The 131,052-nt window shown below is 39.7% G+C and overlaps 5 protein-coding genes and 2 non-coding genes across 18 annotated transcripts; 1 reads left to right on the top strand and 6 right to left on the bottom strand.

Annotated features, from left to right (window-relative positions):
* Nucleotides 1-12,921: 12,921 nt before the first annotated feature.
* On the bottom strand, nt 12,922-23,054 carry LOC144515276 (histone H4 transcription factor). 6 transcript variants are annotated; one of them, XM_078245977.1, is made up of 10 exons: nt 22,956-23,054; nt 22,233-22,425; nt 19,906-20,132; nt 19,713-19,824; nt 19,469-19,621; nt 19,299-19,373; nt 18,516-18,636; nt 15,172-15,310; nt 14,961-15,085; nt 12,922-14,298 (listed from the first exon to the last, which is right to left on the bottom strand). In XM_078245977.1, exons 2-10 carry the CDS (start codon nt 22,381-22,383, stop codon nt 13,866-13,868), a joined length of 1,536 nt encoding a protein of 511 aa, XP_078102103.1. In that variant the 5' UTR covers nt 22,384-22,425; nt 22,956-23,054; the 3' UTR covers nt 12,922-13,865. The 6 variants fall into 6 exon arrangements, with proteins under 6 accessions (XP_078102103.1, XP_078102104.1, XP_078102106.1 ...); XM_078245978.1 differs by having other exon boundaries at nt 22,950-23,051; XM_078245980.1 differs by having other exon boundaries at nt 22,233-22,394; nt 22,950-23,030.
* A 4,954-nt stretch (nt 23,055-28,008) lies between these two features.
* map6b (microtubule-associated protein 6b) lies at nt 28,009-35,392 on the bottom strand. Its single transcript, XM_078243425.1, has 3 exons — nt 34,375-35,392; nt 32,408-32,621; nt 28,009-29,853 (listed from the first exon to the last, which is right to left on the bottom strand). Exons 1-3 carry the CDS (start codon nt 35,118-35,120, stop codon nt 29,644-29,646), a joined length of 1,170 nt encoding a protein of 389 aa, XP_078099551.1. The 5' UTR covers nt 35,121-35,392; the 3' UTR covers nt 28,009-29,643.
* Nucleotides 35,393-35,776: 384 nt separating this feature from the next.
* Nucleotides 35,777-41,334, bottom strand: thap12b (THAP domain containing 12b). Of its 3 annotated transcripts, none has more exons than XM_078245975.1 (5): nt 41,317-41,334; nt 39,134-39,254; nt 38,920-39,027; nt 38,771-38,807; nt 35,777-38,644 (listed from the first exon to the last, which is right to left on the bottom strand). In XM_078245975.1, the coding sequence occupies exons 2-5, from the start codon at nt 39,146-39,148 to the stop codon at nt 36,729-36,731; spliced, it is 2,076 nt and encodes a 691-aa protein (XP_078102101.1). In that variant the 5' UTR covers nt 39,149-39,254; nt 41,317-41,334; the 3' UTR covers nt 35,777-36,728. The 3 variants fall into 3 exon arrangements, with proteins under 3 accessions (XP_078102101.1, XP_078102100.1, XP_078102099.1); XM_078245974.1 differs by lacking the exon at nt 41,317-41,334 and adding an exon at nt 41,195-41,274; XM_078245973.1 differs by lacking the exon at nt 41,317-41,334 and adding an exon at nt 40,473-40,801.
* Nucleotides 41,335-41,404: 70 nt separating this feature from the next.
* Nucleotides 41,405-41,476, top strand: trnap-agg (transfer RNA proline (anticodon AGG)). Its single transcript has one exon. It is a non-coding gene; the product is annotated as a tRNA-Pro (tRNA).
* A 188-nt stretch (nt 41,477-41,664) lies between these two features.
* On the bottom strand, nt 41,665-41,736 carry trnap-cgg (transfer RNA proline (anticodon CGG)). The gene has a single exon. It is a non-coding gene; the product is annotated as a tRNA-Pro (tRNA).
* Nucleotides 41,737-41,926: 190 nt separating this feature from the next.
* dyrk1ab (dual-specificity tyrosine-(Y)-phosphorylation regulated kinase 1A, b) lies at nt 41,927-53,911 on the bottom strand. 4 transcript variants are annotated; one of them, XM_078245968.1, is made up of 12 exons: nt 53,099-53,911; nt 51,157-51,226; nt 49,301-49,497; nt 48,886-48,978; nt 48,552-48,740; nt 48,136-48,283; nt 47,745-48,031; nt 47,432-47,578; nt 46,919-47,059; nt 46,475-46,778; nt 46,061-46,185; nt 41,927-45,586 (listed from the first exon to the last, which is right to left on the bottom strand). In XM_078245968.1, exons 2-12 carry the CDS (start codon nt 51,167-51,169, stop codon nt 44,999-45,001), a joined length of 2,232 nt encoding a protein of 743 aa, XP_078102094.1. In that variant the 5' UTR covers nt 51,170-51,226; nt 53,099-53,911; the 3' UTR covers nt 41,927-44,998. The 4 variants fall into 4 exon arrangements, with proteins under 4 accessions (XP_078102094.1, XP_078102096.1, XP_078102097.1 ...); XM_078245970.1 differs by lacking the exon at nt 53,099-53,911 and adding an exon at nt 52,229-52,456; XM_078245971.1 differs by lacking the exon at nt 51,157-51,226.
* Nucleotides 53,912-62,172: 8,261 nt separating this feature from the next.
* LOC144515273 (CD166 antigen homolog A-like) lies at nt 62,173-100,660 on the bottom strand. Of its 2 annotated transcripts, none has more exons than XM_078245966.1 (16): nt 100,381-100,660; nt 75,124-75,230; nt 74,662-74,875; nt 74,468-74,532; nt 73,966-74,053; nt 73,546-73,719; nt 71,423-71,547; nt 71,167-71,299; nt 70,708-70,820; nt 70,493-70,619; nt 69,625-69,776; nt 66,445-66,577; nt 65,592-65,621; nt 65,002-65,113; nt 63,890-64,025; nt 62,173-63,800 (listed from the first exon to the last, which is right to left on the bottom strand). In XM_078245966.1, exons 1-15 carry the CDS (start codon nt 100,439-100,441, stop codon nt 63,923-63,925), a joined length of 1,737 nt encoding a protein of 578 aa, XP_078102092.1. In that variant the 5' UTR covers nt 100,442-100,660; the 3' UTR covers nt 62,173-63,800; nt 63,890-63,922. The 2 variants fall into 2 exon arrangements, with proteins under 2 accessions (XP_078102092.1, XP_078102093.1); XM_078245967.1 differs by having other exon boundaries at nt 69,625-69,746.
* Nucleotides 100,661-131,052: the final 30,392 nt, after the last annotated feature.

Raw genomic sequence — 131,052 nt, 5'->3', positions numbered from 1 at the left:
GGTGCCCCAATTCCGTACTACAAACTAATTGTACACATAATGTACCATCTACTGATAATCAGTGGGGGAAGAGGTATTCAGATCATTTCAGGATACATGCAGGAATCCTGAAGTTACATTAATACATTTTAAGACCCTTTCCATACATTTTAAGATCTCATCTCCACTTCCAGTTCTAACCGGTTACATTAGCAACACATATTTACTAAATATTGACTAAACCGTCTTAGTTTGTGATAACTCTTTGGACCACTGTGTGTCACCATCAGTGCAACATCTTTCAGGTAGACGGGGTGGAAACAAAGCACAAGAGAATAAAACTATAATTCAGAATATAGTATATCATAAGAAATGTCTCTTCCTTCCCCCCACCCCCCCAAAAAAAAAGTCATTAAAAAGTCTATGCACACCAATGACTGTCGTGAGGTGCTGATCACTGGAAGTAGACTTGAAAGTAAGAAAAAAGCATAAGTATGAATTATTTAAAAAAAATCATATTATAGCAGCCATAAAAAAGTCTATAGTATGCCACAGAGTAACCTGTGCCACTATAAAATCAACTGCTTCTCTATGTGAATCTGGGAAAGAAGGTACAGTAAGTGGTGACTTAGAACATAACCTTACCTTACCAACCTAGTTTCATTGAACATGTTGCACAAATCATGCCAGTCAAACATGTCCCTATCTGCAAAGGTTCAGCAAACTAGAGTCAGCATATTTAGTAACAGACTGTCTTTTTCCGTGACGGGTTCTTTGTCCTTCAGATGTGCTAGAGTCAACGCACTCTGATCAGTGTGTGAAAGATAAGGATACTTCTCTGTATTAGAATCAACTAGAGTGCTTAGGTGATCCTCTTCCTTTGTCATTCAAGGAGAGAGCACCTCCGCCTGTGCCAAGTAGGAGGAACGTGACTGCTTGGGGTACAGTTCCCCTGGAAGCAACTGCTTTTTGGCACCTCCTGTGCGCTTGTTTCTCCTGTGTGGAATCTCCCGCACCTTGTGGCATAGATCCCTACTGGCTTCCCTTCCACCTTTTAGGGTGGTTCTCGTGGTTAGCAGCACTTGGACCTCTCCATCTATGTAAGAAATAAAGAGACACAAACACAAAATCTTTTCACTTTAAGTATAAATAGCCTCATTTCCAGGATTCTAGGGTTAGCACATAAGTCATTCATGGATTTCTCTATCCATATCAGGGTAGCTCTGTGAGGTGTCAGCAATGTGGATATGTGTGTGTGTGTGTGTGTGTGTGTGTGTGTGTGTGTGTGTGTGTGTGTGTGTGTGTGTTACCACCAAACACAACATCTATTACAGCCGTGAATTGCATTTGTTTGTGAATTGAAAAGTATAGTACATCAATAGCACATTTTTTGTATGCATACTGACTTTTTTCAGTATATCTCATTTGCAGTATATATCGCAAACACTTAACTCCTACCTGCACGTAATAAATGCACATTATAGAATTAAGTTCATGCCTTTCAAATGTAATGACCCAAGCTTTCTGCTAAACATTTTTAGTCTCCAAGCAAAGGAACCATGTTGGAAAAAAGTGGTTCTCGTTTTTACATGTTATCCCTTGGATACCCTCCCCCCTTGTTGTCTTTCTATATCCATAAATAAACCAAACCAAAGCATTACTTAAATTATGTAGGCTAATTTAAGTAATTCTCTCAGGGTCCATTTGAGAAAAAAAAGTCCTCCCAGAATGCAGTGCTCCTGTGCAGTAAATTGACTTCCACATGTACAATCAGTGATGTTCCCCTTTTAACCTCACAGATTCTTCATGTTCTATGCTGAATTATACAGATGTATAAAATTTCCATTTGAAATAAGGATGAAGACATAAAGCGATCATGCTATGGAAGTGATCCATTTTCAATTCGGCACAACAATAAGCAGATACATATGTCAGACTCTGAAAAAAGAATACTCTCCTTAAAACTTTAAAGATACTTACAAGGAGTAATGGTTTTAAAATGGTTGAATCTGTCAGCCAATAATGGTTAAGTTAAACACTGGACGGCCCTGTCTGGGCATCCGCTTCTTCAGAAAGAGAGCAATATTACTTTTCTTACCACTTCACATTTGCATGATCATACTACGGATACAGTATTATTATTATTATACACCATTTTAATAGATGAGTATGCCCAAAATGAGTCTACAATAACTTCTTGTTGAATAAACTGCTTTATTTATAAGTCTTGGCACATAAGTGGATTGTGGGTTTTAGGGGGTAATGGGTCATGGACGGGTGAACACTGTTCCTGCCCATACTAACAGGATTTGAATGGTTAGTGAGAATGGCATTAGCTAATCAAGAACAACATGTCCTCATCCAATCACCGTCTTATGTTCTGCTTAATGGGATCCAATTGAAGGGTAGCCCAATTTGTCTGGGGTGATTCCAGGACAATTATAAGCTTAAGCCAGATCGAGAACTCAAAGAATCTGTTTTAAAGCATTTCATCAGGAAACCCAAACATTTGAGCTATATCGGGAGTTGATATGTTTGAAAGCAGCAAACTGATTCTAGTAGTAGAGAAGTAAAATGTTAGTGGAATAAGTTCCTTGAAATGGTAAACTAAACAAGTCTGATCTTGAATTAAACTAAAGGTAACCCCTAAATGTTGTTGATGCTCAACAACATTAATTTCATCTTTCTGCATGTGTATCATGTATATCCATGTGAAGCAGCAACATACGTTGGTTGTGGAAACAACATTTCCCCCCAAGGGACAACAAAGCGTATCTATCTATCCTAACTTTAAATTGATTATTTCTAAAATGAATTATCAAGTTGGTGAACTGCTGATTTAAGTCATATTGTATTCGTATTTTATCAACCTGTCCTTTATTCTTCAAAAGCAATGTGAAAATGAGGCATTACATGAACTGAATTCAGGGTTCTGTAATGTATAACAAGGCTATGTGCATAGAGAAAGCTATGACAGTCCAAGTCAATTGAAATGTATTGCCATTATACTTGTGTACAACAAAACATCAGCTGTGTCCCAGTTCCGTAATACAAATGAGTTCTGTGCTTTTAATAGACACTATTATGCCTCACAATGCAACACACAAAGGAAATGGAGGAGCTGCTCACTGCTGCAAAAGATTTGAACTCCAGCAAACACTTGGAAAACCAAGTTGTGGCTGTAGTCTGAATAATGTCCATTGGTACATTATTGTATAATTGCTATTATGGAACTAGGACACAGCAATAGTCTTGTCATTCAAAGATAGTGAAATATACAGTATTTGTTGTTGTGTGATATGAATATCTAAACTATGAATGTTGCTTCTGAAAATGTAATAAACATACAGTATAAATAATAATATAAATAAAGCAATTTAAATAATTGCTTCATTAGGTGTCTGGAATATTGCTATATTTTTCAAATTTCGATAATGTAATTTCAGAGCTGCTCAAAATAACCTGATGTGTCCGAAAAAAATGAGTCTGTGTAAAATAAAAAATCTTTTGTGATACGATTTTGATTGGTTCTTACAGGTAAGACTACAGGGGCGTGGTTATAAACTCAATTCACAGAGGAGAGAAGTTAAGCATACAATCTTGTATTACAGTGCAACAATACAAAAACATACTGAACCTCCCACAGTCCCCTCCTCTTCTTACCTCCCCCCCCCCCCAAGATTTGTTAAAGTGCTTCTGAATGTCTTGGAATGAGACTTGCAAAAACATCATCCAGAGTGTGAACACCATTATTATTCCACTGGGCGAATGATATTGGACATCCTCCCGAATGACCAATAGTACCATTGGAAGTTTGGGAGTGCCAGTCCACCTTAACATTTTGTTCTCTGGAGGGTTACAAGTTTAAGTCTATGTTTGTTTATTTTTCCCCCCATATACCTTTGGTGGCTGCAGAATGTATTTCCTGCCAAAAACCACTGGATGGTGCCAGAGAAATTTGTGGCGTATTCAGTTATTAATTTTAAGAACTGAAATAAGGTAAGTGAATGGAATGAGAGGTGATAGGTGCTCCACCTTTGTAGGTCAGCCTTTACCTCTGCAAGCATGTTCTTGTAGTTAATTGACACAGTGCTTGTAAATGGCGGGTGAATGGAAACCCCCAAATATTTAAGGTTCTGAACAGGGGTGATTCTAGGATCAGACCTTTAGGGGGGGCTCAGCCCTTAATTAGAATGTGACACGTTGCCTTGCAAAACTATTACCCCCCCCGCCACTAAATCAGCAATTTCATTAGCCGATAATCTCTGAGCTACCTACTGAACAACATCAGCTAACATTTTTTGACACTATTAACACTATGATGGAACTAAACCTTTATAAGTCACAGTAATAATGACCAATTTGACATTCAGCAATTTTAGTTGCTTAGGTTTCTATTTGGGTTCTAATCTGCGCCATGAAATGACCAACTTCTTCTCTGGGGACTACTAACGTTAAACTTCACAACCGCACTCCCTCTGACAGACCAGATAGAGCCTCAGCCAAAGGCGGGAGTCTGGCACAACCACCTCCGATTGGCCAACGCTACATTTCTGTTGAACCTTTCCTTGACTGGGTTACAGGTGCATAGCATCGGCGACAGACACACAGGATATTAAACCTGTTTCAAGCCCTTTGAACCTGTAATTGTTTGTCCTCTGTCACTAACAGACAACTTCGCAAACTCTAACTTGAAGCACAAAAATTGGTTTAAAAAAAATATTATTATAAATTTTAGGGGGGCTGAGATGAAATTTCAGTTTTTTTTCAATTTAAAAAGGGTCTAAAATCACCAATGGTTCTGAGCCATTGGAATGTTTCATGGGGTAGCTGAATGCCTGGCAGAAGTATTAAGGGGCAATAGTGCAGATTTTCCCCAGTTCATTCTGTATCCAGAGATCTGGCTGAAATTGTTAAAAATATGTAGGAGGTGATGAAGAGACTGAGGGACATGTGGTACATATATGGGACGCATACAGTATGTGGTGTTTAGTATTGCGAACAATAATAGGGTCATGATTAGACGACTGTTTTTTGTGCACCAATCAACAACTTCCACACGAAATCAGGCATAAATACATAACATTCATTCACATATCCATTACTATTGAGAGAGCTTAAACTTCAATACAACCCCCTCCCTTTCATGTTCAAGTTGTTGCCTCACCTCCTACAAAAGATGGCTTCTCAGGATGTAACACCATTTGCCTGAGGATGGTCAAGTAGCGAAACGTTGCCCATGATGACACTTAATATATTTTTTATATATATATTTCACTGAAAATGCGCAAAGTACCATAAATACAAAAGATAAGAATAATACACCTTAAAGTGATAAGGTTTGCAAATAACCTAAAAATATTAAAATACCAAAATGTATAAAGAATTACAAAAGAATACCATAAACTAAAAACAAAATGAACCTTAAAGAGCCGGTGGGAAATTAGTTAGTGCAGGCATGAAGGTTAAATACAGTGTTTAGATACAGAGCATTGCCACAAGCACATTATCTGTTTATTTGTATGTCCGATTTTCTCTCCAGCGTCTCTATTTGAAAGCCCCTCCGTGTCTTTCTCTAAACTGAATCAGAAGAGTTTAGGGGGTTGATAGGATTAGTGTAAGCCATTAGGAGTAGTTAATGGTCTTTCCTGGTGTTGGTAAGTAACACTGACTACTTGACCAAGGGGCAACAGACAGCTGACACTAGCTCACAGGTAGGCAGTGCTGAACTGAAGTCAGTGTTCAGGGTCTGCTGAGGGATTCATTCTCCTATTATTGTGGCTGATATTTAAATATAGTAAAAGGACATATTTTTAAGTCTTTATCTTCTAACTTTGCTGGCTGATAAACAGGCTGAAGGAGCTGGATGTCATTCACCGGAAAATAACCCTCAAACATCAGGAAGTCGAGATTTTACATTCGCTTCACTTCATCACACCGGTAAGAAACATATTTAGAATATATATATATATGCATTTCATTTGGCAACAATTAACAGATAACAACTATGACTAAACAGGTAAAATGGCTTGCTTAAATTAAACTAGATTACTTCCTACCTTCTTTCATATGCTTAGAAGGTTGTTTGGTCTTTGTAAATTTAAGGGGTGCTCTAAAAAATAATATATATTGGCTTTCAAGCAAGGACATCTGATATTAGCGGTGTGCAAAAAAATCGATTCACATTCGTATCGCGATTCAAGCTCTACCGATTCAAAATCGATTCATAGAATTCCAAAAATCGATTTTTTTAATTGTATGTCTACTGCAATCACATGGGAAAAATAACTACATACTGTGAATCGTTTTTTGAATTGAGTATCGTTTGTGAATCGAAAATCAATATTGAATCGAATCTTATATTTTCCCTCTGGTATTATGTTCAACAATTTACAGTATCCATTCATGACTATTTACATTGTTATTGTTACTGTTTTAAGGCCGCAAACAACACATATTTTCATTATCAATGAATCAGTTATCTGCCAAATTATCTATTAAATCGTGAAAATCACAGATTTCCAGAGTCTAAGAAGTCTGTAAATATCTCGGCTTGTCAAACCAACAGCTGCAGCTTTAAATTGAGGTGTAAAACTCATCTGTTGGCATTTTGTTGTGTTAAATAGGAATGAATCTGTTAACTTCTGATACCCGAGAACCATTAAGAAAGGAAAAAGGCATCAATATATCTCAAGGCGTTCTTAAGTATTAGAATTGAATTGGTGTGTGATGAAGAGTGTTTGGTCTTGGAGGCGAGTACTCTCAGATGACACAGCGAGCTGTCTCTGATGCCTCATTCACTCCGTTTGCACTTCTAACAAACAGCTCCTTTACAAACAGCTCCTTTATGAGATTAAGAGATTTCTGTGGCACGCTGACATGGATGAAATTTAGAGAACATAGGATATGTAACCTCCAGCTAATCTTGTGATAAATGAAGGATAAGGCTATTGGATTGCTGAGGCCTTAAGAGGTTAAAAGGGCTCTGACACAAACAGCAGGATGGAGGAGTAACTCACAAATAGGAAAGAGATATACCACCTTTATGGAAGTCCTGTCCTCTGTCTGTGTTTGACATGTATACAGTAACACTTCCCAAGTCAAACATTAGTTAGGGCGATACACAACACAGTAAATGCAGTGTAGCCTCTCCTCTCTCTAGTTTATATTCAACACAGATAAACTTCATATCACAGTGCTCACTAACAGCATTACTAATCATGTGACCTTGGAACGGATGGATCCTAAATTAAGTAAATGGATTGGCACGCTGGGTTCTTCTATTGGATTACAGTCTGTAATGAAATCTAAGAGTCTGTCATTCGTACTGCATGTGTTTTGCAAAGCAAATTGCATGATAAGTGTATTACATGTTACAATTTGTTTTCATACAAATGTTTATGTATTGGCATTCTTAAAATAAATAAAAAATAAATTAATAAATAAAAAAAGCTGCAAGATTTTTGTGTTGATAATTCTGTGAATGTTCACTGATTGGTGCTGTTTGTGTCTTGACTATAAGGGTGATCTCTAAGCAAAAACAGTCTGAACCTGCTGATGTTTGGCTGCTCGGTTAAGTTTCTCCTGAACAATCTTGCCAGTGAACTGAGCCACACATTACTTCAGACAAGGGGCTTGCCTTATTTCAATTTTCTTTAGTGTCCAAGTAGGATTGCAAAGTGGCAAAAATGCATTTTCCGGTAAGTTTAGTTGGGGAATTTTGGAAACATTCCAATTTGGAAACTTTCATGGGAATTAACGGGAATGAACTGGATATTTTTAATATTGCCTTCCATGGAAAGTTTAGCTGGGGGAATTTTGGAAACATTCCAATTTTAATTTACTATGGTTAGTGGGCTATACAATTATTACATATAGGTTAATAATCGCAATGGGTTATGTATTACCCCTCCAACTACAAGTATGTAGTAGCCTATGCTGATTACTGCGTGCATGTCATTGACGAATATAGTGAGGACATTCAACTGAAGTTGTATTAAATCAGGTTGTTTTAACCAAGATTATACTGCAAGATGTTTTTTTTTTCAACTACATTTATGTTATAGACTAACAGTATTATAACAAGCAATATTAAAAATATCCAGTTTATTCCTATTAATTCCCGTTCATTCCCGCTAATTCCCATGGAAAGTTTCCAACTTTGAAAATTCCCGGAATTTTGCAACCCTATGTCCAAGTAAACCAGTGACAGTTGTCTGTACATCCTAGATTACAGTGCAAACAGGAGCAGCTACTAGCTCAGCATACTTTTACAGTTTTTTACGATCGCTATGACACTTTTTTCAATACTTTTAACAACTTTCCTAAACTCTTAACACAGTTAGCACAACATCCGTCTGTGTAGGCTATACAATTAACACATTTCTTGTTGCTTGCAGCTGATCATATTGTAAAGTGAAACACAAATATATCCCCTGCATTTTATATATGCATTTATTGAGAAACAGCTGATTGAAGTTATGCAAATAGATCAATCACAGCTGATTCCCTTCTAGGAAACACACTCAGGTGTTGAGGTTCTTTCAACCGCATGATCATATGGTAGTACAGTAAAAGAAGACCTAATTGAACAATATACTGTAGATGAACACAGAAAATAAGAAAAATGCTTTCACGAGGGAGAAGAAGAGGAGTACCAGGACAATTCTGTCTCTGTCTCCTTTTTTTCATAAACCGTACATTCTATAAAACTACTCTGAGATGGGTCATTCATTTTTTGTATTGAATTTCTGCAGCAAAAGAAACAAAACGGTGGCCGGGTTGGCTCAGTGGGTAGAGCAGGTGCACATATACGCAATTCCGACTTGTGACGATTTCCTGCATGTCTTCCCCCTCTCTCTCCTAGCTGTCCTGTCAAATAAAGGCAGAAAAGCCCAAAAAATAATCTTTAAAAAAAAAAAAAAAAATGCATGCAATATACTATTGTCTATTGTATAAGGGCAGACCTGACACATATCAAATAATGCAGTTTCTGTAATTCCATGGGATGTTAGTGTTTTGTATGACACTGTTCTATGATTGACTAAATGTTCCTGTTGGGAGAGAACATATGTTAGTGTTTTGGAAGAATTATTTGACTTAGACACATGATTGCATTGTTTTGGTAAACACAGTGTATTGTGTTAGTGAATTATTGTATTTTGAAAATCAGTGTTGGAGTTCAGTTTACAATGTGTGATTTAGAGCATGAAATGAACTGTTTTGCCAATCGTGTGTTGTAGGTGTGTTGGTGCGTTTAGTAAAGAGTTTAGTAAAGTTGTTAAAAGTATTGAAAAAATTGTCATAGCGATCGTGAAAAACTGTAATGCTGCCATTTAGGTACCACTTTCTGAATATAGGCTAAGAAAGTGGGGCTCAAGTTGTAGCCCACAGCTAACTGAATACTGAATCCAGTGTCAGACTTTGAAAACGCCTGCTCGGGAGTAAACCATCCTGCCTGCTCAGGAACTGAAAACAAACAACTTTTTGCTATCTCAGCAGTTCGCTTCATATGTGCACAGCCTGGTTCATCAACATCTTCACATGCATCAGCACACTCACCAGCATGCCTTCACACCCATCCTGCACCAATCCATGACCATCCAACCTGCTCCAATGGGAACTCAGGACAGTAGTGTAAGGAGATGTTTCACTAATGTTTACATTGACTTAGCAGTGACCTTTCTGACCTGAATGTTATTTGGGCCATTTTGTCCTAATTGCTACCAAGAATAATTTCAAGTCGTTACCTTTCACCTCTTGCTACAGTTCAACACACACCCTCCCAGAGCAACAACGAGGCCCTCTTTTGCTCCGGTGACTGCCTTTCACAGCGCAACACAGAAGCCCTACAGATCAACGGTGAGTCCAGCATGCATCACTCCAAACTGACATGTCAATACAGCTTAATAAAACTACTGTCTTACTTCTGTTTTCCTTCTTTCTTTTTTTTATTAAACAAAATTTAGTGAATCACCTCTGACAGTTTGTTGCCAAATGTTTTGACATTTTATTTCAGAAACGAGGGAGATGGGGCGCAGTGCATGTCTCCATTGCATGGAAGATTTATTACCACAAACAACTCAAGGTGACGCATCAACATTTTAGTCACATAAACTGAAAGATTCAGAGTATTTCGCCTTCTTATCAAATTGAGGCATTTTGTGTCTGACATTAAGATCAGTTTAACTGGATTTGGGGATTCATTTAGTTATCTAAAAAGAAGCCATAATGTGAAAAATATGTTTAAATCATGATTGTATTTTTCACATTTTTTATTTGTTTTAATTTGTCCTATTAATAACTGCAAATGGTTTAGACATGTCTATATAAAGTCTTTCAGTTGACAGGCAACATTTACAAACTCAATTTTAAGGAGCTTAACACATAGGAAAAATATTATTATACATTTTTTTAGTTCAAAATTTCAGAAAACTCTGGTATCTTTTAGTTAAGACATATTGTCATGGTGACTTGTATACTTTTGTATCTGATTCCAAAACTAATTTTGTGCTTTACAAACTGTATTTAACAGAAAATGCAGCAAAAAACCAACAGTCTCCATCGAGAACGGACACCTGAGTATCTGGCCACCAGTCTACCTGACACAGAACCAGACAAGGAATCAGGCCAGCCCTCCAGCACACACCCAAATATAGGTGAGTGTAAATCAAACAATATATGAAACACCTTTAGCAACAGTAAAATATGCGTCATATTATTAAAGCTGATCTGCTTCTCATTTTTTAAGACTCTCAATGTGGTCAAGAGTGAAACAGAAAAAACAGCAGAAAACATAAGCCACTTTGACAGACGTTATCCCTCTGACCTCTCCACATCTTCACCAGTGTCTTTCCACAGCCGTGCAACCAAAATGGAGAAACTGGAACAGCGCCCGAACCTGCACTGGAAAGAGAAACTTGATAAAAAGAAGAGACACGGCAGCCAACAAGTTGAAACAACAAAGGATTTACCTCTCAAAGACAAATCTCGGGATCGACCGGCGACTCTTGAACTTGACGGCAGACGCAGCAGCTCCCTTGACAGGAAAAGACATCCAGAGAGTGACAGCTCCATTAAAGTGAAGAGGGTGAAGCAGAAAATTGTAGAGGACCAGTTTGATTCTTCGAAGACTTTGCACACTGATCCATCTCCATTCAGTACAACTCACACACTTCCATCTTTACACACCATGCCAGTGCAACACATACACATAAGTGATATATCCGTCTTGTATCCTAACAGCAGTAGATGTAATGTTACCAGAACTCCCCAGGGACTCATCTCTTATCCAGGAGATGAAATGCATCCCTACCAAACCGCTTCATGGAAGCCAATGTGGGACGCTCACAAGAGAATGGATCTCCACTCTAGACAAAACGCCCTAACAGACCATTCTTTGAATACCTGCAAAGCGGTCAGGATACCTCATGTAGCACAGAGGCAAAAAGAGGCTTTTCAAGGTTTCTTTACACCACCTCTTTATTACCCTTATGCTTTGAGACCGCAGAAGGCAATTTACCTTAGAGGGAGGGAGTTTCTACACTCACGCCACGAGAACTATCACCTCCACCATCCTGGCTATCTGGCAACATCCTACATGGCGCCCTGAGTCTCCAGTAGGGATGCAATGATTACAGATTTTGTTGGTACGATTATAGTCTGAAAAATAATCACTGTTTCACGATCATTATGCATTCATTAATTTCACTGCTAATGTATAAAATGACATGAACATTCTCAGGGTGGCCATCTAGCTCACCCAGTAGAGTGTGCGCCCCATGTAGGCTGAGGCCTTGGAAGCGACCCCGGTTCAAATCTGACCTGCGGCCCTTTGCTGCATGTCGTCCCTCCTCTCTCTTCCTGTCTTCAAGCTATCCTGTCAATTAAAGGCCATAAAAAGCCCAAACAATAACCTTTTTACATTAACACTCTAGATTGTAATGTGTTACTTATTGCAGCCTTTCGACAGAAACAGAAATAAGACTAGATATATATATATATAATATAGACTAGAGGTGAATCAGTCATACCACAAACAAAGGCCAAGTTGGCAACAACAGTGCGGCCCTTTTGGCCCTCGAAATGCTAGAAACGGCCCTGCTAGCTGGTGTTTCTAAAAGAGCTGCTAGACAAGATGCACCTGTCACAGGGAGAGTCGCAGCATGTCGCCAAGGAATAAATGCGATGGAGAGATCTCTTTGCAGTCTTATGTCCCATAGGGGATAACGAGGAGTAAGTAAGTAACGTTAAGTGGTAACGTCAGTGACATGTTTGAGCTGTTAAAGAGTTTTGCCTCTTAACGTTTTCATCAGTACACTCACTGTAAATGCAAACGTCGGCTCCTGGTGTTTGCTAACTTTATTTAACGATAACAAATTGCAGCAGTAAGTTATCCTACCACGGGGACGCCGTTGTACATCACTCCGACAGTCAATACTCGCCGTGACCGGACCGGCGTCTGATGCGCCGATAGTGTGTGTGTGTGTGTGTGTGTGTGTGTGTGCGCAAAAGTGAACGTTTATGTTGTCAAGGAGGTTTAATAAGAACTGCACACACTGCTACACATAACCATAGACAGTAAAAGAAAAAGAAAAAAACATGAAACACAAAATATGCAGCCAGTCAACCCTCGGTGTAGCGGAGCGTTTACGATTAAGCGTAACGTTTTAAAGCGCGGTTAATGTTTGACAGATAAGGAGAGCAGCTATTCCCATTGCTTTAATTCAATGGAACTCCACACTGCCCGAGATATGAAAAACCAGCGAAAGTGGGAAGCTTTTGATTATGTCTCCAGTATTAACAAACCATACTCTTTGCACTGGAATGGCTTTAATTAGGCAATTAAGATTCATAATAAAGCATGGTGGTCTTAAAAGTTGACATTGATGTTTTTTTGCAACTGTATAGTCATACTTACACTGTAATAATTCCCTCATTAAATTATTTTTTTTTATTAAATATGTGGTTGCTTTTTTTTTAATTGGTCAGGTGATATCAATGCTCATGTTTGGAGGAAGAAAAAGTAAAAAAAAAAAAAAGAAATGTAGCTGGTTGGTTGTTGATGGGGTCAACCTTACACCATCACCATCTTAGCTTAGCACATTAGCATGCTAAAATTAGCTAATTGGCAGTAAACGCAAAGCGCAGCTGAAGCTGATGGGAATGTCGTTAGTTTAAGTAGTAAGTCTTAGTAAGTATTTGGTCATAAACAAAAGGATTGGACCAATTCAATTTTTTACCTGACGATGGTTCTAGATGAAGAGTCAGGACAGCCTATATCAAATCTGGAAGTGCTGAATCGACCAATCGATCAACATTGCCATCCCTACAGAAAGTGTGACTAAGAAAATAAAATAAAACAATACAAGAAAAGCTTACTTTTGTATCAAAAATGTATTGTAACAATAAAATTCACCGTCATTCCAAGACTACACTAAAAAATAATGTCTTGTAAAAATCTTCTGTCAGGCAACATCATGGAAATATCACGGACAATGGAATGTGTTGTGTAAAGAACAACTTTTCATAGAACGAGCTTTCAACTCATCTCATTCATGTAAGCTTTGTCAGAAACATTAACAGGATTAACAGGCAATCCCATACACGAGCGACGTCACAAAGCCAAGCTGAGGCTATAAGAGTGGCTATAATGAAAATGTTGTCTCCAAAACCAGTGCAGAGATAACCAGCTCAATGTAACACCACTCTAAAAAAAACAAAACACTGGAGAACACGAGAAAGCTTTGGATAGAAAAAAAAAAAAAAACTGTTCCAGTCTTCACTGGCAGCTACACAGCAAAAATACAAGAGGCAAATCAATGTCATTGCAGAACAGTTACAAGAGTGCCTGTGATGGATGCATGGTGCAGTGCAGCGAGGAGGAATCACACCACGTCCATGCCCAGACCCCTCGCCACCTCCGTCAGGGCCTGGACTGCTCCAGATGTCCCACTGCCATCGCAGTCCTCCTGCGATAATCCTCCAGGCTCCTCCTCAATGTGAGGGATGGTGCTCATGACACAGTACACAGGAGAGTCACTGCCTCTGGGGCTGGGCTGGGATGAAACGTCCTCACCTCCAGAGAGCTCTGAGGAGTACGAGGATGAGGAGCTGGAGGAGGGCGAGGAGGATCCTGCGGGAGAGCTTCGGCCGCTCTCTGGCGCGACCGCAGCCCTCTTGTTCCGGCTGCTGGTTCTCTGGCTTTTCCGAAGGCTTTGTGGCTTTTTGGCCATGTTCTTCATGATCTCCTTTGTCACTTCCACGGTCTCAAACCGCACCATGTTTACTTTTAGGAAGCCGTCTACATCCTTCCTGTATCTATGAAGAAAGCACATGAAACGACCACGTATAAAATATTTATTATTTCAGTCTCTATTCATTATTACTTGAATTACATTTGATGCACCCCTGAGGGCCGAGAAGGAGAGTGGGACTGAGAAATTGTTGTTTCATTGACAGTGGTGGAATGTAACTAAGTACATTTACTCAAGTACTGTACTTAAGTACATTTTTTAAGTACTTGTACTTTACTTGTCTTTTCATGCCACTTTCTACTTCTACTCCACTACATTTCAGAGAAATATTGTACTTTTTTACTCCACTACATTAATCAGAAATCTTTAGTTACTAGTTCATTTACAAATTAAGATTTTTGCACACAAAACACATGTAGTTTATAAAATACAATGTTTTATTAAAAATTAAACTACCCAACAATATACAGGCCTACAAGTTCAGCTGAAATGATTAACCACATAACTGTTTTTATAGTTTCTAAAATGTGATTTTTCTGCATTAAAGGCTTTTACTTGTAACACTAAGTATGACACTTGCATACTTTTACTTAAGGAACATTTTCAATGCAGGACTTTTACTTGTAACAGAGTATTTTTACAGTGTGGTATTAGTACTTTACTTAAGTAAAGGCTCTGAATACTTCCTCCACCACTGTTCATTGGTAACTGGCTGTAGTGACGTACCTAAAGCGGGAATGTCCAGAGGGCCATTTCAGCTCATGCTTCTTGCGAAGGTGAAGTGTGAGAGTGTAACACCAGGAGAAGACCTTATCGCAGATATGGCATTTATATTTGGACATCCCCCCGACCTGTTGGCAAATATCATGTGATGGTGTTAACAAGAAAGCGTCATTAACAGTCAACAAGATTACCTCAGGTTGACGAGCTAACGAACCTCGTGTACTCTCTTGTAGTGGTGGCTCATGGTTTGGAACGTGTGACACGAATAATCACAACCCTCCACCGTACAGTGATACACAGTGCCCTCGTTGTGAACCTCTGTGTGCTTTTGTAGATCGCGCTGGTTCTTAAATCTGCAAACATATATGTATTTATATATATGTATTAGGGGTGGTACGGTTCATGAAAAAACATCCGAACCGCTCGGTCCACTTGTCTTGGTTCGGAGCGTGTGTGTGCCGCACGGTTCGACGCATGCGCAATGTAGCCTCGTGCCCGTCAGGTGCCCGTCAGGTGCCCGTCAGGTGCCCGTCAGGTGCCCGTCAGGTGCCCGTATGTGACCTCAGACAGTTTTCCTTTCGCGCGAAAGAAGAGGTGTGGACAAGTTACCAACAAAACGTACAGCTAAAGACCGTGCAAAACATTTCAGACCGTCCTGCCAACCTGTATTCATTTTAACATCAATGTACTGTAACGTTTTTTCACTCTAAATTCGCTGACGCGGCTGCAGTTTAGATCCTGCCGGGTCTCTGCAGTGGGCGGGGCTGCTCAGTTCTCCCCGCGACTGACGCGCGCACACACACACACACACACACAAACACACACGGTGGATGCAGGAAAAAAACGGAGATGTGACGTATACAGGAGGACCTGACAGCTACGCTCGTTATTGTATCGTATTGTATCGTAAGTGCAATGGTAAGTCCAATAAGTACTTTATCAAACCGTATGACTGTGTGTCCCAGCCCAGGCCAGGATAGGAAATGAACTAACAATGTAAACTGTTTTTATGTTTAACGTATTCTGACTTATTCAAAAGACGGAGCTTTAAGAGTTCCTCTCTTTTTCTTTTAAAGGATGCCATTTTTGTAAGAGCTACACTGAAGTTGCCAGTTTGATAAATGCAAGTTATTTCAATTGATATTCTGTAATATTTCAATCTTCATGTGCTAAAAAAGTCACATAAGTTCCTGTAGATGGCAATACACATGCTCCTTTCTTTGCCAAATAAATGAAAAGCAGGTTGAAATCATCAATGTCTTCCCTCTTGCTGTATCAAAATCTCAGCTAGCTTTCCTCAGAGATGGTCCCAATGATGGGCTTAAAGTCAAGTCAAATTCAGTTTGTGCATGATTATATGATATAACTATATACTTATTTAATAATGTGTCCTACATTGTGGATAATCAAGCTGTATATCATATGCTGAAGTATATTTCTGGAGTGTTAAAGAAGAAAAGAAAAAATAACAAGAACCGTACAGAACCGAAAACCGTGACCCTAAAACCGTGATACGAACCGAACCGTGGGTTTTGTGAACCGTACCACCCCTAATATATATATACACACACACACACATGACAACAGAAGTTTACAGTCTTTAAATACAACTTTACACAAAGGTTACATTCTAATTACATTATGATTACTAACAATATTTATATTTTGAAACATATTAACCATGATTTTTCTGCAAATCAAATTAGTTAAACTACATACCAGAGACCCTTACAGTACATACACAGGACAATTACTACAAAATGTTGAATTGATAAGTTACTAAAAGGATTTTCCATTGTTTGGTAATCCAATGAAAGGGTACTATATTTTGGTAGTTTTAAGGTAAAGCTCCTGTTTGTATATGGAGAAGATATTAAAGGGCCAATATGTAATATAGTTACTGTAATAAAACCAAAAATGACCCCAATGCGTCATCAGATATTAAGGAAACATGCTAAGTTGAAATACTACAATGTATAATGTCAGTATTTTCTCCTTTGAAATTTCCGTTCCGTGACGGAATTTCTGTTTGTGTTTTGGCCTGTGTGTTGTTATCAACTGCCCAGTTTGACAGCCAGGCTGGGTTGCCAGATATACCTGTAAACACGTAAACCCAGCGCTCCAGCTTTAACGTTAGTACAGCCATGAAAGCAGCAAACAAACGAACAGGATCAACGGAGATAGATTCTACCTGACCTAAAAAAAAATAATATTTCTAACAGTTGCGTGACCAGAGACGTAACGATCCCCGGGGAAATATCAGAGATGTATTTGAAAGATGGAGACAGCTTAGAGCCCAAAAGGACGCTGAGTTGGTATATTTCCTCCTGAACAGGTAAGCATTAGCTTCAGGCTAATTTATCACGGCTACAAGGGACGGGCATTTCTAGGCACGTCACAATAAATTGGCCCAGAAATTTTTGCGATAAACGGTAATATTGTCGTTCTGAGACCATATTCATCTAATATAATGATAATGGCATAATAATGCAGGTACACCTTTTCAAAGATCAATAAACTTTGATTTCTAAAGAATATTTAACACTGGAACTGGAAGACATTTTTAAATATCCACAATAAATGAACAAAACAACCAAAAACAATAAATAAAATGGACTCTCAGTTTCTGTTAACAAAAAAATGCACTTGAATAAAAACCAAACACAACCAAAAACAATAAATAAAATGGAAATTTTTCCGGCCGCGATAATTTTCATTTAAAAATGACCAAGCTCATTTTTATTTATCATGCGATTAATTGATTTATTGCATATTTCGAAAGGCCTAGTCATTTCAACATTTTTGTACTCACACTGAATTATATAGCTAGAGTACCCGAGTTGGTTACTCACAAAAACAACTGAGACACAGCCAGTAAAGTGATCCCGACTGGTCCTCGCTAACGCCGCCATGCTAACCCTGCTAACGTTACCAGAGGACCAGGCAAGCGGCCACGGCTGTTTACAACGTGTAGCCTGTTCAGCAGCCGTAGCCGACAACGGTGAGTTATTTTAAGCCAAGAGAGGGGGGGCTATAAATCGGGAAGAGAGGACCGTGAGTTTGCAGTGTGTTTAGTGATTGTTGCTGTAATTCTAAGCCAATAAAGTGTGTTCAGTCGGGTGGAGAGGACGGCAAGGTAGTGTTATTTTTAGCGGTTCCTACCGTAATTCTAAGCCGAGGAAGTCTGTCTGTCCGTCGGGTGGAGAGGACGGTGAGATTGTTGTGTTTTTAGCGGTTCCTACCTTAATTCTAAGCCCAAAAAGTGTGTCTGTCAGCTCCGCGTGAGCAAGGCTTTTATGAATATAGCCAGCATCTAACATTAGCTACTCCGCTGTGCTGTGAAGTAATGTATGGCTATGTAAGACAAGCGTCTAGCAACATTGTTGTGGATGCTGCGGTCTCAGCCTGGCAACCTCCGTGAACTTCGAGTCTGGGGAGGAAGGGGCGGGGGAGACGACTCTCTCCACTATTTTGAAATTGTACTGCAGTAACTATTTTAAACACTAGCTGTCAGTATTACATATAGCACCTTTAAAAGGGGCTGTTTTGAAGGTCTACCTTTTGTCGCAGAAGTCACATGGGAAGGGCCGCTCATCACAGTGGCGGAACCTGATGTGGATCTTCAGAGCTGCCAAAGTGGTGCAGGTCATGTCACAGAAGGGACACTTCACCTGATTCACTGCGAGGAAAAGAAAAAGTAATTATTAAATATAACCTGCCGTCCGAACATAACTAACTGGATGGCAATTTGATGAGCATCTAAATGGACTGGACTCCATCACGGCCTAAACTACCTTACTGAAAAACATTTTTCAGTGCACGATTAGTAAGTAAACACTTCCTTCAATCTTTAACAATAATACAATCAACAGCCATAATGACAATCTGATCAGGACTAAAAAAAAATATATATATATATAATGAAAATGTTACTGTTTCCTACGACGGTGTATTAAGCCCTTTGTAGGTTAGAAAATATATAATAATGTGGTTCCTTGACAATAAAAACAAAAGAAAGTTTTTCTTTAATAAATGCACTTTAATCTCAGAAAACATCCAAGTTTATTTCTTGTAAATGTACGACTTCTTATCTTCTAAATTCTGAGTTTTTTTCTCTGAATTATTACAGAGGCACTAATAAGCTTTCCATCTACTTTAACATAATATAACGCGATAGTTACAATGGATGTAACACTACACATTTCAAATAGTGATAAGAAATTAGCTCATCATCACACTGTCAAAAAGACAGTAATGAGTCCTCACTAACATCTGACCAAAGCATTCCTGAAAATGTTAATGTAACAAGAATTTAAGATTAGAATTGTAGAAAATGATTACCATGTTGACGAACGTGATCCCTCAAAAGCCTCTCGCTGGAAAAAGCTTTGCCACAATGTTCACACACCAGAGACTCTGCTCAAATGAGATGAGGTGAATGTACATAAGTCAGAATTTAAGCAATATATTTAGCGCATCGGCATCCTAGAAAAATGAAGTGTCCTTCTCACCTACTGGCTCAGCCTGTCTGTGTAGGTGGTCAAACAACTTGGTGTTGCTGGAGAACATGCTGCCACATGTAGGACACGCTACGAGTCTCTCCTGAGTGTGGCTCCGCATGTGTTCTCTCAAACGGTATCTGATTTTGAAGAAAGCATCGCAGCCTATGACAAAAAACATTAAGTATAGATAAGGTTAGACATGAAGATAGACATACCAGGACCGTCTCTTTGACTTCCTCTTACTCAGTCGTACCTGTCCAGGGGCAGAAGAGAGCCAGCTGATGTTGTTGGAAAGACTGCGGCTCAGCACTTTCAACATGATTGTCCACATGTCGGTAGAACCACTCAGGATTGTTAAATGTACTCTATAGAAGGACAAAAAGATACATTCTATAATAATTGTGCAGCCAGTCATTTGATACAGATGGTTATTTAAAAAGACCTACATCACAATGCTCCCACTGGCAAACGTATCCATCTGATCCTTCAGGAACCAGGTTGTTGCTGTGCAAGCCTTGGTTGCAGCTGGGCAGATCAGGGCGGGACTTGAGCAGCTGTGACCCGACGAACTTGAGCTTACCGTGGTAGTTGTGGAAGTAGGCATGGACCTCCAGCTCCACAGGGCTACCCATGGATACAAATTCACATCCATTCCAGAGACAAGCATACTCCTCTAAAGGGAGGGAAGGAGTAATTATTGCAATGAAGAAAGGACAGTTATTACAGAATGTACAGGGAGTATATTGGGTTTGACTAAAGGCCGTGTTATGCTTCTGCGTCGAATCGACGGCATACCCCCGCAGACCCCTCTGCATCTACGCCGTAGCCTGACGTGCACCTCTGACGCACGTCTCTCGGCCGTGGCTTGGCAGCATTGCATTTCCCCCCCCCCACCCCAACTCATTTCCTGGTTCTCCTTCTCCATAAACAACATGAAATCAAGGAGAGGGTTAACTTTTCCTGCTAAAGATGTCTCACAGTGGTCAGAAAGCACAGGGGAGACACTTTGTTTCTCTCACTATGACTCTAGAGGCAGTACTCGCTCCAAAGCTAATCGCCGTCACTCTCTCACTCTTCTCCCTCTACCAAACACTCCCCACACAGACACAGACACACACGCGCCGGCTCGACGCGCACACCAGCGCACAAGTATAAACACCAGGCCACTTACATAGGCTACGGCGAAAGCACTGCGTGGAGCCTTCGCAGAAGCATAAAACGGCCTTAAGTAGGGCTGGGTAATAAACTGAACATTTAACAACACAAACCTTTAACCAAACTAATGCTCCTGTCTAACTCAAACAGAGAACTTCACTCAAACGTTGGAGAAACCGCTGGAGATGCCATGTCAGTCATATGGGCAGAAAATAGTTGTTGCTTCCAGAGGAAACACAAGGAATTAGTTTGATCCCCCGAGTGCCACGCAGTGCATGGCCAATAGGGGTGTGAATCTCTAGGCACGGCACCATTTGATTCCGAGGAATACGATGTGATAATAATACGATTATCGACGCGTCAAAAAGATTTATTTCTATACATGATTTATTAATTCTCCCAGATCTTGCTACTTTTAAAACATAGCAAATGTGTGATGATCCATAAGTAAAATAAAGAGGTGAATTTACTTCCATTATCTTTTTGTTTAGTTAGACATAACTTACATTATGGCTGTAAATGCAGAAAGTGTTTTCTTTTTCTCCACTTATTTTGAAAAATGTAAATGTTCAACTCATTGGCCCTAATCATTACTGTAAGAGTTAAGGCACTCAACTACTGGTATATTGTAAATAAGGAAAAAAATAACACAAATCTCAGTTATCCTCCATCATAAGACCCTGAGTACTTTGACCATATGCTTATAAGCAAGTGTGGTCAGGGTTAATTTCCGTTTAGTTAAATTTCTGCATTGAGATATAATCAGGGCTTAATTTGAACATGTTCCGGCACCTCCGACGTTGGATCCAGAACCTTTTTTATTGGATCCGGCACCTCCTGTGTCACCGTGAAAAATGAATCGCCTAAATGAAAAAAATAAATGACTGTTTGTGTAGTGTTCAATGTTGTTATCTGTCTTGTTAGTCTTTATTCCCCATTGAAGTTCCACAAAAATCTTGTGTTAGCATTTTCGATGCGTTTTGAGGTGAACCTTCAGGGTAAGACAGAGGGGGGAGAGGGGGGGAGGGAGGGGGGCGGCGCTGCACTTTAAGTGACACAAGCGCTTGTGCTGGTTGAGATTGCTGTTATAGTCTCATTTCACGTCAAAAAGACATTGCTTAACTTTTTCAAATACGCTGGCCAGTCGGATCCCAAACGAGCAAAAACTGTTTCTGCCGATCAAGAATGTGGAGACCACCACGGTGGGTTTTTTGGTTAATTGAATAGTCCGATGGATAATTGCTGCTTGTAAAAACGATTGTTGCAGTGTATTTTTTTTTTTTTTTACATTTCGACCGGAATCAGTGCATGTTCTAAAATAAAAATAAACATTGCCCTGATGTACACACAGCGTTGTTTAGGTTTTTTTAGTCAGAGAAGCTACATAGGCAGTGCAATTTTCTTTTTTTGTTCCGTTACCTCCCCTTATCCCCTAGTACTTATTGTACTTATGTATTCTACTGTGCTATAGTCTCAGATATTGATGTCAATTAGCTAGATGCCATGACTACACAAAGGTTAGAATGACTGAACAACTGTCATTTTGATTTCAGGTCATATCTTCCAGCCCTACAAGTGACCCATAGCCTGCTGTTTGTATTGTATCCTCCTCACTCACCTAGCTCTTCTAAGGCATCGTTGTCTCCCAGGTAGTCATTTAAATGCAGTGACATATGATCGCTCAGCTCCTCCATGGTGCGGCCCTTGAAGTTGCATGAAGCCCACTCACACACCACCTCAAAATTGTCTAGTCTCTTGGTTGTCATCATGATGGCGATCACTGTGTGCTCAGCAACACACAATCCAGACCACTTAAACATAATACAGCGACATTTTAACAGAGATAAAAAAAAAAAAAATAGACGGCGGGCTACAATAACGTTACCTTAGCTAAGTATCGATTTCACTTGTTAGCATATAATGCTAGCTAGAGGTGGCTGGAAATTTAAACACAGGCTAACTCACTTAAACAAATGTTTCAACCGACGTTAGCTCTAGTTAGCTGGAAAGTTATTGGCTGAGGGTTACACACAACTAAAACATTTGCAAGCGTTTTTAATTCCGATTGTTTACTCGTTAACGAAACCAATAACTAGCTAACTGCTCATTATCTCTAGCTTAGTATGTGTTCATAGTAACGTTATAATAGTTTGGCTAACAGTCTAGCTAACGCTGAACCTGTCACGGGTTTGTAATGTAACTCTGTCGGACATTTCCCAATCAGCTAACGTCTGTCATAATGTTTTAACCGTTTAACATCTTAATGGGGAATTTGTAGACCCAGAATTATGTTTTCGACACTTGTGATACACGGAGTTTAGTAAATGCTTCTTACGAGTACCAATGTCACTTGCTGCAGGAGATCTGTTATCTGAGCTACCTCATCTTCCCTCCTCTGAGCTTGTCTGGTTTTGTTTATTTCCGGTCACGGCCAAACTAACGGAAGTTGGTCTTCTTCGGCCTCTTTTATGTGTTTGATAAATTTCTTTTGTATTGTAAATTTGTATTTCTTCTTCTTCTTCTTTTAATTATTATTATTAAAATTATTATTATATTATGATTAACTGTGTATATACCCCTGGTTTGGCCAGTTTTGTGTGTAGTCTATAGCCTACTTTACAGTCCATGGTGCACACACACACACACACACACACACACACACACACACACACACACACACACTTTATTCTGTGATCAAGGCAGGATGTGTGATGCCACACATTTGTGACATCACACATTCTAAACCTTCTATAGAATGTCATTAAAGAATGTGTGATATCACACATTCTAAGGCCACGTCTTCACGTACCAAAACGATCTTTTTTTAACCGTCTTCCCTGGATTCGTTTCAAGAATAGTTTCTTCCAAACGGATCCACTATAGGCGGCGCTGTTTCTGCTACAGAAATTCACACAAAAAAACAGAGAAGAAGAGCATAGTCACTTCCACTTCCCATCATAACATGGCTAGACTATAACGTTCTCTTAATACATCCATGGACTATAATAACTTTCACCACTGCTCAATTTATAAAGGCCGCCGCAAGAAAACGTGTCTTTGTTTACAATGTATAATGTGCTGTTGGATTGCTTTTTATTTTACAATTCTGTCTGCCATCGGACATGATTGCAGCGCGCTAGCAGCGAGCTAACGTTAGCTCTGCAAGCTAACATCAGCAGTCAAACAATGATCCAATGTCTTTTTGATAATCTACACGTTTTTCTTGCGGTAGCCTTTCTACAATAAGCCGTGGTAAACGTTACTATAATCCGTTCAAGGAGTTGATAAGCAGACAGATTAGCCAGATAGTTGATAAGTTGTCTACTTCCACTTTATAAACAGATAACCATAGCAGCTGACGTTACGTCGCTGCTGGAGTGGTCAGCTACTTTAGCGATGTTTAATGTTAGCTACATAACGTTAGCAATATATCTTGTGTAGAATCCAGGACCGGCAGAGGGAAGTGTCATGGAGCAGAGACGAAGTATTTAGATGACGTGAGCTGGTTTGGCCATGGAGATGGAACATGCTCGCTTAGCTTTACCGCAGTCGTGTGTGGCCGTGCACTAGTGCGGGACTGCAGGTAAGAGGTCGAGGGGTGTGGCGAAAGGGAGCCGTTTTCGAATTTTTTCACCCTGAGACCAGGTTTCAAAAAAGTGCGTTTTCAGGCAGTGAATTTACAGAATTCGTTTGGACGGGCGACCCAAACGATGCTAAACATGTGAGTTTGCATCAAAAACCGTCTCCGTGTGGATGGCCCCTCAACCTTCCATGACATAAGGCTTTGAAGTTCAGATCACAGACCCTGCATCTTACTGAGAGACACAACCTGTTCAGTTACTTAAAACCTGCCCTCCATTAAGAGACACATTTTTGTTGGAACAGAGCTCAAAACTTAAACACTTTTGTACTAAACTGCGATACAGCAATAATACTACAAAATACTCCAGTACCGCAAGAAATAGCCTATCTTTAAAATATCTTCAAAAATATTTTTTTGTAGCTATCATGGTGACCATCGTTCCCCAAACTCACAGCTTGAGGACCCGAGAAAAGCCCTTCTGGAGGTTCAAAAACAAAACGAAGAGCTGGTCTCAGTGAATGCTGGGTTAACTAACCCTAACCCTAAACCTAACCCGCCAGACTTTACTCCTCTAAAATCAGGGCTAAAGTCTTGTGTGAACTGGGCATTATCTATTATCTATCTCCCATCCATCCTCTCTCCCTCCTCTTCTGAGGCAACATGGCAGCTCAGTGATTGGGACTGCAGCCTCACAAAAAGGAGAAGCAAGTGTGGCTATACTGGGTGATCCGGTGTCATGCCTCACTTCAAAGACTTGCAGGTTCAACTAAAGAAGTGTAGGATTACTCCGGGTGATCCGGTTTTCCTGACACAACAGAAAAATGATTGATATAAAACAAAACAAAATTGAAAAAAAAAATCCCTTATCTGTCTACGTGGCTTTTAAAAATAGGATGTTTTTAAACTAACACAATCATCTTGAAAACTGGACAGCAAAGGTTTTATATATTTACCTTTTTTTAATTTTCTGTAAACTGAAGCTGGTCTCTCATTTTCAACTTAACACTATATGAAGTGGTTCTGGAGTCTGAAGGCTTTATTGCAGCTGATACTTTTCATACAGCAGGGACATTCTGCCCTCCGTTAAATAAACGTTAGACTTTGGAATAGTTCAGCTTGTCAATGAGAAGATATGTATTTTAAGAATGATGTATTTAACTGAAATCTTTTGTGAAGATAAATCTTTTTTAATTTTAACTTTGATTCCATGATTGAAAGGTAAAACATTTCAATGAATAAAACACCAACACTAAAAAGCACTCAGGGCACATATTAATCAAGGCTGCAAAATACTACGACTGTAATAGCAGAAACTGGTAAAATATATATCAGGTAGCCCTGGTAGCTAAACAGCAGCTTTAAAGATGATTTTAAAATTTCAAACTACCATACATTGGAAAAAAAAATAAAATGGTTTCATTTATTTAAAAAAAAAAACAATGCAAATGCTACTAAAAAAATTAGTTTCTCTCAAAGAGAACACACACATCAGATAAGTCATACATTTTGCTAAATTGGAATTACAAGGATGTATTATGAATATTTGTAGGGAGTCAACCAACCTTTTTTTCAACCTAGAAACAGTTGAAACCTGGGTGAAAGTCATATGTTTGACGCATTCATCCATCACCTGTAGCAACACTAATATGTTGCAGGTCAATTGCATATACCTTCAAGTATATTTCTGCCAGTGACTGCTGAGATCCTGTTCGTCCTTTGTGTGTTTTGTTGTATGGGTGTTGTTAAATCATAAGTCTTTATGCCTAATATTACCTTTTACCACCACGCCAAACTCTGTTTATAGATTTCCTTGAGGTGAAGGCTTAACACTCCCAAGAAAAAGCTCCTCATTGTAGTCACCCCTTTCCATTGTTGAGTGCCAAAGAAATACGACGATGATACATAAACATAAGGATTTACTCTTACAATCTTTGTTAATATTTAATTTTTTTGTGTTTAATGGGATTTTATTGCATTCATATTATATTTCTGTTTCCTATGTATGTATGTACAGTATGTATGTATATATGTATGTATGTATGTACAGTATGTATGTCCCAATATTATTGTATGTCCCAATATTGTGGATGCACGTGTTTGTGATGACCTGATGATCTGTACATCAACATCAGTGCCATCAATGTAGTTTTTTCATGTGTAGTTAATAATCCTGACATAGCGAGCCTCACTGTGGTTACGTTGCTCTCTCACATTTTCCATGTTGTATTAAAAGGTTTCTTTGTGTTGGCAAGCATTCGGATGTCCATAATATCAACAGAGATTAGAGCCACGCAGGCGTGGACACCTATAATAACTGGATTTAAAGGAGGATAAATCAGAGCTACTTTGCTTTGCCTGCAGCCACCTTACTTTTTATCCAGGTCCACGTGATGCTATGAGATTGTGTATTAGATCTTGTCCACTAGAGGTCATAATTTACTGAACACCAGCACCACACTATGCCAATCCAAGAAAAACAGTATGTGAAGTTGATACAACTTAAATTAAGTCACACAATATTGCACACTGATAACAACAATGCAGGTGTTTAAAAAAAATGCAAGTGTTTAAAATAGCTATGTTGTGGTGCGCATTTCATCCACACTTGTATGTCAAACAATGGCTCAGTGCAGACTCATAAACTGGGAACTATCATCCGTGGCCTCTCCTAAACTGCTGTTAATTGGCTGAACATTTAGTTTACATACATTCTATGGCTATAGGACCTTTTTTGTAACTGGCAGTTACTGCTTCAACATGACAAAAAAGGACATCCATAAATGATATAGTATATTTCACACACAGTAAAACATGTGTATGAATTCTCAATTCTACACCTTTGACAAAATATAATAAGGCAATGAAGATGAGACTGTAACCAGCCAGATAAGTCTTTTATAGAAGGGACAGAGCTTAGGCAGCTCCAGTGCCATCGCTTATCTGTTATTCAATATTTCATGCTGCTCTGCAAACATAAGGGCCCATAACAACTGAATTATTCATGCAGTTTTATGTCAGGATGACTGATTCACAGAGAAATGACCGCCAGCATCCAAAAGCTAGCTAGTGAATGAACTGAAAAAATGATCAAATAATGTTTCCAAATTACATTTGGACTTTGAATCTTTGGTTTAAACATTTTACATCTCTTAGTTATTAAAATCCCTGCAGTGTAAGCAACATGGAAAAAATGATGCACCGATAACATCTCATATTAAGAAAAACACCCTTTAAATGGCTCTAAATGGTGGCTGACTTTTGAGGATTAAAACATCTGCTGTGCAGGGCACAACATGCCTACTCTTTGAAAAACCTTACACACCGTGCTTACTTTGGCCTCTAGGAGTGCTGTGGGAATAAAATCCAGGCCTGGTAAATGTTTTCTAAGGCCTGTTTTTTAATGCTGGGTTAGGTTAATTTTGTATTCTCAGCAACATAGCCATCATCTCCTGCAATTTCACTGTGCTAATTAAATGCCTTGATATTATCCTAATATTTAGAAAAATATACAGCAGAATTTACAGAATATGTTTTGATGAGTAAAATTACTCATCAGTATTTAAAGGCTGCTGCATTAAATCCACACTTAATATTAATATACAAATATTAAGTAAAAAAACATAGTTTTAACAATTATTTTTTACATTTCTGCAATTCAAAAGCAATATTTTGGGAGATTATGGGTGTGACGGTAGAATACAGTTATTCAACTTACAAAATACATCAAAGGAACACTAATGGGTTAAATAAGTCACAACACAGGATCCTGTATCATTATTTTAATCAGAGTTCATTCAGAGCAAGCTGAGAGTACAAGCACAATATCACAACATGTTTTGCAGCAGTATGATGTTGTCATTCATCATTTCACTCTGGTCTGACGCCACACGCAGTCCAAACCAGACAGCATATACAATGAGAGATATAGCACCAGGGTGTTGGAGTGCATAGCAGCACATCTAGTGGTTGGGTCAGACTTGATGCTAGCAGGCTGCAGGCTGTAGAGGTCATACACAAAAACATCTCTTACTCACTCACTCTCACACACACACAGAAGCTAAACATGGAAGCAGACTCGTGGTGGGTAGTGCTCGACTGAGCTCTCACACACTGCGGCCATGTTGGCCACGAAGGGTTTTAGTAGAAACACCTCATATCATGCTCACAATGAACAGATGTGATTTGCGCATTTTCAGACAGCAGCATTTTAAAGAGCTGAACGATAAGTCCTGGCCCATTCCTTGTCCTTTAACACCTGGAGAGATCAGCCCATTCAGAGTGACATTTATTGAGTAGATACAATAGGTTCTCCCTTTTTCAGGCCTATATGCATAATTTTTTTTATTCTTATTTAGCACAATTACAGCGTCACAGCTCAGAGGAGCGGATGGAGTACAATGTCACAAAATACTGAGTCATCATAAGAACTGCAGTATTCCTACTAAATCGAAAGAGTGGATCTCCATTTAGATTGCAAGAGAATGTTTGTGGGTGAAACCATACTGCTGGTGTGTTTAGTTTATAGCTTTAACAGCCACTAGACTAGGATTTGACTTAAGTGTATGTACTTTTGTTTTTCGGTGTGACCAGAATCTATTACTACACATGCATTATATTTGAAAAGGTCTTGCTCCTATATGTTTATCTTTAATGGCTCAATTTACAAGCTAAAATGTGACTGTGACATATAGTCTGCTAAAATGTCGCTACTACCAAAAACGGGGTCCTGCATGCAAGCTTTAGCAATTATATTACAGTTCATTTGGTTTCTTAGCAACCAAACTGATAAAACCAGATATCATCCAGAACAATGAAATGAAAACCAGGACCATACAGCGGAGGCACTGTAACTAGGAAACGCAACTGTAAAACAGATTTTGTACTATCACAAAACCTCTTATGTGATACAGTCTTAGAGAAAAAGCATCCCCTTGACATTTTCTACAATCATTTTAATATTGATCGCAATTGTTATCCATTCAGACAAAGGTAAACATGTCCTATGATACACATACTACATGTGTACTGATGGCTTTTTTATAGTTCAATGTCAAACAGAAGTTATATAAACAATGTGCAAATTATGTGCTCAATACTAAAAGCGGTTCTGTGCACCAAAATACAAGGAATCACATACTTTCACACATTTACAGTCGCTCACACTCTCACACACGCGCGCACACACACACACACACACACACACACACACACACACACACACACACACACACACACACACACACACACACACACACACACACACACACACATTTTGCAGTGAAATTATTTGGATTATTCTAAAAGCTCAACATCAGTGCCCATTCAAAGGTGAACAATATATGACAGGACAGCAAAAACAACAGGTAAGGAAATAAACCAAAGGGAAGAAATTTGCCTAATTCATCAAGTCACCTTTTTGATCACGCAGTGTAGAGAGGAACTACTTTTACTGCTTCGCTTCAGCCAGTCTATTGCTAATCTCTTTGCTCTTCTTTGTGATAGCTCCATCTGGTTTGGGTTCTGGGGCGCCCAAAGACGGTTTCTTCTTGGCTGACTGGGAACTAGCAATCTGCTTCTCTTTTGATTTTTTCACCATTTTCCCTGTTGTTGTTGTTGGTGTCTTTTTTGGTTTGGTGCGAGAAACTGGTTTATCCACCTGAAAGAGAATAGAGGTGAAAATATTGCATTAAAGGCAAAATAGTGAATTAAACCTTAACTGATGTTAAAGCAATAGTTTGATATTTTGGGAAATGCACTTCTTTGCTTCCTTGTCAAGAGATACTGTTTTCATATCTGTCCATTAAATATGAAGCTACAGCAAGCAGCCGGTTAGCTTAGCATAAAGACTGAAAACAGAGGGAAACAGCTAGCCTGGCTATGTCAAAGGTAAAACAACAACAACAATAACAACAACATTTTAAGGTGTGTTATGTGCCGGACTATTTCTTGGCCAGGGAGCAGTGACTTACTGTCATGGTTTCCACTCTTTGTGCTAAATGTGAGAATGGTATCAATCCTATCATCTATCTGTTTGCAAGAAAGCAAATAAGTGCATTTCCCAAAATCTCAAATTATTCCTTACAAGTGATTGCTTAAATCATGGAGACTCTAAATCATGTCAAAGTCCTATTTTAGCATGCACTACGTACCCTTTTTCTCCTGTTACTTAAAGTTATGACAGGCAAATGACACCATATGGTATAGGTGATATTTGCATTATATGGTTAGTGCAATGAAGATAAAAGAAGAAGAAAAAACAGCACAAAAGGTGCAATTGTGCCTTTCCTTTTATAGAACAGTGTTTCGTGCATTTTTCTATGACATTTTAAAGAAACCATAACATACAAAGTTAAGGGTTTATATTAGTATATGATGTTAGTCTTACTGTACACTTTAAATAATTAAATATTTTGGTAACATTCAACTATTAACTGTGGTGGCAAAACCTAGACATTTAGGAAGCAGGCGTGTGACTGGAGGATCACTGGTTCAAATTCCCATACCAAATGGTAGCAAGGCATTTAGCTTCTCTCTGCACTTGTGGGGTTGCCACAACAATAAAAGACTCAACCTCCCAGATGTTTAATTTGTATAAATGAGTTGGTGTACAGCAAAAAAGTTGCAAACATGCTCAACTTTTGCTGAATAAATAAACCTTAAAAACTTGTATATTGTAAGAAATGACAATGTTTGTAAAAGGCTTTTTTCTGACAGTAAAAATGAAGGTGAAATTTCTGAGAATAAATGGGTTGTAGTAATTTTGTTGCCACAAACGACACGTTAGTCAAGGTGGAATATGTTAACATTGGGCGTGGTAGAGGAATGTGTCATTCATGGCCAAAAAAAACCTTAAAAGCAGTGTACTGTGCACAATGGTGATTTTCACAATACAGTCCAGATTCACATTTATTAATTTTCAGTACACTTTCTTGATGCTTTGGACCTTGAAGAATAAAATTAGATCTCCACGGCTGCATCATACTGAGCTGCTAACTGTTACTACACAAATCAGACATCAAAAGCCAAAAGGATAACATCATCTGCAAACAAGTGTTACCAATGTTTGATACCACTTGCCATTGGCACACACCCTGTTGTGCCTCTCTTCCCACTTGTATGTAGTAAAATTGATAATGAGCCAATTGTGTGTGCAGGCGTGTGAAAACTGATGAAATACCATTATGCTTTTTTTCCCCATTCTTATCGGTTACTTAGAGGTATCATATAAGCTTCTTTGTTTCTTCCATTTTTCAATGAATCCACACTCTTGCATAAACCCACAGAATTTGCAGGGTCAGTTTTTTTTAATTAAGCTGCATAAAAGGTGGTGCAGGCTATGAGGTGGGCAAACAGTGAAGCTGTAGCTGATAGTTTTTGCAGGGTTGCATATGGCAGTTGGGTGATACGTGTGACTGTGGCTCGTACTGGCCAAGGTGCATACTGTGTGTGTATGTGGACAATATGCACGTTTGCGTCTGATAAATTTGAGGTCAGCCTCCATGCCTTCTAGAAGAAGCAGAGAACACACCTGACTACAGCAGATTTAGAACAGAGCTGCTCTCAGTCTCTGAGACGTCCTACAAGAATGAGAGAGGGAGTGGCCATATGAACACACTACTATAGACACATTATTAACCAATGTTGTTTGAACTATCGATAACATGCACGCAGATACCAATATATGTTAGGAATATCTTCAAATAAAGGCCTACATTAATAGAGATGACGTCACTGGCTGCCAAACTGATGCAATAAATATTTTCTGCATTGGCATGTTGTTTTAGTTAAAATACAGACTGGCTATTTAAACATTTCACTGGCTGATGTATATGCATGGTGGAATATTTTAACAATGGCAAGTGCTTATTTTGTCATTTAAAATGTCTTAAAATTGAGATATGAAGCCATTTTGTTGGTGTTAGTGGTAATTCTGAAAACAATGAAAACTCGCCTGCCATCAGTTCACATTGTATAACACTTACGCAGCAGCACTTCCAGTGAATAAGTACTCAAGTTCAAAACACAGTAAAACTGACAAAGTGTGTTAATCACAAAGTACTACACCTAGGGTACAGCAGGGCTAATAGAGTTTTATACATGGCTATAATTCAGTGTACTTAAAGGAAACTCTTGTAAATAGTAAATGGTGGTACCAGTATTTCACAGACCCAAACTACCATCAGTGGATCTGTGTGTGGGCATGCTCCTACCTTGGCAGGTTCCTTGCTAGGCTCATTGTACAGGCTGCGTATCCTCCTGCGCTCCATAAGCTTGTTGTCAGCGGGGTGAGCCTTCACCTGCTCCCCCTTGTATGTGGCGCTGTAGCTGGTTTCCAGACTGGTCTCCTCCACTGGGGGTTTATACTGAGATGGAGCTTTAATGGCCTTCACTTGTTTCACATCCTTATATGCCTTGAACTCAGTCCTAAGAACAATGGAAAAAAGCAAACAGAGAGGTTTTTACGGCTGCAAGTATCGATTAATCTGACAATTATTTTCTCGATTAATTGAATATCTTTGGATTTGGGCCTATTATTTTCTTGATTAAAGATGAAGAAGAAAAACATTAAACTCTCATATTGTGGAAGCTGGAACCAGAGAATGTTGAGTTAAGGAGTAATCGATTATCAAAGTAGTTGCTGATTAACTTTTGGTCAAACTAACTGATTGATCGATAGATTGATAAATGACAAATACTCACCCCCAGGAGCAGCTATCTAGATTAAGTTTAATACAAAGTGTTGTCCACTTAAAAACATGGCAAAACTAAATTTGATTGGTCTTATATTGACAATGAGAGACTTTTCTATGTGTTTATAATGTCTATTGTTGATGATAACTCCAGGCTGTGAGAGCTCTGCTGCCAGTTTATTGCTAAACACTTGATTTGTATCACAGGATCATAGTTGCCTATTAATTTCTCCATATTGGCTACATGTTTTTTGTTTGTTTTTTTAGCATTGATGTCAGAATTTGATCTTTAGATGTACTTTCTAAGTTCTGTAAGACCTGACATAGCAGCATGTATTGTTTTACCGACTGTAAAAAGCTAAAATCGACTTTTAAACACCTACAGTATATATAATAAGAGGTACACATTTTCTAAGATACTATCAAGAGAAATGCAATGCTCCACTTCAGGAAATTAGCCTATTTATAAAATCAGCAACTATAGATATTGAGAGATTATTCGTATTGCTATATACTGAAACAATAATTAATGCTTTTGTTTTATCACTGGTAACTAACTGGTATTGCAGCGTATAACTGAATTATGTTTTTTTTCCTATTATTTGCTGAAATCAAAGCTATCTATTCAGTGACTAAGAAAGTATTTAATTGAACAGGAAAGCCTGTTTTAATCAATAGCCTACATATGGGTTTTACTTCACCTCTGGTTTCTTTGATTATTCTTCTTGTAGGCCTACCTGTCGCTGTTCTTCTTTTGTACAACTGCCAATTATGAATCTATAATTCATTAATTATGTAATCAGATTCAGTTTTTTACTGTTCACAAAGCACAGCGTAACTGTGCTTTAAGAAGTGGCACATTACGTGTATTGGTCACTTGAGTTCATTTGAAATTATCATTTGGAATACATTTCTTTTATTCACAAAATTGAAGGTACCGGTACGAGAACAACAAATGTTGGAGAGGCTGAAACCAGCAAGTTAACTGGCATGCATCATGCCTCCCTAATTCAATTCAGAGGTAGCCTGCAACTAAACCACATGAAGACACATGATTACATTTAGACCCTTTCACTGGCTCTACTCATTCATGGGCTATACTGCATTGATTTGGTAGTAGGCTACTCTGAGAGAGGAATAAATCAATAATGAAACCTTTATCTCTGGCAATATCAGTTTGCTTTGGAAATCGCTGGAGATTGTAAGAGGAGACCATGTGCAATAGGCTACCAAACATCCCTTGGTGATCTCTAATGTTTCATCACTGGACAGAGCAGTGTGGCCCACAGAGGCTAGTGTGTTAGTTGAAATGCTTTCAGAAATGGGATACTTGTATGCAACACCGTTAATAGCCTTATAATGCCTCAGTTGTTAACCATTCTAAAGCCACAGTTAAGCTAAATGCTTTTATTTCAAAGGGCTTAGAATAAATGAAACACCCTTCATACTAGGCAGCATGATGATGGCTCACGCTCTCGCAGACTTACCTGTAGCTGCTAGAAGTCGTCATAACCTGCTTTATCTGTCTGTTGAGAGCGTCTACTGCTGCTCTGCCTTTCCTCTGCTCGGCGCTCACATCTGCAGGCACTTGTGCCTCTGTCTTCTCACCCGTTTGTCTGTCGGCTGACTTTTCCCTCTTCACGCTTCTCTTCGTCGGCTCCTTTGATTCTTTCTCCTGCGTTTTCTCCTCGAGCTCGCTCTTCTCCACGCCGCTCTCGGCCTCGGTGGCCACATGCTCCTGTGCTCCGCTCCCCGCGCTCCGCTCCGGCCCACCGGAGGTGCTGGTGGCGGCGGTGGGGCTGGGTTTGGGGATCCAGGGGTGGTCGTGCTTCTTCGGTATAGGCCAGGGTTTATAATCCTTCTGGTATTGAGTTTCGGTATTGAACGGGGCTGCCGAGCGTTGGTACTCATTTCTGGGTTTGCAGCTGGGCTCGGGGCGCACTTTCCACGCCTTGAAGTCTTGGCGCATGACGGACGCAGAGCCATCATTGCCCGCTGCGGCACCCGTCGCGGGCGGTGCCTTCCCAGCCTCCTGCTCACCGGGATGGGGCTGGGTTTCTATGGCAATGGCTCCGGCCCTCTTCAGTTTCGGCTGCGGGTGATGGGGAAAATGCTGCACGTCGGCCACATCCGAGTATTTGGTGAAAACCAAAGGCACCGCGATGTCCCCTTTGTCCAGCTCGGTCCAAAAGCGGTTGATGCAGCAAGCACGCGTGATGCACGGCCATGCCATGATGATAAATACTAGGAGGCTGGCGAGAAAAAGATGTACAGAAAAACTCTAGACGAGGGATAATAAAGAAGGTGTAAATAAACGCCCTACTCACGACTCGAAGACTTGCAAGCGTTCGGTCCGGTGCCTCACCCTGTACCCTCTGTTTCTGCCCAGTCAGGGTTATTCCTCCTTAAAGCTTGATGTTAACACTCTGTTGTCACCGATCTTTGCCTGAGACTAAGGGAAGTAGAGCCCCCACGCCTCCCTCTCTGTCCTCCTGCAGGCTATTTGTTCTGACTGAAGTTTAAAGGGACTTTGGGGTTTGCTGTGTAGTGCACGTTGCTGTCTGGTTGCGCATCAAAGCGACCCCACCCACATCCGTGTGATGCTTCGAGATGCCCGGGGTCTGTGAGTTTGCACGGTGAACTATCACCTGAGCTCGTCACCGTCTGGCCAGCAGAGAGGGAGGAGACACTGACAATCGGAATTATATAAAGGTGATGGTTTCTCACGTATCAAAACGACATGAATCAAATATTTACATTTACATGTTTTCAATGTGGTGTTTGCATGTCATTCTTATTTTAAGGTGGTAACTAGATGGATCCAAAAAATTAAGCATACAACTAAAGACAGAGTAAAAATGTTGCCACAAAGCTGACACTCAAAGTGCCTTAATCTGGCTTTCTGTACAAATGATTTTATTAAACCAAACGGAAAACAGATTGGGAAGGTATGTCAAATCTGATCATCTTGCCATGGCCTACATATTGACCACAATAACATACAATTACTTCAATTCAATTGTTTTTTTCTTTTCTTGATTTGATCAAATGCTATGTCCATCTGAATGTACCCTATAAATATATCAACTGTCAACATACTGGCCTTTTTTAACTATCCAAAATATGTCACACTAGCAGTATACACTTTTTGTTTATTAAAAGAAATGTCTTCTCACTGAGCATGAATTTTACGGAACAGCTGATATTGGTGTAACTGCTCCCTCTTGTGCTCCTTCTGCCTCATAGTCAGTGGAGAGGAATCAACGTGCTGTAGATCAACAGGGCCACCTGGCTTCGGCATGTGAATCAGAAGCCCACAATGGAGAAAAGTTAATAGTATACGAGACGTTTATGGCCGTTATTGTTTTTACAAAAAGAAACGCATCTACCAAATGCAACAAATAAAATAAATGAAGAAGAAAAAAAAGGCTACAAAATACTTTCCTTGAGATCACAGCATCATTACAGAGGAGGGTAATCACAATAAAACAGACTGACAAGGACTCAGAACTTCGAATATTTACAGATCGCGCCCCTGTCAGTCTCCAAACATTTTGTGGTGTTGCACTTTTTATTGAGTCTCCATGAGCTATTGTTTTAGCAACATACAATAAGAAAAAAAAGGGTCATTTCTTTTTTCTTGGAAACCTCAGGGACTGAACACAAATGGCATCCATTACCAGTAATCATCTGCATTCAAATCCTCAGTACGTATATCTAGGTGTACGTGCACCAAAACATAAATGAGCGACCAAAAGGAGGATGCATTTATGACTGATAACATACATTTCTTTCCTTTTTTGTCCCAGAACACCTAAGCGAATTCAGTGTCCGTGCCACATCATTTCATCGCGGCATCTTCCTCAGCCACTTCCTCGGGCTCGGCCTCGGCCTCGGCTTCCGGATCATCCTCTGAATAGAGTCTGCAATATTTGTCTACCATGACATCCAAGTCGTGTTTGACACGAGTGTTAATGCTGAGCATCGCGAGACTCTTGTTCCACTGCTCGGCGGGCATGCTGTCAAGATAAGCCTGCAGCCGCTCACTTGGCGTGTCACTTTGGTTGTCCTCCAGTTTCAGAACTGGCAGGGCGGAAAGCACCTTGAGGAAGGAGTTCACGTTGGGAAAGAACTTGACATCTGGCAGCTGAAGGGTTTCGTGGATGGTGGTGGGCAGGCGCACCTCTTTGCCCCTGTGCTTCCACTTGATTCTCCAGCAGTGAAGCTCGGCGGGGAGCGTGTCTGGGTTGGGCAGGTCGTTGCGGTAAACCTCTGCGTAGTTCTCCTCGGTGGTGTTGAACTTCATTTGGCCCATGACAGCTGGGACCAGTGACAGGCACTTAAGAGCTTTGAGGTTGGTCTCGGAGAACATGTCCTCCACCTCCTGCATGACGCCATGGATAACGGGGACGGTCACGTACTCCTTAAAATATGCCTCGGCTTGGATTTCACCCATGTCAGCTGCACGCTGTTTCCGAAGAAACAGCCTCGGCACCTTCACAGGAACCCCCATCACATTGGCCACGCTCACAGCCTCCTCGTACCAGAACTCATGGTAGACATCAATGTTATCATTGACCTCATTCAGTGAATGCAGGACAGCGGTTAGACTGTTGGCGGCGAAAAACACATCGAGCGTTTCCCCTTGGAGATTCCTCCCGAAGGCTCTGGTGAAGGTGAGGACATTCTTTAAGATGACGACGGTGACGATGATCTCAAAGTCGGACAGGGTTTCTGTGACTGCGTACGCATCGGCTGTGACAGCGTCGGCAAACCTGCCGTCGCCATTGTCCCGAATGCTGTCCATGCACAGCAGCAGGGGCGGCAACATATCTAGCAGCACATCAAACGCGCTGTGCTGCTCGGTCCATCCTGAGCCAGAGGCTTCTTTTACCGCAGTTCCTTTCTCTTCATTTTTCTGGTAGTGAGTAGAGATGGCTTTCTCGAGCTCATCCTGAGTAAACGGGGTGGTGAAGAAAGCACCGATCCTTCGCAGAGTCTCCATGACGACCTGGACATTGGGAAAAGGAAGATTGTTGGCCAGGTGGATGTTCAGTGCCGTATGAGAGCAAGGCAGATGCAATGCCAGGGGATACTTCTCCATCAGTAATACTGCCACAGCTTTCATCTTGGTGGTGGACGTCCCAGTGGCCTTGTGGGCCTGACCACGGCAGTCCTCCATGCTGAGCCCCCAACGGTCAGTCAGGTGGGCCTCCAGCCTCTCTACCAGTGCAGACTCATCCCCACCAAACGACATAAAGTCCAAAAACTCCTCTCGAAGGACGTTGTGCTGATTCACAAAGCGTAAAAATAGAGGCAGGTGTTTCTCGTTGGCAAATTCAACAAGGTCACCCGTCACTAGGGAGAAGAAGCGACTCTCCCTCACCTCCATTAGCATCTCCTCTCTCACTGTATTCTCACAGACGTCCAGCAGCTGGCTCTGCTGGGTTGCAGACAGGTATTCTGTGTTCACAGCGGTCGCCTGAAACCGCTTCCTCAAAGCTTCATCTCCGGCATTCATGCGGTAATCTAGAACGGCCTGGAAGTTGTTGGACATGTGTTCAGCTTCAGATGCTTTGCCAGTCACTAATGGGATGCTCTGTTTCCCTAACATGACCACAACCTCAAACAGGGATCGCAGGTATTCGCGGAACTCCTTCTCCTCTGTGGACAGTTGAGGTTCATCCTCATTGGTGCTTGTGCTATCCTCAAGGGCGGCATCTTTTTTGGAAGAAAGCTGTTCAATAGAAGACGCCACTGGAGACAAGAGAGACAGACAGACAACCAAAAAGGAACAGTGATCATTTTCAGTAAATTACTGAATAAAATGAACATGCCATTGTTTCACATTCATGAGCACGAATACATTTCCTATTGACTTACATCTCCTTTCTTTAATCTTCCTTAAATCTTCTTCAGTCTGAAATTAAAAAACGTAATTCAATTCACAAAAATCCGACAACAGTTGGTCAAACTATCACGTTTAAGACTGGGTACATTTAAACAACAAAGCTAATCAATATGTTTCTTACAAGTTCTTTAATCCGCTTGCGATGTCTGGTATGAGGATTTTTTAGATGGCTTGTCAGATCAAATATGGTTGGAATGGCTGTATCCTTCAATACAGTCCTGTAGGGGCTCTGAAAAGCAAAACAACTTCAATAAGCCATTTTCGGGAGACTCTCATTTTTGGGAAATAAGTGGAAACACGCTGCCAGGCACGTTAGAATCGTGTTAGATACGTACCGTTTTGCAAACCATTGCTGGGTCGAAGTGTTTGGCACATAATCTGTAGTGCTTGTTCAACTGGTCTGATGTTTTCGCCTCTAGATCTGCTCTGCGGCAGTTCTCTACCCAGATTCGGCATCTAGAAAAGACACATGCTTTATGTGACATTTGAAAAACCGAAATGTACTCTGAGACAGTAGATGTGTCTGTATAAACTTCTTCATAGTGACAAGTGTCTTAAAAATTACGTGCATACTAAACTTTTTGAGTGTGGTGATGACAGACACTTTTGTTACACTAACGTACAAACAACAGATATCAAAGAGCCAGTCACTAGAGCTGGGCGATATGGAGAAAATCAAATATCACGATATTTTTGACCAAATACCTCGATATCGATACAACCATATTGTAGGGTTGACTATTGATGCTTTCACAAAATATTTACACAATGACATTTTTGATAAATAATCATCAGTAATGTGGATATAATAAGTGGGTAAAGGCAAATAATAGAACGGTTACAACAGTCTGGTAAGTTCAGAAAATGACATCACTTTACTGTAATGCAGCCTTTAAAACCAGGAAAAGACAACACTTACCATATTACAATATCCAAAATCTAAGACGATATCTAGTCTCATATCACGATATTGATATAATATCGATATATTGCCCAGCTCTACCACTCACTGCAGTGGACATTTCTCACTGAGGTGAAAAAAGCTCTGGCCACAGCTCAGAAATTAAGTAATACATATAAATAAATAAAAAATGTTCTTGCTTTATGTTGAATTTTCAAAAATGACATTAGCTTTGACTACATTACATTCAAGTAAGACGTGCCCGTTATTTTTATAGGCTACAGTGAAGACCACTAAACGTGCTTTAGTTTTTGAGACGCCCCTTACCGGAGGTAGAACAAAGCACAGCAATACTTTTCATATTCTCTTAGGTCTCCCACATATGAAATGGATGCTTACTGCAAAAGTGTTTTTTGACAGATATCGTGACACACTCCAAAAATAAAAGAAGTGCAAATTAAAGCCGGGCCGAATGGGAGATGATACACATAAACTCAAGTAATTTCATAATGCAAGCTCTGATTGATCCCAGATGTTTTGATCCCAAAAACAGTGGACAGGGGGTTAAAAGACATATCACGTTTATGAGTTAACTGTTAACTTTATCATTACGTTAATGCTTTGGTTATTACGTAAGCTAACTTTTCAAATGTTTATAATTTTCCAGTCAAAAGTCGGTTCTAGTAGTACAACTCTAAGAAAGCGCAAAAGGTTAAGTAAGGGTTACATCTTCGTCAACGTGGGTGACGTTAACGTTAGAAATGATGCCTTACCTCTCAGGGTCCCGTGGAAACCGAAAAAATGCCAAATCTGACTGTGTGCTCTTCCGTGTACAATTTGGGGCCGCGCAAAAATTCGGCATGCTTCAAGCTAGGTAGTTAGCTTAGCTGATTTAGCTGACTATTATCATCTGCTTATTTTAGCACTTTCGTTTGGAGAGTCTTGTGAACGCAGGTGATTTCTAACGCTAACAAACAACGTATATGACCTCAAATAGTGTCCGATAGGCGTTCCCATGAACAACTATCAAACAGTTTAGACTAGATTCAGGATTACAATCACACAACGGTTGAATTTTGGAGTAGATCGTTTTGCAGGACGGTGTCCCGCCCACAAAGCACTTGATTGGACGTACGTAAAGTCTGAAATATAACTATTGGTCGCTCGTGCTACACCCTTGACCCTTGAATGTCTCTGCTGCCATCCACTGGCTAACGCACTACAAGACAGGAGCTAGCTAGCTAGCTACAATGGTAGGGCGACCAAGGATGTTTCACCGTTCTCTTAATACATCCATGTGTATTGGTATTACCAGCACAGATACACAATATGTATGGGTCGAGCTGTTCCATTGCCAATGTATTTATTTACTAATGGATATATGCATAAAGCTAGGTGATGTACGCTAGCAATCGTCTGAAGGCCTGTCAGAGAAAGAAAACAGATAGCTTGCTATTATAGCGTTAAATCTATTAGCAATCGGTAACGTTATTACCATTACTTCCTCTTACTTGTTCCTTCCGGTCAGTATTAGCTATTAAGCTAGCTATGTCTTCATTCAAGTCAATTCCGTAGCTGGAATGCCGGTTTTTAAGAGGAATAATTACGTATACAAACCTAGTCCATCATAAAAACATAATAATGTTGGTCTTATGTCATCTGGCTAGTAGTACTAAAAAGAAATGGGATGATACCGTTGTCACATGGCTCGTTGGTCTAGGGGTATGATTCTCGCTTAGGGTGCGAGAGGTCCCGGGTTCAAATCCCGGACGAGCCCTCATATTTTGCTGATGGATCTTCGGTTTTGTGCTACTCGACAAGAAACATTAACATCGGTCAATGATCAGCATCTTCAAAAAAATCCATAACACCATAATAAAAGTAAAGGTGCTAAACGGTTTAGAATGGCTAAGTTAGCCGAATTTTCTACAGCGTTTGTTTCTAGGCTCTAGAGTAAAACATAATGGGCTCGTCCGGGATTTGAACCCGGGACCTCTCGCACCCGAAGCGAGAATCATACCCCTAGACCAACGAGCCGGAACGTCATTTTGCAGCTTCCATCATATTATAAGATTCTACAACAAAATATATTCATAGTCTCATTGTTACATAGGTCAACATGAATTTAACTACAGCAAAAGAACTGTGTGATGTATTTTTGTGGATTATGTATTTAGCTAATAGAAATTAGCTAATAGATGGAGAACAATAAAGACACACAGAGCAATTCAATTAACTTCTTTTTATATATCATACATAAGACTGTCTTAATATAATACAAAGGGCATTGTCATAAACACAGCAAAGTCTTGACTAGATCTTACAATCTGTGGATACATGGACTTATCCTTTCCCCCATGCTGTTCAATTCTATAGTGCATGTTGCATGTACAAAAAAAGTGAAAAAATGTGAAATCAAAAATTAAAAGGATAAATCCAAATTAAATAAGAGGATTTCAACTTCTGTTGGGTGTTCAGATATGTCGACAAGTATACGTGTTTTGTATAACCCACAAACTGAACAGGCTTATGAAAGATGGAACCTTTTTTTTCAACCATGTGCTTCTCATATAACCAAAAAGTAAGGTTTGTGATGTACATGCACTTACAATATACCCTGTGAAAATTATTAAGGTTTGAAGATCTAGCTTTCCCTGTTTGATTCAAACCCTACCTCATAGTGTTGTCCTGATGTAGTCAAGTACCTTTGCCAAAAGGCAAGGTTTTGCCACTAAGAAAACAGGAGTTCCTGCCCACTGAATGGTCACCAAATTGACAAACATAATCAACATACCAGCAGGAGCAAGGTAGTGAGTTCTATACTTCCTTTATTAAAAAAATATAAATATATACATAAATTCTATTTCAACTATTAAAAAGGGGCTGCATTTCATGACAACTGCTCTAAATAAGAGGTCAATCAGCATGATCTGAAATAGGCGCACACTTACGAGTCACTGCAGTCAATTTTTTTTCTTTTTCAGTCTTTATTTTTGGAATGTTTAGTACCAGTATGAGTGCCAGTAATAAAACCACTGGCAATTTCTAAATGTCTCAAATTCTGCGGGGTATGAAAAATGATTGCAAATATGCAATTAACCTTGACATCCAGATAAAACCCCAATCTCAATATAGGTAGCTTTACATTTGTTTGTGGAAATACCAAGCACGATCTCTTATGATGGTTTCTCCTTTAAAATGACAACAGCATGACCTGTGGCCTGCCCTTTAATTTGAAAGGTGGCTGTGGGCAGGTTTTTCTGTCTAATTTCAAAGCTGGTAAAATGAGCAACAGAAGAAAGAAAGCACTTCAAAATCCCTGATATAAAAAAAAAAAAAAAAAAAAAAATCTGGTTATTGACTAATGTTTTGAGGACATGCATGTCTGCCTAGGCAAAGCATGCGATTGTGGGTTGACGGACACCCTTTCCCTTTGAATAGGACAATCATGGGGGGATCTGCCCTTCCAAATCAGAAAAATTCCATTCAACACAAACCGATTTGCCACAACGATCCTTACCCTGCCAAGACATTAAGTCTTGCTTCAAGGCAGAAACTAGCCAAGTTGACCAAATGATGTATGAAAGGCAGCAAAACCCTTTGAAATAGTATGATGGGGGGCAAAAGAAAAACGACGACACAGAAATAGAACGCATTAGTCTCCTTTTTTTTTTTTCTTCTTTTTTTTTTTAAACCATCAGCTTCTATCTTGCTACTCCGGAGCCTGCAGAGTAACTACCAAATTCTCTAACATACCAAAGTTTTAAAAGACTCCCAAAATAATCTACCAATTAATATGGAAACAGTTTTGGTAAAACGTTGCAAACAAATCTGGCCCGAATACACAATAGCCAACGGTCTTAACAACGGTCTCCAGTTTTGCTAAAGTAATATATTGCAGCTGTTTGTATTGACGTTAAAATAAGATCTTGATAAACTTTGCGTCAAAGTGGTGAACTGCTACATTATTGGTTACAGACACCTATATGCTATAAAACAACTGCTTTGGTATAAAAACATATCCAAAGGGAAAATAAATTCTTGTAAAATTCACAGCATAATTTGAGGAGAAAAAAGGCAGTCACTTAACTCATTTTTTTCTTCAGTTTCCATGTTTTGGATGGAGAGACTTGTGCAGGTGGTTCTGATGAGGAACTACATGCAAAAGGGAAACATAACAAAACATAAAAGGGTAGACTCTGGAATAGATAGTTCCTTCCACTGCAAAATCCTTAACCAGTGAATAAGATTTTCAAGGAAGTAATGTTTAGGAGGTTGTTGTGTACAATAAGACCCTGTTATGTGGGGCCCTGCTGAAGAAGAAATCTTTGTCGAGAAAGGCCTCAAATTACCATTCTTATTTACCTTTTCTAAGTTGTTTTAATTTCCTTAAAGAATTAAGGGCTGTCTAGAGAGAAAAATAGAGAAAAGCCATCTTAATTCAAATGATAATGTCCAGCTCCATCCCATTCCAAGTCCATGAGTCATAAGGCCAAAGGGTTATCTAGAACCAGCCACTGACTGTCTTCCTTTCACTGGGCCGGATCCTTTCGTCTCCCGTGCCCATCGCTGCTCTCATCTGTGCCGGGCCCGGTTGCAGCTTGCAGGACTACGGGGCCTCTAGGCCTGAGGGGTGGTGCTTCCCTCTCCTTTGACCCGAATGGTGTCAGTATCCACCTGCAGGGTCTCCTCTCCACTCGGCCAGCACATGCTATAGGGACTCCACTGCTATGTGCTCCCCTTTAACAGAGTTACACAATACCGACCAACAACAAAGAAATATCACCGCAAACATTTTCCCTCATTGTCAAGCTACAGGATTTACAAGCAGCTTTTACGAGAAATTTCACTTAAAAAGGGCAAAATAATTAAGAACCGGTGGAACAATAATGTCAGGCAGTCCACGGAATGACCCGAAAGAGGACGCCAGCATTTCATCACCAACAGCTACCTGCAAAACAGCTTCAAACTTTCCTCTGAAATGCTCCTTTGAAGATTTTGCCACATAATACCATATGGTGATTACTTGGTGGTTACATGAAACTGGTGAAATGGTAAGATGGATGTCTCAATCTCACTATGGTTATTCCGCAGTATTATTTTGTGCCTAATGATTGCAAAAGAAAAACTGATGAAAATTACATATATACTTTTTAACAAAGGTTTTTCTCTGTAGTAGCGGTTCAGTGATATCTCCCTTCTGACGTGAGCAGCTTTTGTTCTCAACACACCTTGTAGTAAAAAAACACCACCTTAAAAATGACGCACAGGGGGAACACACAGCCAAATGTCAGTGCAGTCACGAGCTGGCCATAGAACTCTGCTGCACACACACTCCAGTCATTGGAGACTCCTCCCGGTCCATGCCCTGCCTCATGCCCAGGTGGCCCTCCGCTAGGTAGTGGGCAGGCCCTGTGTTCGTGCCCATGGAGAATGCAGGGTGCGCCGCCATGCCAGTCTCCTGCCGTGGGTTCGAGAAGGCACCTAGGCCCATGCTCAGCCCACCATTCTGACCAAAGTCAAGGGCCCCGGCAGGCAAATGGCGGAGCTGGTAGGCCTGGTTGCCATGGTTCCCAGTGGAAGAGGACGATGTAGAGGAAGAGGAGGCAGAGGAAGACAGGGAGGTCATGGACAGATGGCCATGAACCACCTCCATGGAGTCCTGTGTCGAGGAGCTGTGTGTCGGGGAGGTGTAGTGGCGTGGGCGTGGCCGTGTAGCCATCATCTGCCCGTGGTGGTGATGAGCATGTGAGTGGGGATGCAGGGCCTTAGGGTGCTGAGGTGGAACATGGAAGGTGGTCTCCTGGACTGGGTGGGTCTCACCAGTGACTGACTCGGGTCCAACGCCACCTCCCCACACCAGCGGGGGTGGGTAAGGCTGTCTTGCCTGTCAATGTCAAACAAAGAGTCAGTTATGGAATATGGCCGCGCCGCTAGCATCGGTTTAATTTTATGGTCTGCAAGATTAGACAGAGTTGACATAGTTCCCAATTTAGGAAGCATAACAATTTCTTTTAGCAGTGTTACTTTTATTAAATCAGATTCTAAGACCACAGTTAATACTGTCTTGTATTAAGATCAGACCATCAACAAGTCAATCAAGCAACATGGAAAAATACGATATTTCTTTAAAGGATTTGTTTATTAGTCAAATGTATTAAACTTCTTTTAAATTTGTTCTGAAAATATCTTTATTAAACAGCTTAAAATAATGGCCTCTGTGCACATGCTGAATGAGCAAACGCGTATAAGATTTTGAAAATACAGGGGGGAAAAAACTCCAAATTTTCATTTACAACCACCACAAGAACTCCACTCCGTATCAGATGAAAGTCCAGGTGGTTGTGGGTATCTTACTGACCTGTGGGCAGAGGCTGTCACCATCGATGGCAGGCAGGGCCGTGCCGAAGTGTCCTCCACTGTGCAAGTGGTGATGGGTAGGGTCTGATCTTGCTCTGCCACTGGTACTTGTCCCAGATGATCCTCCTAAAAGTTAAACAAAAACAAGTGTCACGAGTGCAGTCTCAACAACCTGACCTAGAATAGGTCAAATGCTACAGTAGGATTACCCAACGTTTAATAAAGCCAGGTTTGTTTTCTGGTTAATAACATGCTACAGTTAAGTGTTGATGCCGACTTCCACAAAACGAATATGATGACATCAATGTGATAACATTTCTCATGCTAACTTAGAACACAACGACCGACAAATCAATGTCTTTCACTACTTTAAATGAAGGACAGTGGACCAGCAGAGTGTTCAGGTGGCAGTTACCTGAACTAGAGGAGGTGCTGGAGGTGGTTCCTGAAGACTGGGACTGCTCTAATGCGGGGCTTGTAGACACGCTGCTGCTTGTATTGGTCCCCTCATCCGCAGTCTTCTTGAAGAAGCTGTGCTGCAGGGCATAGTAGGGCTGGATGCGGCTCTTGGGGTCATAGTCCAACATCCGGAGGATCAGGTCCTTAAACTTCAAGTAGTCAGCAACAGCATGGCCAGACTCCCCCGCCCGCCGGCCACCTGGACCCCCTGTCTCCACACCCAGGATGGAGTGGAGCTTCCGCGAGGCTGGAGGCTTATACTGTTTTAAGGCAGAGTACACAGCGATTAAGTTATTTACTCAGCCGTGGCTTTTGTATATCGTCGCACAATCTACCTTGGTTTTCACAATAATCACAAAACACAAATTTTAGTCAGTCAGTCTAACTGCAGCAAACTCACCCTTTTGCCATCTTTGGTCTTCTTAACACTCCATGTACCATCCGAAAGCTTCTCAAAGAACTTTCTGGCTTTTGGGGCTAGGTCCATTATGTGATTAGGCGGGATACCTAGAACCTCGACTATTTTGTTCATCTGGTCCACCTGGGGAACACGGTATTAATCAAGTTACTGTAATGTTCACATTGTACATCTGTAAATTTAAAAGACAGCACACTGAACCCATTTTTATATACAGTAAATGTGACATTAAATGTCGTCCTAAGATAACTCAACTGTCAAAACATTTAGGCTGAGGCAAGTGGCCACAATAACTGGCGACAACAATGTCAAGGCTTGATAACTGAGTGATGTGGTACGTTTTAGGCTTGTGAAATCCACTTCGCAATCTTTGAGGCCTACATGACATTTGTAGGCTAGACATCAGGTGAAGAAATGACAATGAAACCATTGCCATTCTCAGCTATATTACAAAACACAAAGCACAAATCTGAGAAGTACTTTGGTTTCTTATACCTCATTGGCTCCGCTGAAGAGAGGTTCTCCAGTGTGCATCTCTACCAAGATGCAACCCAAGGACCACATGTCGATGGCCAGGTCGTAGGGCATTCCCAGCAGCACCTCTGGCGAACGGTAGAAGCGACTCTGGATATATTGATATATCTACAAAAAGAAAGCAGGGACTGTCAGACTCCCCATTTGGCTGTAAACTCTAAATGACCTATTAATTACACCACGATGTCTATAAGCAACAACTATCACACACTTCTCAGGGACATTCTTGCACATGTTTGTTTTATTGCTGATAAGGAAAACTGCAGCTAGATACCCTTTGTCCCAGTTGGCATGAACTGCCAAAGTCCACTATTTTAATGGCACTCCTCTTGGGGTTACAGAGGAGGATGTTCTCAGGCTTCAGGTCACAGTGGATGATGCTGAGCTCAGGCGTGGCCAGGAAGAGCAGCGCCGTGCATAGCTGCTGGGCAAACTTCCGGGTGAGGTTGAGCGAGACACCACGGAAGTTGGTATTTCGGAGTAAGTCATACAGGTTATATGAAAGCATCTCAAACACGAGGCAGAGGTGGTTCCGGAACATGAAGTGACGCTTTAGGTGAACTGCAGAAAAACAAATAATTGTACCCATGTTAGTTAAATACAGGAAAAGCATTTGGATTTCTTTTGTCTTGTCAGATCAGGGGGAAATTTCAAGAGTGGGTTACCGATGTAGTATTTCATCTCGGTATCATGTTTGTTCATGAGCTCTAGGAGGCGCACTTCAATCTGGGCTTGATTGAGGAAAGCTTTCTTGTTCTTGATGATCTTAATGGCAACCCATTCCTGCTCAGCACGGTCATACGCTTTCACAACCTAAAGATGTCAACAAGAGCACATATTCATATTTCCCAATGTTGAAATCACAACTGTTCCTTTGATAACAAACATCCACTTTTCAAAATGTTAACTGCACATGAAAAATCTTCAGCAAGAGGCTTTATACAGAGCTAAAATTAAACCATCATGTGTTTCTCCGAATTTAAGACAAGTTTCTCTGTCACATGCACTCAAACCAAGTGTGTGTGTGTGTGTGTGTGTGTGTGTGTGTGTGTGTGTGTGTGTATGATGTATAATCAAGCACCTGTCCAAATGATCCTTTTCCTATCAAGGAATCAATCTCATAGCGGTCCATCCACTTCTCCCCATTCTTGACGATGTAGTCATAGTTATCATCGTCATAGCCGTCATTAAAGACTTTCCTCTCTTTTTTGTGACTGGAGTCTTCACCCTGACCCTGTTGGTGCCGTCGCTTCTTTTTTGCATAATACACCTACACATCAAAAAGTAAACAATTCACATGATCACACTTGATGACGTTTTATATTACTCTTAAAAACGTCAATGTTTTACAAATCTTCACAATGTAACAAACAAATGATTGTAGATAAATGCATTTAATGAAAAACAAAACAAACCTCATTGATGTGTTTGTATGTTTTGATAAGGTCAATGGAGAGCTTCCTCAGGGGAGCTGAAGTTGGGTCACGAAAGCACTGGGGCATGTGCCTCTGAAGTAACAAATGGGAAAGTCACAACATTTCATAAACAAACTATATGCACAGTACTTTTTTTTTTTTTAATAAGTAACAGGGCTTATCTAAATTGCTAATGGTAAATCTTAGAGGCCATTCGTTAAATTACATACAATATGTGTCTGCACAATATCAAATGGCCAGACTAAAAGAACATTTACAAGCAGCTACTCTGCCTGGTGACAGCAGCAAAAAGGGAAGGAGACTTTCATATCCCATTAAGTATTGCAATTCTTGTAACACTGCACGTCAAGACTAAAAGAAATGCAAGAGCTGGGGTAGGGTAGAGTTAGTGTACCTGATTGGCAGTGAGCTGTGGTGTCTGGTCGCTGTACGGTAAGACCGTAACAGATTGGTCAGTGCTTGGCTGGTGGCGGTCACTGTACTGCTGGTGCGTATGGGGCATTGGAGCAGCCATCTGAAGACCAGCAGTGTGTAAAGAAAAAGAGGGCGCAAGCCGGACGGACGAAGGTTTGCATGCTGAAGTCTCTCCTCCTAGAAGAAATTAACACCGCTATGAGATGCATATTACCTTAATTTAACATTAGAACAAAACACACAAAGGAGGGAGAGGTGTAATAATCTTGACGTAACACAGCAGTATTTCCTCTCTTCCACACAAGCAATTTCCAGCCCAAAAATAAGAGATATTTGCTTCTTATTGTACCGATTTAATATAAATGGGCATTATTTGTGGGTTAATCAAACCAGTGAGAATTTCCTTAACACAGTAATGTCCTTTGGGAAAGAAAAATATATATAAAATGCAAATTATGCATTTGTAATATTTACATGCATGTTGAAATGATCAAGCTCACCCTTTAACACAGACAAAAATGATCATAAGATGTTGCGAACAATAAAAAGGGTTACTTCATTGTTAGGATAAATGTCAGATTAATACATGTCTTTTGTTAACATGTAAAGTCAAAAAATGCATCAAAGGATAACCACAAAATTAAAAAAAATAGCAGTAATATATCAACCTTTGTGAAGAAAAGGGAGCAAAACAGCAGGTTTAACAGTGAAAAGGGGTGAAAACAAAGCATCTCCACACTAAACAGTGAATCATCCTTCATTTTAAGCCAGAAGGAATCAAAAAATTATCAAATAGCATGTTCAGCTATCAGCATCTCTCACCAGACAACACAATTCACCAGTGCTACACAGTAACCACTATTCAGAATCCCAGCAACAGCACCTAATTAGCATAGCCTATCACCACAGAGATACAGCGTGATTTGGCAAGCCCATCAATGCACAGACCAATCACAACGCAGTATGCAAATAGCCTACTTTTGTTGCCAGGGCAGAGCTGCTCCCATTTTCCAATGAGAAAACAAGAAATAAACAAGAAATAAAATTGAACTTTGGCACACTTAGACGCTGCTTTCAGCACAAGAGCCTGACAGCAAAATAGCTGCACAGCCCAAAACCTGCACTCCATATGAGAGCATTAGAAAGCTGACCCAGCTTTGGAAAATGAAAAAATACACATTCACTGACAGAAATAAGAGGAACTGTAAGATGATAGGGCACAGGCAAAGGCTGTATTTAAAAAAAAAAACTAGGATATTTTATGTACTATATATTTAGAAATATATTATATATAAATATATGAAATATATTTGTACATGTATCCATTGTATAAAAATAAAACTATGTATTAAATAAAACCTCATGTTGCAAGGATGGTCCCAACTATAATGTTAAAGCAAAACAAATGTGGATGCATTAGATAGGCCTAAATCCAATACATTTTATTTGAATTTGTTTATACGTGTATTCAATTTAAAGCGATTTACACAGTTTAAAGTGATAAGACTAATTTGTCTTGACGACTAGTGCATCTATGTTCCTGTTTGTTTAGCTGAGACCTAAAAACAATTATTACAAACTAATTTTAAATCACTTGGAGCGCCGTCATCAAATAAAAACTTAAACTGCATTAAATGGATATTTAAATACTGCAGCCGCCAATTCCAATAGTTGAATAATGATTTAAGTTGGACTTTTTTCCCCACTTAAGACTGTCCTTACATTTGTGAGCCTGGATATCAAATTCAAAAACAGCGAAATAAATAAAAGAGAAGAAGATCTTAGGTGCACCACTTCCCACCAAAGGGTTAAGGCTTAATATATATAGCAGCTAACCTGGATGCATCATCTCCTGTAAAATGTCATATCATCCTGGGAGGAGAGTCCAGCAGCAAACCACAACCCACTATAAAGGATAAAAACATATCATTATCATTGTGCATTGTTGGTGGGGATATAACTTCATAGTGGTTCAACTTTTGGTGAGAAGAAGGGACAGAGGACCCCTAAAGAACAGAGGACACCCCAAAACTTTGAAAAGTGTGCTTGGGGTAAATGTATGAACTTTGGGAGAATAAAAAAAATAAAGCTGAAATTCAATAAAGGGCAAGCTGCTTATGTATCAACAGTCAAAAGCAGTTCATGTCGGGGCAATTAAAGTTTCTTGTTAAACTGTTAAAAGATGAACAGTTCACTCAGAGAGGCACAGACTACAAAACATTCAACAAAACAAATTAATATTGTTGTGGACTCAATAGCACTGGTTCTCCTCTCAGTATGTCCATAGTCACTATACTTTTATTTCTTTTTTAAATAATAGTGGATTTTATGACCTGAAATATACTTTCACACAATAGGTAGCCCAACCGAAATCACTGTACGTGCGTTATAATACAGTACTGTACGTTACTGTGTCATGCAAATTGACAAAGAAGTAAAAAAAAGTTTGGTTTGAGCCCATTTTACAAACACAATACCTGACATCAGACTAACTATGGGGTGGATTTAACATTTTAAAAATCACCAACCCTAATGGGAAAATGTAAACTGTATTTGACCACCAAAGCCATTTTGCAAGCGCACTTGTAGCTCTTTACTGTCTCCTTAACGTTTGATTGTTCTTTATTTTCAGTACTGACATATGAACAGTTCCTTTCCTGGCTCTATTCATCACGCCATTAACGGGCCTATTTAGGTGTAAATATAACGACAGCTAGCTTGCTATTAGTAGCCGTATCATATCATAAGTGATAGCTGAGGATCTCTGTAACAAACCTATGTGTCATCTTCTCACGCCCAACTGATTAGATCCATCCCAAAGCTGAATCAAATGTAACCCATCCAAAACAATTAAAAGCTAACGCCCGTGAATAAAGACGTAACGTTACCCGAGTAGCTCTGTACTTACAGATGATGGGGTAGATCTCGTCATGGTTGGAATTTAGAAAGCATATTCAGTGTTAATTTGCGTCCTCTCTTGCTACATATCGTTCGTGTATGCATCCAATTCCTCGTATAAATGGCAAACGCATTCAGGCTCACGTTACCGTTAGCAGCCTTAACTAGCTAACGTTGTCGTCGTTAACGTTACCCTGAAAACTGCGGGACAAGCAAGCATATCTCTCACCAATCCAACGTTAGCTTGTGACGCTGTGTTCAGCCAGCGGGTTGTGGGGCCCATTCAGCTGGTTCGTCAACAAGTCAGCGTTAACCATTAGCCAGGTTAGCCGAATTAGCTACCAGGCGTTAGCCAGGTGAGCTTCCGTAACGTTACTGTATAACTGTAAAACCCAAACTAACGTTACACCTACTATATATATATATATATATATATATATATATAAACATTGCATCGGCAGTAAATCAAACGGGGCTGTTAGCTAGCACGGAAACATTTGCTTAAAACGTACAATGACAGTGTGTAACATCGCAGGTTTAACGTTAGCTGTAACGGTTACCGTTAACACCGTGCCAGCATGACACTCAGAGCCCATACAATCCTCCAGCTCACAACAAGCTGAAAAACTGTTCCCGTCAAACATTAAAATTAGTCCGCTGACCTACTGACTGAAAGAAAATGTTAGCGCTGGCTTTAGCGGAGTCGGCACCGCCACACAATGTTAGCTAGCCGCCACAGCATAAGCTAACGTTACCACTCTCAACTTCACTGTCGCGTCCATCAATGTTAACCATTCACGTAACATATAATACATACATCTGCGAAAGCGTGAAATGTTAAGCTAACGAATGTGAAAGATTACATTTTACAATGTCTCACCTCTGATGGCACGATCTTCATTTAAAGTCCAATAACCTGTATGATGAGGAAACTTATCCAGCTTGAGATGCTCCCCTCCCTGCACGGTTAACGTTAAATCCACTGATCCCCGTCCTCTGATCGGCACACACTAAAATAATTCACCGGCCAGATTTAATACGCTTTACATATCCCGAGCTTTGCCGAACAACATCAGCGATCGAAGCAACTTTGAATAACGTTACTATCAGCTGATGACTAGCAACATGCTAACGTTAACTAGCACGCATAACTCACTAGCTAACCTTAGCGAGCTGGCTAGCTAGTTGACAAAATGAGCGCAGCTAACATTAGCTACCTGCCCTGGCTAGCCTCAAGCTAACAGTTCTAGCTACCGCTAAATAAACGTTATGCCAAATCCTGATTTTACGCTCTCTTTGTAAATTTAGCGTCTGCCACTTCGATAAATACGTCAATACAGTTAAATCCAGAGTATTTAAAACATGAAACAGAAGCCGTGTCCTCTGATAATTTTGGTTAGGAATTTTGTGTCAATTTTCACAAAATGGCGCGCGGTCCAAACCTGCGCAGTGAACCGGCCCGGTGGACCAGAGACACGGACAACTGAGTTAGTGCGGCGCCGCCTAATTATTTCAACTATGTTAAAACGTCGGCCTTTTGATCTTCTTAATCCGATCCACTAGACGCATTTCGATATCCAAAAACGTCAAATATATATCCACTGACAGCATTATTCCGGCGGGAAGGGAGAACATTTGAAAAGACTGAGCTGGGGAAAAAAACCCTCCTGACAAAATGGCGATGCTCTAGCTTGTTGCCATGGCAACTGTCAATCAAAAAAAAAAAAGTACCCGGATGCACCAATGACGAATAAAATCTAGCTGGCCAGAGTTACAGGACACATAACTCCCGCGGTGTCCCTGTCTGTCTTTTTAACCGTGTTTGGCCTGTTGCTACCATCCGGCAGAAATGTTGGCTATATACCCTTTACTGTCTTTATTTTTACAATTTGAAGCTATTATTTGCCTTTATGATGGTAACCGGTGTGTGTTTGTTTTCCTATTTTCTTTCTTTAGTGTTGGTAATTTAAAGAATAACTTGGCCAAAACTCCTTTACAGCAAGAGCCATAGTCAGGATTGTGTATAATAATAATAATAATAATAATAATAATAATAATAATAATAATAATAATATTTCATATAGCCTACTCAGATAAGTTCAATTTACTATAGCCTATTTATTTTTTTTTTATGTAAAACAGCTATATTTCCTCCTCTTCTTTACAGTCTTTTAAGTAGGGTAATTCCCTCTCTGTGTTCCACAGGCAATGTTTCGCTGCTGAGCTGAAGTGGAAGAATAGTAACAAAAACAAGCAATTTTGTAGGCTACTAAAAACACAGAAACTTGGAATATATCTACTGAAGCCTAAGATAAACTTTGGGATATAGTTTTGCGCAGAGATAGTACTTAGCCTACTTATTTTGTGTTTAAAGAGGGGATCTTTTGTCCTTAAAGATGGGTTCTCTGAATGAATTGTTTTAAGACAGACTTGAAAATTGTGAACCAATCCTTTAACGTAGCCTTGACACTTCTCAAATCTAAATGTGATAACATTATGAACTTTCAATCAATGTTAATTCCAGTTTAGTTTGTCACCAGTTGTAAGCTCACCACATTTTATTCTGAGAAAAAATATATTTGCACAGTACAGCAAGAAATAGGCTACACTTTAATATCAATGAGTGAAAAATGAATTAATAAGGGAAGTTTTTCTGCTGTACAACTTTAAGTCAAATATAGCTGTATATCCCAAGCATTGTTGACATAAACTTTGTTGCTTTCCCAAAACACTTGTTAGTCTACCTGAGACTGTTATGACAGTGAACCACTGCATACAGCAATTAATTCCATGTACTCCAGGCCCAAGAGGTTCAGATAACATCTATGGTATCTGTGATCTGACTGAAATTGTCAATTTATGACATCTAGTTGAATACATCTGGTTGTATGCTTACCCCAGATTGTTTTTAAATCATCGAAAACTTGGTGCAAGACGATGAAGTGCTTCATTAAAGACAAGTACAATAATTTCAGAATCAATACAAAAACTGACAAGCAACCAATGTTAATGACTTTAAAATAGGTGCCATATATTTACTCCTTCTGGTCCTAGTCAGCACTCAGGCAGCAGAGTTCTGAATCAATTATAACTGACTAATGACTTTTTTCTTTTTTTACGTAGACCAGATACGGGAGAATTGCCTGGCCTGCTGGATATTAAAGCATGCATTGGTCTCTCTGTGTAGCTCAGAGGAAGAAATGGCCACACTTTAGCTATAGGCCATATTTTGAGACAATAGCTGCACAATTTCCTCTCCTGCCAGAAAGAAATGATTAGCTAGCTTGGTAGCCTCCAACAGTTATGGGCAATTTAGGTAAATAATATGTCCATCCATAGACACATCTATTCTCTAAACAAACTTATTCTGTTGAGGGTCAGCTCTCTTTGGCTAACAGGTTGGATACACCTAGGTATAACTAAGGCAACCACATGTAGACAGAGAAATACTCACACCTATGGGCAATGTACTTTACCTGTCCGTTGACTATGGGAAACTCTTACAGACACAGGGGAACACGGAGCATCACACAGAAAGGGCCCAGGCCCAGACAATCAAAGACTAGACTTATTTTTGTTAGGCACTAGTGCTAACCACTGCCATGCCTAAATACTGACTGTCCAGTCCAGAATTGCCCCACTGACAGATCACAACACAGACGTGGATGCCATTGACCCTGTGGCACACCTTACATGACAGGCAGACACTGCGATGGGGCTCTCAAGGTATACTGTCTAAATATGTACCTACACTGTAATATTACACAAAACAAACTTCAAGGCATAATAGTCCTATTCTAAAGTCCTATTTTAAAGTGCAATACATATTCCATTGTTTTTGGGCAGTTTTGCAAAAATATGTTGATTTTATAATGTTTACTTTAGAAAACCATATGCTTAGTTAGTTAACAACATACAGTATAGTCCATTAGTTTCTGTAAAAACCTACGCCTGAATATGCAGAGGATGCATTGAGGAAATATCACCCTGCTTAAAATTAAGGCAAACTGCAGTACTGGTGTTTACATTTGCCTCTTCCCCTACAATGGTCAATAGCAGTCATCAAGTTAATTGTGCTTCTGGGTCGAGACATTAGCTGTAAGGAATACTTTACCCCAGAATGATGATTTCTCTATTACTAATCCTCAACTTTTTGTGCCATTTAACAACAGCAAAACAAATCAAATTGTGAAGTGAAAGTGAAGGACAAGCTTTTTAAGACATTTATGAATTTTATGTATTTTCATTACAGTGTTGCCAAATGCACAGCTTCTGCAAAATATTCCTTATGCTCACTTCTATGTTATTACTGGCCAGGGGTACTGCTTGGCCAACTATATATTTTACTTGCTAACCCAACTATATTTAAAGGGTATAGAATGCAGAAAGTCTTTGAGTTAGTACTATCAGTGAGTGATTGACAACACATTGTTACTTGCAGCCCACAACAGCAATCTGCATCACATGCAACCAAAACGCACATACCACAGAGACCCTAATGCACGTAAAGCAACGTTTTGCAAGATGGATACATGCCTACTGTCAAGCCACGCCTAATGTTCGAAGCATACAGGAAAGAAATACAAGCATATTTACCCATGTTTCGGACAGATCCTTCCTACCTGCCATCCTGGGAATTTGTGAACGCAGAGGTCATATAATTGACAGCAGGTTATGACATTTCCACACATCTGTGCAGAACCCACATTAGGATGTAAGATGATGAAAATGATTTTGTAATTAAAATGAGGATGAAAGATTTTACCAGTAGTGGACAGATGAATCAGTATTCACATTCAGTATAACACGGTGTAATGTAAAGGTGAAGAACAGTTCTTAAAATGACAAACAAAAACAAATACTTAGTATTACCTCTTTACTTTTTTTTTTTGTTACTTTTGGATTAGGAAGTCCTGGACTAAGTTTAAATAAAATCATTTCAACAATTTATGTTAGTCTTTGTAAATGTGAACAAGGATCAGAAACTGATTTCATAAAAACGATCGAGTCGGTTGCTTATGTCAATAAGTAGTTACTTGCTTGTTGGCACATGTTGGGTTTCACTGAATTAGTCTGTGTGTGTGTGTGTGTGTGTGTGTCTTATCTGACTAACCCTCTTTTCCCTTTATTATACAGTGACAGTGGATAGACAGGAAAGGGGGAGAGAGATGGGAGACGACACGCAGCAAAGGGCAGCAGGTCAGATTCCAACCCGCGCCGCTGCAGGACTCAGCCTACATGGGGCGAACACTCTTATTGGGTGAGCTAGAGGCCGCCCCAATCTGACAGACAATATTACTCTGAAGTTAAGCCACCTTGGCCACCTTAGACGTTTTATTTAAGCCTTTGTTTAGTCCTTATTGTTAAGTTAATTCAGGTCTACGTTAAATCCAAGACTTCTTTTAACTTTCATTGAGAAAGATGAATTTTTGTTTTAAAAAAATTCTACATTGTTCCATTACATGTTCCTCCAGCTCCATCTGAAGTCTTTGGTGCACAAAGACTCTTGGTCATCTTTCTGTTTTGTTTGACTGTCAGAAGACGTACAGTACTTATTGAAGGCCACAGAGGACAAGGGTGTAATTATCTCAAAATATAGGTACACATTTGAACATAAACCAGACTGTCGAGAATCTCATGTGTAATATTCTATAATCAACAAACCCATGACTAAAATAGCGTGCAACAAATGTTCCAAATGTGTGAAATCATTTCAGCTTTCCTTTCTATTTCTATGTCAAGACAGGCGAGAAAGGTGTCACTGTGAACCCTCTCAACTTGTTATGTAAGTATCCAGATTGTATACAGGAAGTGAGCAACTGTATCAATCATTTTAATTCATATATTGGATCTGGATATTGGATTTTTATGTTCTCTGTGTTTCTGTATGTTCCACTTGGTCCTCATCTACCTGTGAACCAACGTCACATTTCTTATACAATTTCCCCCATTCATTTTGTTCCACCAGTGACTTCACATGTCCACCACATGTTAAAAATGTGTATTATAATAACCCTGTTAACAATACCATACTTCCACGTTTGGATGTTGTACCCTATACCCTATATGTCTGTGATGTTCATCAGTGGTCGGTTTATTGAATTAGTTTTCCAAGTAGTTGAAAACTATTATTAAGTGTAGGGTTAGGGCTTACTGACACTGGAAAGTCCATTGTGTAGCTCATGCGCCCAAACAGCTGTTTGAGCACTGTTTCTGTTCCCACATCACAGAGATTTTTTCTTGATTCCAACACTGATCGTTACAGTATATCCTTTGACCACAGGATGGCAGCAAAAGCTTATTTTGTTTAGTGTTACGCAGACCGTCTGGTGATGACGTACATGGTTTCTAAATTTCTTATATTTTATTTGGAGATTGTGCATCAGCTACTAAAGTGGCTGAATAGAAGACGGTTAAAGGCATTATATGCAGAGGTATCACTGCCACAGTCAAGGGACTAAACTGGCTGGAAAAAGTGACCTGTAAATGATCTTGCATTTCATGTGATTATCGAAGAAAGAACTTTTTTTTTTAGGTTGTGTAAAAAAAGTAAATTTATGTTTCCAGTTGAAGTAGTTTTAATCAAATCAGGTGTCTTTGTCCTGGTAGGCCTTCATGGCTCAAAATGAAGAAGCAATCAGATGAAATGTGCTTTTTCTCTTCATGAGTGTCCTCACAGGCCTTTTTTCGCTTCAGTCAGTGAATTTACAGTTTTTTACGATCGCTATGACACTTTTTTCAATACTTTTAACAACTTTCCTAAACTCTTAACACAGTTAGCACAACATCCGTCTGTGTAGGCTATACAATTACTGTAACACATTTCTTGTTGCTTTGACACAAAATGCATACAGTTAACACAAATTTAAAATGCTTGAACTTCTTTTACACACAAGCTCCACCAAGACCAAAACAATGGATCTTTACTGACCAATTTACAAATGCTTTCACTCTGTATGTCAGAACAGATAACATCATGTTCTAAACCTAACTTATAGGCTAAAGTCAAAGTGAACAGCTGTTCATATTGTAAATTGAAACACAAAAATATCCCCTGGATTTTGTTGCATTGCTACTGAGAAACCGCTGACTGAAGTCATGCAAATAGATCAATCACAGCTGATTCCCTTCTAGGAAACACACTCAGGTGTTGAGGTTCTTTCAACCGCATGATCATATGGTAGTACAGTAAAAGAAGACCTAATTGAACAATATACTGTAGATGAACACAGAAAATAAGAAAAATGCTTTCACGAGGGAGAAGAAGAGGAGTACCAGGACAATTCGGTCTCTGTCTCCTTTTTTTCATAAACCGTACATTCTATAAAACTACTCTGAGATGGGTCATTCATTTTTTGTATTGAATTTCTGCAGCAAAAGAAACAAAACGGTGGCCGGGTTGGCTCAGTGGGTAGAGCAGGTGCACATATACGCAAATCCGACTTGTGACGATTTCCTGCATGTCTTCCCCCTCTCTCTCCTAGCTGTCCTGTCAAATAAAGGCAGAAAAGCCCAAAAAATAATCTTTAAAAAAAAAAAAATGCATGCATTTACTAAACCCAACAAAACAAAAATGCAGACAGGTTTCAAGAGAAACTGCAGTGCAAAACACAATCTATGATCAATGCAATATACTATTGTCTATTGTATAAGGGCAGACCTGACACATAAAATAATGCAGTTTCTGTAATTCCATGGGATGTTAGTGTTTTGTATGACACTGTTCTATGATTGACTAAATGTTCCTGTTGGGAGAGAACATATGTTAGTGTTTTGGAAGAATTATTTGACTTAGACACATGATTGCATTGTTTTGGTAAACACAGTGTATTGTGTTAGTGAATTATTGTATTTTGAAAATCAGTGTTGGAGTTCAGTTTACAATGTGTGATTTAGAGCATGAAATGAACTGTTTTGCCAATCGTGTGTTGTAGGTGTGTTAAGAGTTTAGTAAAGTTGTTAAAAGTATTGAAAAAATTGTCATAGCGATCGTGAAAAACTGTAATAGTATCCATATATATATATTCATAAACTTAAAAGTCAACCAAAAGTAAACACATTCATTATGCAGAATCATCCCTGTTATATTTATATATATATATTATTATATATGTTAGATACATACGCGGTAGCAACGCTTATATTGTGGTATTGTTTACACCTTGTTAGTCTAAATGTGGTCTTGGACACACATACTAGCATTGCTGTATATAGACTGTAAAAGATAATTGATGGAGCTTCCGGGTCTGAAAAGTGAAGCCAAAGCAGAAGTGCCTTAAACCTGCATTCTAATTTCCAGCAGGGGGCGACTCCACTGGTTGCAAAAACAAGTCGGCTTTTGTAGAAGTCTATAAGAAAATGACCCTACTTCTCAATTGATTTATTACCTCAGTAAACATTTCAATCATTTCATGTCTTCTCCAATACAGCATTTCGCTGTTCATTTTGTATATTATGGCCCTATTTATTTTAAAATAGATGGTAAAACAGGGGATGCTTTAACGCTACACGCCGGCCTGTCAATCACAGAGGCTTAGCAATGTGTATCCATGGCCCTGTGTTTGCAGATTTTCTTTGTACTGCTGTACATGCAGATAAATGGTGCCAGTACCCGGGAAAAAAGCCGGTAAAAATCCGCCGGATGACTCGCTTCAGCCGGTGGAAAATCTGAAATTTTCCCTCTGTAACATTTAGCTTAGTGCAGCGCCATTGCAACCTTAGATGACACTGGCTCAACTGCTTCATCCTCCCCAGCTCCACCCTCTCGCCCAAAAGTCACCACGTCCGGTTAAAAAAAGAAAACAAGATGGCGATGTCCAAATTGGCAAACTCAAGGCTTCAAAATGGCAGTCCACAAACCAATGGGTGACGTCGCTGCTGCTAGTACATTGTTTTTACAGTCTACGGTCTGTGGCCAGGGCCCCCCACTTTACGGCCCTGGCCCGATTTGGCGTCACGGCTGGTGTGATCCCATCGCAAGATGGTCTGTCTATTGGATTATTATTTTTGTGCATTAACATGTAAGCAGCATTTTAATGTTGCACTGGTCTGTTGTTTATTTAAAAAAAAAAGCATTATATTTTATGTTGATCAAATAGTTTATGTATGAAATCTTAACTAGAGCTATAAGTAACTTGTATCTGTAACTGTGAAATGAATGTAGTGCAGTAAAATGTACAACAAGTGGTAGAGTACAGAGAGGTATAGTGGCTAGCAAAAATAAAAAAATAAAGTGTACTTAATAATTGTGCTTATACACAGTACTTGAGTAAATGTAGGTATACTTTCCACTACTAGTTAACGGTAAAAAGGTTTCAATGGTTTCTAATCTGATATGATCACAAGCGACTTAGGCACATCTCATACTATCCATCCCTCTATTTGTTTTCCATTTGTTGGTGGTCACACCAGCAACAGGATCAAAGATATTTGGTATATATATTTTTTTTGACACAACACATCCCTTGAAATGTGACATCCAGCCTAATAGTTTCTAAGACGGTCAGGCTTGCAGGTTTCTTGTTAAGGAACCATTCTCTATAAGATGCTCTCCTGATATTGTTGACTAAAAATGAACTTGGCCTTGGCCAGGAGGTAATATGATAATGCTGACATAATTCTTCATAGTTTAAGTCTAATATATATCGCCCTCTTGTTGAACAAAAATGTGTTATATTTACAATAGTTTGAACCAAAACAGAGGAAATCACATTCTAAAAAACATTTTCTAATATAAACAATATATATATATATATATATATATATATATATATATATATATATATATCACACACACACACAAAGTATAATAAATAGGGGAGTATAATCAACAGGATAATCTAATCCATGCAGAATACAGTCATTCTGCGCCATCTTCACAGAAGTTTTTTTTTTGTTTCTCTTTATTTCAAAAGATGTGAAAACTGTACCAACATAATTAATATCCAGTGGACGTAACTTTTCCAAATGTACACTTTATTTTAAACAAAAGTACAAAAAAACAAACATCAGGTATTTACAATACTTGCATGGCATGTTCACTTTCTTTGGTCATTCTTCCAATTTGATGATTTTACACAAAGTAGGCAACAAACAGCAGCTTGGAGGTCTGAGATGATCGCATGCTGAATCTATTATTCAACCAGACGCTGAGCAACCTACTGATGAATCACAACTTCATTACATTTTTGTAAAGTCTGCAAGCAATTTACGTTTTATTACGGTTTCAATCCAAGTTATGAATTATGTGACAATTATTGAATTTGCCTACCAGGACATTTTATCTTGTACAATATAAATAGCAAAGAGAAAATTAAATGCACATACTTCACAATCACATCCTGGTTTTTAATTTTTTTTTTTTTAATTTAGTAAATGCTCTTAAAAGGACCAAATTTGTGACATGTACAGCTGCGCGTATTCCATCGTATTCTACACAAATCTGACATGAAAACATGAACCCTAGGGCACGTCACAAACTGAAGCCATTACAGGTAGATTTTCAAAGAAAGGCAAACATATCATGACGGCTACTTTGAGACAAACACATTATCCTCTCCGTGTGCTCCATTACGAAGTTATGCCATATAGCTACACAATAAACAATCATACCTTAACACTGATGAAGCACAAATTGAGAATTCACTTACAGCCTTGAAACTAAAAAGTAATTTCACTACTACAGGCTCAAGGACTTCTTCTTGCGTGAAAACAAACGATGGCTTTATGTAAAACAATCTGTACAGCCAAATTAAAGCCAGTGATATGAGTTGAGTTATGCTATACATTCTCTCAATAATCTACCTGCTTGTGTTATGCAGTGGTTATGTCGAATGTACAGTGCATTTGAAAAAAGAAACTGGCAAAATGAACTGAGTTTCTGTTGTTTTCTCTCCTGGGTACTTTGCAAAGAACTCTGTGGCACATGGCCTACTTCCTGCAATGCAACATGTAAATCATATTACCATCTATAACTTATGCCGAGTATAACAATATACCCATAGCCCTTTCAGGAATTTCATCGATTTCAACTTTTTTGTAACGCCTGAATGAACAAACTATAATGAATGCACAAATAAACAGATTTAGTACACTGATGTTGTAGGCAGAGGTTGTTTGACTGTGATGACGTGAAGCTAAGAAGCGATAACGGTGATGTCCCTCGGTCCCTGCTATGTCTCCGAGGGCCAAAGAGTCAGACTAATGCAGGCCTACACATCCTTACAGCAAAGGCAACTGGTCTAGTAGTAATTATACTGGCATCAACTAACAAAGCCAACAAGATCTGCATTTTCTCAGTTTCCCAAATTCCAAACATGAATCCTAATAATAGATAAAGAAGTTTACACGTGTATCAGTAGTGCAGACAAGTTATGTATATCACATACAGTATCCATTCTTTTCTTTTTTTTTTAGGAATGGAGGGGTGAGGGTTGGAGGGGCTCGGGGCGTGTTTGGATATGCTTTTTAGTCAAATTCTCCCTGAAACCAAATCCAAACCGTATTCATTCCAATGTACACTCGTATTTTTTTTCCCCCAAAGACAGAAGTGAAGGGAAATGTGCAAAAGTTCCACGTTCTCACTGGAAAGAAAAGAATGAAAACAATGTTATTTAGAAAGAGAGTGACTTGGATTATCTTTGTTTAGGCATATGATGGAAATGTTTTCTACCTTTCACATTCCCAAAGGATGGTTGCCGTTTCTTTACACCTCAGCTTTTTGGCTGTTCTCCTCCACTTTCTCCTCCAGTTTTTTCTCCTCCTCAGAAGACCCGTTCTCCTTTTCACCAGTCTTCCAGCTTCCTTGCCTGTTTAGAATAAAACATGGTTACCCAACATGTTTATATTCCTTTCCTCTACAGTCATTTGTATAAAAAAACAACTGTATATGGTATGATGGCGTGTTGACTACACATGTGCAGAATAATAGCTAATATACACTGTCCCTTGCACTTAATGGAAGCTGCATATATCCCCGTGCTGCCAGTATGGACTTCATTAGCAATTTATGTGTTCATGATCAATCAAGAGCTAAATCTCTGAATTCAGGCTCCAAGTGGCCTCTAAAGCCCCAGATTCACAGTGGTCAATTGATCTCTTAGTTAATTCAATTAAAGAAATAACCTAAAGTCAGATGAGAAGATCAGTACTACTCTAAAGATTTTTTTTGTGGGCATTTTAGGCCTTTATTTCCACAGGACAGATGAAGACATGAAAGGGGAGAGAGAGGGGGGGAATGACATGCAGCAAAGGGCCGCAGGTCGGAGTTCAACCCGCGGCCACTGCGTCGAGGAGTAAACCCCTATATATGTGCGCCTGCTCTACCAACTGAGCTAACCCGGCCACAATACCAGTCTAATATATGTCTGTCAAATATGAGGCTGGAGGTGGCCGGATTGGCTCAGTGGGAAGAGCAGGCACACATGTATTTAGAGGCTTATGCCTCAACACAGAGGTCCAGGGTTCAAATCCAACCTGTGACAATTCCCCCTCTCTTTCTCACCTAGCTGTCCTGTCAATTAAAGGTGGAAAAGCCCAAAAATATAATCTTAAAAAAAATGTGAAGCTGAAGCCAGCAGGCAGTTAGCTTAGCTTAGCATAAAGACTGGAAACAGGGGAAAAACATCTAGCCTGGCTATGTACAAAATAACACACTTTATTATTCTTATCACAATATTTTAACCATGTACCTGAATTAAATACTAATGCACCTCTAAAAAAGATTAGAACCGTTATAATACAACAGGATTATGATTTGTATAAAGATCAATGTTGACTTCTTACTTAGACTTCTTCATGTAGCCCCAGTATGCCAGGCCTATAACAATAGTGGCGATGAGGAGACCGACTACAACTCCAACCACCAACTTGGTTTGGTCATTTTCATCCGATTGGTCTGTAAGACAAAACAGAAACATGAGAGACCTGGGAGACACATATGTTAGTATGAAACTCCAGCCTGACTGCATACTAATACAGGGAAGAAAGCAGTCATTATGGGCATTAAATGCATTGATGAATGGACACATCCGCACTGTACATGGTTATGACTCATTGAGTTAAATGTTAATGACAGATATTCTTAGTTAGTGACTCATTTTCATCAGCCAATGGGATTAGGGACAATGTTGACATTTTGTCAGGATGCTGGTAGCTCCACTCCTCTTATTCCTTCAACTCTGTGTTTATTAATGGAAACACACTATCCAAAGATTGATTGTCCAGTGGTCGAGTCCAAGGTGATGTTAAAATATTTAAACAAGAGCCTTTTCTTTCAGTGAGCACCATTTGATTCCCCCATAGTCTTTATTTACCCCTTCCCCCCCCACCCCCACCCACCGATTCTTACAAGCAAGAAGACCACTACAACTTACCTTGTTTATCCATTCTCACCTCCTCAAATACTGAAATCAGATATAAAATAAAATTAACTTCCAACCAAAAAGAAAACAAGGTTGATGTCCAGAAAAATGACCACTACTACTATTCTACTACTACTACAGCTACTTCTATTCTACTTTTGCATGCAAGTATTTCAAAAGAGGGAACAGATTAAATCCAGCATCCCAACATACACACCACTGAGTGAAGGGGGAAAAAGAGAGGTGAAATGCTGTCTCAAACACGCAGGAATGAGTTAGCAAGAGAGAACAGAGAATGATATTAACACTGCACGCTGTTGGACAACAGTGTGTACATAGCGCTAAGTGCATGCTTAGATTGCATTTTTAAAGTGGTGAGGTGATAGAAGTTAGATCTTCACTCAGTGATCAAAAGGAAAACAACCACCAATGTAGCAAAAGATAAATCTGTTAATACCTCAGTAGAAGCATAAATAAATGCTGCTAGTTTATGCATCATGTATTTATACAGCAGGTGTTTTTCTTCTCACATTTTACCACTTATCTTTCTCTAGTATGGAGTACAATTTTGGATAAAACTGACATACAAAGTAAATATCAGCACAATATGTCAGCCCAAAATTATGTGATTTGTTATCCACTGAAACAACCAACCCTAAATGATGTAACCCTCAAGTACATAACTGCTAAATTATTGTGGTTTTATTTAAGCTTTTCAAAAATTATGTAACGTCAACATGCAGACACAAAGAGAGTTAGTGAGCAGAGTAGTAAAACATCTACAAAGGCAGATTACTGAGTTAGTGTTGAGGAAAAACACAAAGCGGAGAGAGACGAGAGGACTATTCTACCACTTTGTACTTACGGGATGACACATTTATAGTTCTGCTATCCGAGCCAAACTCATTGGACACCATACAAGAGACAGTCAGATTTGCACTAGGCACAACTGTGATCTTGTGTTTTATCTTCCCGTTGAGGAAGGGACTCTCATCAAGCTGAGCGATAAGAGAAAAAAAACACACACAAATGTTAGTATTCACATATCAGACTTGACCAGTGGTGGGAGAAGTATTCGGATCCTTTACTTTATCAAAAGTACTAATAAATACTGTGAAAATATTCTGTTACAAGTAAAAGTCCTGCATTGAAAAAAAGTATGTAAGTATCATCAGGAAAAATGTACTTAAATTATTAAAAGTGAAAGTGCTCAATGCAGAAAAATCCTCACATTTTAGAAACTGGATACGATTAAAACAGTTCTGTCAGTCAACTAAGTGTTTAATCGTCTAATCATTTTAAGCTGGACTTGTAGGCCTGTATATTGTTGGGTAGTTTCATTTATAATAAAACATTGCATTTTATTAACTACATGTTTTTTGTGCAACAATCTTAATTTGTAAAGTAACTAGTAACTAAAGCTGTCAGATTAATGTAGTGGAGTAAAAAGTACAATATTTCCCTCTGAAATGTAGTGGAGTAAAAGTAGAAAGTGGCATGAAAAAAAAAGACTCAAGTAAAGTACAAGTACCTCAAATTTGTACCTTTAATACTTAGTTGCTTTCCACCACTGGACTTTACACTGTTTCTAAACCTGCCATGGCATGTAAGAAGTGTATATTTTGTACCACTAGGGGGCGACGTTGGATTAATATGTGACTAAGCCTATCTGGGACAAAGACGCGTGTGTGGCTCAGGGATATAGACACTTGAGTCTCAGAGGAAAACCCCAGACACAAAGACAAACTGCCAACACCCCTTTTCACGTTCTCTATATACACAAGAGGTTGTGGCAATTTTTATATACCCATTACTGAGCCTGTATTCAAGCCTTGCATTATTATCTCTGTCAATAGGCTTTAAAGGATTGGATGATTGGAGGAAAAATAAACTTGGACTGAAATGTAGAAATGTGTCTCTAAAATCCATTGTCCCTGAGTGAAAGAGTTAATTAATTATGACATACAGGTCCAGGTTTTGAGGTTAAGACACTGACTGAAAGGGCTGTAAACAATTGCAACCATCCTACACACACCGTCAGGTTCACATGTAATTCAAACTGCTTCACTGAGTGGTTCTGCTATCAGTGTGCACACAGGTACGCCACAGAAACAATGACCACAAAATTGTCTTCATGACAGTCTGGTGGTGGTGGTCCAAAATACTGTGTTTGAGCCTCAGAGAAAATGAAGAAATTTACTCTTTTGAAACACTGAGCACAACCGCCCAGAAATGTTTGGACTAGTAAGTGTGGTAGCTGGGGAAAATACTAACAATGCAAACTGCTGTGCACATAATGGGGAGTATTCACTCAGTGACAAAAGCAAAGCATGAACTGTCAGGAGGACCAAGACACTGGCAAACCTTGGATTTTTAGCTTCCTCACAAGGGGAAGAGGCTTAAACAGACTCCGCACTAAAGATTCTCTATAACTAAAGATCAAGTATGAAACGGTACACACTTCCTGTCTCCTAAATGGGTGTGGCCTCGTTTGAAAGTGAAGTGAAATTTGTGTGGATGGATGAAAAGTTATATTTGTATCATTTTCTTTTAATATTTTCTTTTGCTAACATTAGATATTTACACAGCAAAAAGACATATTTAGCATTATGAGAAAAAGTTTTGTTAAGGCGGAACGTTAGTTGACGTTAGCTTATCTGTGTTGCCAGATCTGAGACAGAAACAGGTCTCGAACACAGTTGATTTTGTCCTGATTTTACCGTCTGAAAAGTCAGTCAGAATGTTCAGGAGAATGTGAATATGCTTGTGAAATATGGGTCCAATATTTACTTTAGTGACTTTGGGGTGTGGCAGTGGTGAAACCCATGTGACACAGGTACAAGAAATGACTCTTGGGGCGCCTCACTTCTAAACTGTCTCTGGTCACATCTTCACATCTCTGCTGAGGTTATTTTAAAGCTTTAGTGCGTAACTTTTTGATATTAATGAACGTCCGTTACATTCAAGCCATTGTCAAATGAGTTGCTACAAAGCTAATTAAGACTATCAACTCCACACAACTCTCTCTGTATTTCTCAGTATGGCTATGTTCAGAAGATTGTGGCGTCCGGTGACTTTCCCGCGCAGAAACTTGAGTGAAGATAATGACCTCTTCTGAAGAGTCCAGGCTTGTATTATGTGGACGCGCTGACACTTTTGTTGTCATTACTTAGAGTTCCTCAAGGGGGCGGCAGAAACTACGCACTATAGCTTTAAGGAAAACAATACTATTATATTTAAACAGCCCTATGAGCATCTACGTGGTTTGTCTTCACTGCTTAAGAAACTGGTTATAGTGTCCAGCTGTTCAGTGAAGGAAACGGTAAGTTGTTTGATGAACCAGATGCCTAAATAGCACTGAATGTAATCACAAAGTGTATCCCTCTGATGATCCGGATGAAGCTAAGTATCACCTGCTGCACATAGGAATCATCTACAATTTGTCTTGGCTACCCTGATGACATTTAGATGCTGTTCCCTAAGTTACTGTACTGCAGGATAAACCGGTTGCCATCTTACATAGGAAGACCATTGTCACAACGTGGATTTCTATGACAACCAGTACTGATTTATCAGTCAGAGAATGACTGACGAAAACATTCTAAATGATGGGTCTCTTGAAAACGTTATTCCAAGTGTGATTGTAGGTGGCCAGGAGCAGGACCTGAAGAATAACCGTGACGTGTGGTCACTTGTTAAAGCTGATATCCACGATCTGTGATTGAGACGGTTTGTCATTTGGCTTATTTGGTTGTAACTGTCCTACACGACACTGACGATAAATGCATAAGTGAGGCTCAGTTATTGAAATTAAGCACAAGCCCACCAGTATCCAGCTTCACATGCTGGCATATTGTACAGGTTTTGTAATGGCTGTTTCAACCAAAGGGCTTCTGCCATTTTTGCTGTAGTGTTTGTCAACAAGTGAAAGAATACAGATTTCAGTTTCAAAGTTATAATCCCTGAGATTTTCATGAAAGAAAAAAGAATTGTGTGTGATTGTGATGAAGGCTCATGCGGTAAGAGAGTGTGTGTGTGTGCATACCGAGGTGCCATTGATGCTCCAGGAAACAGCTGGCTTTGGAGAACCTTCAACATCACAAATCAGGACTTTATGTTTGCCGTCTTCACTGCGAAGTTTGGACAGCCGCCTGATAACTGGAGCACCTGCAACAGGACGTAACTCTTCAGATACATCTGAATGAGTGCATTGTGGCATGAATGGTTGCATTTCATTCAAGTGCACACAGAATGACTGAGGAGAGTCTTTACTGGAAGGAATAATTTGATATTTTGGGAAATACTCTTATTCGCTTTCTTGCTGAGAGTTAGATGAGAACATCAATACTACTATCATGTCTGTATGGCAATTATGGAGCTACAGTCAGCAACAAGATAGCTTAGCTTAGCATAAAGACTGGAAACAGGGAAACAGGGAATCTTTTCTTTTCAAAGGTAACAAAATGTGCCTACTAGCACCTCTACAGCTCACTAACTAACATGGTAAATCTCGATTCATCTGTAGATAGGGTTATGTAACCCTAACACTAACCCAAGTGTAAAAGCGACAAATTATGTTGTGGTGAGTAATTTACTGGATCATCTCTGCTGGTTGCAACCCCCCTATAAAACCACAAGTCATGTTTACACTTTGGTTTTTCTGTACGAATAAAACAAGCTACAACATGCTCATTTGTAAACTGGGCTGGTTTTGTAACCTGAGCCCAGAGCCAGGCTAAATGTTTTCTCGTGTTTCCAGTATTTAGGCTAAAATAATCAAACTATTGCTGGCTGTAGCTTCACATTTACTGTACAGACATGAGAGTGGTATAAATCCTCTCATCCAACTCTCAGCAACAAAGCGAATAATGGTGTTTCCCAAAAACATCTCTGAGTTTCCTTTAAGCCCTTACCTTGGACAGCCAGCTCAAGGGAAGCTTTTAGGCTGAGGGCCCCATTCGTCACCTCACATTCATAGATGCCAGAGTCAGCGTAAGTCAGCTTGGTAAACTTGGGTTCTTTGTCCAGTTTAATATTGTCCTGAATTAAATGAAAAGTATACCAGCATGGTCAACAATAAGCAAACATGTTTGCTCACTGATTCAGGCTTTGTTTTTTTTGCTTTTACCTTTGTCCAGGAGACCTTGTAGTCTCCGGAGGAATCAATCTGGAGAGTTAGATCCATGGCCTCACCAGCACTCTTAACGATATTTCCAGAGGGGCTTAAATTGATGTCTAGGTCTAACAAGAAAGGAGAGAATGGTGAAAAAATGGTTCAGAGGCCTGACGTGTCAAAACATTCCTGTTGTTAACCACACAACCCCGCACTTGGCTCACTGCCCTGCAGGTGCACCATATTAGAGGCAGTGCGGTTGACAACAACACTTTTCTCCACAAAGCACAGCAAGACAGGTAGGCTGGCAAAGAGAGACATTAGGACTTTCTTTTGTCTCGCAAACACTTTTCACTTTCATAGTAACAAACAAGATTACAGGCAGAAAAAGAGAATTATGCTGGCAATGATGCTGGCATGTGGCAAAATTTGCAGTAATTTCTACTTTTCAAGAAATATGTTTTGGTCTCTTACAGTTGACTGTGATGTCCTTAGACGCTTCCATTGTTGGGTCATCAACAAGAGAGCATTTGTATTCACCAGTGGTGTTACGTGAGACATTCGTGATGGTGTAAGTATCTGCATTTTCCACTTTCACCAACTCTTCCTTTTAAAGACATACAATCAAACAATGGTCAGTGATTAGTTTACGATGCCTTACTGAAGAAAAGCAACACAATGCATGAAATATCTCTGAGCGTCTTGATGGGATATTGATGAGCATGTGTACCTTAAGGTGGAAGTTAAAGGCGGTAGGAGCTGGGTTACCATCTGCCACACACTTCAGAGTCACATTGTCTCCTTCTTTTAGAGGGTCCTGAGCAATGACCTGAAGGATGATGTTCTCTGTGGTGTCTGTGCAGAAAATAAGAGAGGGATGTATGTAAGGGTGGAGGGTGTATTAAGTGGAGCGTGCACCCCCAACAGCTAACAGAGACTGAGTTTGTCAGCACGCTACAGAGAGCTGTAACTTTGTGCCTCAGTATTGGTTGTGAACAACTTACAGCTGAGGAGATGTGTGAATTGCAGTCATATTCTAGAGGCACTAGACCAAACAATCCTTTCAAAGCTCAATGTTTCTGCTCCATGTAAGACAAACTCTTTACATTTCTTGTAAGAAAGCATTCCGGCACTGATAAGTTTTACTTTAAACGGCACATTGAGCAGGAAACTTTGATATTTAATTCTGCGTTTGGTATAAATCCCACTACATAGCTACAGAATCCACACCTCATTTTTCACCGTTAAAGATGGCATTACTGTTGTCTGTTAGTAGCTACAAGCAAAAGAATATTCAAAGAAAGTGAGTGAAGTCCTCTCGTGTGTGCCTTATTTGCACAATTAAAAGTTTTTTTCCCGTCGTGCGGACTTCACTCACTTTCTTTGAATATCATTTTTTTTTGTCCTGCACGAGCAACTACATGGATGCGCCCAACGGCGTCATTCTTGAACTAGAAGCAAAAGAATGACATAAAAAAATGTTAATACAGTCTGCATCCACTGGCTACAGCTGAGGTTTTTGAAAGAGATTTTCTTGGTCTTTGTTGAGAGCTTGTGGGTCAGGAGCCGCGGCTGATGTCGTCCTGAAAAGCCCAGCGAGACAGTGTGTGGTGTTGAAAAAACTTGACTTCAATTAAATAGTCAGGCTAGTGTTAACTTTGACTGTACTTTTAAATTCACATTTGGCAGCAGATTGCAAAAAAATATAACAAAATCACATTACAGTCAACAGGGGGAAAGAAAGCACTGATACAACCAAGGAAATTCTTAAACAGATCAACGTGGTATAAAATGGTTGTGAGTGATTTGCTACGAGTGGAGAAACCTTCTGCTGCAGTGTTTTTTTAATAATAATATGAAATTTAGAATTTTTGAATGAAATATGCATTTAGACAGAACCCACTTGGTTTAAATCTGCACAACTGTCTCAATTTTTCTTTTTAAGAATAGGCGATATTTAGATCTGGATTTGGTTATCTACCAAAATACCTAAGGTGAGAGATAATCATGGGATACATTTTGTTGTTTTCATAATGTATATGAACATACCAAAGTACAAACGTATGCTTGAATAGGCCTAAGCTTATTTGCTTGCAGAGAGTTAGATGAAAGGATCGCTACCATATCTGTCCATTAAATGTGGAAATGCTGCAGGAGACGCTCAGCTTAGCTCAGGATAAAGACTAGAAGCATCTTAAAGGACAATTCCAGCGCAAAACGAACCTAGGGGTTAATAACGGATGTGTACCCACTCTGTCGTTCTCTGGGACATGTTTTCATGCTAATTGATTGTGTTTGTAGCTTGAAAGAAGCTAGCGCGGACCGCTGATTAGCTTACAATGCTAGTATTCGGGGCCTACATGTTAACCGAAGCACTGAGAACTTTGTAAGTACAGGCTAGTGGTTTCCCTGTTTCCCATCTTCATGCTAAGCTAAGCTAACCAGGTGCTAGCTATAGCTTCATATTTACTGTGCTGGCATGAGAGTGGTACTGAGCTTCTCATCTAACTCTCGGCAAGAAAGTCAATAAGTGTTTTTCTCAAATTGTCTAACTAATCCTTTAAGAAGTCCTTTTGTGGAAAATGTGTGGTTCCACAGCTGGATCCTGATCTGTAACGAAAACTCTTTTTGAAATCCTGCTAACAAGTTAAAAATGCATCCTTTGGAGAGGAAAATATAGGACAAAGAATTAACTTTTTATAGTCTGTGGTGATTATGAAACTGAAAAAAACATCATCAACCAGCTTTTTTTTGTGTGCAGAAGTGACTGACAGCAGCTCATGTGTAGACAGCAGCTTGTGCAATTTAGCAAGTGGGTCCAGTGAAGGTTGTTAGGGAGGTTGGGTGACTCACAGGTGATAGTCAGGGTGACTGGAGAGGACACCAGCTCGGCACCCACAGTGTGCTGAGTGCTGCAGGTGAACTCAGCGTCCGTGTCTTCCTTCTTGGCCGAGTACTCCAGTATTGAGCTAGTGGATGAAAGGCCAGTGACAGGGTCCACCAGCACTGAGGCTTTGATGGAAATCCCTAGACAGAAAACAAACAACTCTGTCTGAAAACTCTAACAAGGACACAATGGTGTAATGACCAAAACACTACATTCAAACTGTTGGCAAGAGCAGCCCAATTCAACACTGAAGGATCATTTACAGCAACTGTCCCAGTCAGAGAGAATAAATACATCTGTGTATGTAATATTACAAATGTCAGAACCACTCCAAAGAGCTGTTTTGTTGGCATTTATAATCATCCAACAGAACAAAGAATACACACCTTTCCCATCCGCCACCAGCGGTGTGTTGTTCTTCAGCCATGTGATATTTGCAGCTGGATTGGCATCTTTTGCAACACATTTCCCGAGCTGTGGAACAAAAATCAAAATAAAAACTTGAGAAAAACAGCAAAGACGTGCACTGAAAGACAAAAATATTGCAAAAAAAACCTGATTTTCGAATAAATCTGCATCTTTTTAAGTGACCAAACATCTGAGCAGATTAGCTTTTTTAACGCCTTTCCTGCATTTGAGGACGCAATAGACCATGAAATGCCCAAAGCATTTCTAAAGCCCCTTCATATCCTTTGGGTATTTTAATTGCAGGGGGGGGGGGTGTCTGCTCTTTACTAATTCATGAGAATTACTTCAAAGAACTCATTACTGTAGTAACATGGTCTCTTCCAAGCCTCAACATACCTTAGTTCAAGTGAGCAATTTTCCCTTGATGGTGAACGCTTAATATAATGTAGGTATAAGCAATGTTTATCATTAAAAACCCACCTTAGTAAGTTTGCCAATCTCTAGTTCCTGCGCATTGTCAGAAATCTCCAGGCTTGCTGGCGTCTCTGCAATACATTAAAGAAAAGTGTTAATTAACAAGGTGTTAGTGTGGGTGATGTGTGTGCTGCGTGTCACTCATTATAGCACTTTAACTAAAGCAATCCACAAAAAGACACGTGTCAGCTTGTACTCACTGTAGATCACAACGTTAACTGGGAATTCTGTGATGTCTGCACCAGCCACCACCATGCAGGTGAAAGTGCGCTGGTCAGTCAGCCTGGCTGGAGAAAGAAGCAGGCTGGAGTTTGCAGCCATGCTCACACGGCCCTTGTACTCATCAGTGGCGCTGATTAAGACATTCTGGTTTTTCTTGACCAGCAGATCCCCCGAAAGTCCCTCTCCTTTGTCCTGGGGAGCAGAGCAGGGTGCATTTGTTACATGTTGTTGTCTGTCACATATGGCATTGGCTTCCAGTTCAAATCAAAAGCACACCGTTTTTTGTTCCCGGCCCTCTGTTCATGCAGTGTCATGTGGAGAGACAGGTGCACTGCCTAATGCGCTGCATATGCACTCAGACTGGGCGTGGTTCAGACATGATAAGTGGGTGTCAGACAGACTTCACCATTTTGAATCTATTGACCTCCGCTGTGACTTACATATTTCCATTTAGTGATCAGGATGTCCTCTGCTTTCACGGCTCCATTGTTGCACGGGATCTCGAGTGTTTCCCCATACAGGCCGATAAAAGTCTCCAAACCTCTGACTGCGAAAGAGAAAAAGCAGAGACTCAATTTTCAATTACTTTTTCAGAAGGGCTAATCTGGTCAGCTGCAACACAGCATGACATTTTTGACTAAAAATCGAAATCCATTATTATTTTGATACTATAAATAAAACTGAATTGAATTGAATTGAATTTTGAATGCTTCAAAGTCCCTTCTTTGTGTACACTTTTGATTGACATTTATCAATACTACTTAGTGTTCGCTTACGTACACTAAGAACAGCACTTTCTATAGAGTTCAGCTAATTTTACAGCTCCCTTCCTGCCCTAAATTTTGTTCAAAACATCGCTATGGAGACAAAGTGCTTGAGATGGGGGATGGGATGAGGGTGCCAGCAGCAGTGTCTCAATGGGCTGCGATGTCAGAGCCAGAGGGCTCCAGGGAAGAAGAGGCTGCCATGGCCTGACTGAAAATAAGGTGCTGCTCGTAATTTTTTGGTATTCAGATTCACATTTCAGACATCTCAGAGTTCAGGCTTAACTTAATGCATGACTGGGTGTGTGGAGATGAAAATCCGACAGCTAAAATCCAAAACAGCTCATCAGCCGTTCAGTAACGTGTAAGAAAACGAAGCAGTGGCCAAACCCCTTTCATCTGTTGAATCAGCGACTAGTAATGTTTGTTGGATTTTACAGGAAAAGTACAAAACAATAAAGATGCTCAAATATTCTGTGTGCATTCATCCCTGAAATTGTGTGATTATGTTCATGCACAACAAAACTGCTGCAAACTGTAATGCCATGTCTGCACTGCAACTACAGTTTTAGTCACACTTTCCCTCCTAAGTCATCAGACCATTAAAGGTTTCTTCAGAGTGGTGCAAAGATAGGGCGGTTAATTCATTTGCTTTGTGCGTGATACTAATTTGAATCCTGTTTGAATGAACGTAAATACTTTTACTATGGTTACCATTGTCTACATTAGGACAGAGTAACAACTGGGACCCTGAAGGCATATTTGCACAGTTGCATGTGATGTCAGGATAAGCCCAAACGTCTGCTTCCTTCTCCATCTGTATTCTTTCACACACGTTAAACCCCCTCTTGCCAAGTGCTATTTTCACATCAAGACAATTAAACTAGTTCATTAAATGGTTTTTTACTCGTATAATACATTGCGTTACTAAAGATACACAACAAAGATACACAATGACATCAAACAGTTTGCCTCAAGTCAACACTCTCTGAACAAGTTCACATTCCCGACACTTGTCACTCATCTTCATGAGCTGTCAGCTCGGAAATAACATTGAGTCTGACGCTGAACTAAACAGTAAAGCCTGTTAGTAAAGGACCTACAGCAAGAAGACGACAAACAACAGACACTTTAATAATGTGATTTTCTACAGGGCATGTTCGGCTTCTTGTTTGGCTCTGCTGTATTTTCTTTTGAAGTTATTTCCTGCCATTGCTGTTATTGATGTTACACTGCACTCACTGTGGCCACTGGTCTCACTTGAAAGGAATAGTTCCACATTCTTATTACTTATTTCTCTTGGGGAGAGTAAGATGTGAAGATCGATACCACTCGTGTAGGTCTGCACAATATTTCGTTTTTTTACGTCATCGCAATATCGACTGCTGCCAATATACATATCGCGAAAGGCAGCGTCATATCGCGAAAGACAGAGATGTTTTGTGTTAGTTGAAAGAAAACATCAGGAACAACTGCACTTTAAAACTTAACTGTCATTCTTTTTTTCAGTGCTTCCTTTTATATTTAATTCAATGTTCAATTTGTTTATTCAAAATGTTAGAAATGATTTTTTTTTTATTCAACATGCAATTTCTTGAGTACAGAACTGAGTACATTTAAATATCTGTTTATTAATTGCATCGTTATCGCGATATTCAACAACATTAATCATGCATATTGCACATTTTCCTCATATGGTGCAGCCCTACACTCGTGTATCTCTTAAATATGAAGCTGGTTAGCTTTAAGGGTTAACCCCTAACCCTAGCCTAGCCTAGCCTAGCTTAAAGACTAAAAACAGCAAGGCTGGCTCTGTGCAAAGCTGACAAAATGTACCTTTCCAGCACCTGTAAAGCTCACTTATTAACATGTCATAAATTGTTTGTTTAATCTGCACAAAAAGTTGCAGGACCAGAGCCAGGCTAGTTGTTTCCCCGTTTCCAGTCTTTGTGCTAAGCTAAGCTAATGATCTCCTGGCTGTAGCTACATATCTATTGGCAAAGCTCTGCAAAAAAAGTGAATGTGTGCATTTTCCCGAAAATTATCTTAATTTAATCTTTTTCTTTCTTCAAACAGGAAAAGTGAAAATACTCAAACAAAAAGATTGAACTAAATACCACGTATAGTAGGTTTCCTTATTCACTATGACTACTGTATAAAATAAGCTAGATTGATGGATGCAAAAACATCAGGAATGACCAATACAGAGACCAGGAGACAAACATGTACACAGACGAGAACGAAAGAGCTTCAAGAAGGCATCTGTGGTGATTACTATGCATCAGCTCTATCCTTGAGCATCAAAGCAGTATGACCCACCCCAAAAAAACCCAACTATTTAAGAAACACAGATACTGCAGCACACCGCCATAGATACAACCCCTGCATTTGAATAAGGCTCAGCGACATTTAAAAGTGACAGCACGGGACAAAACAAACCTCACCACATCTCAACTGCTGACAGTTTTACAAGGAATTCTTCACCAAATACAGGGAAAAGCTCTGTCACGTGTCAAAAGCAGTACAATTAAAAGGATTTCATGCATGGATTCCTCTTCTTATCCATGCTCAGCCACACCTACAAAAATGTTCATCTTGCATAATAAAAGTGAATTCAAAGGATTAAAAGTTTCTTTAGAAACAAATCATACATTGATCAGCCTAAATAAGTGATATGCTTAGTTAAATGTCACCCCTAGCGCATTACCCAACTTGCACATATTCTGCATTCCCGTATTCAGGGATAATTAGTATGTAAGTTATATTTGGTTGCCTACGTGCAGCAAATGGGCTGCAAATTTGTGCCTGCATTTCACAGTCTTTATCGCATCCATATTTTGGCAACTGGGTGTACATCAGTCCGATCCACCTGGACTGGTAATGCAGATTACTGGTGTGACACAGCATGCTCATGTACCCGTCCCGCACTCCATTTTTTGTCGTTATGATGTAAATCTAATGAAACTGCCTCTCATGCTTGAATGGGCTTTAGCTAGACGTGCAGGTTTCTAGTCCAGGCAGAAAAGATTTCACACACTGGGCGGAAAATGGAAAATTGAGACATTGTGAATCTATTAGAAGGAGGGCGTTAATGAGGTCTCTGTGCAGGACACAGGCACATGTTTTGCAAATGTGTCAGATCCAATGATATCCTGCTACATTTCATTTTTGGAGTTGTTTTACTGTGCCAAAAGTAATTTGTCACTACCTAGATGACGTGCCACACCTGGGTATGTCGGAGCCAGAATACTCTAATGGTCGAGGAAACATCCAAATGGTTTTCAGAATCTAGTTGGCAACCGAGTCCACGTTTGTTTTCCTTATGTTGAGAACTCAAACTTCTCAGGAGAAAGTCCTGCACAACCTGCTGAATCTTACAATTGTGTTATGTAACAAGAGTCAGTTCTATTCAGGTTACACGGCAAACACTACAGAGTTGGAAAGGTTATCGCACTTCCTGTATAATAGACTCCTTACATTTCAAATTCAAATAGGCATTTTTGAATATTCAAATGAAGCTGTGTTCAGCCTCTCTGAGAACTTTAAGAGTCTGTATGAAGGAAAAGGCTTTATCTGCGCAGATTACACTGTTACACAATGAGAACAAATCGCACATGTTGAGTTATAGAAGACAAAGCTCCTGCTGCTTACTGAGATAAGGTAATCCTTCGCCACAAAAGTAGGTGAATAGTGTGACTTGACGTTGACAAACACACGCACACTATGCATACGAAACATTATCTACTAACAGTTGTCTATATGATGAGGGAGCAATGGATAAACAGTCCAGCTCTTATGTTTTGTTGTGATTTTCTTCTGACCTGATTAAAACCCAATTTGTATAATAGCAAGGGTAACTCTTCTCTTTGCCACAAACTTGATACGCACATTTGACGACGTAAAGCATTGGTATGCATTGGATTCCACCAAATAAGGAAATAGCTCATGTTTTATATGTTATGTGTAAGTCACATGAACAAATATATATATTTTTTTGTTTGCCAGAAGCTCATTCGTAGACGGGAAAATGTACATCATGTCATCATTCATTGTAATATTACTAATGTTATGGACAGAGATAATCAACAAACGGTTATAAAACTCCAGTAACAGAAATATAAATTGGCTTTTTTGGAATTTAGTTGGAATGGTGCTGTATACTGTAGTGAACTGAAGTAATGCGTCTTTATTTTCTGAAACATGTTTATAAGCAAATCTCGTAAAATTAGTTAAAGTCATAAAGAATCAAGCTGACAAAACAATGTTAAGTATTATTTTTAAACTGTTAAGGAGGACTCGGGGGCTCCAAACAGCAGATCGGGGTAAAGCAACACTATATTGGAATGTGCTTAGGACTGCAACTAATCATACTTTTCATTGTCGATTAATCTGTTGATTATTTTCTGGATTAATCGATTAGTTGTTTAGGTCAATAAAATGTCAGAAAATGGTGGAAAATGTGTTTTCCAAAGCCCAAGATGGAAAAAATTTACATTTAAGAAGCTGGAATCAGCTCTAAATGTGCTACGTCTGTGTCTTTACAAATTGTTTATTGGCACCTAAGTCCTCTGAACCTTTATATATATATATATATATATATATATATATATATATATATATATATATATATATATATATATATATATATATCTTTATTCATCCAGGTAAGTCGATTGAGAACAATCATTTGCAAGAATGACCTGTCACATTCACACAGTTACACATTCATACCTGGAAGCTGCCCAGTACAACCACAGTCTGATCTGCTGGGCACTGAGCAGCTCTACTGGAGCGGTTGGGGTTAAGGGCCTTGCTCAAGGGTACCTCAGTGGTGGTAATGAGGGAGGGACAAGCGCTGCTCTTTCATTTTCCCCACCCAGATTTTTTCCTGTCGGTCTGGGGATTGAACTGGCGACCTCCCGGTCACACGCTCCCAAACACTAAGCCACAACTGCCCTAAAAATAACAACTTAGCTCACCAGATTTGATGTAAATGTCTCTAAACTCATAAACGCAGAGTTCTAACACTGGACACCAAAAAATTTGCTAATACTCTGGCGAAGGTAAATCAAGTAATAGACATGCGAGTGACAGAGACAGGAGGCAGCACCACAGGAGACACTTTCATGTTCCTGATTAAGGCGCCTCTATCCCTAAGAAGAGACAGGTGACGACAGCTCAGATACAAGCTCACCAGGGAAATCAGCTACCTCCACACACTAGTCTCAATATCCCTCTCTGCTACCTTACGCCCATTTGTGTTTGTGTGTGTCTGAATGTGTGCACGTCGTTCAGTTGCAACATCCAAAAGAAAACGGAGGCCCAAACTTATTAAGTGCTGAAAATGAGAATTGTGCAGTGAATGGAGATCCCAAGGCACACGTCCACAAAGACTTGATGGCAAATAGCCCCGCTTCAGAAGCGGTTCGGAGTTGAGGGGGCAGACAGAATCACTTCAACTAGATCAATAACACTTGAGAAAAGGCAAGATTCTTATAGTGAACAGTGCTTGCCGAGCGAGAAATCAAAGAAAAGCTAACCTTCCGTGACATTATGCTTCTCATCCTAGTCTTTTCTTTAATAATTTAAAAGTGCTAAAGTGCTGAATAAGTATCTGAAAAGGAGGGATCAGAGATTTAATAAGATCAACCTCTCATTACTTGCTGTCAAGAAAAACAGAGGGACTGCTGTCACATGGAAAGGTGTGGGAATGTTTGGGAAAATTACTCCGTCTACCACCAGGTTCCCCAAAGCAGCCTTTGTAGCCATTTAGTAATATATGAGCTCTATAGGTTGCTGTTTTGGAAGCTGACACACTTAGCTCATTTGCTACTGACTATGACAAGCATATGACTGTATTTGAATTATATAAGATTACCAGTTCATGCTGAGGAAAACGTTCCAGACCAGCTAGCTGGAGAGAGATTTTTCTTTTTAAAAAAACACCCAGCTACATCCTCAATATCTCTGTCTGTGTGTCTGTCTCTCTCGAGGGATGGGGTGTAATCATGTCACTGATGGATAAGTGACAACAGCACACTTGCACAACATCCCTTTCACATAGTTTCTCTTTTTGTTGCAGGCTGAACCACAGAGGCACCATTCCAAATGTCAACATTGTGTGCTCTATAATTTTGCTTTTTCCTGCATACTGTAATTGCCTGTCAGTATCTTTATAGCGTAAAACTAAGGGCATCAGCTTGTATTTTTTACCTCACTGTCTAGAGCTTTCCAACAAAAAACACTAATGTCCATAGTTGAGTGACTGATTTCTGAAGCATGTAATGAGAATGCACTAGGGCTTGGCTATATGGTGAAAAATCAAATATCACGATATTTTGGACCAAATACCTTGATATCGATACCGCAACAATATTGTAGCATTGACGATGCTTTCACAAAATATTTACACAATGAGATTTTTGATAAATAACCATCAGTAACGTGGATATAATGACTAAGTGGGTAAAGGGAAATAATAGAACAGCTAGAAAAGTCTGGTAAGTTCAGAAAATGACATCACTTGACTGTAATGCAGCCTTTAAAACCAGGAAAAGACAACACATATGCCATATTACGATATCCAAAATCTAAGACGATATCTAGTCTCATATCACGATATCAACATCATATTGATATATTGCCCAGTTTTAGGATGCACACACACAACAAATTGTCCTGTATGTTCAGTTCTCTGTGATAAAGCTCAGTGCAAATTCTTTCAGGAAGACGTCAATAACCCAATCACTACTCTTTCTTCTTAAATCAAATCAGCTGTTTAGAGGCGCTACTTTTGGGTAAACCAATCAGACTTGGCCATGAAGTTCAAGGACCAATCACAGCATTACAACTCTGCTTTAAATCTGTTCTCTCCCTGTGCTGTCAGCTGTCGTTTCAGGCAAAGCGCGCAGTTGCCTCTTTGGTCTGGTCTTCGGACTCCTTTTCCGCCGCCACCAGTGTCTAGACTCCACCGGGGGTTATGTCCTGTTCTCTACCCCTTTAAAATATTATTAATACGATGGAGTCTAATCTCCAAAGACTCTGTACATTTTATTATGCAGTTGTACAATATTTATTTTTTTGCATATCTGCAAACAAAGTCTCTCCTGACTGAATTGCAGTGAGGAGAGGGGGGTGGTAGTAGTTCCCTAAAACATTATGCCTCTCTCACTTTTATGAGTAGGCTGCAAAGTTTTTGGCTCTTGTGACGAAAATGTCGTTCTGTCAGTAAATCACCACTTTGGTCCAGAATGAAATATCTCAACAACTATTGTATCGATTGCCTTGACATTTGGTACAAACATTCATGTTCCCAAGAGAATAACTTCTGCTGACTTTGGTGAACCCCTGACTTTTCCTCTGGCGCCACCATGAGGTTGACATTTGTGGTTTTGATTAAACGATTAGACGATGATTCGACATTGTATTAAGTCTTACAATCCTACAAGTACATCCAAGGATTTAGTCGACTGTCCTTCAAGTTGCCGCTGAGTAAAAGTGCACAAACATTTATTTCAATTTTTTGTATATCTGCTTATTATTTTGTCAGGTGACGTCTTCCCTCCTTGTTTTATTGCAATCAACAATCCACAAACCAACGGCATCCAGTTTACTATCACTTGTGATAAACAAAAGCAGATGCAAATCATCACATTTGAGAAACTGCAACCAGAGAATATTTGGTATTTTTGACTGATTATCATAAAAGTTGATGAATAATTATTGTTGATATTGGTTTCAGCTCCAGTGTTGATGTTGACAAGCTGCCTAAATGCATCTATTTTTCGTGTTGAGGAGGGCCTTCAGTACCTGTGCAGACCTGCCACTGAGGGATCAGGTTGCTGCTTCCGCCCGTCGTCTGGGACTGAGACGAGAGGACAAAAGATGAAGAGAGGAGGGCTCAAGAAGGAGGAAAAGATTGATTTTGCCTTCAGGTGTTTCAAGCCACTTGTGTAATTGGCGGCTGCATCCCTCAAGAAATGTTATGTTGTTCAAGAGAAATCTTTCATATCATAGATCGGTGTTGTTCAAGGCCCTGGAAACCTATTTTTTAATCAGCTTCCTTCTATGACCGATATGGTCTGGGATGATAACAACATTTTCTGCCCAAGTTGCAATCAACAATCCACAAACCAACGGCATCCAGTTTACTATCACTTGTGATAAACAAAAGCAGATGCAAATCATCACATTTGAGAAACTGCAACCAGAGAATATTTGGTATTTTTGACTGATTATCATAAAAGTTGATGAATAATTATTGTTGATATTGGTTTCAGCTCCAGTGTTGATGTTGACAAGCTGCTTAAATGCATCTATTTTGCAGCGGTAAGCAGCAGGCATGAGTATGTGTAAGTACTTGAGGGTTGACAAAAGCCACATTGTGTGAAATGAACTGCACAGAGTCTGATGTGGAGATTTCAAGCCATTTTCCAAGCCTCATTTTCTGCCACACCATCTGTTCCAGGGCACAGAAAGCTACCCTAAAGATGTCTCCCTGCACATCTTTGGCCTTTAGAAGGGTGTAAAGGTCTTTTAGAGAGAACAAATGTGAAAAGACGGTCCCTTTATGGTCAGGAAAACTTAGGACAAAGGTTTATTTTTCTACAATGTTACCCACAGACACAGGCTCTGTCTGTAGACGAGCTGAACTAGACCTAATCGTTTCTGCTTTCTTTTTAATAAGTAATCCACTCTCTGCGGATTCTTATCTACAAGTTCCATAAGAAAACATTGTACAAAGTATAATACATGAACAATATTGGAATTGGAAATTACTTTCATGAACAGCAGATACATTTATTTTCACACTAATGAAATATTGGCAAGATGTCTCTTTCAAGGCTCATGTCCTCAAACTTCACTTCATCCGTTTCCAACATTCAGATAACTGATATTTGTTCCGTTATTACACATGATAAAATATTATTTTTAGATCATTTCAGCCCCTACTTTACAGCTGAAATAAATCAATGAATTCTATAATTGTTTGAGTAATTTTTCATGCACGAACACCAAACATCTGCAGATTTCAACTGTGCTACTTTTCTTTTTTCTCTTTTTTATATAATTGTTATCATAAACAATGTGAATGTTAGATCAGTGATGAAATGTTTTCATGCTTAATGAATGTTTTTGTCCAACCAACAGCCCAAAACCCAAATATATTCGGTTTATAATCATATAGAACAGATAAAAGCAGCAAATATAGAAAATGTTTGGGTTTGAAATGTCTTGAAAATCAAAATAGTTCAATAAATCAACTAATCATTTGAGCTCTGTAATGCACTTTTTTTGGGGGTTAAAAACAGGATAACCCTAAAAGCCAGAAAATAAAATAAACAGAAACTCTCTCTCACATTTCCACAGCCGCACTGAGCAGAGCCCTGTTTGTCAGCTCAGGGCAACGCGAGCCTGTTTGCTGTTAAGGAGGAGGATGGACGACAAATGAAGACATTATAGAGTATACAGCACATAGTAATATTAGTCTGAGTCTATTAGGCATAATGGACTCTCCCCTCCTTCACCCCAGCACCATGGTAACATTTTTTAGACCACTGGAATAATAATGTTCAAGGTTTGCAAACAAAATACACATCAAACAAACAATCAAAGAACTCCTGTTCATATGGTTATTCAGGAAAATAAGGCAAAAACTCTAATGTGAATGTAGGAGGCTTTTACAAAATATAAGAGAAGTCACGAAAATAAAACCTCATTAGTGCTCCTCATGCATCTCGATACTTCAATGTACCTGAGCAAAGAATAGACTAACCTGCTTCAAACTCTCCTCTCACTAGATATAAAATACAGTTTCCAGAGAGATATATAGATAGTGCTCTCCCCCTCAGGCAAAAACAAAACAACAATGTTCATTTGCTGCTTCATGTGTGGTCAACAGACACCTTCAGATGTCTGCAGGTGGGAACAGGGCTAATGCATTGCCAGCAGTCCCACCTGTCGGGGTTACCATTGTTGCTTTGTGACTGAAAATGCTGGCTCCATTTTCTCTGGTTTCAGACTCGTGTTGAGGAGGGCCTTCAGTACCTGTGCAGACCTGCCACTGAGGGATCAGGTTGCTGCTTCCGCCCGTCGTCTGGGACTGAGACGAGAGGACAAAAGATGAAGAGAGGAGGGCTCAAGAAGGAGGAAAAGATTGATTTTGCTTTCAGGTGTTTCAAGCCACTTGTGTAATTGGCGGCTGCATCCCTCAAGAAATGTTATGTTGTTCAAGAGAAATCTTTCATATCATAGATCGGTGTTGTTCAATGCCGGTTTTAAAGGCCCTGGAAACCTATTTTTTAATCAGCTTCCTTCTATGACCGATATGGTCTGGGATGATAACAACATTTTCTGCCCAAGTTAGTTCCGTTTTGGTTATTTCACGTGAGAGATTTCTGTATTTGTCTGTTTCTTTCACTGATTTGAAGTAGGTGGGGCTTAGTTGGAAAATGTGATGTCACATACTTCTGTGCACCAATCACAATTCAGCAATATTTGAATCAAAATGTGATGACAGAGGCAGATTAGCGAATTATCCTGATGAATCCACCGAGAGACTACACAGACTACTACTACTAGACGGCTGATGTTTGTTTTTTTGTTATCGCTCTCTGTCATCTACTGTATCTGTGATGTCGACGGTTTTCTCATTTTTGACTGTTAAAATCCTAATAAATGTTTTATTTTCAAAACTTTAACTTTGATTGTTGCTCATTTAGTCATGAAAGTCTAATGTTATCAAAAGAAACAAGGTTTGAAACTAAGTTGCCGGATACTTTTTTTTTTGTATCTATATCTGTTTATTTTTGCAGGAGTTAAGTTAAGACTGAGGCTTTTTTGAATGCACAGTACATGTGTTATATCATATCTTGTTTGCCTCTATATTTGTGATTTCATACAATTCCCAGAATACCTGCTGATAGTCCCCAGAGAACAGGTGCAAATCATTTGCATCAGCAGGGGGTTATTCATGTGTGGGTGAAGAGAATAAAAGTAATAAGTAATAAGCCCAAACAAAGAAGTGAGTCCAGCTCTGCAGCTCAAAACACAGGATGTCTTGTGACCGCATTGCATTCTGGTCCATTAAGGACACTGTCAGAGAAACCTATTGCTTTATTGTCTTTCGCTGTGTTTATGTAATGGAAAAAAGTATGTGATGAGTGGCATCAGAAATGGGATATTTCCTGTTGATGTGTTAGTAAAGTTTTTTCATTACATTTCATTGAGGCTTTAGCGGATATATCTCAACATGATGTCACAATGTCTGCGTTTGACTCATAATCCAAGGTAATAAGAAAGAAACAGTGCCAAACAACGAAATAACCCTCAGACTCCCAGGTAGATTGCCAAAACCTTCTCCCATTATCCCCTCCATCGGAGATATCCTCTCATGAGTTAAACAATACGTTGACTATATGTGCATTCTGAATTTCTAAATCATTATTAATTGACTAACATCCAAGCTTTGAAGCTGGATAAAAGCAACAAACATAATACACAGAATACTGACGATAACTGCAAAAGATTCAAGAACCTCTTGCATTTTTCCCTTTGATGAGTTTAATATGTGATTCATAAAAGAAACCATTGTCGAGCGTTTTTTAATAAATGATGTTCAAGTCTCTTTAAAGCAATGGCTCACTCGAAAGATGCTGACAGCACAATCAGAGCAGACAATTTGGCTTTGATATGGCTTGAATTGTTCTGCAAATCTTGAGCAAAGCACTGAAGAGCGCTAATATCTGGGGGGAAAGTTATTGTTGGTGCTGGAATTAATGGGAGCATAAATAAATGTTACCATAAGGCTTAAGAGCACATGTATATACAATTCGGATGGAAAACACACACCTTATTACATAGTGTGTCTGTGAAAAAGTATACGTATATGCCTCTGCACATCATTGGCAGTATCACAGAGTCATTTTGTTACATTTTTCTCCGAGCGAGACAGATGGTAAAGATAAAAGCACATTACAAGAAGGGCGATTATCACTCTAAATGTCTTGCCATAAGGTTTCCTAGAAATTGATCTTATGGCACGATCATTAGTCTTTAAAGTGTTCTCCTCTATACACTCGACCACACGAGCCACCGTAAAATCATCTTAAAAAATGTCATAAATTGCGTCAGCAGATGAGCTGTACAAGCGTGGGGACTGCTCTTAAGACAGCAGCCAACTGCTGGAGTGATCGGGTGGTAAGTGCACTCAGAAATCACGTCCATTATATCGTGAATTATGTATATGAAGGGCGCAGGCCAGGGGACCCAAAGGGAGAAGTGCTTGTGTGAGATGCCTGTGGGTAGACTTGGGGCCGATCATGGGAGAGCTCACAGTCCTGACTCTAAACATCCGCCAACAACTCCCATTAACGGCGTGCCATTAAAGGCAACATTAGGCCATTAACAAAGCGCAGCCACACCGCTTCCTACTTAGCCATTAACCCTTGCTAATGCAACTCAGTGCCTGTTGGCAATGACTTCATTTTCCTGTTTCTGACATCGACCCGCCCAAGTCTCTGGGTTGTGAATGAACATTCTTTTTTTTTTTTATAGTTAATGTATGTCCATGTCTCAGCTGTGCCACGATAGCCATGTTTCTCAGGTAAAAATAAAGAAAAACTCCATCTCTGAAAAGAGATATTAATGCAGAATGTATTGTATCTTCATGTTAATATATAAACTAAAAGACATGACTCTATGTCTTCATTTATAGAAGTGATATGCCTCATAACTCTCACTTCAAAAGATAAAAGCACTAATGAAAACCTATCAAATGTGTTTACAGGTTCATTTCAAATGCTGCTTTTATGTAGAAGATAGCAAGGCTAGGACCTATTAACTCTCAATTCAGTCAATTCAGACGAGTGATCAGAAACCACTCACACATTCTTCATTATTTCTGAGTCATTCAAATGTGATAACTTTCTCATATGGCAAGGAGCCTTCAAACGTTATTATGCTGAAGGATCCAACAAGTATTAGGCCTATTGAATTTGTCCTGCTCGCCCATGCCTAATGATGAACTAGTTGAAAACACATCTGAAACACTTCTAAGAGTCTCTTTAATGGCTAAAGTTGAGCTCTTAAATCCAAAGACTTTTTTTTCTTTTTTTTAATCTTTGGCCAATGTCGGCCAGTGTTTAACCATGTTTTCAGCAACACTGATATAGAACACTTTTTCTCTTTCTTTTTTTCTTTATACAAGAGAATAACATTTAATCCAACATCTGCAGCTCGGATTCATGTTCGCAGTGTGTATTCTTGGGATTTTAGTGTATCTTATTAGACTCACAACATTTCAGTTGCATGCATTTCGATAACAGCAATCTGATCACGGCTTTCCGGTGTTTTTACTGGGTTTGAGAATATGAGACACAAATGAATGCACACACTCTGTTTTCAGTCTACGTAATTAAAATCACAGACCATTTTCCCTCCAGCAATCAACCCAATTAAGGCTTAAAAATGCAGTCACACTGATAATGTTTAAATGTTTACAGCCTAATAAAGTTAACGCAAGGGTTAAAGAGGTGCAGCAGATGGTGTGATACTCCAGACGGAGCCTCTAACAGTGTGTAATGTTTTTACTAATGAATATAGTGCCCTTTGAATAACTGAAGAGTATGAACTGATACCTATAAATCTAAGTTCAAGAAGTGAATCCTCAAGTTCTTACAACTTACCGTTTCTCCTCCCCCTGTGCAGCTAGATGTGTTAATAGGCAGCTTTAAAATATTCTTGACACATTCAAAACAACCTTCTTGACATCAAAGTGCTCGTCGTTTCACCAAGTCTCTTCAAGTCGTACCACATCAGACGGGAGGTATCCGATTTTTGCATACAGGCCATAAAACTTGCCAGCGTCGCTTGCCTGAGGCAACTAGAGCAGGACTGACTTCCAGGGTAAGTATCTGCTCTGCGGATTATAGATGGAACATCGTTTGTAATCAGTTTTATTCATAGCCTAAAGGGTCCTCTGCACTAACGTCATACAGCAAAAGAAAGAGAGACAGACTGGTTCTGCAACGATTAGTCGATTAATTGATTAATCCATTGGCATAAAATAAATCGTCAGAAGTCATCTTCATGTTTTTTCTTGAGCAAAAATGTCAAACATAAAGCTGGTTCTAAGGCTTTTTGCTGATTTTTGGTTGGCATTTCTGCTTAAAAAAAAGTAACTCATCGCTAATCGTTTCAGCTCTTAAAATCGATTAAGTTGTTTATCAAGTAGGTATGTCAAACACCCTTGCTACTTTTCTGTTATATATCATTGCAAACTGAATATCTTCTTTTGGACTGTTGGCCAGGTTTGCACACGTCACTTTGGGCTCTGGGAACATGTGATGGGCATGTCCTCTATATTTTTATGACAGAAATGACAGCTGAATCGGTAATGAAAATAATTGTTAGCTGCAGCCCTAGCCAAGGAGACCCATGCCAAACCCTCATGCCTAACATTTTATATATCCGAACAGACAGTACACTAGGGTCAAGATTAAAACATCCACTGCACCATCAGACTAAAAGCATCCCCATTCTGCTAGGTTTTTTTTATTTAATTTTGAAATATTACCCCAGCTAGCAGCTACACATGACACTATTCAACCAAGTGAAATAAGCTTTTTGTTCTAGTACCTGAATGTCTTCACGTACCAAAAGTGCTCCATTTTCTTTAAAGTGGCCCCGCCCTGTCTCTGTCCCCACACTTCCTTCAATAGAAATTCCTTTGAACATCTGCAGCACGTTGGGCCTGTTGGAGCACTTGTGTTTACTATAATACTATCTGTATGATCACCATATCACAGTTGCAGGTGGTGCCTGAGGATACCAATCAAACCTGCTGCAACAACACCCCCCCCCCCACCCCCTCCCCGTTGAAGGTAAATGCAACCTTTTCTACACGGGCAGAGCTGGCAACAGACCCACACACAGCCCTGACCAGAGCGGTGGAGAAAGAGGAGGATGAATCACTTTTCTACGAGGGTAAACAAGAATGCATCCACTTATCGATCTTAAAGTGCTTCATTAGACGCTGCATGAGCCATAGACTAATATTTTCCCCAACACAAAATGGATGATTAATGGAAATGTGCAATTGTTGTACTGTTGTCTGAATGGAATGCACAGCACTACTTTGCCATATCAATAATGCATGCCTTGTTACGCTGTAAACAACACAAAATATGAACAGGTAGATATTTTCATTTGTTCGGCAGATGGCTTGTGTAGCTTTCATCTCTGGTAATTGCCGTGGCGAGGCTGATACTTTCACATTAGTTGAGCAAAGAGTTGTGTATGCTGTTGTGGACTCATAATGATAGGCCTGACCTTCTAACCCTTCACTGTGAAACAGAGCAGGCAATGCTCTCCATTCCAATAAGCCAAACAGCCTGGTTGGTATTAAGAAGGAATGACAGTTTCAAATTGCGTCCTTCTTTAGCTTCTGGCTCTGGGAGGTCCTAAAGCCTCTGCTGGCTAAACAGAGCAGAGAGTGGTGGGAGGAATGGCATGCAGATAATACATACAAAGGATTATGTACCTGCTTGCACATCAAATCTGTGTGGTTTCACGTTTAATACCCACGGACCGTCGTCTGCTTTGATGGAGTACTGTGAAAGGTTGGAGATTATCATGCACTGTCCCACCACTGAGTCTTCCTATGACTTCAGGACTTTCAGATTTACGCGGCGGGATAACCGCTAACATGATTTGGCTGAAAGGTTTTACCAGTATCAACTCCAATGGCGCCAAGCTGGTTTTTGTGTATGATGAATTTATGTATTGTTTATGCGAAACTAATTCCCTTATGTCCAAAAGACAATTTATCTTTTGTCCAAGCAAGGTCACTAAAAGTGTTATCCTCCTTTTTTCAAAGACACATAACAGATAGAAATGTCACAACAAACCCAATCTTGCTCTTTTGACTGTGTCTTTTGTTTCTGCAAGATGAGATAACCACTCTCAGTTTATGTAATTCAACATATGTCACCGTCATCCTGAGTATGCGGGTCCTTTAAGGCATAATAATTTCATTAGTAGTGGCTATTGCATTTTCTTCTTCCACTATGACATGAGGAGAAGCCATACATCAAAGTAGGTGCTTTTACCCATCCACTCTGGCGCCCCCCGTGGTCCATCTAGAACAAGAGCAGTAGAAGCCCTGCAGATCTAACTGATAGTGACCAGCAGACAGCCACCCCACTTCACACAAAACCTGTCAATAAGCGCCTCTGAAAGATGTTCTACAAAATATCTACAATGAGCTTAGGGGTAAAAACCTCCATGGGATTGCTGTGCAAGGACTATTCCCCTTCAAGCAAAATGAGTCAATACGCTGTTCAGAAAGTCCTCTGGAGCAACGAGCTGCTTTAACAGCAGGGTCAGACAAAAATACAGGGGCTTGGGGCTACGGCTACCCTGAAAGTCCAGAAAGGGCTAACAATTGTAACAGAACAACAGCATCACTAATAAATTTAGACCATTGCTGTAATAAAAAAAAAAGACATCTTAGTGGTAGAAACTACACACGTATTTGTAAGTACGCTTGTTGCGTGGGGCTACAGATGGCAATGTTGGTCTGTTGTTTGGTCTTACACTTTGTTCCATCCAAACTAAAATATCTCAACAACCGTTGCATGGATTACCATGACATTTTGTATAGACATTCATGTTGCGTAGATGATGAAGCATAATAGAGTGCTGGAGTAATTAGTCCTAAAACCCAGAAATTAGTTAGCATTGTTGCACTTCCGGTTCCCTTGTCTCGAAGTCAATGTTTTTTTTTTTATATGGGGTTTTGTTTAAATGCCAAAAAAGATGTCACTACGTACAGAACAAGGGAGAAAATGAAATCTAAAAACGAACTCCTTACCAGGCTCCTCTTGCGTTCACTTGGTAATATTAAGAACATGCAAATTTGCAATTGCAATTTGACCTGAGATATGAAAATGCAGTGAACACAAGACATTACTGAGGACAATAAGAAATATATTCATTCAAGCATGATATCTGAGGAAATGCCACCCTGAGCAGAAAGGTAACGATTACTAGAAACCCACTGGGAGATATTATTGTGTGATCAAATGACAAACTGCGGCTGTAATGTTGTCTTGGCTTGGTGTATCAGTTTGTGTTGGCTCTGTTTATACATGAGCGTGCTCTGGCAAGCCCTCCACAATAAGACAGGTAATCCTGAGATTTCCTCAGAAAAGAGCAGAAAATCCAGGCTGCTTTACTCTCAAATGTCTTGCACTCTATAAAAGAAATTGTTCATTTATCAGAGTCCATTTTTTTGCTGTGTGACCGCGCACGCTGAAATGAAATCACTATCATTATATGAGGAAATGATGTGTCATCTCCGTATCTGCTACTGGTATGGAGGGGAAACGAATGGTAGCATAATGGGTTATGGCATCTTCATTACTCAAAATTAAACACTGCAAAGTTAATTTAACAATGTCCTCACTCTACAGACAAGCCAGGCACGGTAATAAAGCAACTTTTATATGACAAGGGCCTCGGGTAGAAAGGCTGCTTGTGAGTATACTATTAAATCTTCCTGATTCTTCCTTTTTTTTGCGACCACCCAGCAGGCGAGCCAGAGTGAAATCAGAGTTGTTCACGTCGATTTTTGTCTATTCTAAGAGGATAAGTCAGTACAAAAGTCGGTATTTAAATTGCACCAGTGGGATGTGTAATGCTTAGAGATTCTTGACCTCCTAAGCATCCCATTAGAAAATTAAGTATTGCATCCAATTACCAGACAAGCATCTCTTCACCTTCCTCGTACGCCCTGGCAGTGGAACGGCTCAATACTTAACAGCAACTCAGAGTGTCTTATCGTAAAACATCTAACACATCCACAAGTCATTTACCAGGCAAAGCATCGCTAGTGGTGTAAATGCAAAAAGCCACCACTTGACTTCTTTGAACAAAACTGATATTGAATCTGAAGAAACAGTGCTGCTATGCTGTCGTTCTGATGTGAGGATTACATTTCTTCACACTTAATCATGGTCTTTCCAAGAAGCTGCACATCAGGAAGTACATTACCCTGCCTGGGGCCATGATAGAAGTTTTCCAAGGACTGGAATGTGAAAATGTCTTTCTTTCAAAGGGGAGTATGGGATTCATGACTTAGAGCAAGGATCCCTTCCAGGGACAGGGTCCAGTAACAACTTAAAATCAGTAGTTAGTTACAACAACATATAAAGAATATAAAGAATACTCTGGTAATATGCTCTGCTAATATGTGGTTCCCTAACCTGTCTGACATATCGTCACATCCCACACATCATCTCAACACGCTACTATTCTTCATCATACATTTGAATTGTCAATGTTTACCTTTAGCTAACCCGTTCAACTATTTACTTTTTATATTTCAACTGTTTTTGCATTGCTTTTAGCTTATTCTTTTAACTGTTTGTCTTTAAGGCTATTTCACCTGTTTAATAACGTAGGTAAATATTTCAAATGTCTATCCTTTCTTTTACTATTTCAACTCTTGGTGTAAAGGTGTTACAAGTAACTCAGGTTGGTGGGAGGTGTGGACTGTGCAGTCAGCATATTGTAGCCGCTATTATGCTGGTTAATGTGACAATACATTTAAGAAAGATCAACATCACACCAATGTGTGCTACTATTTTGATGGTTCCTTCTAAACACAAATACGTGCATATGTTTGTTTTTTTTATTCACTGAGCTACTTAAGAAGTACCCCCCCGGTTGGGAATCTATAGAGAAGCTTGAAATCCAGTATAATGGGTTTTACAAAAAGATAACTACCATTGTAGGAAAAGCACCAGGTTGTGAAATTTCAAGAGGCATCCAGCATGTGAAAGCAGGCTTGGGCTTTCCTCCCCCTCCCATGAGCATGTTTTAGACCTCTATAAAGGTTCAAGGGTAGTCCCAAGTGTATTGATACATTAATGACTTAGAGAAGACAGGCCAACCATTTAATCTTCTATCTTATTTCGTACTCAGGCACTAACAGAATAACAGCCTTTTAATTCCAATCAGAGTTCTACTCTTGCTATCCCCTGTGAAAGAGAGTCTCCCTGAATGAGAACTCCTGTCTCCTGCAAGTTCAACCGAAGCAGCATGCAATCAAAGATAGCTCCGGGCATCGCAGAATGCTGCAGCAGTCTATGAGGATAGGGTGTTGGACATCAGCACAAAGAAACTATTTTAAAATGGCAAGAATGTGAATACTGAGGTCAAATGCAGACACAAGGCCATTCTGTTGAGTCCCAAAGGCAGTGCGTAACGGGGGAGCAGCGCAATGTTTCATGAATGAAATATTGCTAAATAGCATTTGAATGAATAAAGCGACTTCTTGCAAACAAGCTTTTGGCCCAACAGAGGATGATTCAGTAATGAATAGAAGACAAACCTCCATGTCATTTTATAAGTTGGCCCCGGGCTCCACATGGATGTTTCACCTTTTGCCCAAAAGCTGTGCCATCTCGACTGACTTCCCTGAACCTCAGACAAAGTCAAAGTAAAGGCCTGATAAAATAGCAACCTCCTGTCTTGCTACTTGACTCTCATAAATAGGCAGGAATAATGACTTCATGGGACTGCATGCATAAATATCAAAAGGTTCACCACTAGCCCCCTTCATGGGCCAGTAGGAGCCCCTGCTGCTGACACTCTTCTGCCAGTGGTGGGAACAGTGTCTTTGTCTTTGCCTAATCTATAAGAAACATTTTAATGATAAAAAGAAGTTCATTAAATGTAATTTACAAAAACAAAAGACACATAAGTACCCACTCTCTGGCTTTCCATACACATGTATCCCTTCATGGTATTCCTTAAATATTCTCTAAGGTCAAACAATTACCATTACAGTTAATGGCGGCCTCTCAAAGAATTCAATAAAACAGAGCAACGACTCTAATGGAGAATTCGAACAAAGATCCAGGCCCTGTTAAATATGGGTGTGGCCACAGGCTTTTCATATGGAGGAGGGATGCTCCCCCTCCCAGTCAGGTTGCACATGTGAAGTGCAGGGACAGGCAGCAGCTACTCTGTGCCCTCTCCGAGGGGTGTGTGCTGTTCCATATTAATGACAAAGAGAGGAGCAGGAGCAAGAAGTCACTATCATACACTCATTTGTTTAAAAAGAGCCAGCCTCACAATACAGTCGGCGGGAGTCCACAGGAATCCAGTGAAAGCTGGGGGCTGCGTCCATGACAAAAGACAGAAACAACCTCACTTTTTGTCCCTGAGACAAGGGCTGCCCAATTTCAGAGTGTTGTTGGTCTTTCACCAAAACCAAGGATGCCTTCATGCATTTCAATGGGGGTATTCCTGCATAAAGAACGAAGCACTACCGCATAGCACAGTCATCCCTCTCCTGTTGTTAAGCCTTTCTTTATAGCTGAAACAATAGAACTCTGGTCCCTCCCCTTGGATAACAAATAAACCATTATTTTGCACGGCAGAGCGAGGAACCTGTACGCAAAAAGAGGAAAGTGAGAAAATGGCAAAGAGAAAACTTAGATGATAGTCTGTTTGGTAAAACATTACAATGGTTTCTCTTACTTTAAAATGATCTCCCCTCAGTATAAGCACGTAAACTGTAAAACAACATTGTATAGAGAAGCCAATAAAGTGCTAAATTCAACCAGCCTTTCTTAACCTGGCTGGCAAATTACATTGAAATGGACAGCTGAAAAGGCCATTTTAACTACGAGGATAAAAATTGAATATATCTCACACTCCAGCTTTAAAAGTGGGGCAAACCAATCACCAAAGTGTAATTAAGATTCACTTGCTGCTGTTTTACTGATAATCCTGTGTGTAAAACTGTCACAGGCGAACAAAAGACCTTTTCCTCATTGAGTCATTGCCTCAGAGTGATTGCTTTCCTTTCATTTTCTCAAGGCAAAGCCACTCATACATCTCTCTGCCGGGTGAGTCCAGCAAAGAGTGAATTGCTCTCTCTGACATGTAGGAAACTCAGCATGCTCATGTGCTAGCTCATATTTCCTCACTGCTGTCTCACTTACATCTAATCTAAAGGTGAAGTTTGGTTTAGTGATGGGAAATCTAAAAGTATTGCCGTTACTCAAACTGTTTTATAGCTTTAACCATAGAACAAATACCTCTAAAAGTTAAAATCAAGTGAATACTGAGGCAAAAACATGAAAGCCATAATTTAACTCAATGTGAGCAATGGGAAGAAAATGTTTTCTTTCAACAACTGCACACACAAACAGGAATCATAAAGAGACGCCCTTAAAACCAACACTCCTCCACCTGTTCGGTGTCCTGCTGGGGGGTGGAGAGAAACATGTGCGTGGGGGACGTGTGTGTGTGTGTGTGTGTGTGTGTGTGTGCACCACAGCGGTGGCAGACAAAAGACCAAAAGAAGTATCAGTATCAGTAATGCTAGTCTATATTCAACTGTGTTACATCAGAATTACAGTTTTGTGGAACTGTACACTTGTTTGGACAATCTAGGAGCATTGATTTGTCTGTTTAATCCGAGGTCTACTGTATGTGAGGTGTTACCACACCACATGGTCCAGATGCATATGTTATACGCATCATTTCTCTGGGGACAAGCTGATGCATCGGCCTAATTTCTTGGATATTGTTGTATCCAAAGGTTTTTCTCCTCTCACAGAAATAGAGCAGGTTAGCGATCGACTCCAAGATGAGATTGCCCAATTTCAAAATTGCACTACAATCTGCTCTTTGCGCCGCATCAAAGATCATGTAACAGCCACGTTTCAAATTTCACAATAACTTATATAGATAAATATAGATATTTTTAGTTTTACATCATGCAAGGCTTCATCTATATTTTTAGTTATTTGTAATTTAAAGCTAAAGTTACCATGTCAGTAGTTAATTAAGCTTGAGCCTCACATCCAGGCTGTAAAGCGCTGCTGCCAGGGGCGCTAGTAGGAATCCTGCACCCCCCGCTGGGAAGTGACACTGGGCTCCCCACCCTAAAGCTGCTTTAATTTACAGTATGACCTCGCCTGTTTGAATGGCCCTCTCTTGTTTGAGGAGCCCATGAAAGTGTCCCCATTTTCTCTCCATCAACAGTACCTCTGCTCACACTTCCTCTTATTTCTTATTCTGATCAAGGCCTGAAGAGGACATAATGCTGACTGTGTGATACTGGAAAAGATTCCACTTCACACGCTCCATACACAGGACTGAGAGTCATACAGAGCTTCCAGAGAGACATAATGAGCTACCAAATTTGGGTTAAGCATCAATCCCTATGATGAGTTGTTTAGATGTCACATTTTGGGCCATTTTAAGCCTTGCTATTCTAATAATTGAGAAGAACTACGGATCATAAGCAGGTTTGTTCCCTTTGTTCGTTTAAGATCTTTTGCAGCCATAATCATTTCTTTAAATTCTGAGATTCTCGTATTTCCTCATGTATTTCCTCAGTTATTCAGATGGCTCATCTTGATTTCACAATTTGATTATGTTCTGTAGCTAGCCAGCAAGCCATTTGCAAAATTTGATTAACACACAGCTAAACTATTTTTAAGAGAGGAAGTATTAAGTGAGTAGCCTACAGATGCAGCATTTCTATTCAAAGCCATGATTCGGTTGAGTTGCCATCCTTCTCATGAATGCATCTGAATTTTGCATGAAGGGATACAATACTTTGCAAGTCACAAAGAAATATATTTTCAAAGAAGAAACAACCACAAGCACTCTTCAAACATCAAGAGGAAAACCGTCTATGGACAAGTTGAGACGTGCACAAGCCCACTAATACACAGCTGTACAGAATGTCACATGTAACGCAGGTATACAATTAAAGTGTTTTTTTTCCTTTTCCTGTGCATTAACATCACAACATTCATGAGGCAGGTCTGGACATAACCTAGTTAAAGATGAAAGAGAGGGGAGCGAATCTATCTCAGGTGAAATTGGGTGACCCCCCGCAAGAGATTAGTCCATTAGCTAAAGGGAGAGCCGCACTCGCTTGACAAGTAATACCAGCTGTGACACCGAGCACTGCCTGTCTGTTCAGGAGGGGGGTGGTGGTGGGGGAAGGGTGGAGACAAGGGAGTGAACAAAAAAACAGATGCATCTTTCTGACTATTTGTTCTAAGAGTAATTCAGAGCTCTGTTTTTCCTGTTCTATCCGGTTGTGCCACTGGCCATGGCTCGGCCCTTTACCAGGGAGCTGTTTTTTTTTTTTTTTATCTGTAATAATATAATAAACAGAGGCCTGTTTTTTTATTACAAGTATTGATGCAGTTTTTATTGCAAATCCCAAACCCAATAAACCCTTAAAGTCAGATTTGTTTGCCCATATTGAGCAATTTGAAGAATCACAAATATTACTGCTTTGTAACAACTCAAGAGAAACCTCGACTTTTTGCAAGAACATGAAGAAGACTGACCATCTGTTGTGTAAGCAAACACACACGTTTTGACCATCACTTCAGGCAGCAGGCCTGCTAAACACACAGCAGTGTGTAAAATCTAACATCAGTACCAACTCAGTGCACTCTCCTGTTTCAAGCACACGACACTGCAGCGGCACAGAGGTGTAAAAACACTTTGAAAGGACCATTCGTTTCCTCTCAAATAAACCACCTGAGCCTAACTGATAGGTGCTGCATGGTGTTAATTTACAACAACATGTGTCACTCTAGCGTGACAAGGCGGAAGGGAGACAGATGAGGTTGATCTTAACATCTTAAGCTTTAGATCAACCTCTGCGCCCCTTTCCTTTCCAAGAGAGTACTCTGAGCTCCTGTGCACTTTTGCTTAATGGCCTGGGTGAGTGATGTGAGCACATGGTGCTGCTACCTGTTGGCCTTACAGAGCAGACAACATGGAAGCCTGGAGAAAGGCATAAACACCTTCTGCACATTAAATACCAAGCAAAAGATTAGGACTTTTTTTCTTTAAAAAAAAAAAGGAAAAAAAAAGGTTGAAAAAAAAAGCATACTTTGTCCTTGTTTCATCATTTCTTTTCAGAGAAGAGGGGTAACATCACCACTTAATGCCAAGTTGCTGCATTCACATCACCAAAGAACCTGGAAGAATTCACTTGTACAACCCATTACAACTGCCCACATACGAAATTAGTCCCATTCTACATGTAATTACTAGTCATGAGCGCTTTCCAACCCAGCCAGCAAGCAGCCCATAATTACAACAATCAGACAGGATGTAAATGCAGCATCATTTGTGCTCAACAGCCTGCGTTAACAGGAGAGAAAACATAAAGAAAACGAGGCATCATGATGACATCATGGCATGAGCACATGTAAAGACTGGGTGGTTATGACTACTTCACTGCCTGCCTCTCCCATTATGTGAGGGCTAACAACAAAAAAAGGTGGCACAATGGGCAATATTTCATGTAATATTTCACAAAAGCAGTTTATGCACAAAGTCACTTTTATAATATATGATCAAGAATGTATGACCATAAACAATTTACTTAGGTAAGTGAAGTTAAAAGAAACTGCTTGGTCTCATTTATCTGGACTTTTTGTCATGCATTATAGATATGTAGGTGTAGATTTGTTCATAGTTTAACACAATTGCCATGGATAAAAGTGAGCAGTGCATTATATGTGGTTTATAAACTGCCAAAAACAACAAGATAACGATTATATATATATATTTATGATTTAAAAAAAGAGAATACTACTTCGAGCATTAATGTAGTCTACACAAAAGGAGCATCCGTGACTAAATACAAGTAACAGAAACTAGGCTATTTTACAGCGCACTAACTTATAACTAAACATTAGCTTCACTGCTCCACATCTCCCCGGGAATGTGGTCGATAATCCGGGCTGAAGTTTGTCACACCTGTGTGTGACTGCTGGGACTTTCCTCTTCATATAGCTACCTGCGACTTGAGTGCACGGGCGCACCCCGCGTGAGCACCACCACTGGTCGGTTAATGGGACAAAAGCTTACCTTGGCGGAGGAGCGAGGTGATGAGGAGGGCACACACGCAGCTGGCGGACAACAAGTGCATCCTTGCGGGTCTCTCAGATCCTTAGTCGGCTGCTTGTTTCAAAGGTTTGTTAAAACCACTTGGTTGAGGCTTCTTTTTCTTTTGAAGGTGGATTGAATTAGAATGGTCCTCGCGAGCCCCTGTTGCTGGTGCTGTAAAGGCAGTTCAGTTCTGATTTTGGCTCTTCTCCCAACGTGGCATGTGCTCGCCAACTCGCGCTCACATCAGTTCTGGCGGAACAGGTAATTGCGAGGGGCGCACAGACGAGGGCGGGGGATACTGCCTGCAGCTCCGCCCCCCACACCTCCCCACCCGCCCTTTCCCCTCCAGCAGCGCCCCCTTCCCCCTCCTCACACACAAGTGCACCCCCACCTTTTTCTTAAACCCCCCCCCCTCGCCCCACTCTTCTCTCCCTCTCACCCCCTACTCTCATCCTCAACTCCTCTATTTCTCCCCCCACCCTTCTTTCTTTCCATCATGCACCCTGCATGAAAGCACACATCACACACACACACACACACACACACACACACACACACACACACACACACACATAAGGGGGGAATCTTCTACCAAGCAACACCTCACTCTTGTTTCATGCAGAATAGCCAGAGATGGAATAAATACCTAATGCTTAACCTGCATTTAAAACGTAACTGACGTAAAAAGAAAAGTACATTGAAGCACATTAATATTTGGCTATAAAAGCAGTTTACAAATACTGATCTGAGAGTGTTCATCTACTGTAAATGCAAAAATGCATCTGAAATGTTGTAAAAGTAAATGCCAAGATGGAGAGTGGCAGAAGCTCATAATTGTAGCACGTAACTGCTGTACTTGAGTAAATGTACTTGAGCAAATGTACATGTTACTTTCCACTTGTGCTGTCTCCAACATGCACACACACACACACACACACACACACACACACACACACACACACACACACACACACACACACACACACACACGCGCACAAACACATACATGCTGAGGTATACTTTGAATCAGCCGCTGCCTCAGACTTGAAGCTTTGTGCCTCACAGGCAGAAGACAGAGGGTTCATATTAAAGCAGTCTATAGGATGTGAGTCCAAGGTTAATTATAATGAAGAAATATGTCCGCATAAATAATTTAGCTATAATTAATTATTTAAATCCTTTCTCATATCTCCTTACTTTACAATTATTGTAATGAGCACATTCAAGAGCAGGGCCACAATAATTAATATCCATACAATGACCATGTTAATAATTAGAATTAATCTAAGTGCTTTGGCATTGCCTTCTCTACACTTGTATTCATTTATGGCTCAGTTTAATGTCTAGCCGTCTATATCTACTTGCATGTCGTGTGGTGGTTTCAAGTGAGATTTTCGGTGTGATAACAAATAGATTGTGACTATAGATGAAGGCTGTTGGCTGTTAAAGTACCACGCTCGAAAACGGGCATAACAGTGACAGTCTCAGCGAGTCCATTTCAGAAGTTGGTAAAAATAACATCAGAGCATGTACAATGTCATTAAAACCACACTCACTGCAAATAAAATGATTTACAACTGTGCTGTAACTGCATGATCATGCTTGTCTGATCAAAAAATGTGTGCGTCTGTATGTGTGTGTGTGTGTGAGTGTGTATGTGTGCACAGTGTGTGTTGGGCTGGGGGAGGAAACCTATCAGGGCGAAGAAGTAAGTATTCCTCACCCTGGGTGTGAAATTCATGAAGGTCTGTGATGGTTTGTGCAAATGGAGTGGGGGCACAGGCTGTGAAAACCTAATGCAATTTGATTAGAAGTTAACCGCAAAGCAATATTTTCCATGCCTCAGTGCGCCGTGTGAAAAAAAGAACTATTTGCTTTTTTTCCCGTGTGAGTGAAAGAGAATGAGACCGAGCCTTGAGCGCTGACGTTCAGTTACCAAACAATAACATCTTGGTCATAATTGGGATTTCAGGTAAGGCTGGTCAAGGACTATATAAAATATTGAAAAAAAATCACCAAACAATAAAAACAGAAACCCCAAATACATGTCACCAAAACACCTACAGTAAACCTGTGAGTCGGCTGTGCTAGAACTTCTTTTTTTTGTGGAGTAAATGCAGCTGAGGCTCAGGTTCATTTTGTATTCACGGGAGAGCATTTTCAGTCAGTCCCCATGACTGGAGAAAGAGATTACACAGAGACTAATGAATTATAATATATCATGTCATATTGGAGGAACCGCACCAGCTCCAGCTGTCTCGTATTTGATGAAAGAATGAACGTTCCTATTTTGACATCTTGTGAGACATCTCGTGACACTACTCCTGCTATGAACGTGGAAAAAAAACAACCTTGCGTTGCTGTGGACTCGGGCAATGAAAGTACACATTTTTGACATTTGGGGATGCTGCAGACAGCAGCAGACCCCCCCTCTCTCTGCCTACTGGCTCATGTTGCAGGTGTACACTAATTGTCATAGGTGTGTTTCAAGTATAGATATGTCAGAATGAATGGAAAAAAAGCAGTAAACACAACCTGGCTGTGCAGCTACAGACTGAACAGGATACTGCTCATTCGCTGCACCGCGGTGGTCAGTTATCTCTTCCAATCCTGCAGAACAACTGTACCTCCCCTATCCCATGGAGGTGTTGGCCCCTTCACAACAGCTCCTGGGAGACAGACGAGTGATTAGTCTCCTACAGATTGGGCTTCAGTAAACTGTGTCAAGCAGCGAACACATTGACCCTGACATTTTCTGCATGGCCAAGGGAGGGGAAGATCCACTTAATGGCTAGTCCTGTGCCAGCCAGCAGCCCCACTTAAAATCGATAATTGCTTCATTTGTTAATCTGATTGAGTGTGTGAGCAGCCTGTAGTCGATGCAGAGTTACCTCTCTTTCTGTGAGGAGTCTGCGTTTTATTGATTTCATTGTTCCCTGTGGAGCCTAACTTTTCCCCCCCAACTAATCCGCACATTTACACGAAGAAAAGTAAAATGGATCTTTTTGTTTGAGCTCCTCATGCCAGCCATACCTCAGTGATATTAAAGTTGATCAATAGAAACTGCTTCTTGATAGCAACAAGTAAAACAAACGAGGAGACCAAATGGCATGTCTTATGTTGTCAGGTTGTAATGTTACTTGTGGTTTGAAAGGGCAACCCTGTCTCCACCATTCCTGGCTTTTTAGCTGCTAAATGCCTCGCTGTGTTCAGCAGCTAGTCTCGTACTTTGTCTGTTTTAGAGCTTTTTGCTGAAAACAGCAGCCTGTTAAAAACGCTGCTAATGAGAGCGTTGGGAGTGAACCAAGCTGAAGGCTGTAAAACCAAAACAACGAGCTGAAAGACGCTGAAACGCTCCACAGAGCTGAGGGGAACTGCAGAGTCGGGTGATAATTCTCTGTGGGTTTGTCAATCTGAGGGACCCTCCCACATTGCATGTAGTTATTTGATCCATTTTAATACAAACATATTGATTATGGCATCTTTTCATTTTTACATACTAGGTTTTTGCTTCTTAAAGGGATGGTTCGGAGTAATTTCACCCTTTGCACCATGACCTCGAGCCAAACACCCAATCATCAAACAATCACGGAAGTGACGTCGACGCAGCGGTAGCAGTAGCAGTAGCAGCAGAGAACAGAAGCCATCACGCAATTATTATTTAAATAAACTCCTGGTGTACTTACAAACTTTTAGAAGTTTGGTACCATTCCGGGCATTATTAGTGGGGTAATTTACGAGATACACCTTTGGATCCATTAGCGCCTGCACTAAGCCATTCGGCTGATAGCAATAACTCGACTAATGTTAGACCAAGGGACACAAAGCTTCTGGGGGGGTGTTTGGCTCGAGGTCATGGTGCAAAGGACCCTAGGGTGAAATTACTCCAAGCCATCCCTTTAACAGGTTATAATATCTGACGTCCGAAGAAGTCAGCTTTGCAGTGTTATCAGAACATTGACTGATGCTTTGTCATTGGCTTTTATATAATCTATTCTTTCACTGTCTTTCACGGTTCTTTAACATTCTTGTCAACTCCATTGATAGTAGAACAGTAGCAGTTTAAATAGCGAAAGAAGGCGTAGGATTGTAGCAACAGAGTGCTGAAAAAAACAAGGTTTTGCCACGCTAGTCTCCTCCCAGATTGGAAAGGTGGTTTTGAGTGCATTAAGACATTGAAAATGAGCTTGTAAAGTAAACACAATAAACTACATTATTTACGACACTATATCATTACATTAGCACCTTGACACCATTAACCTGATGCCCCGCTGGTACAGTTTCTCAGTTTCTTTCTTTTTTTCTAATTTAATATAACAGTGTATGTCTTTTCGCTACGTGTGAGGTTTTTTTGTCCTGCGTGCAGTCAGTTAATCCTGTATTGTGGAACCGTGTTGTATCATGTCAGCGCAGATTTACCGAGACAAATTCCTTGTGAAACCATTGCATTTAGTGAAAGAAAGCGATTCCTTCAGGCCCCATGGCCTGATGCTACAGAGTAACTACCACAGGAGAAGAGTCAATTCAAGATAAACTGAATGTATTTAATGATTATACAACATTTGATATAGATCTTCTAAAGAGGACATCACACACATTTATACAGTGGAGTAAACAAGGCGCTTGTATGAGACATTACCTTTACCTTGACATTTAGATCAAGGCACCCAAGCAAGACTTCAAAGACGGCAAATTCTTGCTCAACAGTGATGATTATGATGAAAACATTTCCATATTTGTCATGTAATTGAACAGGTTTCTGGGTCTCAACACATCCAAATATTAACATCCAAATAGAACATTTAATACAAGAAACAAGGATTATTTGAGGAATTCATAGAAAGGCCAAGGAAACCAACCTTGCTGATTAGGGATACAATCTGTGAGGCAGAATCAATTACAAAAAATAGAGTTCAGATGTGTTACAGGTGAAATGTTCACAGTCTGTCTCTGCCTGCATCCTGTGTTGGACGCAGCTGTTGTTGTGTGATATATTCGGCAAAGTCTGGCAGGCTTGGCTGCTGGTTGTGTCTGTTTCCCCAAATTACCTGGTTGTGAATGCATAAATGTAACATAAAAGGCAGAGAAATTATTCATGAAGATGTAGACCGATCTGCTACAACTCAGGCATCTGTCATCTGTCAGTATTGTTTATTCCTCTACTAAGCCTGACACTATTTTGTTGGTTTGTCAGTTAATGGCGGCTTGTTGCCGGTGGAATCGGCAGTACTTAAATGCTGCCTGCTGCAGGCTGATGCTTCGAGCAACAACCCAGAATAAACACAAATGGCAGATTTTTTCTATCCCTCTTTACTATGGCAGCAAAGGTTTTGGGAATACATCTTCTGCCACTGCCTTATAATAAAGTGCAACACCCAAATGTTCCATGAAATGAACTCTTAAACAAAAGATAAGTCATGTTATGGCAATTCTGTTATTAGAATTGAAAAAGAATAAACTCCTCTCTGCGTAGGGATTTCAAAGGAAAAGTTGTCATTTGCTGATGATTTCTTTCCTCTCTCTTATTTTTTTTTTACTAGAATAAAGTGGTGAAAGCAAGTTGACATTCTGTTCGCCGGTTAATCTTTAAAAAAAGAAGGGATAGATACCAGCCAAAGTGAGATACAATCTCTTGATATATTGGAGTGAAAAGGGCATGTCAAGAATATCAAACAGACGACAACGTAATCAAATGTGAAAGATGAACACTATTTTTCTCCAACAACTGGTGCCATTTATGGTCCGGGAGTAAAGTCTGCTGGGAAATCGAAAGGTAGTTTATACAATGTAGAAGAAGAGGGACTCCTGCTTTCAGTCGCAGAGAGGATGTTCTGTCTTGAGCTTTGCATACATTACAATAATTCTGCTCTCATTCGGCTGTTTAATAATGTTTCACCAGATGGGGTTTGATAGTTTGGAAGGTTATTTGTTGTGAAGTAGCTATACTGATTGATTGCTGTCACTGTTATAACTTAGTTTATTTAACATAGCATTGACAAATTCCAAATAACACAATCAATAGCCTAAACTGGCTCCTAGTTGGGACTAGATACAAATACACACAACAAAACTGGAAAACCCTTACAAAACAGCACAGTAATACCAGAAAATAATACCCTAAAAACTGAAAGCACCTGATCATCTATGACTACATATCTGATCCTGACAAATTGTTTCAACTTAAATTTTAGCATTCGTGAGGAAGGCACAGAAAGATAATGTTTTCCAAAATGGCACCTTACAATGCCCTGAAGATGCCCCAGAGTGACTGCGCCAGAAACCCCGAGAGGTTTCCCCATGTCACTCAGTGCCTGAGGAGCCTGGTTGTGTTGGCACTTACAGATATGTTTAATATTCGCACATTTGAAATGATGATGTGAGTTTTTATTTTGTTTTTTTTTTTAATTTTGGGCTTTTGAGAGAGAAGGGACAACATGCAGCTAAGGGCCGTGGGTCGGATTGGAACCCGGGGTGCTGCTAAGGACCCAGCCTACAGTACATGGGGCGCACACTCTACTGGGTTAACTAGAGGTAGCCCCAATGTAAGATCATCTTTGCAAACCATCCAAAAATGCACAATTATACAATAAATCATCTTAAGATGCTTCATGTACAAGTTGCACGGTAAGTTAAGCTTAACAAATCAGTTGGATTCGTGTTTGTGTCCACCTGATGGATGAAGTCCAACATTCACCAACTTTTTGCTCTGTTTTTGTTTCCATCAACTCCAAAGAGAAACATCTGGCTCTTTAGCTGCTGAATGCTCCACTGTGTTCACCAGCTAGCTGCTAACTTTGCCTGTCTGTTTGCATGGTGCTGTCTGGGTAGGCCTAGCCTACAGTAAGTTTAGGGCATTGTTTTTGTCTGAAAACCATATGATGAGGTCACATAGAGTGAACAAAAACAGTAAATTTGCAGGCTGTAAAAAACAAAAACAATAAGCTGAAAGATGCAAAAAAAAAAAGCTCCGTAGAGCTGAGTGGAACTGATGTGTTGGGAGATGATTATCAGAAGTTCATCATGAAATAAAAACTTTATAAATTATAGCAGCTTTAAATGTAAAATAAATAATCCAATGAATATAACTGCAATGCATCAGCAGTATTCAATGTTGTTTTACAACCCTGCTCAACATCCAAATATATACGTAAAGTACCAAAAGTAAAAAGTACTCATTATGCAGAATGGCCCATTTCATACAGAATAATATATATTATATTATTAGGTTATAATTAGTTATGCATATATGTGTACATCGTTTTAATGTTGCAGATGGTAAAGGTGGGACTACATTGTAATTACTCCATTCACTGCTTGCTTGTGAATCCCTTGTGAATACATGTAGTATAGTAAAAAGAACAAAAAGAACTAAAGTACAGTACTTGAGTAAATGTACTTTCCACCACTGAGTGCTGCTGTCTTAAAGCATATTCCTGTTAGTCAGTTTTATTGGTTTAAATCTTGACCTAAAGAGGGAGGTTGATGCTTTTATCTTTTTATTGCTGCTGTTGATCGAACCCTCTCTTGATTTATTCCAGTTTGGCATGTAATAAAACCAGGGCTGTTTCCAAAATAGCCTGCATTCATCTCCGGTGAAGCTAGTTTGCAGTGAAGGAAATAAACATCCACAGCTCCCCAACCTTCTTTGTATTTCTGCTTGTCTCCAACTGAGAATAGGACTTGTCTTTTTATTCTGAGGGGTGTCACATTTCTGAATGCACCACTGCTCACGATCCCTGTGCAGGTCTCAATTGGTGACAGTCACACACAAATAACAACACATTGCATGCATTGATAAAAACCTTGCTTTGTTTTCTGAATTCATTGATTGCAAGTTCCTTAGCGGCACAGTTAACAGTTTTACTGCTCATTGTTTCTGGCTTTAACTTTACAGATTTCTGTAATTCCAAAACATCTCTGCTATCAGATGCTGTTTGATTTCTCTCCAGACTTCCCTGATTGCTAGATGTTTGCTAGATGATTTACGTGAATCCCTCACAGAACAATTACAGATGAAGCGTCTTCTGCCTCCTGCAGCGATCAAATCAGTCAGTTTGAAGTGCCAGGGACAGAAACTAACAACCAATCATTTTACAGACAGAGCTGAATAACATTTTTTATTTTTTACATTACCTGAGGATTTCAAACTGTGAGAACGCCAACAAATTAAACTTAATTAGGGACTAGATTGAACTTCTGATTATAAACAGCACTTCTGCAATCACTTTAGATTTTTGCGGAGATGATACCTTTTTTATAGTTTTCTGCTTTTAATGCCTCCATGTCGTTGCGTATTGTCTTGTCTGTTTATGTTGATGACCTTTTCTTTGGCCTCTGTCAGGAGAACACTTTGTAACTCCTGTTTTGAGAAGCGCCACATACATAAAGTTTGCTTACTTACTGACTTCCTTATACCCTTGTTTGCAGGGTGTGAAAGAAGCGCCTTACAGGTGTCACCCCACACCGCTGCTGTAAAGCCCGTCATTGTCTACAGCAACAATGCGGATCTAACCCTGCCCTCAACAGTCCACACATAGATCTGATTAAGACTGTTTAAACATAGGCTGTTGCACTGCAGACGAGAGGGACGACTAAAGCCCCCTGACTCTGGAATGTGGAAAGATTGAAACCTCTTTGCCCCGGAGGGTTAACCAGTCTGGGGCAGGAGCAGTGTTCTATTTGCTGGCCCACGCCGGGCTGACATTATCTCTTCAACGCCCTCGGGCTCTGAATAACAAGCCATGGACTTTATGCTCACAAGTGGTGACTTACGAGAACATTAGTACAATTAGCCACACCTACATTTACAACACACCTCCAGAAAGGGGGTTACCATAACAATCGGCTCAGTTTCGAACCAGTTTTCTCTTCGCCTCATGCCGTGTCCATGACAATGCAACTTCAACTGCAGAGAGAGAGAGAGAGAGAGAGAGAGAGAGAGAGAGAGAGAGAGACAGAGAGAGAGACAGGGAGAGAGAGACAGCTGGATGGTTCAGAGCTGGCTGCTGTCGTAGCTCACAGGACAGTAGGGCACAGTGTTTGGCATTGTTTTATTCTAGGACTGATTCAAAGAATGCAAATGACCCTGAAACCTGCCTGAGGCCGATAAACAGCATCTACAACCTGCTCTTGTATACATTCCCTGTGTTTAGTGTCCACATGTTTTGCTCTGTGGTTCAGGTTTACATTTAAATAACTGCGAGGCACCTTAGGGAACACTGACTTGTTTGATTTGTGTTGGTTTTCGGCTGTACTTTAAATGCGTTGTTTTGGCTTTAGTCTCTCTGTGAATTTATTTACCATTATGTGATGAAAATATTAAGATCAAATTATTCCAATGACTAGGAACTGTTTACGGCATAAAGAATTGTATAGACGTGACAGGCTTAAATCAGCTTTTTGATCGGAATTTACCAGGCTCCATATCGATTCTGCATTTTCCTCAAAGTGGTTCTATTTAGGAAATCAACACAGAGTGAATCCTGATTCTTTTAATAATACTTTGGGCAAAAACTGCGTCTGCGTGTGAACTTGTGGGACATTTACAGGGTATATAGTTCATTACTTGACCTAAAAACGGATGTGTCCCTGCCCTGCTGCCTTGACTCTCTCGTGCTTACTTTCTCCATGCCTCCTTCTTAACAATTACTCTTTGCAGCTAATTGTCCCCTTTGTTGTGTGCATTTCATGTGGAGACTATCTAGCTGTGCCATTCAAGTCAAAACAACTTGACAACTTTGACAAGACAGGTCTGAATTTCATGACTTCTTTGAGGCTGGTTTGCTCTAAATAGCCTTTTAGAAAGGGAAGTGACAGCAAAACCTGATCATTCTAGACACAGAAGGCGTTTATTAGAAACACTTTGAGGGTTATGGTGCATGCCTGTGATTTCTGAGTAGCTCATTTAGACAGTAGTTAAACTTCTAAATGACAAAATGGCCGTTATGTTTACACTGTGTACGTGGCAGCACAGATGAAAATGGTTTTTAAATAGACTTAAAGCTGCACTAATCAATAAATCTGGATCAACTTGTTCCTATATTGTCAAGGGTGTCACGCATGGTGACAATCCCATGCAGTCTTACCGTACTCGGCTGTTCCCCTCAGCTCTGCAGAGCATCTTTCAGGTTATTGAATTGGTTTTCCAGCCCACAAATCTTATGTCTTTTGGTTCAGTCTCTTCAACCTCGTTTCCAGCCTCAACAGGCAGCTGTTTTCAGTAAAAGAGCCTCAAAAACCACCTGTTTATGACCCGGTGCAGCACCAAATGGCAACAGACACAGTGAAGCATTTAGCAGCTAAAGGTATACTGAAACACAACACCAAAGAAATATAGTGTTGCTCCATATCTGTTGGATGTGTAAAAAGGCCATTCCCCAATACCTAAAATATATACATTTTTTTCCCAGCTGCATGCACCAACATGCACGCACGGCCAATCGGCTATCAAAACAAAAAACAGAGAAGCTCGGATTACAACACACACACAGATGCATGGTGACTATATTCTCTGCTCTGGCACCATTACTCCATTATAGCTTTACATAGCAAATATTAGTTTGCTGCTATATTAATGTTCTGAATGTCGAGCACAGCCCCTTTAATAAGGTGATAATGTCAGGAATCGGAGACAAAGGAACCCAAAAGCACAACACAAGAGGCAAAAATAGAGGCAAAATGTCTTCATTTGACTCCAGGCAGACAAAAGCACATAAAAGGGTAAGGCTGAGGCAAAGGTTCAGATCAACAAACAAGCCGTGGAAAGCTAGGGCAAGAGCACTGAGACAATCTGGCAGAGGACTAGTGGAAATGACTTGGTGATATACTAGGAAGTTAATGAGTGAATGGGGAACAGCTGAGTGGGGAGGATGAGCATGTGAAGGGAATCAAGTGATGGGAGGGCAGGCAGATGGAAGCGGCAGGGTCTGAAATGACACAGGCATAATTAAGCAAACAGGAGGACTTCAAAATTCAAAACCATGACAGATAATGTGCCAATGTTGCGTTTACAGCAGAGAACTTCAACAGGGGGTGCGACCCCTAGGGGATCCTCAGAGTCAATGCAGGGGGGCCGCTGAATTATTTCCCCCCAAACTTCAAATATGTCTAAAAAGATATACATTGACATGAATCCAACATACTATTAGCAAAGATGAATAAGCCTATTTGTAAAAAAAAAAAACAACCTCAACAACATTAAAGATACGCTTACGTATGATACAGGTAGGCTTATGGATTCACTGTGCCTTCCACAAGTATGTTTGACATTAAAACATGATGATATGTGAATATGTAGAGTAGCTTAATATTGTAGGGCACCATAAAAAGGAATGTGTATAGGCTTTAGGCCACCGTACATGTTATTGTCGGCTCAGTTTATTATGCAACTCAATTTTATACAATATACAGTATGTAGTAGGGGGTCCCTGCTCGTCTCTCTTTCAGGTTAGGGGTCCTTGGCCTAAAAAACGTTGAAGACCCCTGGTCTACAGCATGCTGTTCCCAAGTGATCAGTCAGTGTTGCTTTAACTAGAAACATATTTTACTGTCCTATAAAGATAGAGATAGAGAGTTACTCTGGATATTGCATAGTGGATTGTTCCAGTTTCAGATGCACTTTTTGATTGACCTCAAATTTCTGAAACACACTTTCGTAAAAGAAGTACTGGGCATTTCAGTCAAAGAAGGGGTCAAGAGGTCAGTTTTAGATGATGGCGGTAGATTCATTAATAAACATTTCAGTCAGACTGATGCATTTGCCATCACAATAAGCCTTATATTACTGAAATGGAAAACATTAAAGGAAACCTGAGTGACTCACTGGACCATTATTAGCGTGTCGGGCTGCTGTCAGGCTGAATCAGGAGGTGCAGCTTATCATGCAGAGAAAGTTTCTGCGGTGTCTGAGTCAGCCATGCAAATATCAGAGTCATCATAAGCAAACCATTTGGCTCTAAAAAAAAAAGATACAGTCCTGTTTTTAAATACCTTAGGTGAAGGATAGTATTTTGAGATATCCATTAAAAGCTCTGTGTGCCTTTGCACTGTCCATTACGACTGTCAAATGTAAACCTTTCTCTGCTTTCTCCCTGGCTTACTGCTATTTCTGTGAGGATCACATTTTTTTTATTTTATTTAATTAATTAGTCAGCCAGACTAACCCTGAAATTTATGAGGGGTCAAAATCAGGCCAAACAATCGCCCAAATTTGTATTTTGATCCACTCAGAGATGGCTTGCAGCTGCAATTAAGTGCAAGCAAATGCATTTGCAAAGTAAAACAAGATTAGCTGTCTCTAGCGAGCCGGGGCTGCTCTAATGGATAATGGGCTGCTTACACCTCTTGTGAACCTGCCACGCCTCCATGCATGCACACTGCAAAATATTTCACATTAGGGCCACATGGTGTGTGAATTAGTTTTTCCTGCACACACCATATTATCATAGAGGCCTTTAAAGAATCATAATGGCAGTTTTGTATCTTCCATCCCATTAGCTACAACTCATGTGTACTTTCCAATACTGGCTGTTTTCCAGAACAAACCATATGAATGCTGATTGATTTCCTATCTTACAGCCAGCCATTATTTTCCATTCATTTCAGTGTGCTATTAAAATCAGCTTGCAGAGATTTGGAACTCGGTCGAGACAGCTAATCCATCACTATGACCACCGTTCCGCCTCTGATTTAGTCAATGATACGTTTGCTGTGTGATGTGGTGTGTGGTACTAAAGACTGTTTTGAAAACTGACCATTGGTACGTTCAAGGACACTCTGATATCTGATACAGTTCGTTGATTAGTAGACAGAAAATCAATCGGCTACTATTTTTATAATCGATTAATCGTCTAAGTAAGAAAAGCCAAACAATCGATGGTTCCAGCGTTTCCAATGTGAAATATTTCTACAACTATTGGATGGATTGCATTTAAATTTGTTACAGATATTCATGTCCCGCTAAGGATGAATTGTAATAACTTGAATTAATTGAGATTTTACTTTGTCAAATACTTTGTTTTGTTTGGCGGCCAAATACCTGCAGAACATCAGCCTCAGCTGAACTTTGTGCTAATTTACCAATGTGGTAGCACTGCATATTATGGCTCGGTAATAAGATGGTAATAGTGGGGTAACAGTGAGATAATAAAGAGGTAATATATAGGTAATAACAGGTAATTACCAAAGTAATAACGTGGTAATACATCACAGTAATAAGATGTAATACTGGGGTAATAAGGTGATAAGGTAACAGACGTAATAACATGCAATTACCAATGTAATAAGTAGGAAAGGGTTTGATAATAACCATATGTATATCTGGGTAATGGTAATATAGTTATATTAATATTGTAATAACATGGTAATAATGGGGTAATATATGTTGTTTTCACAGTATTATAGGCTACTATCAGCGCAATACCTTCCAAATTAGATAAAACTTCTAGGAATTTAAAATTGGTAATTACCATATTATAATGCTGAAATTCATCCACCCTTCATGTTCCAAAGATTTCAGTTTTGTTTCAAGGTAATATTTTACAAATTATATTTTTAATTTTGTGAATTCTTACTTGGAAACACATCTGGTAGTTTCTGTGTAATAACTATGAATCAGTGCTGCAAAATGTTAAAATCTATTTTATTACATGTAATATTAGAATAACAGAGGTGCAGAGATTACCTTGAAATGCTTCTGGTAGTTTCCAGGTAATCTCTGCACCTCTGTTATTCTAATATTACCATGAAATGTGTCTTTTCCTGCATGCATGTAACCATGCATGTATAAAATCCTGCAGTGCCAGATGTGTCCCCCTGCTTAAGCCAGTACATGTCCAGGCCCGTCTGGAGTTTGCTAGAGAACATTTGGATGCTCCAGAAGAGGATTGGGAGAATGTCATATGGTCAGATGAAACCAAAATAGAACTTTTTGGTAAAAACTCAACTCGTCGTGTTTGGAGGGGAAAGAATGCTGAATTGCATCCAAAGAACACCATACCTACTGTGAAGCATGGGGGTGGAAACATCATGCTTTGGGGCTGTTTTTCTGCAAAGGGACCAGGACGACTGAGCCGTGTAAAGGAAAGAATGAATGGGGCCACGTATCGTGAGATTTTGAGTGAAAACCTCCTTCCAACAGCAAGGGCATTGAAGATGAAACGTGGCTGGGTCTTTCAGCATGACAATGATCCCAAACACACCGCCCGGGCAACGAAGGAGTGGCTTCAGAAGAAGCATTTCAAGTGTCCTGAGTGGCCTAGCCAGTCTCCAGATCTCAACCCCATAGAAAATCTTTGGAGGGAGTTGAAAGTCCGTGTTGCCCAGCGACAGCCCCAAAACATCACTGCTCTAGAGGAGATCTGCATGGAGGAATGGGCCAAAATACCAGCAACAGTGTGTGAAAACCTTGTGAAGACTTACAGAAAACGTTTGACCTCTGTCATTGCCAACAAAGGGTACATAACAAAGTATTGAGATGAACTTTTGTTATTGACCAAATACTTATTTTCCACCATAATTTGCAAATGAATTCATTAAAAATCCTACAATGTGCTTTTCTGGATTTTTTTTTAAGTGGGAGAACTTGCACAATTGGTGGCTGACTAAATACTTTTTTGCCCCACTGTACGTAATGTATTGTTATACAGTGTACATAGTATAACCTATATTGTTTATTTAAATAAACTAAAATATACTTACATGTAGCACAACCCAAGATAACAGTGGAAAACTAGCTTAAACGTACAATACGTAACTTTCTGCCGCTAGGGGTCTCTCAACCAAAACAATGGATTGTAAACAAAGACGTTTGATGACGTTGGGAAGTTGCGTGGAATTATGGGAGTTTTTATTGCTAAACACTATCGTCGATTAGAATGCATCTGTGCACGGACGAGTTTACCCATTCAAGTTTATTCATGTTACGTTTAGTAACGTTTATTCATGTCATGCTAATAAAATAGCTGCAGTTTCCCCAACATAATTATGTTTTTCTTGATTCAATCTGTATTGGTAGCTAGCTGACCAGTTAGCTAGTTAGCCAGGGCTAACATTAGCAGGTTTTAGCTGCTGGCTAATCATTAGCCAGCAGCTAAAACCACACTATCACAGTATATTTCACATGCTAATGTCACCTTTTGGATTTTACCGGGCCGACGGGGTTTGTTGTAACGCTAGCTAGCTACTCAACGATCCCGGGTCAGGATTGCAGGGGGACTCTCAGCTATGATGTTCGATTGCCGTTGCCAGCAGCAGGAGAACATCTCCCAGCTGCCCGATCTCCCCCTTCACTTTTCTGTAATCTTAACTATTCGTTTTGGTGCTCAACCCACATTTTGTCTGGTTAATTTAGCTAGCTAACTGTAAAGACAGTTAAACGCGAAGGGGGGAGAAATTCGGCAGGGAGGAGATTTTCTGTAGAAACACCGGTAGCTAACATTATGGATGGCCGATGTTGTGACTAGAATGCCTGGGTCAGCTATTCTCTGTTTCCTGACGCTTCATTAAACTGCTGTTAGAGTCGTTAGCACCCGGCACTGGCTGGGGCTAACGGTAACTAGCTATTGCTACATGTCCCAGCTGTGTTGTCAGCTATCATCCCGAATGAAGTCTCTTTGTGCCGGGGGAGTGAGGCAGGCAGAGCGGGGTGTGCTAGCTCGCTAAATTAGCATTAGATTAATCGTCTATCTATACAGCTAACGTTAACGTTACTAGTGAACTTATTCGTGGGTTAGCGCAGTGCTGCGTTTATCCATGGTCAAAACAATTATACTACTAATAACTTTATGAGCGTGATGAACGATGTTGTAACCCTATGTTATCCACCAAGCATTAGCTAGCATTAACGCTAGCTACTTGTCAACCAGCACATACATTGTAGTAACATTAAGCTGGATTAATATTGATATGTATCAATAAATAAGGTTTCTGCTGTATTACTGTGTTGCAAAGTGGCATGTAATTAATCACAAAATGATGCCTTTTGGCAGAAAAAGCAGTGTTACCCGTATTTATTTCTGTGACATTGTATGATTTACAGTTACTCTCAAACGTAGCATCTGGGTGCCTGTGTTTTGACGGAAGTTACGAGTAACTAGATGGTGAAAGGTTATATGACGTCACTGATGGGCGACTAAATGAAACGTGACGTGTCTGAAAATAAAATAACAGATTCCTCTGGGTTTGCCATTTGGTGGAAACATTTGGGATAGTGTAACTACACAACTCAAAAAAATATATAACATAGGTATGGTCTTTGTTAGACATTTTATAGCAGAAAAGTTACATACTGTACCTTTAATGAAGCATACTGACAGTCTAATATGAGCTATTAATCATCATCAAAAACAAACATATTGCACATCAAACTTTCTGACAATAATTAACAAAGATATCAGAACAGTATGTCAGCATCTGTTTCACATACCGAGAATGCTACCAAAGGCATGGAACGTTGAAGATTGATGCGGATAGTATGGAGAGATAAAACACATGAGGCTGCCCGGCTCACATTCAACTTCCTGACTAAATCCCATGGTGCAAAGGTCCTACAGTTCGTAAAGGAACACACACGCATGTGGAACAAACTATATACTATATCTGAGTAGGTAATATAGTTATATTAATATTGTAATAACATGATAATAATAGGGTAATATATGTTGACGTTTTCACAGTATTATATAAATATTTCCCTTTTGTTTCAAGGTAATACTTTACAAATTATATATTTAATCTTGTGACTTCTTACCTAGAAACACGTCTGGTAGTTTTTGTGTAACAACCATGAATCAGTGCTGCAAAAAAACTACCTGTTTCTATTTCATTTTGTTCTGTCCCCATCAGGACATTAGTTCACTTAAATGTTTTTCTTCTCCAATTGCTGGCAGTAGTTTGTTCCATATTTTTGATGATGATTGATAGCTCATAATAGATAGATAGATAGTCAGTATGCTTCATTAAGCTAGTTTGCCACTGTTATCTTGGGTTGTGCTACATGTAAGTATATTTTAGTTTATTTAGATAAACAATATAGGTTTTACTATGTACACTGTATAACAATACATTACGTATTTCCTTTATTTCAGCTTACATGTTAGCTACTGTATATACTACTGCATTACAGTGTCGTGTAATATTGTTTTTACAATTATGATTGTATAATGTTTGTGACTCATCAATATGTAAGCAACTGGTCATTGTGTTTCATTTCCCAGTTTCACCCCTTCTAAGTCAAATAAACTGAGGTACGACGATCCCAGTCTTCAGTGCTTGATGGTGGAAGGTGTTTAGCTGCTGGTCAGATTGCACAGGGTTACGTGCATGCAGGAAAAGACACATTTTAGAATAACAGAGTTGCAGAGATTACCTGGAAACTACCAGAAACATTTCCAGGTAATCTCTGCACCTCTGTTATTCTAATATTACATGTAATAAAATAGAAACAGGCAGTTTTGCAATTTGCAGCAATGATTCATGGTTGTTACACAGAAACTACCAAAAGCATTTCCAGGTAATCTCTGCACCTTTGGATGATTTGTTTAATCTAATATTACCATGTAATAAAATAGAAACAGGCAGGTTTGCATGATGCACCACTGATTCATGGTTGTTACACAGAAACTACCAAAAGCATTTCCAGGTAATCTCTACACCTCTGTTATTTTAATATTACCATGTAATACAATAGAAACAGGCAGTTTTGCATTTTGTGGCACTGATTTATGGTTGTTACACAGAAACTACCAGAAGCATTTGCAGATAATCTCTACACCTCTGTTATTCTAGTATTACCATGTAATACAATAGTAACAGGCAGTTTTGCATTTTGCAGCACTGATTCATGGTTACTACACAGGTAAGAAGTCACAAGATTAAACATATAATTTGTAAAGTATTACCGTGAAACAAAAGCAAAATGTTTGGAACATAAAGGTTGGATGAATTACGTAATTACCAATTTTAAATTCCAAGAAGTTTTATCTAATTTGGAAGGTATTACGCTGATAGTAGCCTATAATACTTTCAAAAACATAAACATATATTACCCCATTATTACCATGTTATTACAATATTAATATAACTATATTACCATTACCCAGATATACATATGGTTTTTATTTAACCCTTTCCTACTTATTACGTTGGTAATTGCATGTTATTACATCTGTTACCTTCTTATCACCTTATTACCCCAGTATTACATGTTATTACTGTGATGTATTACCCAGTTATTACTTTGGTAATTACATGTTATTACCTATATATTACCTCTTTATTATCACATTGTTACCCCACTATTACCATCTTATTACCGAGCCATAATATGCAGTGCTACCGCAAATGTTAGCATGCTAACATACTAAAACCATGAACATGGTGATACCTGCTAAACATCAGAATGTTTGCAGTGCGAGCAAATGCTAAATGCTACTGTTAGCAGTAGCATTTAGCTCACACCCCTGTGTCTAAATACAGCCTCACAGTACTGCTAGCGTGGCTGTAGAACTAAAGTCTTATGTGAGTTTAAACTGGATATTTTGCATTTTGGGTTGTTGGTTGGACCAAAAAAAAACTATTTTAGGACATCATCTTTGACTTCAGTACATTAATCAATATTGAAATGTATCATTAGTTGCAGCCCTATGCTGAACATTTACATAGCCTAATTAAAAAAACAAGAAACAAAATCACACACATCATCTCGTCATATTGTGATTTGATTTTCCAACAACAACACAGCTCGTCGTTGCAGTTGCATTTCCGCAGATGACTGACAGACGTGAACTCTCAGGCTGAGACTTTCAGGTTCTATTTTATAATAAATGGAATCCAAAGATAGCCTGGAAAGTAATAAAAATGCATTCAAATACATTCAAAAACACTGTTTTTGGAAAATGGTCAGCAGTAATCCAAACTACACTATATAAGTGGCTGATAACATTAAAAAAAACATCAGTGTATGTTGTCACACTGAAGTGGTGTATCTTGTGTCCTGCTCATGTCGGTAAATCGGCGCACATATTATAAACTCAGCAAAAAAAGAAAAGCCATTTTTTCAGGACACTGTATTTTAAAGATACTTTTGTAAAAATCAAAATAACTTTAGAGATCTTCATTGTAAAGGGTTTAAACAATGTTGTCCATGCTTGTTCAATGAACCATAAACAATTAATGAACATGCACATGTTGAACGGTCGAAAAGACAATAACAGCTTAAGGGCGGTAGGCAATTAAGATCACAGTTATAAGAAAATTAGGAAAGTAAAGAGACCTTTCTACTGACTCTGAAAAACACCAAAAGAAGGGTACCTGCTAATCTGCATGAACGTGCCTTAGGCATGGTGCAAGGAGGCATGAGGACAGCAGATGTGGCCAGGGCAAGACATTGCAATGTCCCTACTGTGAGACGCCTAAGACAGCGCTACAGGGAGACAGGAAGCACAGCTGATCGTCCTCGCAGTGGCAGACCACGTGTAACGACACCTGCATAGGATCGGTACATCTGAATATCACACCTGCGGGACAGGTACAGGATGGCAACAACAACCACAAGAACTGGCCAGTCTGGTGCAGTACATGAGTAGGAGATGCAGTACTTAATGCAGCTAGTGGCCACACCAGATAATTGAGGGCTACTTTTGATTTTGACCCCCCCTTTGTTCAGGGACACATTATTCCATTTCTGTTAGTCACATGCCTTTGAAAATTGTTCAGTTTATGTCTTAATTGTTAAATCTTTTAATGTTCATACAAATATTTGCATATGTTAAGTTTGCTTAAAATATAAAAGCAGTTGAAAGTGACAGGACGTGTCTTTTTTTGCTGAGTATATATAGCTGCAGTATAGGGGAGGTAGAGTTGAGGGTAATGCAATTACTCACCGCTGTCAACCCTGTTTTAATGTTGGATGTCTGTATGGATTGATAATGAGTAATACTGTCTATCTCTATCTCTAATTAGACAATCTCTCCTTCTTTGTGCATCCTGGCGTCCCTTTTCTACAGAAGCAAGTCACATTCATCATTCACCATTCATCTTCCAGCAGCCTTGGTAACTGCCACAAAGGACAACAAACCATTAATCTGGTGGGATACGTGGACAGCATGATGGCCTGTCACATTCCTGAGAACACCTACAAGAGCCTCTGCGCTCGATAATTTCTAATGTGTGATATTAGCCAGAATACTAAACCTCGTTCTGTATTTGTCCTTGCACTCAGAGCTCAGTGTGAAGTGTTTGAAATATACATTCCTGTGTCTACAGGTAAAAACATCTTAGCATTGCTTTGATCTTATATCTACTTTGAGATTTAATGTTTTCTGTGGTTTTCAGAGAGCGATGAAAAGCTTTCTAAAGAGTCTAATGAAAGATTCAACGAGTAACATCAAGTGTTTTTCGGAGCCTAATCCGTACTCGGGACTAAAAGTCAGGTTATTAAAACCTCTGCTGCATCAATTTTCACACTAAATCATATCGCTTTAAACACAACCCTGTCTCCAAGGAATTGTATTGATATTCTGCTAATTTGCAACAGATGGTACATTTTGAGAGAAACTTGATCATTTTATAACCAACAAAATGAGGAAAGTTTTTTGAGCATGAGACAGGATGTCAATATTAAGCCCAAACCATGATATTTCCCGAACCAACCGTGCTTTTGTTGCCTAAACCTGCCAACGTTGGAGTCAGGATGTGAACCCTGATCTCAGTTTGAACATCTTGTAGATGCTGCAGAGCTGCTTCCAGGATCAAGTTTGATCCATTAAAGGTCATTTTCTAATGTTATATACACAGTTGTAACAAACATTCCAGGTGCGTTCACCTTCATTCTCACTTCCAAGTAATTTTGCTTTTGTGTGAATTGGTTTTTTTTTAGCATCTGTGTTATAATCTCATGACTCATGTTTCTTGTCCAACTGGACTCCATCCTTCTCTCCACTGTTACGTTAGTGAGTAAAATGTTATTGTAGCTTTGAAGGAATCATGGCTACAAAGCTGCAAAAATGAGACAGGTTGTAACAAGGCACAATTTCCTTAAAAGTCACGTTATATCATCTCCAGTAAACGATCCCCAGCGTGGTATCTCTGCTTCCAGGGACGGTTTAACTACCGAGGCCCCCTCATGGCCTTCTGGCACTTTCTTTTCCCTCCAAACAAGGCGCCCTTGCCGACGCTGGCCACATTCCTCTTACAGGGGTCAGAGGTCAGCTCCACGCCCTTCCCCGAATCCTGACAGCCGGGTACCCTCTCTAATTCAGAGAGGAGACCTCTTATTTCCAGAGGCTTTAGAGCAACAATGATGTGCTTGTGAGCAAGTCCATCAAGTGTCCTAAGTAATGAATCACCGTCCACCCCTTCCACATTCATCTCTCACTCACTCTGACACACGTATTATAAAAAATGAACTCAGCCTGGAGTTAACCCTCAAGCTCGCTTGCTGAATTCAATATTTAATCCCATATTTCCCATATTTTTGGCTGATTTGACCCAATGGTGTCCGTGTTTTTCCTCAAGGAAATATTGATGGACAAATAAAATAAAGTAAATCAATAAATGAGCTAATTCTTTTCGCCCGATCCCTGACGTCGCTCAGCAAAACATCACCAAAACCAATTTTACATCTAATGAGAGAACATTTGCAATGACACATTAATACTTGCTCATTTACATCTTATGACATAAAAAAAAAAAAAAGAAGACATTTCTTGAAGCTCTTCCTCCTGCAAACCAGTGCATAATTAAAGGGCTCAAAGCAGGATTTGCATTTTGATTCTCCGACAGAGAGACCAATTATAAGTCACTGGAGTTGTCCAAGGCTGCAGGGCACAGACAGACTGACACCCTCAGGTGGACATTAACCAATAGCCTTTAAAGCAAAATTACTCCTCTCATCAGTCTGTGATGTTTAATGCTTTCCAGGAGGTCATTTTATGATCCAGAGCTTAAATTTACATTTGCTGTTTTCTCTTTACCTCATCCTGCCGCTCTTATTTTATCCTCAGTTAATGTTTTCTAGAAATACTTTCAGCATTCCCCACAGAATGTAGATTCAGACCGACAACAACAGAGACAGTGAAATCAGAGAACTAGTTTTTTTCCAGTGGAGAAAACACAAAAGTCAACCATCCTTTTTCAAAACACATCATGGTTTTTAGCTGCACTATGTCCAGTTATGACTGAATGCACCCCCGCAAATTACAGTGTAATTATTTTGTACATACTGGGTACATTTTCCAGGACAAGTAGAAGGGAAGAAAACAACAGGTTAGGGAATACAGGACTTAATAAATATTACACAAAAATGACAAAAATTAGTATTTTTTTAATCACTAAGTGCCTATTTTACAATTACCTAACACAATATTGTAACGTGAAAAGACAAAAACAAGACTGCATGGTTTCTACGGTTATTTGGCTGTTTGCCAACTAAGTTTATCATGGTTCAACTCTGTTAACTTGCCGGCGGGGTTCACTGTGTGACTATGGCAACCACCGTTTTTTTTTCTTTCCAATGAGCATTTCCAGCAAAGGGAATTACATCAGTGAAAAGGTTTCCTGAATGAATCCCCTCCTCACCAGCAGAAAACAGACAGATCACTGTAAAGATATAATATTGGCTCATCCACTTCATTCGTTCAAACATGATTGGATTAGATTGATTATCTGGTCTGGAACAATAAACACTGATGAAACTTGAGACTTGAGACTTGTCCATCCATTCATGGCGATCCATCCAATAGTTGTTGAGATATTTCAGTCTGGAGTAAAGTGGTTGGCACGAATGACTAACACTGTGTGTAACAGTGCTGATATTGTAATACAATTAGTACTTAACTGTAATTTCCCTACTGGGGATCAATAAAAAAAAGTGTAAAATTAAATGTAATTAAAATACTAAAATTAGTATTATTTGTTTTTAAAATGCTATATTGTTACAAAAACACTTTGGAACACTTTGCATTGTCATTTTTTTTGTAGTTAGAAGAAGAAGAAGGGTGCACCTTCACTGCTATAGCTGTAAAATAGTTATGTGGATGTGAATACATTCCGGGGAACATTGATGCAGTTTTGGGTTACAATGAAAGATCCATATTGTGACCAAAACTGTGTCATAGAAAAATAATAGTAAATTAATGAATGATGACTGGATACGATTAAGCTACTTCAGCTTCAGGGGTCCTGGTATTGTGCATCGCTGTCACACTGTCATGATTGGACACTTGAAGATAACAGAGACATTGTTAATGTTATTAGTAACACCTGTGCCTTTCCTATTATGACAAGTTCAGATGTCTGCTGGGGAAAAAAGCCTTTATTTGAAAAGGACATGGCTAAGCTTGTTGATTCTCTGTGTGCACTGTAAGTACTACTACTGCTGGGTAATTAAAAAGTACTTATGGTTAAATGGATTTCTGTAGTAGGTCCCTTCTAAATGCAAATTAGTTACCCCCCTACTCTTCCCTTGCTGGTTGGTCCGTTAATATATCTTTGGTCCACTACTTTCACAAAATATTAACAGTGTGAATTGCAGGCTTAAAGTTAAAGCCTGTTTATTAGGGAAGAAGTCTTTTCTTCGAAATTGTGAAGGATTGACATTGAAACATTGGACGTTTAGGATGTTGTCCCATTAATCTGTATCACAGCGATACTGAATTATCTAGATATTAACATCTGCTGCAGTGAGGACAGACTCACTGAAGTAACAACAACATGGATCCAGGAATACTCTTTACAGGTCATATTATTCCCCTTTTTATAGATGTGTTTTTAAATGCACTGCCATCTCTCAGAATGATAAATTGTACTTCAGGATGTTTTTCATATGAATATGGCTTAATTAAAAATGTCTGTTTATCTAATGAACTTGAGGGGGGGAAATCCACGCGTACAATAGCTACAGTACAATAGTGGACCGGGAGACAGTGCTGAGCCATCTCCAATTCAAATGTAAATGTGCTGAATGGAGGCTTTTAAACATTTGTTTAGTATAGAGAGTGAATGGAGCTCAACTCCAGGCCCAGTCATGCATTAAGCGGAGATAATCCAAACCCGAAAATCAATACAATTGTGAGAAATGTGTCATTATTTTTGCTCTTTTTCAATATGTGAGAAAATGTAAATACCCCTAATATTGCCCCACAACATTCCTTTATTACGGCATTTTTTAACTCAGCCCAACTGAATACATGTATTAAAAATCCACAACTCTGTTATTTGAGATTCAAGATGCTGAAAAACTGTAGCAAAGCAATAAAGACGAGAGCCACTCCCTTACCTTTAACATCTCTCAGCAAAACGCAGGAGATATGGTTTGCTAAAAATGAGAGAAAACATGTCTGAAAGGGTATAAATCTTTAATCAAACGGTGGTGATGTGCCTTGCCTCCAGCACTCACAGTGCCAAGCTGGAGAGCAGATGCTGAGATCTCAGATCTTGCTTCCCCCAAAACAGGATAAATCCCCTTCTCCTGTACAAATGTGTCATGGGAGCGGCTCTCTGTGCACTAAAGCTGCTGTGTTTCGGGTTCCCTCCTCAGAAACTCCCACAGGGACCCTGCACTATTTCAGAATTTTCAAAAGGGTTAGGAACAGGAGGTACTGAAGCACATAGTTAATCATTTTGCCTCCAGTCAAATATTTAAAACAGTCCTAATATAAACATGCAAGAGTGAGATTGTTTATTAAGTTTACAGCAAATTGAGGATGAGCTGAATAAGAAAATGACACGGGAAATTTATGTAGGATTCAAGAGAAGTAGATTATTTTACTGATTCAAGTTTTGTCTGGCAAACAGAAATGATGCCTCCACACTGGAGTCCTATTTTATACAGATCTGCTGTTTTAAAAGACAATTTCCCCCCTTTTTAATGTATGTAAATCTACATTGTTGTTCACTGATTACTTCCTGGAATGCTAACCACAAGAGTGTCTCTCTTCTTTTGTAGTTTAGACTACAGGCGTCTTGACAGTATATAGATTTTTATTATAAGTGCTGCTTGCAAACCATGCATTACAGCCGCAGTCAAATGAGGAAGTGATTATTTATGAATGAAACACATTAATGGCAGCAAGAGATGGAAGTTTCAGCGAGATAACCATATGGTGCATTAGACTTTAGACATGGTTTCATACGCTTTAACCAATGCATCGAGTGCTGTTATGTTATAATACACTGACGATATTCATCACGCATATGGGAAAGTATTTTAGCAAATCAGAGGCACTTAGTCACCTTGTAGAGGTTTCATGGAGCTCAAAAGCACAAAAAGATTGCAAACTACACACACTCAAAGGTAGGCAGTTCTGTTTTGTCCCCCTGTTGATTTAAAGGCTGGTGCCATTCAAAAAACCTAAACTTACTAAAAGAAAATCTTTAAAAATAGTCTGCCGTTCTACTCAGGCGTACAACCACACAATATAACATGTCATCATTTCTTTCTATAAAGTGAAAAAATTACTTCAAAGAGGTTGCGTTCTACTCACTTTGAGTCTTTGCTTTTGCAAAAATCATATGCACACGCACTCACAGCAGCAGACATGTACATATAAGAAAGATGAAAAGAGAAAATACATGGGAAACACAGGCAGTAGGTTTTTTTTCTTCCTAATTATACAAACATGCATGTGAATGTGTACACAGTTGCAAAGCACAGTATGAAGTGGGTAGAAGTCATATACATGGCCCAATCAGCAAGCAGTAAAAACAACAAAGAGAGGCTGCATCAGTATTAGTATGCATAAAAAGTTCAAAATATTTCAGAAACTATGAAAAACTAAACAGAAAGAGTCAATCAGACCAAGACAAGAGGCGACAGATGCTGCAGGTGGAACAAGAAAAAGACAAAAAGCAAGTCATTGAATGTCTGCACCTTAAAGTGAGAAATCCCTCTTTCACACTGTATCAGAGAGAAAAATGAGAGGACGTTTAAAAGAAATGCTGATGAAGACAGAAGAGACAAATGAGGAGCATAAAATGCAATTCATCATTCTGCTCTACTGAAGGTGGAATCAAATATTTTAATGTGTGAGAGAGTAATGGAATGTGTTTGATTGCTAGACAAGCAAACATTCCTATTTTGTCAATCTATGGACCATAATGGTAATATGTTATTAGCTATGATGTCCGCTGGTTATAGCTTCATTATTATCAGTGATGGAACGCAAGACATTAACAGCTTTATTGTGTTTGTCCTTCCTAATATAGCAATGTTTATCAAATTAATTTGAACCAATCGATCAATCAATTGATTGAAAGCTTGGAGGAAATGCCAACCGGATACAATCAGCTTTACATCACATTAAATTATTTAAAGCAGTGCAATAATAATGTGATATTTCATTGGTCCCACTGGAACATTTGTGTTTCACTTGTTACGCGCATTAAGGTCAAAGTGCAATGCGAGCATCAGACTGGCCCCCTTAGAGCTGGCAGAGTTAGTGCCTTGCTCAAAGACACTCCAGCAGGGTTCTATCCTGCTAACATGAAGTCCCAACTGTCGTATGTTTGATTTTGCTGGAGATCTGCATGGACCTGAAACAGAGAAATCTGTCTCTTTCCACCTGCAATAACTGATTATCGATCATTTGGTGGCAACAAGCTGTAAAGACAACATTGGCATACTATCAAAGTTGATATGGAGAATGTGCTATTTATTCACACATCCAGCAGATGTAGAGCAACATAATCATTCATTTGTGTTTCTGGCCACCTGATTCATTCAATATTCACTGTCCTTTTAGCTCTACTTTAGGTCTCCACCAACTACTGAGAGAAATAAGTGGCTCTGAGCCTGAAGCTGAAAAGAGAACCAATATTTGTCGCGCTCTGTTTGGGTTGCAGACCTCTGTTCTATATAGTTAAAGACAGACAAATCATACAATGCATTTCTGTTGTCCCCTGTAGTGGATATTATACCTCAGCGGCATAAAACGACACAGGGTATTAGAGACAACATGTAAAACAATAATAAAATCACCTAAAATATGACTTAGGTGAAAGTAGAGTAATTTAATTCTGGCCTCAACTCCCTATTAGTATTTCTCATCTCTTCAGGATGCAGCTCTGCAGGATTTAACTGAGAAGTGGGAGTCTAACTTCACTGAAGAGATTCATCAAAACCTTTAGTGCAGTTCTGTTTGTCGCTGCTTTACATCCCGGGAGTTCGCTTGCTCAGCCAGCTTAATCACTGACCTATGCAAACGCCAAGCAGAGACTATTTCACATAGGAATTTATGCAATTACTATATATTCAGCATATCCTGCCAGCCCAGAGAGTGTGACAGTGTGCGCATCTGACTAAGCTAATAACCCACATTCACAGCTCTCAAGAAATCACAGAGCATCCAGCGTTTGCTTTCTGAGTCTTAAAGAGATCCAATGCATAATAAAAAGGACCTGCCTGGGGTTGTCTCTCTCTGGATGTCTGGCTCGATGAATTATGAACAATGATCCCTGCATGCTCCCCAGTGGCCACAGATGGATTGAGGGCAAAGCTGGCCATCTCAGCTGGTGGTGTTGAAGGGCATTTGTATTGTATGAGGGGATACAGTTGTTTGTGTGAAGTGCTGCGGGTCCCATTGCCCTCTGTGCACCACGTTGGTGTCGAGTTATAAGAAGGGTTAAATGGGTTAAAGATTCCTACATGTGAACAGGTGTGACGGATGTTTGTTTGCCCTATTCAAGGGTAAAAGGGTAAAAAGAAGTGAAGATTAAAACATTTGGTAGTAAAACAAGTGGTGGAGTGACATGGAATGAAGATATCCAGTCACTTTTGGCCGCCAGAATATTAGGTTTATTCCAGGTCACTAATGTCTGACCATTGGGAAGCTATTCATCCAGTCTTAGGGAGCCAGAGAGCCAACTCTATGATCCTTGAACAAATTATTGCTAATCAGCTGATTGCATTAGGAATAGAAGTTTCAGTCTGGCTTACTCACTTTTATGGAAGCCCTAAATGGATGTCTTTTAGCAGCCGACAGAAGAAAAACATCTGTTTTGATCCTTTTAGACCTTTCTGTGGCTTTTTTTTGACACCACTGATCATGAGATTTCTCCCTGACAGGCTCAAACACGGTGCTGCCATGAAACAGTATTAAAATAGTTTGACTTTGTCTTTTAGGGCTGGAAATTGTAGATTATTTCTAGTCAAAAAGACTCTTCTGTTACCCTTAGGCCACTTGACTGAAAAACTTAATCTCACCTTTATCTCTTAGCAGATTATAAAGCTGTATCTTCTGTTCCATGTAACAACATAATTGAAACTCACCTTCACTGTATCTATAACCTTAACACTGAATGTCACAGCTTTATACAGACAAAGTAGGACACAAATGCCACATGGTTTGGATTGGAACAAATAGTTTTCTCCCCTTTTTTTAGCCATAAGGTTCAAGGAACGGCAATGTGTATAGGTCGGTCCCCCACTTTGGTCTAGAGTGAAATATCTCAACAACTGTTTGATGGATTGCCATGGAACCTGGCACTGATATCCATGGTGTTCATAGGATATATTGTAATAATTTTAGTTAACCTGTCCAGAGCCACCATCGGGTCAAAAATTTGATTTTCCAATACATTCGTGATGACCAAATACCTGCAAAACTAATGATACTCCCATCAGCCTCAGCTCAGATTGTGTTTTGTGCTAATTAGCTCATGTTAGCATGCTAAACTAAAATGGTGAACATGGTAAACATTGTAAGCATTGTCATTGTGAGCATATGTTAGCATTTATCTGGCTGTGGACTCTTGTTCAACGCTTATTCTTGTTGAAAGCTTTCTTTGCATGTGCAAACATTTAAAGAGTCATGCTTTTTCCAAACTTGGAAACATTAAGGCATTTTTATCTGCCAAAAAGTGTTTGTGTTGCTTCCATGACGTCCAATTCGTATTTGTGCAAAATGATTTTTACTTGTACAAAACAGATAATATCATGCCCAACCAGTGGATCGGACAATGTTTATCTTTCCATTTTAAGGTAGATATTGATTACTTTTAAAGCACATCTGAGTTTATCCCCAAGCTATGACCCTGTGTTGTCTTCCCGGCAACCTTGAAAAAAACACTTATTTGTTTATTTGTTTGTTTGTTTTTGCTTTTTCCAACCTTTTAAATTTTTTAATTTTTCTTCTACACATTTTCAGCGCTTATTTCTACGTCCCATATTTTCTGATATGAAACAAAAATTTAAAACGGGTCAATGTGACCCGAAGTCAACACAATGGTTTAAACTACCCATTCAATGCATTCTTGTGTATAGCCTGAGACGTCCTAAAGTCTTGGATAAAGACTAATGTTGGTTGTATCTTCTTTTAAGCTTGTGCTTCTGCTATTTGATTTGATTTCTTATTTAGATTTTTTTGTTTTTACTTTAGTTTAACGATTGCTGAATTTACTATTTCATTGCTTCTTTTATTGTCCCTTCATCTCTCATATCACGCTGTGTCTTTAAATCGTTTTTTTATAATAATATATACGAAGCAAACTCTCAAAATGTCAGATTTTATACACAGCTCTACTTCAGTCCGACTTCTACTTAAAGCAGAAATATTTTTCATAGACAGCATGTGCAAATGTATGACATGGGTGATAAATCAAAAACTATGGCTTTCTTCTTATCTTGCTTTTGACATATTTTCCAGGAGCCGGGCTGCAGCCTCCAGAGAAACAAAGCAGAGGGCTCTCAGACATCACAGTGACGCTGCCATGCAACAATAAATAAAACGATGACACCATACATGACTCATTGTAACGATTCTGAGCTAATAAACCAGTCAAAAACCATTTCTATACCACAACAATGCCCCGGCTTTTACAGGGCTCCTTTAGCAAAAGACCTCCTCAGCTGTACATTTTTATTATTGATGGGGCCTAAATTGAACACGCCTTTGTTCCTCCATCGATGGACATGAGGAGTGTGTCTCCCCTACATGGAGAGTGGTGGTGAGTGGTGGGGGAAGGGAGCAGGGGTGGGTGACTCACCCCCGTCCCATCCTGAAGCAGGAGATTCATCCATCACATTAGGAGGTGCTGCATCGATCATTAACAAGTAGCCCCCTGTTGAAAGGGTGATGGACAGCTTGACAAATAAGTTAAGATGAAGTGGGAAGGTGATGATGCCCTTTTTTTTTTTTTTTACTTTTAAGGCAATTTATTTAAGCCACAGCAATGGAATATACAAATGCAGGCAATGTAATGATCCTGAATAAAAAGTTATTAATTCTAAGTGGAAGGAAATAATGGATAATGGTTTCTCTCTCAGAGAGCTTTTAGGGAACTCGCCTAAACTGAACTTGCCGTTGCTTTCAGGGAGTCTGAAGTGCTTGGGCACAGACGACATTCTATACTTTTCTCATGGGTGGCCAGCTCTTCCTAGAGAAATGTAAGTGTTTTTTTCCATACTCACCCAGGTGTAACAGATGCTTACTCTGATAATCTAGAATCCTGAGAAATCTTTGAGGGGATTTTAACTGCAGGCACAGAGAAGGACTGGAGCCGTTCATCCAATGGGATTATTCCCCCTTTTGGAGGGATTTGACATTTTAATGGCCTTTATTCTGACTAAAGTTTGCATGAAGACCTAAACCTCTAATCTGTTTATCCTCAGTCAGCATACTTAAGACCTGCACCTACTTGCAATTGTACCTGATGAGT

Source organism: Sander vitreus, chromosome 3 (assembly GCF_031162955.1).
Source record: "Sander vitreus isolate 19-12246 chromosome 3, sanVit1, whole genome shotgun sequence".
NCBI lineage: Eukaryota > Metazoa > Chordata > Actinopteri > Perciformes > Percidae > Sander > Sander vitreus.
The sequence above is the reverse complement of the archived record's forward strand: the minus strand, read 5'-3'. Positions and strand labels throughout refer to the sequence as shown.

Bases quoted from the DNA above. Each gene is read 5' to 3' on its own strand.
- dyrk1ab (XM_078245968.1), bottom strand. The intron at 48,979-49,300 runs GTACACTAACTC...TTGTTACTTCAG, and splicing joins CACAGCTCACTGCCAATCAG to AGGCACATGCCCCAGTGCTT. The intron at 48,741-48,885 runs GTTTGTTTTGTT...TTTGATGTGTAG, and splicing joins CATACAAACACATCAATGAG to GTGTATTATGCAAAAAAGAA.
- map6b (XM_078243425.1), bottom strand. From the start codon at position 35,120: ATGGCATGGCCGTGCATCACGCGTGCTTGCTGCATCAACCGCTTTTGG. The intron at 32,622-34,374 runs GTAAGTCTGCGA...CATTGTTCTTAG, and splicing joins ACGACTTCTAGCAGCTACAG to GACTGAGTTCAAGGCATATA. The intron at 29,854-32,407 runs GTAGGAGCATGC...ATTCTCTTTCAG, and splicing joins CTAGCAAGGAACCTGCCAAG to GTGGATAAACCAGTTTCTCG.
- LOC144515276 (XM_078245976.1), bottom strand. From the start codon at position 22,434: ATGTTTAAGTGGTCTGGATTGTGTGTTGCTGAGCACACAGTGATCGCC. The intron at 19,622-19,712 runs GTACGACTGAGT...TTTTTGTCATAG, and splicing joins TCTCTTCTGCCCCTGGACAG to GCTGCGATGCTTTCTTCAAA. The intron at 15,311-18,515 runs GTAGACCTTCAA...ATATGTTTGCAG, and splicing joins TGTGACTTCTGCGACAAAAG to ATTTAAGAACCAGCGCGATC.
- thap12b (XM_078245973.1), bottom strand. From the start codon at position 40,561: ATGCCGAATTTTTGCGCGGCCCCAAATTGTACACGGAAGAGCACACAG. The intron at 38,808-38,919 runs GTAAGAAACATA...TTTTAATTTCAG, and splicing joins GCAAGCGGATTAAAGAACTT to ACTGAAGAAGATTTAAGGAA. The intron at 38,645-38,770 runs GTAAGTCAATAG...TCTTGTCTCCAG, and splicing joins GAAGATTAAAGAAAGGAGAT to TGGCGTCTTCTATTGAACAG.
- LOC144515273 (XM_078245966.1), bottom strand. From the start codon at position 100,441: ATGCACTTGTTGTCCGCCAGCTGCGTGTGTGCCCTCCTCATCACCTCG. The intron at 71,300-71,422 runs GTACACATGCTC...TGTCTTTAAAAG, and splicing joins CCTTTAACTTCCACCTTAAG to GAAGAGTTGGTGAAAGTGGA. The intron at 70,821-71,166 runs GTAAGAGACCAA...CTTTCTTGTTAG, and splicing joins TAAGGACATCACAGTCAACT to ACCTAGACATCAATTTAAGC.